Here is a 109,681-nt window from a genome sequence, read left to right as displayed (position 1 = left end):
TGCATGTGTAATTAAAGTCCCTAATCAGTTGATTTGAAGTTAGTCAAAAGGAAGATTACCCTGGGTGGGCCTGACCTGGTCAGGTGGTCTCTTTTAGAAAGAGTCAAGAATCAGCTCACGCTAGTTAGAATGGAAATGCTGGAGAGGGTGTGGGGAAAGGGGAGCCCTCCTAGAATGTTGGTGGGAATGTCGGTTGGTGCAGCCACTCTGGAGAGCAGCACGGAGGTTTCTTGAAAAACTAAAAGCAGAATTACCATATGATCCAGTAATCCCACTCCTGGGCACATATCCAGCAAAAATGCTAAGTCAGAAAGATACATGCACTCCAATGTTCATAGCACAGCTATAGTCAGTAATCAAAACATGAAGGAGTTCCCTAGCAGTCCAGCAGTTAGGACTCAGCACTTTCATCACCCCTGCCTGGGTTCAACCCCTGGTCAGGGAACTAAGGTTCCAAAAAGATCACAAGGCAAAACAAAAAACAAAACAAAACAAAACAAAAAAACAAAAAAAAACCTGCTACAGGAACTTCAGTCACACAACCGCAGGAAATGAATTCTATTCAACCCGAGGGAGCGGAAGTGGATCTCTTCCTAATTGAACCTCCAGATGAGGAGCCAGCCAGCCGAGTTCTTGGTTTCAGGCTTGTAAGACCCCTGTTGAACTGTACGAGATTCCACGGTAAACTGTGAGATAGGAAACACATGTTGTTTTAAGCCCCCGTGCGTGTGGTAACTTGTTATGCAGCACAGGTAACCAGTATGCCTTGTAAATCACAGTGCACTGTGAAACTCACAGGGGGCCTCCTCAGTGTCTCCCCTCCCCTGCTCCTGACAACCAGCCAGTCCCTGTACATGTACTCGTCTCCCTCCAGGGTCCCTTTTGCTCCCATTTCCTCCTGTCTGACCTGCTCCTGGGTAGACTGTACCATCAGCTCCTACCACTGGTTCCCTTCCCCCGAAGTCCAATTTCCCCTTGGCCCCTTTCTAACATTCAGAACTGTCCTTGTTCTTCCTCTGCTCAGAATTCTCCAATGGCCCTCTCTTACCCTCAGGGGAAAAAGCTAAGCTCCTTACCTGTGTCCTGCCAAGGTCACCAGTCTCATCTTATGCCTCCCCACTGCTGCCTCCTACAAGGTAGCCTTTTAATTTTATTGGCCATGCTGCAAGGCTTGCAGGATCTTAGTTCCCTGACTAGGGATTGAACCCATGCCCTCAGCAGTGAAAGCACAGACTCCTAACCATTGCACCACCAGGAAACTTCCCAATGCCTCCTGCAAGCTGGAGTTGTTTTTCCCTACCGTGTCCAGCTCCTTCATGCTTTCAAGTTTTTTGAGTGTGGCTCCCTTTTCCAGACTCCCTTTTCATCACTCATCCATATGACAAACCCTCTACTTGCTCTTAAAGATTCAACTGAGTTGCCTCTTCCTCCAGGAAGCCTTCCCTGACCTCTCAAGGCTGCATCAAGTGTTACAACTGTGCTTCCTCCACGCCTGGTAGTGTTCCCATTAGAGCACAGTCACCCTGCATTGTGACTGGTCCAACGGTCGGGCTCCCCCAGTAGAGCAAGGAGCTGTTCAGGACAAGCAGGGGTCTAGTTCACTCTGGTGTCCCCCAGAACCCAGCCCTGGTAGACAGGAAGCTGCAGTTCACAGATGCAGAATGAATGGATGGATGAAGGAATGAATGAATGACTCAGGGAGCGAGTGGCTGCACATTTCAGGGTCCCTTACCCCCCTAGCAGTCCCTGCCCAAGCCCTCTCCCCCGCCTCACATCCTGAATGTGCTTTTTCCCAGGTGCCTGAGTGTTTCTCATCAACAACAGCTGGGCCTTTTGTGTTTTCTCAAGAGGAACAGAGTGCTGGTGGCGTGTTTTCCCGCTGTACCAGGAAGAGAAGATCAGCGTTTCTAAAACGTCCTCATTCAGGGTGAAGTGGAAATATTCCAGCGCTGGGGAGTCAGGTGGCCCGAGTTCCAATCTTTGCTTTGCCTTGCCTCCCTAAAGGACCCAGAACCAAACTATTGCTCTCTCTCTGCCCCTTCATCCTCTTGTCTAAGAAGGGATCGAGGGGTGCAAAGTTAGTGATCTCTCTCTCTGGATGGGGTGCTCTAGGGCTGTGATTCGAAAATCACACATCCTTGGGGACCTCCTCGGTGGTCCAGTGGCTAAGACTCTGCCTTTCCACTGCAGGGGGTGCAGGACTCCATCCCTGGTGGGGAAACTCAGATCCCACATACCGTGTGGCATGGCCAGAAAATAAAAGCTGGGGCTTCTCTGGTAGTCTAGAGGTTAAGAGTCGAATGCAGGGGACATGGGTTTGATCCCTGGTCCAGGAAGATCCCACATGCCATGGAGCAACTAAGCCCATGTACCACAATCACTGAGCCTCTGCTCTTGAGCCGAGGAACCAAAACTACTGAGCCTACACACTGCAACTGCTGAAGCTCACATGCCCTAGAGTCTGTGCTCTGCAACAAGAGAAGCCACCGCAGTGAGAAGCCCGAGGATCGCAAGCAGAGAGTAGCCCCTGCTTGCCACCACTAGGGAAAGCCCAAACACAGCAACAAAGACCCAGGGCAGCCAAAAATACATGAACAAGTAAATCTGTAAAAAACAAAGAAGCAAACAAAAATCCCACACCCAAGGGATTCTGGCAGGGCTCATTTAGTGACTGTGAAGCTCCTAAAATTATGTACAAAACTTTGTAAATATGGATATTGCTTTCTGGGGGGTTTATCTGGTGTTCAAAGGGATCCCTAATCCCCTATGAGTTGAGTCACTTTTTAAAATTGATTTAGCAAAATATCATTTGTGTTAATAAAAATAAAGGTTAGGAAAAAAAAGCAGGAGAGAACATATAAACAAACAAATAATGTCAAAAGAAGGCTTTTATCCACCCCAGCACTAGTCACTTCTCGGACCAGATCATTCTTTGTTGGTAGAGGACTGTCCTGTGATTGTAGGCCATTTACCAGCATCCTTGGTCCCACCATATGCCAATAACACCCGCTCCCCAGTTGTGACATCCAAAAATGTCTCCAGACATTGCCGGATGCTCCCTGGAGGCAAAATCACCCTAAGCAGGGAACCGCTGATCTAGAAGAAACTGATAAAAATTGTTCCCCCTGGGGATCAAAACTGGGATTGAGAAAAATGAGAAGAAAGTTATTCTTTTTTCTTTCTATCCTTCTCTGGCTCTTTAAATTTGAAAATCATGACTAAGTATTACATTTGTAATAAAAATGAGTTTATTGTTAAAGTAAATTACCTCCATTCAAGGAACCACTGCACAGCCTTTGAAAAAAAAAAACAGGCCAGTCTCTGCATCTGATATATTGCCTCCATGGCATACAGCAGCAATGATGAAAACTTTTGCCCTCAAAACCCCTCTCTACCCTTAAAAATTGTAGCAGACACTGAAAAATTTTGTTTGTGTCTATCAACATTTAGCATATTCAAAATTCAAGTTCAAAAGATTTTAAAGTATGTATTGTTTAAGTAAAATAATAAATTCATTGCATGCTAGCATAAACAAACTTATTTTAGTGAAAAATAACTCTCATGAATACTTGCGTTCACTCAGCCCAGCTGTATCCGACCCTTTGCAACCACATGGACTGTAGCCCGCCAGGCTCCTCTGTCCGTGTAATTTTCCAGGCAAGAATACTGGAGTGGGTTGCCATTTCCAACTCCAGGGAATCTTCCCAACCCAGGGATTGAGCCCATGTCTCTTGGGTCTCCTGCATTGGCAGGTGGGCTCTTTACCACTGGCCCACAGATTCAGCTGTATGAGGACTCAAACACTGCCTGATGGCTCAGTGGTAAAGAATCTGCCTGCAAAGCAGGAGATGCCAGTTCAATCCATGGCTCAGGAAGATTCTCCTGGAGAAGGAAATGGCAACCTGCTCTGGTATTCTTGCCTGGGAAATCCTATGGATAGGTGAAGCTGGCAGCCTGCAGCTCATGGTGTCACAAAAGAGTCAGACATGACTGAGCAACTAAACAACAACAACAATATATATGCTTAAATATGCATATAGTATTCTAGAAATTACACAGTAAAAGATGATAATACCTTAGGGCGAAGGGTATTTCTGGATGTCAAGAAGTCAGAAGTAAGACAGACTTTTCACAATATTCCTTTCAAAAAAATAAATCTTTATGGAATCCTATTGTATTTTTCAAATGTAAAATTTGAACCACCAAAAACATTAGCTTAATTTTTTATTTTAACGAACATGGACTTGTTGTTGTTAAGTTCCAGACATAACTCAGCAGATAACCTCAGCGCTTGCACCACAACTGCTAATCCTGCACGCAAGACAGACAGCACGAAATGAACAGGATGGCAGACAGCACCAATCGATGGCGGACAGTCTTTCCCACTGAGCAAATCCTTCTCAACACTGTGCTTCCAAGTGGCCATTAGGAATCAATTCATCTTGATGAAGAAGCCAAAACTCATTTGCCGTTCCCAATTCTTGAGCATGACCTCCAGAAATTCCTGAAATCATTGAAAATGACTCAGAGTATTTCCCTCAGGGAGTCTGATCCTGCTGACTCTTAATTCTCTCCTGCTAACCTACCCCCACCACTGTCTCTGTTCCCGAGGGATTTCGGGATTTGGAGTTTTGCTACCCCACCCCCCTCCTCATTTCTTTCTTTTTTTTTTAAACAGAAAAAGAAACTGAAGCCCCGGAGATTAAGACTCGCTCAAGGTCACAGAATGAGTTTGCATCAAATTTGAAGTAAAATATAGCAGCTTTGAGAGTAGATGCTAGAATTTGGCAGAACTGGTTGTGAATGCTGCCTCGCATCCTTCTAGCTGGGTGACCTTACCTCCCAGAGTCTCAGTTTCCCCATCCTCAAAATGGGGCTCCTTGGAATGCCTCGCTTAGAGGATGTCTGGGAGAAACCAATGAGCTGATAAATGAAAAGGGCTCTGCACAGCATCTGACACCTAATGGCAGCTTGATCAATGGGATCATGGCTATTATAGCATGTGTTAGAGGCTGCAGAAGTTTTTCTGATTATCCCCTAGAGGCTAAATCTAGGTGCACTGAGGAATCCAAGTGCTAGAACTGTGTTTCCTTTTCAGTGTATTTCAAGAATAAGCTTATCAAGCATTTAGGCTATTTTCAATCCCTCAGTGTAGTAGGTGGGATCACAGACCTTGGAGCCCACTTTGAGCCTCCCTCCATCACCTGTAAAATGTGGGTGTGTGTGTGTGTCTGTGCCCTACCTAAAGGGCTGCTGGGAACGTCTCCTGAGATCAGGGATGGCGGCAAAGTGTGTGGCTTTCCATACGGAGTAGATACAACAGATGATAGTGGTTATCTCTCAATAGCGTCACCAAGCATTAGGAAAAGCCCCTGCTCCTTGGTGCAAAAGGAAGGAAGCTTAACTTTTGGAACCAGATGAACCTAGTTTCAACTCACGGCTCTGCCAGTTTCCACCTGTGTGACCTGGGTGAATCATTTCACCTCTATGGACCCGGCTGCAAAAGGAATCCAATAAATTCAATGTGCAAGCTTGGGGAGGAAATTAAATGAAGCAGGGAATGCTCTGGCTGACCATCCGCTGGTTAGGGCACTGCAGAGAGCATGTCCTGGTGGAGAACTAAGATGCCCCCATGGGGCACAACCAAAAGAAAAGAACAACTTTTTTAAAACGAAGCAAGGAAAGTGAGTAATAGTAACAGTTCTGTAAGTGGTCATTATCACGCATACTGTGTGCCCAGTCGTGTCTGACTCTGTGCAACCCGTGGACTATAGCCCACCAGATTCCTCTGTCCATGAGAATCTCCAGGCAAGAATACTGAAGTGGGTTGCCATGCCCTCCTCCAGGGGATCTTCTCAATCCAGGGATCAAATCCATGTCTCCTGCAGCTCCTGCATTGGCAGGTGAATTCTTTACCACTTAGCCACCTGGGAAGCCCGGGTCAGTGACACCAAGTGTTAACTTTTACTGATACTGACCTGTGTCATTTGCTGTCCTACACGCTTTACATGGACTGAATTATAAAGTGCGACTGTTAATACCTGTGATGATTAAGCAGTTTAAGAAACAACTAACTTTATTCTGTAGCACCCCCCGCCCCCCGCACCACACACACACATATACCCTCTAGAGACCTAGATTCGTCCTCTGTATCCAATGCCCCCACCCCCGGATAGGCAGAGACGTGTTTGAAATAAAGTTTATTGAAGTTTCTGTCGGTATTTACATATGATACACGGTAAATAACAGAGCCAGGCCCCCCACCCACCCCTCCCCCATCTCCAAAGCCCCCCTCCCCCCAGCCTCGTTAAAAATCGCTGCGTAAAGACAGGTTAACTGCTGCGGTCCCCCCTCCCCCCTCCCACCTAAGATGCAAACTAAAAACCCCCCATCCCTCCCCTGCCCCCCTCCCCCCACCCAGGGGGCCTTTCTGGTTCCGTGTACAACACTGTGCTACCTCGCCCCTCCTCCCCTAATAAGAGAGTGGGTGAGTTTCTGGTGAACCCTCACCCCCACTCCAATCTGTCCTAGGAGGCAGACGGACCCTTGAAAGAGGCCAGAGTTGGGGGATCTGAGATGGGGAGGGGGACTTCAATGAAGGGGGAGGTGCCAGAAAATGGAAGACTTCGAGGTTTGGGGGGGTGTCGACCCCCGCTACTGCCTCTCCCTCCCACGACGGGGCCTCGAGGGGGGAGAGGCGAGCACAGGCGTGGAATTGGCGTGGAGGACTTTCCTCCACCCTAGGGTCTCCATTCTTGTCGCGTGGTGTGTGGGGGCTGGATACACCTAGGGGGGCTTTGGATGAGCGGGTGGTGAGGAGGCCAGGAGACAGGGCAGGAAGAGGAAGAAAAAAGAAGCCAAGGTCAGCTGAGAGAGAGCGAGAAAATTCGTTAAAGAGCGCCCTTGAAAAGGCAGGTAGCCTTCAGAAGGCTGAGACGTGTCCAGCAGGTGAGACAGAACGGGGTCTCCCGTGTGTGGGGAGGGGGGCGGGGGAGGCCAGGTTAACCATACCCGGTTATGGTTAACCATCCCCATACTAGAGATGGGGTAGGGGTGTGGGGTAGAGTAAGAAGGGCCTCCCCCTCTGCACTCATTGCACGCAAGGACCATGAAGGTCTGGAGGTGAGACTGGGCCAAGTAAGAGGCTAGCCGAGGCAGAGAGAAGAGGATGTTTGGCATTCCTGGCGGCTGCCGGAACCTACTCTCCAGCCCAGAGCCCCCGGCCGAGGCGAAAGGTAACTGGTGCGGTTTGCACGGAGGTGGACGCGCTCAGCCGCTGCACGCGAAGAACCCGGGACCTGGGAGTCTTTTGGCTGGGGGGCGGGGCCTAAGGGAAAGGGCGTGTCTTCCAGGAGGAGGAGGAGTCTGGAAGTGGAAAGAGGGCGGGGCTACGGCGGGGGCGGGGCAGGGCTAACGCGCTCTGTTTCTTCCCCGGGGGACAAGGTGTCCCCGGGACTTGCTCTGGAGCCGCGGTGGCGACGAGACCCGTGAGGAGGAGGAGGAGGAGGAGGAGGAGGAAGAGGAAGAAGAGGCAGGGCGCTCCGGGGGCGGGGCCTCAACAGGGCGAGGTGGAGATGTGGAGGTGGTCGGGGTACTTGATGGCGGGAGGGTAGTTCTGCGTCATCTGTATAGACACGTCGCTGGAGATGTCGGAGGGGCTGCGGCCACGGCGCCACGCCTCGGGCTGCAGAAACTGGCCCGAGTAGTCGGAGCAGTCGCTGAGACGCGGGCGGTAGAAGGCCGGGTGCGGGCGGTACATCTCCTCCTCCGCGTAGCGTTTGGTGAACAAGTACACGGACATCACGCCGGCTCCCTGCGCCAAGGCAAGACCAGAGTCCCCGCGGCTGGGCCCGGGAGCGCCGCCCCAAGGCCAGGCCCGCCGGCCCCGCTCTCCCAGGACCCGGGATTCCAGGCCTCCAGCTTCCTCCTTTCCCAAAAGCCGGGGATTAGGGGCCTGGCCTCCTCCTCCCTTCCCACAGCCCCTCCCCCCGCCCCCCCATCCCAGGAGTTAGAGTCCCCGGCTTCATCCTCCAGAGGTCTGGGAGTCCAGGGCCCCCCCTTCTCCCCTGGGACCCCAGGAGTTGGAGCTCCCAGACCCTCCTCCTCCAGGACCTGGGGGCTAGGACCTCAGCCACCACCTCCTTTTAATCCACAGTCTAACCCACAGCCTCCTCTTCCCCGTGGACCCAGGAATCACACACGCCCCTGCCACCGGTCCCCATTCAAAACTCTGAAGTCTGGGCCCCACAGACATCACCTCTTTGAGTAGGAAGGAGGATGCAGCGAAGGCAAAAGACCACCCGTAGCGATAGTGGAAATACTGCTCCGAGCTGCTGGGCCTGTTCATGACCTCGTCGTTGATGCTGGAAATGTAAAGAACCAAGCCCACCACCAAGGAGAGGCCTGGGGGAGTAGAGGGATGCCCTTGGTGCACTAGCAGCAGACCCCTTTCCCCAGCCCCAGGCCCCTGCCTCCCACTGCCATCTTCTCCTCCCACCCCCCACCCATTCTATCCTGGACTGTGCTGTGCTTAGTCACTCAGTTGTGTCCGACTCTTTGCGACCCCATGGATTGTTGCCCGCCAGGCTCCTCTGTCCGTGGGGATTCTCCAGACAAGAATCCTGGAGTAGGTTGCCATGCCCCCATCCAGAGGATCATCCCAACTCAGGGATGGAACCCAGGTCTCCCACATTGCAGGTGGATTCTTTACTGTCTGAACCACCAGGGAAGCCCAAGACTACTGGAGTGGGTAGCCTATCCCTTCTCCAGGGGAATTTCTTGAGCCGGGGTCTGCTGCATTGCAGGTGGATTCTTTACACTCTGAGCTACCTGGGAAGCTCCCATCAATTGAAGTCCCTTGGGGGCTCGTCCTGGGCTGGGTGCAGGGAGTCTAGAGGTAAATCAACAGCCTCCTCCTCCTTCCCCCCACCCCTGCATCCCTAATCTGCCATCCAGGGGCTCACAGTGCAGTTGGGGAAGGCAAATATGGACACTGGTCAGCAGTCACATCCATGGTGACAGTACTGTAAGGGAAATGGTAGCACAGGGACTACCCTAGCGGTCCAGTGGTGAAGACTCCCAACTTCCGTTGCAGGGGGTGCTGGTTTGATCCCTGGTCAGAGAACAAAGATCTCACATACTGTGTGGTGCACCAGAAAAATTAATTAAAAAAATTTTGCAGATGAAATAGTAGCATAAAGTTCCATGGGTCCAGAAAAGGCGCCAAAGCCACCTGGGCCAGGGGTGGAGGGAGTCAAGAAAAGTTTCCCGGAAGCTGCGTTTTGTCCTAAGTCTCAAAGGATGAGGCCCAGGGAAGAATGCAGGAATACCACGCCATGCACGGCAGAGGGACTGGCATTGTTCCAACCAGAATTAGAGGGGGAATGCTGAACTGATCCATCCATGCAGCTCACAAACATGGCCCACAGCCACCAGAAAGGAAGCCAGAGAAGGTTGGGCAGGGGCATTGCCATGATGAGCCTCAAGTGCCAGTCTGAGGAGCTTGGCATTGATGGCAAGGGCACTAGGGAGCCATGGAATGTTGGGAACAGAGGGAGGACAGGGCCAGACTGCAGTGTTAGAAGATCCTTTGGGGGCTGATGGGTTGTGGGAAGGGACTGGAGGGGAGAAATGCTGGAGCTGTGATAGGCCCAAGGCTGAGGAGGATGAAGCAGAACTAAGGCTGTATAGATAATAACATCAACAACAATGATAGCAGCTGCTTGTGTAGGTCTTGCTCTGTGCCAGGCACCATTCTAAGTGTCTTATATGCATTAACTCATTCAAACTTCACAATAACACTTTCAAGTAGGTACCACTTTTATCTCTGTTTAGAGTTGAGGATACCGAGGTACAGGGAGAAAATGGAGAGAAGAAGTCTCATTTGAGAATTTTTAAGAGGCAAGTCTCACTTCCTCAAGCTGAACTTTCTTTTTCTAACATATATATGTATATAAAATAAACATATATATTTTATATGAGCAGCATGGGGGATCTTAGTTCCCTGACCAGGGATTGCACCCATGCCCTGTACATTGGAACTTGGAGTCAACCATTTGACCACCAGGGAAGCCCCAAGGTGAACTTTCTTTTAAACAGTAGCACAAGGGTGGCTTGCAATGGGTGTGTGCTCAGTTGTGTCTCACTCTTGGCAACCCTGTAGCCCACCAGACTCCTCTGTCCATGGGATTTTCCAGGCAAGAATGGTGGAATGGGTTGCCATTACCAGGGGATCTTCCTGACCCAGGGATTGAACTCATGTCTCCTGTGTCTCCTGCCTTGGCAGGTGGATTCTCTACTGCTGTGCCACATAGGAATCCGTTAAAGGTGGCTTAAGGAATCAGTAAAATCCCCAGCCCTAAATTAATCTCCATAATCCTCATTAGCACCTTCCCCTAGAATCCTATTACACAAACAAATATCTGTGTGCCCATCACCCAGAATAAATCTGAATTCCTCCCATTGCCTACGAAAGGGGTTAGCAAAAAACGACCCCCCACCCCGACCCCGACCCAGGGCTAAATCCAGCCCACCTCCTGTTTCTGTATGGTCTACCAGCTAAGAATGACTTTTACATGATTAAGTGGTTGAAAAAAAATCAAAAGAAGAGTATTTTATGGCATGTAAAAAGTATTGGAATTTCATTTGGCAGTTCCTCAAAGCGTTAAAGATAGAATTACCATATGACCCAGCGATTCCACTCCTAGGTATTTAGCTGAGAGAACTGGAAACATATGCTCACACAAAAACTTGTGCAGGAATGTTTGCAGCAGCATTATTCATAATAGCCAAAACGTGGAAACAGCCCAAACGTCTATCAACTGCATGGATAAACAAAATGTGGTATAGCCATATAAAGGAATAGTATTCAGCCAAAAAAAGGAATGAAGTGCTGATTTATACTGCCACATGGTGGAACCTAGAAAATATGCTAAGTGAAAGAAGCTAGATGCAGAAGACCACATATTGTACGCTTCCATTTATAGGAAATGTCCAAAACAGGCAAATCCATAGACAGAGAAAGTAGATCAGGACTTCCCTGGGGGCTTAGTGGTGAAGACTCTGCCTGCCCATGCAGGTGACACAGGTTTGGTCCCTGACCTGGGAAGATTCCACATGCCACGGGGCAACTAAGCCTGTGCGCCATGACTACTGAGTCCAGGCCCCAGAGTGCGTGCTCTGCACAAGAGAACCACCACTGTGACAAGCCTGAGCAGCACAACTAGAGTGGAGCACCCACTCATTGCAACTAGTGAAAGCCTGTGCCCAGCAACAGCTACAGCCCATAGGGTCACCAAGATTCAGACATGACTGAAGCGACTTAGCACGCACGCACACAATGATATTAGGATGCAGGCAAGCATCATCAGTGGTCGTTAAAACACTGAATGACATAATCTTCTCGTGGAATATCTATGCATTACAAAGATACTTTGGAAATATCATAAAGGAGCCTGAAAGATACCCTTTGAACCAAGTACCTGAAGCTAACATCACCAACAGTGGGACAAACGGACACCCCGACCTCCTGATGGGATCGCGCCACTATTTCATTTATGCAGTGTCCCTGCTGGAAATGTGTAACCTGGATCCACTCCAGGAGAAAATGTGGGGCGTTTTACAAACACCGGCTGCGTTCTTCAAAAATAAACGTCAACATGAAAGATTTTTTTTTAAGGCATAGGAACTATATAAAAGATGAAAGGAGACGAAAGAGACACATCAAGGAAATGCAGAGGGGAATCCTAGCCTGGATCCCAAATCAGGGGAAAAACGGACTATAAAAGGCAGTGTGGGGACTTCCCTGATGGTCCAGTGGTTAAGACTCTGCGCTTCCACTGCAGGGAGTTTGGGTTCGATCCCTGGTCAGGGGACTGGGATCCCACAGGCCCCGGGGTGCAGCCAATGGGGGAAAAAAAGGAGTGTGGGTGCTGTGGGGCAACTAAGCCCGTGCATCACAACTACAGAAGCCTGAGAGTCTAGAGCGCATGCTCCGAAACAGGGGACGCCCCGGCGATGAGAGGTCTGTGCACCGCACCTAGTGAGGAGCCCTGGCTTGCCATAGCTAGAGAAAGCCTGCCAGCGGCAGCCAAGACTGAGAGCGGCCAAAAATGTTTAAAATATCAAAAAGGGCAGAGTGCAGACAATTGATGAAATTTGAATACGGATTGTGTATTAGCTGTAAAATTGTATTAATGTTCAACTTCCTGAATTGGATGATGGTGCTATGCTTAGGAAAGGAAATATACTTGACCTTAGGAGATATCTGATCTGATTTATTTAAGAGTGAAGTGTTTCTAGTTGTGTCAAATGGATAGTTGGTGAGAAGATGCTGTGTGGCACAGGGGGCCCTGGGTGCTCTGGGATGACCTAGAGGGATGGGATGAGGGGAGAGGAGGGAAGCTCAGAAGGGAGGGGATATATGTGTAATTATGGCTGATTGTCGTTGCTGTATGGCAGAAACCAACACAACATTGTAAAAATTAAAAAATATTTAAAAGGGTGAGGTGTTTGCAATTTATGTTCAAGTGGTTATCTATGATAATATAATGTATTAATAATATATAGATATATACCCATATACACACATATACTCTAATACTTTGGCCACGTGATGCGAAGAACTGACTCACTGGAAAAAACCCTGATGCTGGGAAAGATTGAGAGCAGGAGGAGAAGGGGACGACAGAGGATGAGATGGCTGGATGGCATCACAGACTCCATGGACATGAGTTTGAGTAAACTCTGGGAGTTGGTGATGGACAGGCAAGCCTGGCGTGCTGCAGTCCACGGGGTCAAAAAGAGTCAGACACGACTAAGTGACTGAACTGAACTGACTTATATACACATAAGATAGAGAAAAAGACAAAGGTGGCAAAGTGTTAAAAATTGGTCCAGGTGAAAAACATGAGAATTCTTTGTGCTGTTCTTGCAACTTTTCTGTACGTTTAAAAATTTGCCAAAACAACAAATTTTAAATAAAATAGGCATCACCAAACAGGAATTCCACTCCCTGAAGATTCAAAAGTGTTACCCGAAAGTCTACAAATAATAAATGCTGGAGAGGGTGTGGAGAAAAGGGAACCCTCTTACACTGTTGGTGGGAATGCAAACTAGTACAGCCACTATGGAGAACAGTGTGGAGATTCCTTAAAAAACTGGAAATAGAACTGCCTTATGATCCAGCAATCCCACTGCTGGGCATACACACTGAGGAAACCAGAAGGGAAAGAGACACGTGTACCCCAATGTTCATCGCAGCACTGTTTATAATAGCCAGGACATGGAAGCAACCTAGATGTCCATCAGCAGATGAATGGATAAGAAAGCCATGGTACATATACACAATGGAGTATTACTCGGCCATTAAAAAGAATACATTTGAATCAGTTCTAATGAGGTGGATGAAACTGGAGCCTATTATACAGAGTGAAGTAAGCCAGAAGGAAAAACATAAATACAGTATACTAACGCATATATATGGAATTTAGAAAGATGGTAACAAGAACCTGGTGTACGAGACAGCAAAAGAGACACTGATGTATAGAACAGTCTTATGGACTCTGTGGGAGAGGGAGAGGGTGGGAAGATTTGAGAGAATGACATTGAAACATGTAAAATATCATGTAAGAAACGAGTTGCCAGTCCAGGTTCGATACACGATACTGGATGCTTGGGGCTGGTGCACTGGGACGACCCAGAGGGAGGGTATGGGGAGGGAGGAGGGAGGAGGGTTCAGGATGGGGAACACATGTATACCTGTGGCGGATTCATTTTGATATTTGGCAAAACTAATACAATTATGTAAAGTTTAAAAATAAAATAAAAAATTCAAAAGTGTTACCCTGCAAATGGTTTACTCATCATAAAGAGAAAAATGTGCCTTTCCAATGGAGAGCTCTAATGATCACCCCCTTTACCAAGGGGTTAAACATTTTCCCACTCTTGGTGGGAACAACTTGACATTTGCTACCTGAAGTGATGGGCTATAAAGAATACGGCACCACTTCTAAATCTTACCAAACCTATTTAACTAGAATCTAATCAAGTCTCTACCTTGAACATAACTGCCGGTTACAGAAAATACAAAGGAAGAGGAAGAAGTCAAATGATGCCACGAGGAAACAATCCAACAGATGCAGGATGTGGGGTGTTCTACAGGACATCCTGTCTTGTAGATTTCAAAAGGACAATGGTAGGAGCCAAGTTATAATACTTAAGCCAGTGATTAATCTTAACATCTCAAAAAGAGAGGCAAACAGATAGTATTATGTCTCCTGATGCAATGCAATAGGACTTAATAACACCACCTATCTATGAGGTATTTTTGCCCCCCCACTCCCAAAGTCAAACCTGGATCTGATCTACAATTTTATAGGAAAACACAGAGTGGATGGATATATTAAAATCACAACACAAAGACACAACAGAAAGATCAAAAGTGTGGAGATTATATGAGGCAAATGACTAGATGTCTTCAAATGACTGGCAAGAAAAAAACAGAAGGAGAGGGACTATTAGAGATTAAAAGAGGCTTCAGAGATCTATCAACTAAATGCACAGTGGAATTTGGATCCTGGTTTCCAACACACTAATTGTAAAAATTTTTAAAAAGGCATTTATGAGACAAGTGGGGAAGTTGAACTCTGGCTAGATATTAATTTATATTAAGCAGCTATTCTTCATTATTTGGGCAGATAATGGCACTGTGGCTATATTAAATAACAAAGTACTAATTTCTCAGAGATATGCTGAAATATTAGTGGATAAGATGATTTAATGCTGGAGACTGACTTTAAAATTCTGTAGTGAAGTGCAGAAGGGAGATATGGCAAGTTTGACTAAAAAAAGACTCACCATATGTTGATAATTGTTGAAACTGAGTGAAGGGTACATGGCACACTATACTATCCTTTCTATATTTTCATAATGAAATATATTTTAAAAGTCAGTGTTGTAAAAAATATAGTACGGGAACTAGTCTAGACTAAAAGAGAAATTAACTAAATGCAGTGCATAAACTTAGATTGAATCCTGCTTCTGGGGGAAAAGCTATAAAAGGCATTCTTAGAATGACTAGGACAGTTTGAAAATGGAATGGATTATGGTATGGACTTTTGTAAAATTTCTAGGTTTAATAATGGTCTTGTAGTTATGTAGAAAAATGCCATCACTGTTAAGAGATGCATATTAAAATGCTTAGTGATGCCTGCAACTGACTTTCAAGTGGTAAAGTTAAAACAGAGTGCTTGTGTGCTCAGTTGCTACAGTCGTGTCCAACTCGGTGAGACCCCGTGGACTGTAGCCCACTGGGTTCCTCTGTCCCTGGGATTCTCCAGGCAAGGATACTGGACTGGGTTGCCATTTCCTTCTCCAGGGGATCTTCCCGACCCATGGATTGAACACGCGTCTCTTCCATCTACCTGCATTGGCAGGCGGGTTCTTTACCACTAGTGCCACCCGGGAAGCCCAGGGGAGTCCTTTTAACCCCACCCCCCTCATCCAAGAAGGATGGTCAGTCATCAAGTCATGTCTATTTTCCTTCCTAAATCTCTCATAAATCTAAAATCCCTTTTACGCCCCCAAGTCCTCTAATCCAGCTGAGGCTTATTCCCTGTGCCTGTCCCGTTGCCTTCAAACCTGTCTCCCTATTTTAGATACTGTTGTTTCTTTCTTTTCTTATTTTTGCCACACTTCGAGGCATGTGGGATCTTAGTTCCCCAACTAGGGATGGATCCCACATGCCTTGCATTGGGGGGTGGAGTCTTAACCTCTGGACCACCAGGGAAGTCCTGTATGTTTTTGTTTTGTTTCAGATACTGGCTCTTTCTAAAAACCCCTACCAGGGAGGTCCCTAGCAGTCCAGTGGTTAGGATTCTGCCCTACCACTGCAAGTTGCCTGGGTTCCATCCCTGGCCTAAATAATTAAATAAAACCTATATCAGACTCTGTCCTTCTCTTGTCAAAATACTTTCTCGGTGCTCTAGGATCCATGGGAGAAAGTATTCATTCCTCAGTCTGATTACCCAAGCTCTTTTTGATCTGAAAGCCTGCCAACCACTCCTGCCTCACTCAAGTCCCTGTTTCTTATTTCAGTTCTAAAAGACATTCTCCCTACAGAGAGTCAGGAGCAGGGTTGATGAGAAGGGAACAAATGTTTCTCAAGAGAAGGAGCTTTTTGTTATTGCTTTTGCTCTTGTTTTTGTTTTTAGTGATTGAAAGTTATCTAAACACAATGTCAGAAGCTGTTCTTGTCATTCTTTCTCCTTCCTGGGCATTTTATGGCAACTGTGGTTCTCTAAAAATAACCTTCTTTTCTCTTTTTTCTCCTCCCCTTTTCTCTCTCTCCCATCCCTCGCCCTTTCTCTGTAATACAGTCTTCTCTCCCCCCACTCCACTACATCTGCTTCAGAATTCTTAGAGCACAGAAGGCAAGAATCACCTACATTCCAAGCTGAATAGTAACAACCTGGATTTAGAACAAAGAATTTCAGGACCATGGAGAGCTACATGGGCGGCTACCTCAGTCTTACCGCTTTCTGGAGTCTTAACACACGCTGTGAAATGCATGTCTGTACCAGGCACTTTTCTTTCTTTACTTGAAAAGCTCCCCCTCGCCCTTTCTGCATCAATTTAGATGTCACCTGCTCTTGAAATTCTGGTCACTCCCACCCTCTCCAGCATCCTACTCTGTCTGCTTAAAGCAGCTTCCCTTTTCTCAGAATGCCTTGAACTTTCTTTATCAGGGATCTCTTCTACCAATACTTCATTGTGGAACTTTGTACCAGCAACTCATCTAGGCTCTGAAGATATAAGCATGAGCACGTCTCTGCCTTTTATTTATCTATTCATTTGGCTGCGCTGGGTCTTAGTTGTGGCACTGGGGCTCTTTCCTTAGTTGCAGCGTGTGAGATCTAGTTCCCTGGACAAGGATCAAACCCAGGCCCCCTGCACCGGGAGTGTAACGTCTTAGCCACTGGATCACCAGGGAAGTCCCTTCCTGTCTTTTGGAGTTTACATTCTGGAAGAAGGAGGCAGAAAAGGAATAAGATGACGCTAGCAATAAGTGCTATGAAGCAAATATCAAATAGGGAAGGTGATGGGTAGTGTAGTGGGGGCAAAGCAACCTTGGATACCATTGTCAGAGAAAGAAAATCTGAAGAGGAAAAGTTGGGGAATTAGGAGAAAGAGACTTCCAAGCATGGAGGGTTAATGATTGTAAAAGTGAGGTTGAGATTAGCATTTTCAAGGGCGATGCAGCAACGGAGAGAGTGTTAGTGAGTTAGGAAAAATGAGACCAGAAGTCTGAGCAGTAGCCAAATCATGTAAGACCTTGTAAATCAGCGTGAGGAGTTGGGATGTATTCTAAGTGCAATGGAAATGCATCGAGACCCTGAAGGGATTTAAGTGTTGTGTGACCAGCATCGAAGGGCATGTAGCTGGGAGCTGTTTTGTGGCTGACTGCATGAAGATTGCCATTTAAGATTCAGCATGTCACCAGTGCTCAGTAAGGGCATGGCGTAGAAGATGTTTCTGCAACTGTTTGATGAGTGAGTGAATGAAAGAGCAGACACATGGAACATGTTTGAGGAGCAGGGGTTAATGTGAGCCAGGCGCGGGAAGCTTGCCTCATCTGACCTGGAAAAAGAAAGCCAATGTCACTCCAGCCTCCTCCCCCTACTCTCACCAATCACACCCAGTCAGTCATCTGGTTCTATTGATTCTTCTGTCAACATCCTTCTTTCTCAAAGCCATCCAGTCACCTTTACCCTCCCATCTCCCTCCCCAGCTAGAACCTTATCCGCTTCTGCCTGGACTACTGCATAAGCCTCCTCGCTTTCCAATCTCTTTCCTTTTAGTCCATTCCCAAAACAGGTCCCTGAGGGATCATCGACACCCTATCCCTTTCCCTCCCAAGCCCTCCCGCCACTTTCTCCAAAACTGTTACCTCACCATTTACCAGACCTTGGTCAACGCTTGCCTCTTTCTAAGTCTGAGTTTCCTCATTGGGAACACGAGATGGTTGCACTACTACATTCCACTCCAAGATCTAAAACACTGGTACTATGTCCACCCTTTCCTTTCTTTCTTTCTTTTGCTAGCTGGGTCTCAGATGTACATGTGGGATCTAATTCCCTGACCAGGGATGGAACCCTGGGCCCCCAGCACTGGGACTGTAGAGTCTTAGCCACTGGACAACCAGGGAAGTTCCCCAGCCTTTCCTCTCTTTTAATCCCCTTTGTCTTTATGACTTGTAATTGTGGTGGGGCAGTAGAATGCCAGAGTGAAAGACCGGTCTGGAATCCTGCTTCTACTGTGGAGCAGCTCAACTTCTGAGTGCTTTCCGTTTCCCCAAATGGAAAATGGGAATAAAAATAGCATCTGCCTTAGGAGGTGAAGAAAAAGAAATAATTTGCACAAAGCACTTAAAACTTCCCCAAACCGTGGCACTCAATTAACTGTTTTCTATTATGGTTGCTGTTGCTACTACTACTATTCATGTACATATGTGAGCGTGCGTTTATTTATTTAAAACTACCACGTGCTGAGCACTTACTGCTATAAACCAGGCCCTGGGTTGGGCCTTCACATCCGTGATCTAGACCAGGGGTCGGAAAACTACTGTTGGTCCCACTGCCTGTTTGTGTACAGTTTGCAAACGAAGTGTGGTTTTTACATTTTTTTTAATGGTCAGGAAAAAAAAAAAAGACAAAAGAAGAATAAAATCTCATGGTCCATGAAAACTATATTGAATTCAAATTTCAGGCTCTTTAAATAGGATTACTGGAACACAGCTAGGCCCACTGCTTCCCCTCTGGTTGCTTTGGCACGCCAACAAAGCCTAGACTATTTACTGTCTGGCCCTGAGCAAAAAGTTTTCCCACCCCTGACCAAGGTTGCCCAGTCAACAGCTCCAGAAAGGAAGGCTGCAGCTCACACAGTAAGTGTCAGGATTTTAACCCAGGTCTTTCTAGGTTCATAGCAGCATGAACCTTCAGCTGCTACAGGCTGCAACCTTGGCTACCTTGGGTAGGGTGCATAGATCATAGTCTATGAAATGAAGTTCAGGAAGTGGGGTTCGATCCCCCTAAATTACTCTATTGTTACATCAGAGGCCTGATTTCCAGCCGTGACGGCACCAACTGATCCTTAACTTGACCTTGGGGAGTCAGGTCCTGAGGCATTGGCATAAGCATGGCTTTGGGGAGGAGAACACCCTTGATTCTAGTGCCAGCACTGTCATTTATCAGCTTTATCGCCTCTTTGGTTTCCACTTCTGTAAATCACAAACAATAGGATTTTCCTTCGAGCATTTCAGGTGGGTTGAATCAAAGTCCCCATGCTCCCTACCCTTGCCCCACTTTCTGTCTCTCTAGGCTACAATTTTTCCATCTGACACTCTGAAATGGTGATATGATACATGTCTTATTTTAGCTTGGTGTCTGGCTCCGCATGCTGTGATTCAAGTTTGCACGGAGGTTGCACCCTGCTTTCCTGGGGAAGAGGTCTTGTCAGGTTAGGTTGGAGGCATGGGGGAGGTTTAGCCCAGAGAAAGCTGGGTGAGGAGTAGGGAGGAGACTGGGGGAGGGGATTTTTGAAGACCCATCTCCAATCATCTGCAGAGCCGACTCCAAAGAGGTGGCCGAGTGCAGGCCCCAGGGGATGTAACGGGAGTGAGACGTACAGCAGGCTTTGTTCATAAAATATCAACTGAATTAAAAGGGCCCCAACGGAGTTTAATTAAATCATGTTGAAGTAATTCGAATTGAACTAAAGAACTGAGTCAGAATAGATTGGGGTCAGTTGGGCCAGATGGATGGAGTTAAGTATGTCAGAGCAGAAGTGACCTGACCTGAGCTGAGTTAGACTGAATTGGACTGGACCGAACTAAAATTTGGAGGAGGGGAACACTTCAGAAAGAGCTCTCCTCTGGAGCTCAGGACACTTGAGTCCCTGGGGAACCAGCTTACACTGGTATCTCAGGCAACTCCCTGCACAATTTCGAGACCCGGTATCCCTATTTTATCAAACTAGTTCTAATAATAACTCCCGGACAGAGATGCTATGAGAAGTTTATGAGATTGCTCATGCTAAAGAGACTTAGATCTCAAAAGAAAAGATAACTATAAAGAAACATTGAACTCTAGCTAATGACAGGCATGGTAAAGAATCTAGAGTCAAGTGTACTGATGCCTGCAGCTTGCTCTGAAATTCATTTTTTAAAAATGTTTATTTATTTGTCTGCATAAGATCTCAATTGCAGCATGTGGGATCTAGTTCCCTGACCAGGATTGAACCTGGGGCCCTCTGCATTGGAAGCATGGAGTTATAGCCACTGGACCACCAGGGAAGTCCCTGAAATTCATTTTTAAATGATAATAAAATAGACGAATGGATGGGTAGAAAGATAGATAGATGGACAGATACAGGATAAAGCAAATCCCGTGACATGGTAATGATCAACTCTAAGTGGTGGGTACAGGGTTCTTTCGACTTTTCTGTTTGAAAAATGTTCCAGTAATACGTTGCACAGAACATAAAGAGCCTTGCAAACTGTTAATTGCTAAAATATCAGGAGTGGTTAAAAATACAGCCTCTGGAGGCGAAATGTGTGTGGTTGAGTCCCATCTCTGTCTCTCACTGGTTGTATGGCCCTGACTTCATTCTGCTGAGTGTTTGTTTCCATAACTGTAAAATGGGGTTATTAATAGCATTTGCCTCACAAGGTGGTTGTATCAGAACAGAGCCTGGCACCCAGTTAGCACCCAAGAAGCGCTCGCTGAGAAATGCTCCATTCCACAGAGTAGCAAAGTGGGGCTTGGAGAGGTTCTGCAATTCCTTCAGGGTTACCCAGCAAGGAAGTGGTGGTCTTATTGGAAGAGGAGCCCCAGGTTCCTGGTACCTGAAATGGTCCTGCAGCCTGTCAGTCCTTTCCTTGGGCTTACCCGAGAGGATGAAGAAGATGCCGGAAACGAAGGCCAGAATGGTCCTCTGCGGGCGGATGTGGCCAATGTTGCTGATGACGAAGGCGGTGAACACAAGGAAGAGGCTGACCATAGGGAAGGGGGTGGCTGTGCGCACTGTCTCTGGGGGAGGGGTAGGAAGAAAGACAGAAGTGAGGAGGGACTCTCTGCGGGTTGCCTCTGAATCCTCCTCATCTCTGCAGCCCCACGCCCTTTTGTGAAACTTCCACTGCTGGCCCCGCCCCCTCACCCAGACCACACCTCCTTGGCTTGACCCCACCCCTTAGCTCCTGACTCCACCCACTCCCGGGCTCCGCCCCTTCAACCTGGCCCCACCTCCTCACGCACCTACTCTGCCTGCTTTCAAGCCTGCACGCCTTCCCTTCCACTTCATCCCTTCTCTTGTGTGCGCAACTCTATGCGACCCCATGGGTTGTAGCCTGCCAGGCTTCTCCGTCCAAAGGATTTCCCAGGCAAGAATACTGGAGCGGGTTGCCATTTCCTCCTCCAGGGGATCTTCCCAACCCAGGGAATGAACCCACATCTCTAAGTCTCCTGCATTGGCAGGCGGGTTCTTTACCACTAGCGCCAACTGGCCTGCCCTTTTCCCCAGGACCCGCCCTGTCACCCTGCCCCTTGGTTGCCTAACCCTCCCAGCCCCGTGCTTCCCCTCACTCAGAATATTCTCCGTGTTTTCCGTCACCAAGTTGATCTCCGGTTCAAGGAAATATTCTGAGGCCACGCAGCGACCCTTTTCCCGGCCTGGGGGGAAGATAAGAAGGCAGGGCGGTCAGGGGCAGGACGCACAGTCAAAAGACCCCAGGATGGGAACGACCTGGGGATTAGTGTCTGGCTACTCTGTGTTACTCTGTACTAGGTTTGTGCTCCTCTTAGGGGGTTACAGAAGGGTGTGGGCAGGAGTCTGTCAGCTCCTATTGCAAGCTGCCCTAGAGACCGTTGGATGGAGGAAGATAAGCCGGAAGCCAGAGTCTCAAGTAAGAAGGGGTTATGGGCCAGGTCTCTTGGATCCCTAAAGAGGGAAAGGTCTAGGGGTTGAGGTGGGAAAGGATTCCTAGAAGGAGCGATGTCCATAGTAGCTGGGAGGCACAGATATTGTTTATCCTTCCCATTCAACACTGGAACTGTCTAGGAGACAAGTTCTGAACTAGGATTACTGTTTCTCTGGGTCTGGGGGCTCCAGGGGGTTGCTGGGGATTAGGGACCTGGAGATTGTATGATCGTTGGGGTTCTTAGATCCAAGGACTACAGTGCTAGAAATTGAGTGTGTGTGTGTGTGTGTGTGTGTGTGTGTGTGCGCGCTCCACTGCTTAGTCGTGTCTGACTCTTTGCAACACTGTGGACTGTAGCCCTCCAGGTTCCTCTGTCCATGGGATCCTCCAGGCAAGAATCCTGGAGTGGGTTGTCATTTCCTTCTCCAGGGGACCTTCCCGACCCAGGGATCAAACCCGCGCGCGTCTCTTGCGTCTCCCTGCACTGGCGGGCGGATTCTTTCTGCAATGCGGCCACCTGGCAAACCTTAGAAATGGAATCTCCAGGTAGACATGTGACTGTCCAGGAGAGACACGGGGTTGATTTCTGGGTTTCGGGCACCCATGGGAGGGGACTATGGATGAGGACTCTCGGGTGCCACGCAAAGGCAGGGACAGTTGACTGGTGGGCAGGTGAGGCCTGTACCTGCAAAGAAGCAGACGCGCCACAGGCCAGCGTGCAGCGCCATCTTGACCTCGGTGGTCTGGTTCTGCGGCAGCACGGTTCCCTCCTCCATGTACAGCCAGTAGTCTGTGCTGACGGCGATGCCCACGAGCAGCAGGCCGCACGCACCAAACACGCTGCTCAGCAGGGTCAGGGCGCGGCTGCTGCAGTGACTCATCCTCAGCGGCGGGGGGCGCCCTGCGGGGCCTGAAGGACCGGGAGCTCCAGTGGAGAGCCCCGCTGGGGCCACTGGGGTCCCCCAGACTGCATGCAGCCACGGGGGACACCAGCCCTGGGCCAGAACCAGCAACCCCCCGAAAGGAACTCTCTCCTATCTGCCCCCTGGGTCCTGACCCGTGACTCCAGCCTGGATTTGGACTGGTAACTTGTCTAGAAATCCTAACCTAGGCCACCAATCCTCACTCCATGCCCAAACCTGACACCCTGACCCCTTTCTTTTGGGCTCTTAATGGGAACCAGAAATGCCCCAAGTGGGTCGTTAACCAAGGACCCTAACCCTGTACCTTGGCCTTGACCTTAAGCCTCCCATATCTAGTTGGACTCTTTAGTTGGACTCTTTAAAAAAAAAAAAAAAAAAAAATATATATATATATATATATTTGGCTGAGCTAGGTCTTAGTTGCAGCTTGCAAACTACTTAGTTGTGGCACGTGGGCTCTAGTTCTCTGACCAGGGATTGAACCCGGGCCCCCTGCACTGGGAGCACAGAGTCTTAGCCACTGGACCACCAGAGAAGTCCCTGGACTCTTCTCTTGACCGTTAATGTCCAATTCTAACACCAAGACCTTGACTTTCTAACCCTGGTATGGTGCCTTGACCTCAGTTTGGCATCCTAATCTGAAATCGTGGACCACAACCCAGATTCAAGATTCCAGAACATTAACTGCCCCTCCTCCCCAATCCCAAATCCCTGCAAGCCTCTGAACCTGGGGTGCTAGAACTCCATCACAGGCCGCTGGTTCTCCAATATCCCACAGGATATTGGGGCCTAGAGACCTGGAGCAGGGTTTTGGCTAGAGACTTCAGAATGTCCAAACCATGATCTGGGAATCCCACCCCCCCCACCTCTCAGTATCCTATTCAGAGCAAGTGACCATCATTCAATAGGAATCAGGGCTCTGAACTCTAAAACCCACATCAGGAAGTCTGCAATCCCCATTCTCGTTACAAGATCCCCAAATCCCCTCCCGGAGGGTCTGGACTCCAGCTCCCCCAGACTAAGACCTCCAATTATAGACCCTCTTCAACCTCCAATCTGGAACCCAGATTTTCCCTAACCCTGGACCTTCAAAACAAAAGTGCTCCCAAGTTCATGGCTGTGGCCTCCAAAATTCCAATCTTAAATCTGGAGATTTCGTTCCAGGGTGCTCCTAATCCCTTAGCCACCACACTCACCCTTTCCTGAGAACTTCTCCCTAAACCACACAGTCTCATGGTTTGGGGGACTCAAACTGTGATCCCCATCTTTTCTCAACCGGAGCCCTCAACCTACCTGAATACCACAATCTCCATCACCTTTTTAACAGTGACTGTTAAGACCCCTAACCAGCACTCCTCCTCTCCACCAACAAGCGGCCAGGACTTGAGTCCCCACTCTCTTTGACCAGAATTCTTGGAGCCTTGAAATTGAAATTCTGGAAACTTGACACCACCTCAATAAGAACTCTGGAGCTTGAGACGACCTTCATCCCCGCCTGGGCGCTCCCGCCCCTCAACCCCAGCCTCTAGGGCCTCCACCCCACCTGCCCGGCTCCCCACCTCCTGAGGGATTCAGGAGTCTGAGACTGGCAGAGCTCCGGACCCCTGCTTGCTCCCATCCCCCGGCCCATGGCTCCAGGGCTTGACTGCCAGCTGCCTGTTTGCCTTCCTGTCCGCTCATCTCAGAAACCAGCGTCAGAACCCCTGTCTCCCGGGCTGCCTCCGTCCCAGGTAGCTGACCTCAGCTCCCCCCACTGGCTCCTCCGATCCAGACGGCTGGGACGTGGCCCACCGGCACCCTTCTCACTCCCGTTTTGGGGCGCCCCTCCCTCATCACTCGGTTCCTCCACACTCTCAGCCGCCCGCCCAGATCTCCTCATTCTCCTCCAACCGCCAACCCTTCCTCCTTTGGGACCCCCCCTCCTTCCCCAGGCCCAAAGCCTCCTTCTTATCCTTCTTTATCCCCGCCTTTCCTGGATATAGGCTTTTGGATCCCCGGGGGTCCCCATTCTCCAAGCCCCAAGTCCAAACTCCATAGGCCCTCAATCCTGGGGAGACCTCTTTCCGGGGACCCCTTCTCAGACTCACGGCCGGCCCTTACCGGGCCCGGGCCCTCCCCCCTCATCCAGGACCGCCTCCCTCGAGGATCCAGCCCGCACCCTCTCCCGTGCCCACGGCCTCCGAGGTTCGGACACTGAGAGTATGGTTGCCCCGTTCTGGGACCCTCGGACCCCGTACCCCCGGATTCCTCAGGCCTAAACGTCCCTCCATCGCCCATTGCCCCCCAAACTCGGGCGTCCGATTGCGGGCATCTCACCCCCAGGAGCCACTCAGCCCCGTTTAGTCCAGACCCCCGGTCGCCTCAGGAGGACCACCCCCGCCCCCAACCTGGTTCCCGGACTCTCCCTTCGCGCTCACCTCGCTCAGGGCTTGGCGGACGCTCCGGGCCGCGGGCCCCGCAGCCGCATGACCGGCCCCGTGGCTTCCCCCGGCCGCCGCCGCCGCCGCCGCCACCGGGGTCGCCGGTGCCCGCGCCCCCCGCCCCCGCCCCGGAGCCCGGCGTCCCGGCCCCCTCCCGGCCTCCCACCCCCCACCCCCCGCGCCCGCGGCCTCACTCGGCGGACGACGCCGGGAGCTGGGACCGGCGGTCGCTCATTGGCTACTGCGGAGGAGGGGAGGGGCAGGAAAGGAGGAGGGGGGATTGGATGCGGGGAGGGAGGGAGATGGGCCTTGAGAATGGGGGAGGCAGGGAGCGAGAGAGAATAGAAACAGAGGCAGGGGAGCCCGAGAGGGGCAGGGGCGCACGGGGAGGCAGAGAGTCTGCCCAGAACTGAGACCCGGAGGCTGTGAAATTCTGAGACTCCCGGGTCTGGAGACTAGAAGAGACACAGAGATGGCCTGGAAGAGACAGAGAGATGGAGAGGCAGAAATCGGATCTAGGCAGGCCCCCTCTTCCCCCAGGCTCAGAGATTCTGGGCTCCAGGAAGTGGAGAGGTCACAGAGAGAGAGACAGGTAGACTGTCAAAGGCCTTTGGGCGGAGACATGCTGAGACCCAGAGACCTTGAGGTAGAGAGAGAGAGAGAGACAGGGAGGGAGAGAAAGAGAGAGGGGCAGAAAAAGAGAGGAGAGACCCTGAGACGGATAGACAGCAGGGGTGGTCCTGGGGGTCCCTTGAGAAGACTGGGGCTCTGGCCAGGCGTGGGGGCGCAGCCTGGGGTCTGGGCGGCTGGAGGAGACGGGAGGGGGCGTCCTGGGCCGGGGGTCCCCTGAGCAGCGGGCGGGCGCAGAGCGGAGCCGCGTCCTGCAGCCGCCGCGGAGCCGGGAGCCGGGCCAGCACCCCCCCACCCCCGCCGTGATGTCAGCGGGGCCACTCTTAAAGGGGCAGGCCGCCCGCCGAGGGTCGGACCAAGGGTTGGGGGCCGCGGGCACGGATGGGGTCCCCGCGGCTGTGCTGGGGGGGAGACAGGGGGAGCCCCAGCATCCAGCTAGACCGAGTCTCGGGAACCCAGGAGTCTGCGGGGACGAGGAGACGCCGGAGCTCCCCGAGGGAGCCTGTGAAGCTTTGGGGCTCAGTCCCCTCCAAACGCAGACAGAAGCACACCGTTCCACGGGCCTGTCCCCATATCCAGGAACTACACTTCCCATCAGTCCTGGCGGCGGCGGGGGCCGCGCCTGGGGGGAGGGTCTGCCACAGGGTCTGCTGGGATGTGTAGTCTATTGGGACTGTCCTCTCCACGCCCCTCACTCGCAAGTGGGTCAAGGGAAAGACGCCCGCAGGGTGCGTCCGTCCGCCCTTCGCCTCACGTCGCGGATCCTTAAGCTCACAGGTTTCTCTGTCGTAAGGTCTCTTAATGGCAGGGCTGCCTTTCCTCCTCCCTCTTCCGACTTCCCGGCCTCCGGGTCTCAGCGTGTCCTGTGTGTGCCTGGGAGCTTTACCTTGCTCTGGGCAAATGGGTGCGTGCTTGTGTCTCTGTGCTCCCGATCTCTGCCTGACACGCTCAGTTGTCTGTGCGTACAACTGCCTCTTCCCTCACATGTCCACTTTGGTCCTCTCTTTGTGTCTCTGCTTTCTCTGGGTCTCTGCTGTTTGCTGTCATGCTGTGGGTATCTTCTCTCACGTTATGGGTCTCTGCGTTTCCCTCCTCTCTCTCTGCAGCCCCTACTCAGCCTCTGTATGTGTGTGTGTGTGTTTCTATGTACAGTCATTGTCCCACCTCCATCCCCCTTCATTCTCTAAGTTTAGAAGAAAAACATCCAAACACTTGAACATAAGCATCCCAAATTTATTCTCCAGCAGTTGTGGCTGGGCGGAAGAGGGGGCACGGAGAGTCCCGAGAGTGGCAGGCATTTGGGTAGAGGTGGGGTTCCGAGCAGGACTGGAGGAGCCATGCGGTGATGGGTCTAGGGGTGGGGGAGCCTAGGACAAAAGCTGACAGAGAACAGGGGCGGGGAATATCTTCCATATGTCCCAGGAATCCCTAGAGCGCAGAACAGGGGCACTGGAGCAAGGGGGCACAGCCTCCCACTTACTCTGGAACTGGAGCGGAGGTGGGAGGGGCCTCGGAGGTGGGGGGATGTTCTGGAATCCTAGTCTAGAACAGTCCATCCCATGAGACTATTTCCCAGGAAGAAGAAGAAGGAAAAACAAAACAAAACAAAAAAAGGAGAATTGGGATGGTGTTGGCAGTTCTGTAAGTTGATGGAACAGAGTCCAGGACGCTCAGGCAGGTCAGAATCTAGGGCTCAACAGCAGCAGAATCTAGCACACGGTAAGACTCTAGAGATTGTATTGGGAGTGCGGAATGCCAGGAACGCTTGGGCGGGGCGGCTAGAACCCGGGGGGCGGGGCAGAGGCCAGAACGCTGGGGAGCCATATCTAGAATTGGAAAGGCGGGTGGCATGGTGAGGCGAGGGCCAAAGCCGGGGCGGAGGAGGGAGCCGTGGGGACGCCTGGTGGCGGCAGGTGGGATTACATGACTGGCACAGGCGTTGGGCTGATGGGGCTGCGGGCATCCGGGTGCACGAAATCCGGGTTGACATAGGTGAACCCCTGGAACTCAGCCTGGTCGATGCTGGCCAGAACCAGGCGGTCAGGGGGTGTCAGCGCCGGCGCCGCCCGAGTGAAGAACTTGTCGAAGTTCTCGCCGCTGCGGCCACACTGTGGAAAACACCGGGAGGGAAACGTGAAGCGTCGGAACGCGTGGCTGGTCCACCCTCTTAGGGGCCAGCATGGTGTTCCCGGGAGGGGACTGACCGGGCGGGGTCTGAACGGAGGCGCGATCTCTAATCGTTCCAGCCTGTCCCAGTCGATCCAGCGGAAAAAGCCGTGAGCGCGGATGGTGGGCTCTCCATCCGGGCCTGAGCCCAGGCGCTTGGCCGGGTGCTTGGTGAGGAACTGCAGGGAACACAGAGAGAGACGGACAGACAGACAGAGTCCCAGACAAGGAGGCCCAGAGAAAGACGGGGGTGGAGGGGAAGACGAGGAAGGAGGAATAGGGAGAGACAAACACGGAGATCCAGAAAGAGAAGAACCAACAGTGGGGGGAGGGCGCGGTGCAGAGATGAGGGGTGAAGAGAGGAAGAGAGAAAGAGGAGAAGGGGGGATAAAGGAGGCGGGGTAAATGAAACTCAAACCCAGAGACCCAGGGACACACAAAGAAAGGAGCAAGATCAGGGTGTGAAGGTGTGAGCGGCAGAGAACCCAGAAAGAGAGGAAGACGATCGGGGAAAACATCCCAGAGGGAAAGTGGCAGAGAAGGAGAAGGCGGAAGAGAGAAGACCCAGAGAAAAGGGGGAACAGAGACCCAGAAAGAGGGAAAGACTCAGCGGGGAGAACAGAGAAGGGAGGAGGAGGTAGGAGAAGAGAGAACGGAGAAGATGGGAAGGGGTGGGAGAGACGGAAGCCCACAAAGAGAGGAGGGTGGAGACCCAGGAAACAAGCACCCAGAGAGAGGGATGAAGACCCCATATGAAGGAGGAGACTCAGAGAAAGGGGAAGATGGAGACCCAGAAAAAGAAGATGAGAGAGACCCAGAAGGAGGATTGTGTGTGTGTGTGTGTGTGAAGAGGGGTTGGTGAGAAGGTAATAGAGACCCAGAAAGAGGAGGACGAAGATGGAAAAGGTGAACAGAGATCCCGAAGGACACAGAAAAAGAAAAAAAAAACAAAACAAGGCAGTGACACAGAAAGCCCCATCATGTGCAGATGGAGGCAGAGGAATGGGACAAAAGCCGAGAGAGAGAGATGTGGTCAGAGAGACGTGGAGACAGGAGCTCGAAGCAGAAGCCTGCTAACAACTGCTGTAGGCTAGGCTCCTTCTCCTGCCTTAACACCACAACCCCGGAGGAGGAGACGGTGGCTCCCAGAGTTTTGGTGACTTGCCCCAGATCCCACTGGAGGAAAAGTGGCAGGAGTAAGGTTCGACTGACCCGCTCGGCTCAGCGCTGCCTGCCCGGAGCTGGGGGGCGGGGGGGAAACACAGGACAGGGTAGAGGCTGCCCTTGGACTGCCTGGGGCAGCAAGGCAGGATGTGATTGTTCTAACAAGATCAGTGTGCTATATAAACTTTTTCAGCAGATGGAAGTAAACCGACTTGAGGAGTGGGAGCCTTTTCCTAATGTGCAGAGACACTGCGTGGGCAGTCCTGGATGGCAGCCGTGGGGCGTGTAGGTGCTGGGCCTGGAGAATCTGGAAGTCAGGGGGCTCTCACCCCCTTGCAGATGGCCACAGCTTCCCGGGAAAGCGACTTGGGGTAGGTGACAGTTTGTTCCATGATGGCTTGAAACAGCTCCTCCTCGTCTTCTCCATCAAAGGGGGGCTAAGAAAGTAGAGGCGTTAAAGAGTCAGAGGCCTGACTACCTGGCCCCACCTTCCTGCCCTCACTGCCCACCACAAGCAGAGCCCGCCCCGGGGTGGGGGGGGGGTCCCGAATTGCTAGAGAAAAACGTGACCAGACCGCTAAAGCTATGTCTTTCCCACTCTCAGAGGCTCTTGTTTTCTATCTCAGATGCTTCAGCTCTCTGCACCTCTTTGCTGCTCTGTCTCTCTTTATCTGCTATGTAAATCAGCAAGGTGTTAATTAGGCAATGTGTCATTTAAATAGAAGAGAGAAAAACTGCAGGAAAAAACTGTAAAAGCACTTTCTTGGCTGGATGAGTGGCCTCCAGTCTTCTCGGATTTGGAAAAGCAGTATCCAGACAAAGATTCTAATGTGGGGTCTAGGGAGTCTGTTTCTACAACTGAGTGGGGCGTCCTTGAATTTGGATGGGAAAAAAACATGCATCCTTATTTTTTGGAATCTAAAATTGAAATTCAGCCTTATAAATGTAGGAAAGAAACCCCAGCAGTAGTAGTTGTGACTTTATCACTGATGGAAATCACCGATATTTTCTTATCATATAAGAGTTGCAGATATCTCAAAACAAAACAAAACAAAACAAAACCCAAAAAACCCCCAGTCATCTCTACTTTAAAATTACTGACAGGCCTTCCTACTTACTTCCTATTCCTGTGAGATATTACTATTTAATACCATTTAATTCATTAGTAGGAAGTCACATATAAGTCCATATTCTAATACCCTTAGACAACCATACACAGTTAAATTTATTTACTTGGTTAAATTATATTCAATTAAGCCTTTAACATTTTGATAGCCAGATTTCAATATGATTGACTTCTTCCGTAATGCTATTGTCTTATTTCATGTATTTAAAAGCATTGTTCTGAGAAAGGGGTCCAAGACACAAAAAGGGGGAAGAACCCCCCAGCCTGTGGGAAGTTAATGTTTCAGAACCATGGAGAGCTCTCTTCCATTTGACGTTCGTCCCCACAGCTTCCTACACTCAGCCTAAAGACAACCCTTCCTGACCTGCTCCTCCTGAGACAGGCCATGTAACAGGTGGCACCCCTTCTGTGTTGCCATTAGCCAAACCAGCCTCTCCCCAGCATCCCTTACCTGTCCCGCCAACATCTCGTAGAGCAGAACCCCAAAGGACCACCAATCCACAGACTTCCCATAGGGTTGGTAGGCAATGATCTAGCAAGAGAGGGAGGAAGGTGAGCAATGGTCATTGTGTTTTAAGAAAATGTGGGCCCCTCTAGCTTCACCACCTGGAAACCCTACCCAACTTTAAATGCTTTCAGCACAAACTTTTCCCACTCAGAACGCTTTGGCTCCATCCTTTGGAACATTTGAGAAGCAGATTCTACCTACTCAGAACATTCCTTTGGTTCCAATATAAAGTCGAGCTAAGCACTAAGTTGCAAGTTCCGCCCACCCTCTAGAATATCTAGATAACTGAACTCTCTCCTTACAATGTCAGGTGCACAGCACAGAACTTCAGAGACCAGAGAGTCTTAAATCTGGACACATACCAGATTCTTGATTGCTTAAAGATAGTTGTTGCCAGCCCTGAAGAATTCCAGCCACAACAGACCAGAGTCAGAGGCAGGAAGTGTGTGTATTTTTCAACATCTTCCCAGGTGATGCTGATCAGCAGCTATGTTTTGAAACCATTGGCACTGGTTACTCAGGCAGTAGCACGGAGTCACCAGGAAAGGTCAAGGACAGCAGCATCAACCCCACCTCTCCCAAGGAGAAAAGTCGGGACCTGCTCTTAGTCTGCTTATGTTCAGTCAGATCATTAGCCCCACCTCCCCAACAAAGAGCAGATTCTTGCCCACTTGAAATATTCAGGGGACAGCCTCCACAAGCCTAATGTTCTAGTGGGATGGGCCCCACCCCCTCAGAGTACACCAGGACTCTTCCCCCAGCTTCTTAGAATGGTCCAGTAACAGGTCCTGTTCTCCAGAATCCCTAAAGGGGGTCCTGCTCTTTCGGAACATTCACCCACAAGTCCTGCCCACTTTGCCTATTTAGAGACCCAGCCCTGCACACTTACAATACTCAACACGGTTGGAACAGTCCATGACTCCCGTGAAGACCCCGGGGTCAGTTCCCCACATTACGAACACTAGCCTCCCAGGCATATCCACGCAGCGAGCATGGAGAGCACTAAGAGCGGCGGAGGTGGGGTTACCTCGGGGGCTATGTAGTCCGGGGTCCCGCAGAAGGTGCGAGTGGTACTCCCGGGAAAGACGTTCTCCTTACACATGCCGAAGTCGGTGATTTTGATGTGTCCTTCGGCATCCAGCATCACGTTGTCCAGTTTCAGGTCCCTGTGGGTGGGTTGGGGTGCAGTGGGTAGGAATTGCAGGAAGGGGAGAGAGTTCAACAGCCTGGAGCCGTGAAATTTGAATCCCTTCCCTTCTAGGGGGTCCGATTCTCTCCACTGAAAGCCCAGGGCTGCTCACCGATAGATAATGCCCTGGTTATGGAGGAAGAAGAGGCCGATGGCGATTTCTGCAGCGTAGAACCTGGAGGAGGGGACGGGGGGCGGGGTCAGGAAGCCAGAGGCGGGACACCGCTCCCTTTCGCTTTCCCCCCACCCTCCTCTCTTGGCCAAGACTTACGCTGCGTGGGGTTCCTTAAACTTGCCCAGCTGTTGAATGTGGTACATCAAGTCGCCCCCGGTGACATACTCCATCACAAAATACAGGCGATCCTGGGGAGGGGGTGGACGGGGGCTTAGAGGCAAGGGCACGCCCACCAGGGGAGGGAAACGTCCATTCCTGCCCACTCCAGACCAACGCAGAAGGCTCTGGGCCCATGCAATCAGAAATCCAGAGCAACTGTCCACGCCTACCTGCCATCACAGAATCTCTACCCACTCCATCCTCTGTTACTCTGAACTGTTGGGTGTTCCCCTCCTCCCTTCCCAGGATTTAAGATTGAGGTCCACCATTTGCTTGAAATCTCAGCAAAACTGAAACCTCTTTCCATATCCACTCACTCACACATCCAGTCTTGGCCACCTGCTAGGGACCAAAGCTGTTCAGACTTCACTTGTGAATGATACTAATTTTTAAATTACTTTTTAATTTTTGGCTGCACCTTGCCGGCTTGCGGGGATCTTAATTCCCCAACCAGGGATCGAACCAGGCCCCCTGCAGTGCAAGTATGGAGTACTAACCTCTAGACCAGAAGGGAATTCCCAATTAAAAAAAGAAAAAAAATCCAGGAAGCTGGCTACGCCCACTCAGAGCTCTTCAAAGTAGAGTCACGCCCTCTCTAACCTCTGACAGTTCTGACTTGTTGTCCCATTTCAGTCTTCGGAAACGCCTTATTTCTGATGACTCCTTAACTAAGAACCCACGAGTGACAGCCTCATCACGCAGAGCCCAGTTGTAGGCAAGCTCACTCAGAAGACGTTCTCCACGCACTCCTTTACTCCAGAACCCAGTACTCCAGAAACACCCACTCAACCCCTAGGGAGTTCAGACCACGCCCACTCAGGCTCCAGGTGCTCTGGCCACGCCCTCCAAGCCCCCTGGGTGCTGGCCACACCCACTGAGGAGCCGGCCACGCCCCTTCAGAGTCCACTGAGGTCTTCTGCCCTCCCCCAAACTCAGACTCTCAAATCCAGTGCTGAGTGTATCTAGGGGGTTGCGGGGCGGGGCGGGGGGGGGGGGGCGGTGGTGGAGATGAGGCAGGGCCCCTGAGCCAGCCTGAGGCCCCATCCTTTCGCACCGGGGTCTGGAAGGTGGAGTGAAGCTGGGTGAGGAAGTGCGGCCGGCCTCCCGGGCCTCGGCCCCCCAGAGCCAGCACGCGTTTCTCCACCAGGGTGCAGTCCACGTCGTCATCCTGGACGATCACGTCTTTCTTCAGGATCTTGATGGCGTAGAGCTCATCGGAGCCCCGGCGCTCGGCCAGCATCACCTAGGGACAGAGGCCTAGTCCATCTTGGGAACCCAGAGCGCTGGTCCCTAGCCTTCCCTTTCAAGGAGACAAAAAAACACAATCCCGGGTCCCCCCTCTCACTCACGGGGGACCAGGTGCCCTGACGTGGCCAGCTACTCCTTCAGGGCAAGTATCCATATCTTTAGGCCTCTCTTCTCCAGGAACTCAGAGGCACCATCAAACCATCTTTGGGGCTCAGAAGCCTAGTTTCCCCCGCCCCAACCCTGATTTCATCTCTAAGAAACCCGACCCCTCCCCCAGAGCCCCAAGAATCCAACCTTCCCAAAACTGCCTTTTCCTAGAACCATGAGGAAGCTGAAGTCGGAGATGTGCAGTCGTCCAGGGCTGGCCCCGAAGAAACAGCGCTTGGAGTCGGTGGGACTGGGGGATGGGGAGGGGATGGGAGATGAAGAGGGACCCGTCCGCACCCTCTGTGAGAAAGGGAAGACATGCAGAGCTAGTCAGACCCTGGAAGGGGGTAAGGGGGTGCCCCTCAGAGAGACAGTATCCAGGGAAAAAAGAGAAGGGGAGAGAGACAGAAATGGAAAGATGGAGAGAGAAGAAACGCTGTTTCCACACCCATCTTTGGTTTAGGACTTTTTCTGACTTCACCCATAGCCTGCAGGTTTTATTGGGCTTTCTTTGTGGCTCAGACAGTAAAGACTCTGCCTACAATGTAGGAGACCTGGGTTTGATCCCTGGGTCAGGAAGATCCCCTGAAGAAGGAAATGGCAACCCACTCCAGTATTCTTGCCTGGAGAATCTCATGGTCAGAAGGGGCTGGCAAGCTACAGTCCATGGGTTCGCAAAGAGTTGGACATGACTGAACGGTTAACACTGGGCTTCCCAGGTGGCACTAATGGTAAAGAACCTGCCTGACGATGCAGGAGACATCAGAGATGTGAGTTCAATCCCTGGGTCGGGAAGATCCCCTGGAGGAGGGCATGGCAACCCACTCCAGGATTCTTGCCTGGGAAATCCCATGGACATAAGAGCCTGGCAGGCTTCAGTCTCAAGTGTCGGACACAACTGAAGAGACTCAGCATGCTTGCCTGGGGAGTTTGGTATTCAGCTAGCACTTAGACAGCTTACTATATGCCATTAATCCTCCCCATCAGCACCACCACCCGATCTCCCATCTTAGAGAAGGTAAGTCACACAGCAGGTAAAAAGTCACACAGTCACACAGCAGGTAAAAAGCAGAGCCAGAAATCAAAACTCATTAATGCCAGAGACTGTGTCTCCCTCCTTTGTGCCTCTCCACCATCACCCAGCAGGTGGCTTGGGTCTGGAGTTGAGTGCTGAATGCAGGTCCAGTGCTTCTAACTCCAGAGCACATCCAGAACCTGAACACGCTTACCATAATTGCCTCCCTGAGCCAGCCTCCCCGACGCCTTCTTCCTCCTCCTACCGTCAGCTCTCGACACAGAGGCAGTCCTCTTGTCCAAATCAAAACCATCTTGGGCCACCTTTAGTGGCCTCCCATCTCACTTGGTCTATTTAATTACTTAAAAAATGAACTTATTTAGGTGCACTAGGTCTTAGCTGCGGCACATGGGATCTAGTTCCCTGACTAGGGATTGAACCCAGACATTGCTGGCTTGCTCCCACCTCAGGGCCTTTGCATGTGACCTTCCCTCCACTGGGAAGGCTCTCCGCCATCCTTATGGCTCACTATTTCATCTCCTTTCCGTCTTTGCCCAGTGGTTACTTTCTCGGTGAAGCCTTCCCCGCTTATTGTAAAATCTCACCGAACAGCACTCCCTATCTTTAGCGCTTCTTTTTCTCTAACAGGATCATCAGCGCCTTTATTTTGTTTAATGTCTTCCTCCCAGGAGAGCAGGAGTGTACTTTTTTCCCTCTCTCTTCTTGTTTGCTGCTATATCCCCAGTGATTAGAACCATGCCTGGCACACAGAGGGCTCAAGTAAAAATATGTTGTTTTGAAAGAAGCAATGCCAGGGTGAAAGTGTTAGTCGCTCAGTCACAGCCGATTCTTTGGGACCCCATGGACTGTAGCCTGCCAGATTTCTCTGTCCATGGAATTCTGCAGGCAAGAATACTGGAGTGGGTTTGCCCTTCTCTTCTCCAGGGAATCTTTCCCACCCAGGGGTCAACCTACGTCCCCTGCGCTGCAAGGCAGATTCTCTACTGTCTGAGCGACCAGGGAAGAGAGAGAGAGGGCACCTGTTCCTTCCTTGGCCTGGAAATCTGTCCTCCTTCTCCTTTACCCAGGGAATCCTGTACTTCCTGTTGATGAAGTTTTTCTCTGACTTGCTCAGGTCTTGCCAGAGGTTTAGGACTCCCCAGTGCCGGAGGCCATCTCCATGATCAAATACATTCCTTCTCTATCTGTAACTTTCATTGAAAGTGGAGCTCCCCAGGGAATGGCCTGATTCTACTCCCAGAATAGGGCATGACTTACGTAAAAGTTCAGGAAATAGGTGTTCAGGAAGCGAAAAAACAAAAAAAAAACACACCAAAAACCAATGGAGGAGAGAAAGGCCACAGTGAGAAATGGACAGAAAAACTCAAGGAGCAATTCAGGTGTCCCTTCCTCAGGAAAGTCCTCCCTGATCACCTCCCCCAGCCCCTGCCAGACTGGGTTAACCTTGTGCTTCCTGGGTGCCCTGGTAGCTTAGTCGCTAAGTCGTGTCCGACTCTTGTGACCCCAGGGACTGTAGCCCGCCAGGCCTTCTCTGTCCATGGGATTCTCCAGGCAAGAATACTGGAGTGGGTTGCTGTTTCCTCCTCCAGGGGATCTTCTCTTCCTGACCCAGGGATTGTCCTGGGCAGGAAACCTGTGAAACCGAAAGTGCCCCAGACACACCACAGCTCGCCCTTGGGAATTCCTCAGACGCCTTTGGCTTTTCCAGTTCACAGGCTGACGCTGTTCTGGGGGTGGCCCTGCACGGTCCTCACCCAACAAGAGAGGGTCCTTAGGGGCCACTCGAGGGGGGACACACCCACAAAGTCAGGAACAGAGAAGGGCCTGGGTCTGCGAGAGCCCCTTTCCTGAACCTTTACAGGGTGGAATGACAGATGCTACTGGCCGCCTCATGGAGAGGCGCGCAGTGGGGTGGGGAGCTGGGGGGGTGGGGAGGCTGGGTAAGGCCTTGGTAAGATCCTGACCTTTGCTCCCCAAGGTTGATTCAGCCCAGAGGGGAGTCAGGGCACGATGGAAGCTCCCCACGGGTACCAGTAGCAGCAGGGTTACCAGGATCCTCCCATCGGCTGTGGTCCTCCTACCATTCCCCAGCAACAGTAACGCTGAAGACTGCAACGCGATCGGCATAAATACACTTGCCTTGGGAGGTGGAGGTGGCAGAGAGAACCCTGTTTTGGACCTACATCCCCTAGAGCTCTGCTCCTCCTTCAGTGCCGGGAAGAAACAGAAGTGTCGCCACAGAATCCGAGAACCACAGGCCCAGAATGACAGACCACAGAATTCCAGAGCCAGGCCCCACAGCCCATGGAATGCCAGAAACACGGGACCCAGAATTGATAGCTACAGGGCCCTAGAGCCTCAGGACTGTGGGCCCTTGGATCTAAGGAATCTGTGATGCTGTCCCTACCTTTAGGGGTTGCCTGAGGGTCAGACTGACCTCCAGAGCACTCCAATTACTCAGCAAATACAAGACCTAGGAATGGTATGAGTTCCACCCACACATGTGGAAATGCAGACAGATATGAGAGGGATGAGATACAGACCACAGGACTGAAGCTGCCTCCAACCCAAGCCTCTGGCTTTTCTCACCTCATATAGTTCCAGGGGGTAGTTACAGGCCTGAGAGAGAAGAAAGTCAGAGTCAGAGCCTCCTGGGAGGGGTAGGCGATGGCCCTAAAGCAGGGGAGAGGGACCCCTCGATCCCCAAGCCATGGGGATGGATGTGTGTGCGTGTTAGTTGCTCAGTGGTGTCCGACTCTTAGCGACCCAATGGACTGTAGCCCACCCGGCTCTTCTGTCCATGGGGTTTTCCAGGCAAGAGTACTGGAGTCGGTTGCCATGTCCTCCAGGGGATCTTCCCGACCCAGAATTGAACCCGCCTCTCCTGTGTTTCCTGCATTGGCAGGAGGATTCTTTACCACTAGCGCCACCCGGGAAGTCCTGGGGATGGATGGGAATTCTAATTCCCAGCACTCCCTTAGAAAAGCAGAAAGAACTCCAGGGTCTTCTGGGAATTTTCGTCCCCGGATCAGTTGGCAAGCAGTGATGGAGTCTGGGGAAGGCCAGCTCTGAACTGTGGGGGTTGCGCTCCCCGGGGGGTTGGGGGCTGGGGAAGTCGGGGTCTGGGTACCTCGAACTTCTGGAGGAGGTTGCAGTTGTCGGCGTCAGCCACCGGCACATTGTAATACTCGCCCTCCTCCTGGTTCAGTAACTTGTACCTGACATACAGGCGGAGACCAGAGCGGGAGGGAGGGGGGAGGTTGGGAAGACGGATGGGGCACGGGGGGCGGGCACCCAAGGGAGAGGCAGAGACATCAAAAGGGGGTAAGAGATGGAGAGACGGAAATAGAGAAAGAAAGAGTGAGATAAGAAGAGAGGGACGGGGGGAAAAGGTTCAAACAGCCCAGGGAGGCCGAGACGATGGCGTCCGGGCGGAGAGAGACCACAGCCCCCGGGATGGAGGCGCGGGTGTCGGCGCCGAGCCCCGCCCCCGCCCGCCCCTCACCAGCCGTCCACCGGCGCCTTGAGCAGCTCCGAGACGCCGAAGGACATGGCGCCCATGAAGTCGTTTCGGGAGGTCCGGTCCCAGTCCCACACCTCCACGCTGAGCCGGCGCTCCACGTCCCCCGGCTTCAGGTTGCTGCGGGGAGAGCGGGGCGCAGTGAGGGGCCAGCTCGTGGCTCCCCGACCTCCGTATCCTCGATGCTGGAGGAGCCGGCAAACCTCCTGAGCTGGGGCCTCTTTCCTGCTCTGCGGAGTGTCTTCCCAACCCTAGTCCTCCCGAAGAGTGTCCCTGTCCCCGCCTTGGCCCGAAGTCAACCTAGACGGCTCTCTCAGCCCCCCTCCCTGGTCTTTCGCATCTCTGCCTCTGGGCTTTTCTCTCCGGATCTCTCCTATTCTCCCTCCAGAACCGTCCTTCTGTCTTTCTCTCAGTTGGCTTCTCTTTCTCTTCCTGCCGCCCACCTATCACACCCCGCCCCATGCCGTCTGTGTCTCTCCCTGGGTTTATGTTTCTTCCTCTGAGTCTCAGGGTCTGTCTAATCTCTCTGATCTCTGTCTTAGCTCTAAAACGGTCACCTTCTGTGTCTCCATCCCTCTTCCTCAGTCACTTCATTTTCTCCTCCCACCGCCTTCTTCTCCCTTTGCGGGGCTCCTCCTATCCTAACACCTGCTCTCTGTAGTCTTGTGGGCCACTAGGACTCTCAGACCGTTCTCTGTTAGTCATCACTGGGCCGCCCCTGCAGCCGAGACTCACAACACAAAGGTCTCGTTCCACACAGGGTTTAGCGTAGCTTTCACCGTGCGGGTCTTCTGCTTGGTCAAATTCCGAGGGTCTGGGATGAGCTTCAGCTTCACATAGGGATCGGAGAGACCGTTGGGGTCCATTGGGATGAGGTTCCGGGCCTCGCCAACTGAGGGGGTAGGTGAAGGAGGGCAGATGGGGTTAAGATCCAGGGAGAGGCCCTGGAGCCTTCCCCCAGCCAGCAGTCACGACTTCCAATCTTTCAACCTCCTCTTCCATGACCCATGTTTTTTGTTTCCTTTTCTTTCTTTTTTTAAAAAATCTTTTACTTCTCCAGTACCCAGAAGATGGGGCATGAAGCCCTCTCCTCAGCCAGTGACCCAGAAATCAAATCCAAAGCCCCTGGCTCCCTTAGGATCCTGGCCATATCACCAATGCGTGCATGCTAAATCACTTCAGTCATGTCCGACTCTGCGACCCCATGGACTGTAGCCCGCCAGGCTCCTCTGTCCATGAGTTTCTCCAGACAAGAATACTGGAGTGGGTTCCCATGCCCTCCTCCAGGAAATCTTCTCAACCCAGGGATGGAACCCAGGGCTCTTATGTCTCCTGTGCCACTTGGGAAGCCATGTAGTAAATCGGAACCTCACTTGGGACCAGTTCTTCTCTCGTCCGCACCCGCCTCCACCCCCAGGACCTTGATGCCTACAACAGCCATCATGAGAGGCAAGGCTGGAGACCAGGGGCCTCGAGCAGAAAGGGGCATGGCCGGGTGGCTCAGCCTGTGCAGGCGGGGTCAGCAGTGTGGGCGTGACCTTTGTGAGGGGGCGTGGCTTTCCTGGGTCGGTGAGAGTGGGTGGGCAGCTCGGGTGGACTCGACCCAGTCCCTGGGATGAAAGGGGCGGGGCCAGGCGAGGAGGCGGGGTCTCACCCGTAACGTGGATCTCATCGGAAGTGGGCGCCCGGATCTCCAGCTGCAGGCGGCCCCGGCGCTCCGTGTGGTCCACGCCGCACAGAGAGGGCACGCTGCGCACACAGCGCCGGTGCACGTTCATCTCGCAGCCTGGTGGCGGGGGGACAGAACTGGGAGGTGGGACTGTGGGTCCCGCCTTTAACTCCAGACCCCACTTCCCCTCCTCCACGCTCCCCCCACCACCACGCGCGTTACTCGAGACCCAGACTCTGCGCCTTTGCAGGGGCCGCGAAGCGCTGGGTTCGCAGACTCACAAGAACACTTCATGCCCTGGTGCACCAGCCCGTAGAGCAGGGAGCCACAGTGGTCGCAGAAGGTGGGGCTGCTGTAGCTGTGCAGACGGAACTTGTGCTTGTTCCGGGGATCCTGGCGTGGGGGGCGGTCGGAAGGAGCCGGTCAGAAGGCGGGCCAGAGGGGGTCCTGAACAAGCACCGCCCCCACCCACTCCCCCGCCCCCACCGCTCTTCCTCTTCAGCCCTGCTCTCCCAGGCTTCCTGCTCTTCCGCCTCATCATTCACTCTCCAGTATTTATGGAGCACCTACAGTGTGCCTGGCACTTTCTTGGTGCGACGACCCAGCCCCTGAGCAAAGCCTATAAAAACTGCAGTCCGTGTGGACTTTACTTTCTAGTGGAGGGAGACAGAAAATGAACACGACAAATAAAATATATAGGGCCTTCCCTGGTGGTGCAGTGGTTAAGACTCTGCCTTCCAGTGCAGGGGGTACCTGTTCCATCCCTGGTGAGGGAGCTAAGACCCACATGCCTTGGGGCCAAAAAATCAAAACACAAGACAGAAGCAATATTGTGACAAAATTCCATAAAGACTTTAACAAATAGTCCCCATTAAAAAATCTTAGAATATATAGTATGAGGTATGGATATAGGTGCTCTGGACAAAGATGGAGCAGAGAATGCACATTATTAGGGATGCAGGGGGGATTGAAATGTGAAATAGAGTGATCAAGGAAGGTTGTACCAACAAGGTGGAATATGGGAAGAATCTGAAGGAAGTGGAGGCTTCCAAGATCCCACAGTCCCTACCCCATGGTCTTCCACAAGCTGTTCTCTGAGGACGTGTGGGCCACCATGAACCCCGGATTATTCATGGTCAGCTTCTTTCAATGTCTGCTCAATGATGACCACCTTCTCTGAGCCCCTTGTGGGATGCAGACTATGCCCTTTCAGTTTTAGGGACCCAGGTATCCCAAAGATTAAGTGTAAACCACACAGCAGGGTCTGGTTAAATGTGCTTGGTAGTGTTACTACTATCATCACGACCATGGTTATTACTAGCGATTTGATTGCAGTCCCCACGTAGCCCTGGGTTTAATCAAGAGCTGGGCCATTTCCCATTTGTGTGATTTCAGGTACATGCCCCATTTTGAGCCTCAGTGTCTTGATCTGCCCAATGGAAATAAACAATCTATCTCTTGAAGCAGTGCTTATAGCTCAATTCCAATTAAGCATGAATTTAAGACACCAGGAAAAGCATTTCTCCTTCCACCCTCAACAATGTCTGAGTATGAAATAATTTGATATTTGCATTTTTCTAAGCAGGCTTCCTTGGTGGCTCCAATAGTAAAGAATCTGCCTGCAGTGCAAATCAAACCTGGGTTTGATTTAGGGGTGGGAGAGATCCCTCGGAGACAGGAATGGGTATCCACTCCAGTATTTTTGTCTGGAGAGTTCCATGGACAGAGGAGCCTGGTGGGCTACAGTGCATGGGGTCGGAAAGAGTCAGACTCAAATGAGTGACGAACACTTTGGAGCTTCCCTGGTGGCTCAGATGGTAAAGAATCTGCCTGCAATGCAGGAGACCCAGATTCGATTTTCTATGAGTGCATTGCAAGAGTTTTATAGGGTGAACATTCAAGATCTTCTTAGGATTTTATTTTGAAGTTTAGTGGGGATTGAATTGTACTTGGGTGGGGAAAGGTGTTGGCAGTTGCATGCTCTGAATCTCTAAAGACCTTCAGCTGACCCGAGCTCCCAGTGTTCCTGCCACATGAAATGAGCTGCTGTGGCTGAAAATTCCCAGCAGGGTACCTGACATGGGAGCTGCTGTGGTTATTCTCAGGGTGAAAGTAGCTATTAAAAAAGGAGACAGTACTGGCGTTCCGATTAGGAAGATTAGGGTTCAGATTTTGACTCTGCCCACGACCCAGCTGTGTGATCTTCCCTCACACCACCCTTTTGAGAAATTCAGGGAGCCTCCCCATAAAATGGGACCATGAGCCCTCCCTGAAAGAGTTCTTGTGCAAACGGAATGCAATCATGCATCTTGAGCCCTGAGCACTTCTTAAGCCCTTGATCTGTGTTGCTGACAAGAATAAAAGCTTAATGCTTCACAGAGAAAAAAGAAAGCCAGATACAGAGGAAAGGCCTTGTCCACACTATTTCCCTTTGTTTCCTCACCAAGAATAGTAACAATTTTACAATGATAAAAATTAGTATTTTGCCTTTTGCTACATACCAGGTATTCATACCCAAGGAGTTGGCTCATTCAGTCCTTAAAACAATCCTATCAGATAAGGGTGTGGTTATTAAACCCCATTTTACAGACAAGGAACTGTCTGTAAATTAACAGAGAGGGAAATTAACTTCTGGAAGGTCACAGAACCAAAACGCGGTGCAGGTGGGACTCAAGCCCAGGTGTCCTGACCAAGAGCCTCCGTTAGATGGGGACAGGAACAATACCTAACTTTATAAGCTGTTGAGAAGATTCATTCTTACGCTAGATACAAGATCCCTGTTAAGTGCACGCAATGAGCCCTGGGTAAATCAGATGCGAGTGTTTGGTGGTGCTGGAGCTGGACAGGTGAAGGCAGCAAATAATACATATAGGTGCTGGGAGACAGTGGAGCTCAACCTTGTTCTCGGAAGTCGTATCCTCTAAACTTCAGTTTTCTTGACCTGACAAGCTGGCAAAATGCCTCGTGGACTTCCGTGGTGTGCTCTCTCTCTTTCTCAATCCGCCTCTTTCTCCATCTGCTAACCATAAAACCGTCTCCAACTCTGTGTCAAACCCTGGGCTAGTCTCATGCTGCCTGACTTCACTAAACTGTCAAAACAAGCCTGGGGGCGTCTAGATTGATGCCTATCCCACACAGGAGCCCTAACTATAGGTGGCTGTTTCTTTTTTTTTGGCTGCTCTGCGTGGCATGTGGGATCTTAGTTCCCTGACCAGGGATTGAACCTCTGCCATCTCCAGTGGGAGTGTGGAGTCAACCATTGGATCAGGGAAATCCTACAGGTGGCTATTTATTAATTCAAATTAAGCAGGATTTTTTGGAGAAGAAAATGGCAACCCACTCCAGTATTCTTGCCTGGAGAATCCCATGGACAGAGGAGCCTGGTGGGTTACAGTACAAGGGGGTCGCAAAGAGCCCGACACGACTTAGCGACTAAACCAAGCAGGATTTTAAACTTCCATCCCTCGGCGGCTAGCTACGGTGGTCGGCAGCTGGACAACAAAGATACAGAATGCTTCCATCATGCCGGAAAGTTCTCCAGGTCAGCACCAGATGGTCACCCCACTTTATAGAGGGTGAAACTGAGGCTCACAGAGAGGAGCCCCAGGGCCAGACAGAGAGTGCAGGAGGGATCAGGGGTGGGCATGGAGGGTGGACAGTTCTTGTTAGCCCCTTGATGTTGGGGGCGGAGAGGAGGGAGAGAATGGTTGTTTGTTTCTGTGTGTGTGTACATGGGGGACGTGTGCATGCACAAATGTGTGTGCAACATGGGGGAATTTGTGTGTGTGTGTGCACACAGGGGTCTAATATGCATCCGTGTGTGTGCACATGGGTGTCTGTGTGCACGGCGCACACACAGGGGGCATCTATAAGTGCATATATGTGTGTGCGTGTACATGACAAGATCTCTTGGGTTTCCTTCTCGGTACCTGCTAAGCAGTTTCCCGTATCTACCATTTTCTACCCTAGTGAACCTTTCTGAGTGTCTGCCCCTCCGTCTCTGAGTTTGTCTCTCCCAGTCTTTCTGGGTTCCCTTTTCCTTCCTCCCATGCTGCTGACTCTGTTCCACTGCTCTTGCTTTCTCCCCCCTCCCCCAATCTGCCTGGGTCTCTCTTTTTTCTGCATCTCTGAGCGTTCTCTCTCTGTCTTATCTCAGGATCTCAGTGCTTGCATCAATTTCCCTCTCTGTCTCTCTCTCTGCCCCTCATCCTTCTGCTTTCTAAATCTCTTGACTCCTGGATCACAGCCAACCTTCTCCAGTGCCGAGGTCCCCTCACCAGGCCTCCTCTCTGTCCCCCACCTGGGTCCCCAGCCAGTCTCGGTCCCCTCTCATTCCCCCTTTCCAGGCCAAGGGCAGGGAATCTGGGCCAGACTAGCTCTCCCTATCTCTCCAGCCCCCCTTCCCTCCCAGCCTTAAAAATAGCAGGAGAAATTGGGACGGACGCCGAGGGGGTGAGGGCGGGGGCGCGGCCCGAGGAGGGAGAACCGGGTGTCCGGGCACTCACGTCCGTCTGGGGGCCCTTCCCAGCGCCTGGACACTCGAAGGTCACAAACTCGTGGCATCGTCGATGAACCACAAAACTGCAGACTGAAGGCGAAAATCATAGAAATCCAGAGCAGAGAGAGACCCCAGTGGACAGAAAATCAGAAAGAGGGGAGACCCAGACAGAAAGAAACCCAGGTGAGAGGGATCTCCATAGGGTTCAATACAGAGAAAATCAGAGACCTTGACAGGCAGAGAGAGACAGATAGACACTGAGAGACAGAGATTCTAAAGGTGGACCCAGACAGAGAAACAGAGACGCAGAGAATCACAGAAACAGAGAAACACAGAGCGCCCAGTGCCTACACACAGCCAAAGACGAGACAGAGACACAGAGGCAGAGACAGAGAGAGAGAGAGGGAGACACAGAGAGGGCAGAAATGGAGACAGAGAGAGAAAGCAGGATCCACGGACAGAGATTAAAAAGTGAAGAGAGAGGCAGGCAGACTAGAAGGGAGGAGACACAGAGAGGTCCTTCAACAGAACGGAGAAAGAGCATCAACTTGGGCAGAAGTGAGTCTGGGGGCGACGCCGACGGCCCGCCCCCCTCCCTGACTCACTCTGCTCTCAGCAGTAGCAGCTGGTACTTTAGGACTCGCCCCCCCTCCCCCGGCCCCCATATCTGCCTGCCCCACCCAGCCCCCACCCGCCCATCGGTGACCCCACCCGGCCTGCCCCTTCCTAGGACGGGTGGTGTTGTCATGGCAATGGCAGCCTGGGGTGGGGGGTGGGGGGGCTCTGACTTTGCATCTCCAGCCCCCCCTTCAGCTCCCCTTTTCCAAATCTCCCTGTTCCCATGGCAACAGATTCTCCAAATATCTGTCCCCACCTGGAGCCGGCCGAGGGAGGGGCCCCCAGTGCCACCTCCGCGGTGGCCCCGCCGTCAGAGCTCCCCCCACCACTGCAGGCAATGTCTCTGCCACACCCCCCGCCCCGCGCTCCCCCGCGCCTCTCTGGGGACCAGCGAACACGTGTGTCAAGCAGCCTAGGCTGCGGGTCCCCAGCCTCCACCCTCCCGAGGGTCCCAGGAGTCCAGGTCCCCTGCTCTTACCTTGACATTGCAGACCCTGTTTTCCAATCCCCCTGTGAGAGTCAAGGATCTGAAGTCAGTGCAGAAAAGGGTGCTGGACCCCCTCTCCTCTGCAGGTCGTGGGAGGCCCGAGTACTCCCACCCCCTCCCGTCGGACCCAGGAGTCTGAACCCCAGCTAGCCTCCTCTTCTCAGGACCCCGAAATCCTGTCCCCTTCGTCCGTGTCCCTCTTCTTTCAGACTCAGGAGCCCAGGCCCCCAGCCTGTTCCTTCGGACCCGGAAGGCCAGGACCCCCGCCTCGCTCTCTCTGACCCAGGAGTGCCGGCCCCTAACCCGTGCCCAGCCTGGAGCCAGGAGCCAGGGCCGCAACCCCCTCTTTCCTGCTCATTAAGGGTCCCCATCCCCCAGGGCCTCAGCCCCCTCCCTCACCATATGAAGTCAGTGCAGTGGCTGCAGAAGGTCGGCTGCTTGAAGAAGCGAGCGGTGAACTTGTGGCTCTTGACCTCATGGACCACCTTCTGCCTCAGAGCCCCCTTTCTGCAGAACAGGGGCCGGGGTCCGCCCTCTGAATCGCCTCCGCCGGGGCCCAGGCCGGACATGGCCCCCGGAACGTAGCAGGGACCGGGATCCTGCCTGTCTGGGGAAACAGGTGGAAGGGCGACTAGCCGGAGGCTCGGCAGGACAGAAGAGCCGGCGGGAGATGCCGCGGTGGGAGTGAGAGGGGCGAGGCACCTCCAGGAGCCGAGCGCGCGGGGCCGGGAGCGGAGCCCCGGGGCGCGCCGGCTCCGCCAGGGGGAGCGAGAGCCGAGAGCACGGGCGCGGAGGAGCCGGAGGCACGGGCGGCGGCGGTGGTGGGAGCTCCGGCTCCGGCACCTGCTGAAATGTGGGAGCCCCGGGCGGGGGGAGGCGTTGCCATGACGACCGAGGGGCGGGGTTTCGGCTTAAAGGCGTCCCCCAACCCCCTTCCTGGAGAGCCCAGGGACTATTCCCTCCGTCTCCAACACACACACACACACGTGCGCACACCCACTCCGGAGGCCGGGTGGGGGGGGGGGAGGGCATCCTCTGAGCTGTGCCCTGCCCCCTCCCCAATCTGCCGCAAGCCCAGTCCCGACCCCCTCCAGGGTGCCGCGGCGACTCCTGTGAGCCCACCGCAGCTCCGCTAGGATCTCCGTCTGACTGTCTCCGTTTCATTGTACAAACTTTGTATTGGTGCTGAGATCCAACGGTGAGCAGGAGGGAGTCTTGGCGTCTCACTTTTTCGGATGTCACCCAAGTCTCGAGTTCTCCCTCTGGGCTTCTTGTGATTTTTGTACGTCTGTGTCTCCCTCCGGGAGTGTCCCTTTCCCTCGGCCTCTGTTCCTCTCCCTGTATCCCTATAGCTTTCTCTCTGTTTCTCTGGTTGGGTCTGGGTTCCTTTCCTTGTCTCTGAGAATTTGTTTTTATTTCTCTTTCTTCTTCGCTGTGTGTCTCCATCTACGTTTGTCACTCCTCCTGTGGACCACCCCCCCCCCCCTTCCTGGGTCTTGGGGTGTCTCTCCCTCTCACTCCCAAGTCTGTCTCCCTGAATCTCTTCTTCTTCCTCCCTGTCTCTGTCTCTATGGAGCTTTGTTTCCCCTTTCCTCCGTGTCTTTCTCTTTGAGAGTCAATCGGTGTCTCTCTCCCTGTCTCATTCTCTATGTTCTCTTCTTTCTGGTTCTTTGCATTTCTCTCCCCTGGTCTTTGCAGATGCTTTCTCTCTGTCCCTCTCCGTTCCTCTGTGCTTGTTCCTCTCTGACCACTCTCTGACTCTGAATCTCTATCCATCGCTGGGGGTCTCTCTCTGAATATTTAAGCTGATCTCTCTCCTTTTCCTTCTCCCCTCTCCAGCTCTATCTTTTTGTCCCTTCTTCACCCACTCCGTATGTCTCTCTGTCTCTGTGAATCCCTCTCAGCTTGGGGACGGGGGGTGGGGGGGTGGGGGGGGGTGGAAGGTCTTTCCTTCGCTCCACGTCTCTCACTGATTGAGTCTGTCGCCCCCCACCGGCTCTGAAATACCCTGGGCATTTCCGTCCGGGGGTTGGGAGGGTCTCTCCGAACGTTTGGCCCGGTCAGGTTTCCTCCTGTCTTCCCCTCCGTCTCCCTACCAGAGTCTGCCTCTCTCTGGTGGCAGTCTGTCCCTCCCCCGGCTCCAGAGCGCTTCCCAGTTCCGGCTCCTTGAGGGTGGGAGGGGAGGAGTGACAGGTTCTGTTGCCAAGGGCAACCACGGCCGGGCCGGGGTTGCGAGGCGCAATGCACTCTGGGACTTGTAGTCTGGGCCTGCGGATCGGCTGTTCTGGCATCGCGGCTGAGAACTTTCTCTCCCGGCATGATCCGCGAAATGGGGCGTGGCGCTGCGGCGAGCCTGGGGCGCGAGACGTCTACTGCACGTTCCTTGGGACTCGTGGGGGTCGGGGAGTCAGCGAATCCGAGTACTAAACCCCCCACGTGGGGGCCACTGGCTTTCCAGCCCCTTCCAGGCGTCCGCCGTCCCCCAGGATCAGAGGACAGGGGGCGGGGGGTGGCCCCGAAAACGGACCTAGGAGCCCCACCACGCTCTGTTCTAGTTCGGCTTGGGTTCTTCTCGAATTGCCAGCATATCACCCTTGATCCGACAGCTGTCCTGGTGCATTCCAGAAGAGGGTCAAGCGTGGGGTGGGGAGGGAGACGCCGTTCGAAAAGGTGGGGATTGATTTAGGTCCGAATTCCGGGGTGGACAGTGGAGACTTTTCCTCCCCAAAAGGGCATAAGCCTGCTCTAGATAGCCCTCCCCCGCCTCCAGCAGGACCCTTCCTCTTTTTGCAGTATCTCTTCCCAATTGCTTTTGCGGCTGTAGGTGGAGAAAATGGGTTGCACGATCCTTGAATTTGCCCCCAAATCATGCTACTTATGTATTTGTGATCGTCCTGGAGAAACCTGACAAGATGACCTTCTGTGGGACAGAGATTCGTGGCAGGAGTAATTCATTTCATCTTCTTGGAAGTGTTCTGTTGACCATGTGTGTCAGGGAGCTTAGCACTGAGGGTAAAATGGAGCTGAGAGTGGGAATTCAGGCAGGGTCAGATCCTGAAGGCCTTGACGGAGGGGGTTTGGTGTTACCTTTGGGCAATGTGGAGCGTGATATGGAAGGATTTGAGCAGAAGAGAACAGGACCAGATCCGGATGTTGAAAGCAAGGCACCCTCCTGGGGCAAGGTGGGCTGCAGGTAAGGTAGTCCAAGGAGGAGGCTGGAACAGCTTGGGTGAAGCAAAACTAAAGGAACTTGGAGAATGAGACAGATATAAACAGCATTTTGTTGTTGTTCAGTTGCTTAGTCATGCCTGACTCTTTGCGATCCCATGAACTGCAGCATGCCAGGCTTCTGTCCTTCACCATTTCCAGGAGTTGGCTCAAACTCTGTTCTTTGAGTCAGTGATGCCATCCAACCATCTCATCCTCTGTCGGATTTAGGAAGAATACAGTGTTTGATGACTGAAAGGGGAGATGGTAAGAAGTGGTGCCTGGGTTCTGCCGCTCTCAGAATGAGACATGGTATTTCTCAAATGTTTGTGGGACTCCGAAGAGGGATCTTTATTCTTTTTTACAAATTACTTTTGGCTGTGCTGGGTCTTTGTTGCTGCACTCAGTTTCTCTATTTGTGGGGAGCAGGGGCTACCCTTTGCTGCAGTGCGTGGGCTTCTCATTGCAGGGGCTGCTCTCCCTGCAGAGCACGGGCTCAGTAGTCATGGCAGAGGGACTTAGTTGCTTCGTGGCATGTGGAATCTTCCCGGACCAGGGATAGAACCTGTTTCCCCGGCATTGGCAGGTGGATTCCCAACCACTGAACCATCAGCTAAGTCCTAAAGAGGGAGAAATCTTGTTCATGTCTATCCTAGTTAGCTCCCTTCATTTGAGGGAGAAATTTGGAAGATCCGGACTCACTTCTTTTCTGATGAGGCCAAGGCTGTTTTGATCCCAGCCTCTTTCTCTTACCAGACCCAGAAATCTGGGCCTTGCCCTCTCTCCTGGAGCCCTCCCCATGAATAAAGCAGGCACAAGTCTTTCTTTTATCTTTATATTGAGGTTTAAAAAAAAAAGAATGAACATTATGGATGTGGGAGAAGGGACAAGGCTTCTCTCCTGTGACTGACTGACAGCAGGGGCCGATCGAATCAGAAGCTCCAGGGAATTAAAAAAAAAAAATAAAAAATATATTTGTACATTTATATAGATCATGTTATACACGTGAGTCCCAGAGAAGCAGGAAACTGCAGCAGGAAGCAACAAGCACACAGAAACACACCTGTGTGTGCACCACACACACTGAAGCAATGCAAGGCGATTCCTTTGACTATGGCATAGTAGCAATTTCCATCCCCCGACCCCACACTCCAGGAAAAAAAATTTTAAAGAAACTTCCCTTTTAAGAACAGGGCCAGCCAATGATTGTTGCCCTAGTGACCAGGAAAAAAACAACGAACCCAGGCTAACATCACCTTGAAGGCTGGCAGTGGCCATTTTCTTTTCTTCCCAGCAAAGGCAGGAGATACTATTTTTTAACATTGAAGCTGGAGGGCCATATCCTTGTCCCTCACAAATACTTGAGACAGTTGTCTTCAAGACCCTGTGGTTCTTTGCTGCCAAGACTCTGCAAAGAGTCTTTGGGATGGACGTATTCCATCCCTTGTTTCCTTTAAGATGGCCTTTAGGCAGTGGGTTTTTAATAAGCCTGGCAAAAATTCTGGAGCCAATCTCAGGTGAGGCTGAGCACCAGGCGGGGCCTAGGGACCCAGGGTCTATGCTTTAAACCTCCAGCCCACTGGAAATTATTGACCGCCAGAGTTTTTTTTTAACTTAAAGGGGAGGAACACTGTACACACACCCCCAACCCCACTGGGAGAAAGGGGGCTCGATTCCTAACTACCCACCCCCACCCCCCCCCCAAACACACACATACACATAACACACATACATCAACTAAGGCACAGCCAGGGCGGGCAGGCATGCTTTGGCAAGGAGGCCCCTCCAGAGGCCCAGGGAATGAACAGCTGCAAAAGGGGGTGTGTGATGTGGAGCTCAGCACCTTTGGAAGTGGGATGGGGGGTTGGTGGGGCTGAGAAGGAAGAAGGCTCAGAGCTCCCAAGGGGTCAGGAAAGGAGGCAGAGGCGGAAACACACAGGATAAAAAGAGAAGACAGCCTCAAAGCAGAGAAGGTCAGAGAAGAGAGCAGGCAGAAGTAAAACAGGATGTGCAACCAAACAGAACAGGAAGGGAGGCAATGCAGGAGGTGGCGTGAGGGACACAGACAAAGGAGGAAAGGTTGGGAAGGACGTGAGAAAAGTAGGTGGGAGCAGGCTGGGAAGAGCACACCAGGGGGGCCCAGAGCTCTGCGAAGGGCCTCTGGGGAGAAGCAGGGATTAGGGAGAGCCCCACCCCGGGGACGAGGCTCAGACCCTGACAAAAACCAGGCGGGCTGAGTATACCAGGTCGGCCAGGTAAGCCAGCAGGTTGATGCCTGTCAGGATGGCCACGGCCAGCCGGCGGTCCCAGGAACACACGTAGTGCACGTGCCTTCTGCTGCAACCGGGATCCATCTGCCGCCGCGGCTCACCGCCATGCTTCTGGTCGAACTGGTAGAGTGGCCAGAGGACCAGGGCCGTGGCGTATAAGAGGACGGAGATCAGGGCCAGGCCCGACAGGAAAGTGGGGAAGGCGATGGGCAGGACGTTGGTGCAGTCACCGAGGTTCAGCAGGATGGCCACGGCCGCCAGGATGAAGCAGATGGAATACACGGCCACGCACCACTCCAGGGCCGACTGGTGCTGGTACAGCCCCGGGTCGCTAATGAAGGCGAAGATGATGCAGGCCACGAAGGTCTCCAGCACCTTGAGCAGTCCGGGCACGGTGGCCATGTAGCCGGTGATCTCGCCGGGCCGGGCCCGGGTCCAGGCCACCTCGGTGGCGTAGGCGACGCAGGCGATGCAGGAGAAAGCAGTGGCGGCGATGGCGTGGTCCCGGGAGCGCCCGTGAGACAAGAACTGCACGTAGGTGGTGGGGTAGATGATGGAGGAGGAGAGGCAGAAAAGGGCGGCGTAGCAGGCGTATGTGATGGGGAAGTTGCGCCAGGACAGCGGGAAGCGCACCTGGAGCCCGCACAGCTCCACGATGAGGATGATGAGCGTCACGGAGAAGCAGAAGCACCAGGTGAACATGGACCAGTTGCCCATGGGCCCCGTCCAAGCGCCCACGCTGGCCACCAGCGAGAAGGCCACGCAGGTGGAGACCAGCTGCAGCAGGCGGAGGAGGCCCAGCGGCTGGGTCAGCAGCCGAGGGGACCCCACGATGGTCGGGGAGCCCAGGCCGGAGGATGACGACATTGTGGTTGTCACGGTGGTGCGGGTTACCGTCACTGGCATGGCTGGGGGGAGGGGAGAGAAGATCCTAAGAACATTCCAAACTGGAGGATCCAGGGTCCCCCCTACCCTGGGGCACTTGCCTCCCTGGAGGGGCTGTTGTGGACGGTGTAATCTGGACTCTAGCTGGAGGGGTACCCAGGATTTGGGCCTTTGAGTTTTCAAACCGGGCCAGTCCCAGGCCTACCGGGATGCCAGTGGTCCAGGTGTTAGCCCCTCCCCACCTCCAGCCTCATGTCAGAGCTCAGGAGGGTAGGTACCCTGTCTCTCTTTTCCCCAGGACCATTCTTTCTTTGCCCCGAAAGCCAACTCTTATAAAATCATGTCTCTTTTTTCCCCCTCCATTCCAGACACACAAAGCTACTCTCCTTCCCCCTGGGACTCAGCAACCCACCCACTCAAGATTCTACTCTAGGGACCTCCCTGGTGGATCCGTGGTTAAGACTTTCCGCACTTTCAATGCAGGGGGCAATCCCTGGTTGGGGAACTAAGATCCTACATGCCTTGGGTTACAGCCAAAAATAAAAAGATTTTGCTCTAAAGTGTCCTGGTCTTGTGCCCTTCCCACCACCCCCCATCAGAAGAAGAGACCCTGTCTTCTGTGATCTCTTAAAAACCCCACCGCTGCAACTTCCTCCCTTTGGGTACCCAGGGATCTGCAGCCAGGACTTTCTTTGATCTAACAAACATTTCCAGCCTCCAGACACATTTAAGAGTCTAGCCATCACTCGGGAACCCTCTCAGGGACCCACATCTGATCAGAGCTCCCAATCTTCCAGCCTGTCGCCTCTTACTGAAGGGTAGTCTGTCCCCAGTTGGAACTGGGTATTACCAGCTTCAGCAGCACCCCTCCTGTGGCCACAGGAATTTAGGTCTGGGGTGCCTGTGTGCTAAGTCGTTTTGGTGGTGTCCAGCTCTTTGTGACCCTATGGACTGTAGCCTGCCAGGCTCGTCTGTCCACGGGACTCTCCAGGCAAGAACACTGGAGTGGGTTGCCATGCCCTTCTCCAGGGGATCTTTCCAACCCAGGGATCCAACTGGAGTCTCCTCCGCTGGAAGGTGTGTTCTTAACCACTAGCGCCACCTGAGAAGCCTGGGGAACTTGCACCCACCTGTGAAGCCTGGGGAAGTTCAACCCAAAGGAAGTCAGGTTTCCTCCTGCCTCTCCCCTTTCCCCAACATGAGGTCCAGGCCCCTTCAGGAACCAAGCCAGCTAGTCCCCAACTTCTGGGAACCTCAGCTCCCTCCCCTGTCCCAGGCCACTGAAAGTTCTGGGTCTCTCTCGTTCAGAAAGACAGCGTCCTTGTCCCAAAGATTCAGGAATGAAGGCCCGGCCTCAATCTCCTGACCAGGTGTCCAGATCCTCACTCAGGCCCTAAAATAGTTAATCTCTCGGCTACTTCTGCTCAGCCACTTCAGTCATGTCTGACTCTTTGCGACCCCATGGACTGTAGCCCGCCAGGCTCCTCTGTCCATGGGATTCTCCAGGCAAGAATACTGGAGTGGGGTGCCGTGCCCTCCTCCAAGGGATCTTCGTGATTAAGGGATAGAACCTCAGTCTCTTATGTCTCCTGCATTGCAGGCGGATTCTTTGCCACTGAGCCTCCAGGGAAGCACCCCCTGAAAGCTCAAAAGGCCTCTCTTAACTCCCGGGCAATAAAACTTCCTCTTTCCATTGTAGGAGGACAGGGTCACACCTCAGCTGTCCCTCACAATAGCTTCCTGGGGACACAGGAGACCAGTTCCTGAACATACTTCTTCCTCAGGTCTCAGGATCTAGGCGGCCAAATTCCCAGCCCCTCCTCCTTCAGATCCAGGAGTCCAGACCCCAGAACCCCTCCCCGGCTCGGACCCAAAAGTCTGTGCCCCCCAGCCCCACTCACCAGAGGTCTTGGCGGAAAACCCCCACCAGAAAGAGATCCGGCCCTGGAGGCGGACTGGGTCAGACACCTGGAAAAGGGCTGATCGCGGAGAGGAGTGAGAAGACGTCAGCGTCCAGCTCAGACCCTGCCCCCGCCGCCCGCCGCCCGGGCTGGCCCAGAGCACGCGACGAGGCGGTGTGGTGGACCCCGGGCGCGCCTCCCAGCCAGGGCAGGGACTTGGCCCGGGAACCCCGGACGGTGACCTCGAGGGAAGCCCCGCCCCTTCCTTCCTCCCACCCCACCCCCCCAAAAAAAAATCTGCGCGGGCGGGAATGGAGGGAAGTGGGGAAAAGTGCACGCCCCGCAGGGCGGCGAGGGCGGGCTGTGATCTTAACCCTGCCCCGGCCCGAGAGCCGGGGGAGGGGAGGGCTAGGGGAGGCCGCCGGCGGAGGGGGGGCCCTGGGCGGCGGCTGCCGGGGCGGGCCGCCCGGGCAGCGCCGCGTCTCCGTCCTTATAAGGGCTGCAAGTCGGCCCAGCCATTTGGAATGTGGCGAGGACCGGGAGGCGGCGCCGCGACCCGCGCCCAGCTCCTGGGATTCTGGCGGGGGAGGGGAAGGGTGAAGGGAAGGAGGGATGCTGGGGGCGGGGGGGAGTGTGGAGCCCGGACTCCAGGTCCCGGGAGGAGAAGCTGCTAGGTCGAATGCCTGGGTCCTTCTAAATGTGAGTTCTGGGTCCCTAAAAGGAGGGCCGGGAGCCCGGAGCCCCAGGAGGAGGGGCTGGGTATCTGAACCCCTGGGTTCGTCTTGTGCACGCCTCGCATCTCGGGGTAGGGATGGGGGCGGGAAACTGCACAGTACTGGAATCCAATTCGGAGACAGTGGCCACACCTCCTGCCACCTCCCGGAGAGCTGGTCTTCCCCGGCCGGAGCTGGGCCTCCTGGGCCACCAGGGAGGTGCCCCGCAGGAGTCTGCCACCTCCCGTCCCCCTGACCCGTTAGGAGGAAGTGGGGCGCGCCCAGGAGGCAGAGGGCGGGGCCTCGGTGAGGCTCCCCGGGAAGGTGAGTTAGCGCGCGGACCACCTGGAGGGGTGGGGTCCGTCCCCACTCTCCGAGCCCCCAGCCGTGGCCTGAGGTCAGAGCTCAGGAATGAGCCGCCGGAGACCCAAGCAGGGAGAGGAAACACCCAGTTGGCTTCCGAACACAGCTCAGGACGTCCCCGGCCACGCCCCAGTCCTGTCCCCACCTCCGCGCCGAACACCACACCACACCACATCACTCCAAAACTCAGAATCGCGCCCTGAAACCCCAGCCTGGCCTCTCAACGCCCTGGGACCCAGCTCCATCTTCACTTTGGCAGCATGGGTACTGAAGCGCACTCTCTGGCCTTTTGCGTCCAAAGTTCGGATTCTGCACCCTGGATGGAGAGGAGGTCCGTAATTCTGGACCGCAGCCACTCTCCTTGTCAAACCCAAGACTCCCAACTCCGAGCTCCTCCAGGAGCACAGCCCCTCCTCCCTCAGACCCAGGGTTCCAGGCCCCCAGCCCCTCCTCCCTCAGACCCAGGGTTCCAGGTCCCAGCCCCTCCTCCTCAGATCCGGGGGTCCAGGTCCCCAGCCCCTCCTCCTCAGACCCGGGGGTCCAGGTCCCCAGCCCCTCCTCCTCAGACCCGGGGGTCCAGGTCCTCAGCCCTTCTTCCTTCAAACTCAGGAATCCAGGTCCCCCTCCCATCAAACCCAGGAGTCCAGCCTCCCAGCTCCCCAGCCCCCTGCCCTATCAGATCCAGGAGTCCAGGCCCCACTCCACCTCCTTTTAAAGATGTAAGACCTGTATGAGTTCAGGACTCCAGCCCCTCCTGCCTCAGATCCAGGGGTCCAGACCCACAGCCCCTCCTCCCTCAGACCTAGGGGTCCAGGCCCCCAGTCCCTTCTCCCCCAGACCCAGAGGTCCAGGCCCCCAGCCCTTCCTCCATCAGATCCAGGAGTCCAGGCCCCACCCCACCTCCTTTTTCAGATGTACGACCTGTGTGAGTTCAGTCCCCCGGCCGTCTCCTCTCCAGGACCCGAGTCCTGAGCCAGACCACCTTTCTCGGGACTGAGACAATTGGAATCCCTCCACACCCAGAATCCTGGACGCTGCGCCCACCCTTGGGGATTCCCGCAGCCTCACCTTACAGGTCAGCAACCGCTGCGGCTGAAGCAGAGGCGACAGCTGCAGATTAGAAGGGTCTGCGGTCTGGGTGGGGTTAGCCGGCCCGGGAGTGAGGGTGGGCGGGGCCGGAACTCCGGGCTCGAGCCGGATAAGGGACTCCCTGGCCAGGGCTATCCCAGTCCCGCCCCGAGGGCGGGGCCAGAGGCAAGGCCGCCCCCCCTCCGGCGAATAACGCCGCAGTGGTCCCGCCCCACCAGCGGTGGGGTGGAGAGCTGAGGTCACTGTTTCCGTGGTGACAAAACAGGAAGACACAACAGCTGGCGGGGTCTGGGCTCAGGAGGGCTGCCCTCCTCGCCCCAGCGCTGGATGGAGAACTCTCCAGGGCCGGCCCGGGAAGGCCGTTGCCATGGCAACCCGTCTGTTTGGCCTTTGTTTAGGACGAAGCTGCCCCCCCACCGCCCAGCTCGGGTCCTCACCCCAGTCTCACCTCGGTCTGTTCTCCCTCTCCCCTTCCAGCCCCCTCCCTCCTCGTCTCCCTCCTCTGCCAGGATGGATGAAATCTTGGATATCTGGGTCGCAAAGCGGCTGGGGAGAGCGGGCCTCTCTTTACCGGGGTCTGTTTGCTAGGGTCTCTGTCTCCAGGGTCCCTGAAATGGGAAATGTGCCAATCTCTAGACTTTAGGGGGTTCCTGGGTCCCCAAAAGAACAGTGGTTGGATTGCAGTGTTTAAGGAATTTTGGGGAGGAGTAAAGTGGGCCCTCCTAATCCTCTATCTATAATGCGGTTCGCGGTGTAAGGGACGGATGGGCCGGACCCCAAAGTCCCATGTGTCGGTGGGGGTTGTTGGTAGCAAGATTTCTGGGATCAGGGTGGTGGGAGACGGGGACATGGAGTCCCAGGCTGTGGGCCCAGATTCTTGGCTCCTAGGAGCAATTACGGCTCAGACTCCCGGGTTTTCGGAGCAGATGGGGTTGCAAGCCGGGCCTCTTGGGTCTGGAAGCGAGAGATATTTTTGGCTTGCATTCCTGGCTCCTGGAAAAAGGGAGGGGCTCAGAAGCTTAACGAGGGCGAGGCTAGGGGCTGGGGGTGCCAGATTCCTGATTGCTGCAGGGAGGGAGGGGGCCAAGGGACTGCTCAGCCCGGGGCCCAGAGTAGGGAGGGGCCGCGGGGTCTTTTTTTAGGGTCCGCTCCGGGGCCCTGAAACGAATGGACAGAGCCCAGAAGCAAGCAGGAGCTGAAGGTCGGGATGCTCGGCCTGGGGCGGCTGAGGCGGAACGGAAACCGGGACGCCCGGGTCCCTCCCTGCTGGCCCGGCTCACTCACCGCGCTCTGCACTGGTCCCCGGCGCGGCCTGGCTCGCGGCTGCCGCTGGGCGGGGCCCGGCGGGAATGCGGCTGCTCCGCGACGCCGCGCTACCCCGGGCGCTGCCCGCGCCGCCGCCGCCGGGTGTCTTCCAGGCCGACGACTGAGGAAGGAGGCTTTGAGGCCGAGCCCCAGGGTGGGAGCCGAGCGCGTCGCGAAGGGAGGGGTCCGAGAGGATGCTGGAGCTCGGAGCCCGGGGCTGCGTGCTCTACGGAGGTGGGAGGGGTTGGGGGACACCTGAACGCTGTGCACTCTGCAGTTGGGGAGGGTAGAGGTGGGGGCTGAAGGGCTGTGGAGCCTGTACGCCCCCTTTTGTGTCCTGCAAAGGCGGAAGACCTTGTCTGTCTTTATGTGCCCTGCATAGGGGAACGGTCTCTAGGAGCCCCATCTAGGGGATGTCTAGGAAGCCAGGACAAGGTATTCGTTGGAGGATCTCCAGGGACGCACCTCCTTGACCCCCGGTAAAGAAGCATCTCTTACTCCCTTCTTGCCCAGATCTTTGCCTGACCCCAAAGTGGCACTCCTGAAGCCATGAAGTCAGTCGCTCAGTCGTGTCCAACTCTGCTCCTCTGTCCATGGGGATTCTCCAGGCAAGAATACTGGAGTGGGTTGCCATTTCCGACTCCAGGGGATCTTCCCCACCCAGGGATCGAACCCGGGTCTCTTGTATTGCAGGCGGATTCTTTTACCGTCTGAGCCACGAGGGAACTCCTGAGATGCGCCGCCGAGTAGTAAAGAGGCCGTCACCGCTCACAGTTTACTGCAGGTGTGCTCTCCGGCAGCACTGTACCCCCCTTTAAGGCACTGAAACCTCAAAACAGCAGAGTGCAGGGTAGCAGGAACAGGAAGCAAACATTTAAAGAGTGAGTCATCAGGTGTGATCCTGAGACGTGACCTCGGAGGGCTCCTGGGTCTTGTGTAAGCTGGTAAAAGGAATGTGCCACTGGTTCAGAGTGTTTACCCACATCCTGCCAGGACAGCACCCACAGCCCAGAGATGCCGTCTGCCACCGGGCACTGAAACCCAGCCTCCAGCAGACCGTTCCTCTGTTAGTGAGAGCAGCTGCTTTCTGCTGCTGGGGTATGTGGACCCGCCCCCTAACTTCCTAACAAACCTGGCCCTTTGATCAGAAGCAGTCTTGTGTGGGTTAACCTGATGGTGAATGGGGCCATTCAGTTTGTACACAGATGCTGCTGTTGGCTGGGAAAGCAAACAGAACCCAGAGTTCATTATTCCAGGCAGGAAAAGGTCAGCACCCAGTCCACGATGGAAGAGGTCCAAGGTGCTCCTCGGGTGACCAGGTGTTTGGCTGATCTCCCTAGAGAACCATAGCACTGCTTGCTGACGACAGCAAGGTGGGCCTCCATCGGTGACAAAGCTCCGTAGCTGTGACGAGGCAGATCCATGCGTAGCCCACCATGGCCGCTTTGTTCATCAGCAGGTACTGGTGAACATTAAGCAGGCACTGGGGAGACTAGCAGGGGAAGAAACTAACCGAGAGCCACAGGGTGGTCATCTGGTCTACTTAAGTCTTACTAGCACTGTCTGTAATGGAGGGTTTTGGGGGAGAGTAGACCTGAGTACAGGTTTAAAAAACAAACAAACTTTATTTAGGCTGTGTTGGGTCTTCGTTGCTGCTCAGGCTTTTCTCTGGTTGTAGGGAGGCTCGTGGGCTCAGTAGTTTCAGCTCCTGGGCTTTAGAGCACCAGCTCAATAGTTGTGGCACACGGGCCTACTTGCTGTGCAGCATGTGGCATCTTCCCGGATCAGGGATGGAACCCGTGTCTCCTGCATTGGCACACAGATTCTTTACCACTGAGCCACCAGGGAAACCCTTGGGGACAGATTATGAGCTGGTTTTTGCTCCTGACCCCTCTGACAAGTGCCTGTGTGTTTGTTTTCCACATCAGACACTAAATCTCTAATTTCAGACAGCAACTGAGTGTCTGATGAGTGTCTGAATCTGGACACACTGCTGCTGCTGCTAAGTTGCTTCAGTCGTGTCTGACTATGTGCGACCCCATAGACGGCAGCCCACCAGGCTCCCCCATCCCTGGGAGTCTCCAGGCAAGAACACTGGAGTGAGTTGCCATTTCCTTCTCCAATGCATGAAAGTGAAAAGTGAAAGTGAAGTGGCTCAGTCATGTCCGATTCTTAGCGACCCAATGGACTGCAGCCTTCTAGGCTCCTCTGTCCATGGGATTTTCCAGGCAAGAGTATTGGAGTGGGTTGCCATTGCCTTCTCTGAATCTGGGCACACTAACCTCTTGCAACTATCGTCAGACCCCACAAGTAATAGACTCAGTCCTACAAGACCGCCCCCCATTTCAAACTCCAGCCACAAGTCCCAGGCCTCCCCTGCTTCTGACCGACTGGCTAGAAATTGGGGTGTTCCCAGGACTTGGCTTCCATCATTTGCTAGAATGGCTTGCAGAACTCAAGGAGGCACTTAGTATTGAAAGTGTAAGTCAGACTCAGTCATGTCTGACTCTTTGTGACCCCATGAACTGTAGCCACCAGGCTCTTCTGTCCTTGGAATTCTCCAGGCAAGAATATTGGAGTGGGTTGCCATGCCGTTCTCCAGGGGATCTTCCCGACCCCGAGATCTTTTGAACCTGGGTCTCCTGCATTGCAGGCAGATTCTTTACCATCTGAGCCACCAGGGTATTACTGATTTATTGTAAAGGATGCAACTTGGGAACAGCCAAACAGGAGAGATACGCAGGGGAGGATATGGGGAAGGGATGCAGGGCTCCCAGGCCCTCTCTGGGCATGTCATCGCCCAGCACTGTGATGCATTTACCCGCCTGGAAGCCCTCTGAATCCCGCTATTCAGGGTATTTATGGAAGCTCCATTATGGAAGCATGGTTGGTGAAATCACTGGCCATCAGTGCACAAGCTCCATCTCCTAAGCCTGTCTGGAGGTCAGGGAGTGAGGCTGAGAGTTTCAACCGCCAATCACACAATTGGTTCCTTGGGCAACCAGCCCCCATTCAGAGCTAACCAGGGCTTCCCAGATGGTGCGAGTGGTAAAGAACCCGCCTGTCAATGTAGGAGATGCCAGTTCGATCCCAGGGTTGGGAAGATCCCCTGAAGAAGGAAATGGCAACCCACTCCAGTATTCTTGCCGGGACAATCCCAGGGACAGAGGAGCTTGGTGGGCTGCAGTCCATGGGATTGCAAAGAGTTGGTTGGACATGACTGAGCAACTAAACCATCAGAAAGGGTTCAAGGAGTAATAACTCCTTTACTTGGAAGGGATATTCCCACTGTTCTCAGACTATTGGATTCTCAGGAAAGTTCCTGAGTGACAAACTTACCAGTTTTTATGGGGTTTTATCTCCCATGCTCTGGCATGTGTATTTTAGAAAGACATATGTAGTAAGTTATCTGCTGTCTCCTGCTTTTGAGGTCTTATCAGCATTTCGATTGGCCAGGACAGAGTCTATAGAGTACTGAAAGCAGAAGTTGGTGGAAAATTTGGTGATTCTGGAGCAGTATCTAGAGATAGTATCTAGAGATACAGCATATCTCTAGCTTGGGAAAAGATCGAAATTTGAAGTACAGTGTCTACTGCGTGCGAATCGCTTTTGCACCATCATAAAACTGAACAAGTTAGTCAAGCCATCATAAGTGCGGGAGCGTCTGTATTCTTTCTTCCCTTTACTGAGATGGATATCTCTCCCTAGTCCGTTCTCTGGCCGTAACTATCCCCTTTTTGGTGTCTATGGACTTCCCGGTCTTTGTACTCATTTCCCACATAGTGTCCTGAAATTCTCTAAAGAGCATCCTTCTAGATAGATACACCATGAACAGGTTGCATGGATCCCCCCACCCTCAGAGTGCTCTGGTTGGCCCTGGCTCTTGCCAGGCTCCTCTTGTTCATCTCCATGAGCTGCAGAGAATCTTGTCATGTTTCTATTTGCCCCACAATGTGACAATGTTTGGGAGGCACTGACTTAGAAGACCTATGCGAACATTACCCTCCATACCATAGCATCCACCTCTCCACTGGGTTCTCCATGCCTCTCAAACATCAACGATTTCTTCTTCCATCCTGCTTCCTTAGTAATAGCCACTTGTGATCTTGCCTTAACTTGATAGGAGCCCCCAGTCCATCGGCATGCTCGTTCCTTGCTTTCCTCTTCAGATATGCTTCCACAGTCTATCATTTCAATGACCCTCTTTTCACACTAGGATATTTAACACTCCTTTGCCATTCTGTCTTTTTATTACCCCAGTCTTGAAAAAGAAAAGCCTACCTACAGAATATCTAAAGACATTTCTCCAAAGAAGACATACAGATGGCCAAAAAATACAGGAAAAGATGTTAAACATTGCTAATTGTTAGAGAAGTGCAAATCAAAACTGCAATGAGGGGACCTTCCTGGTGGTCCAGTGGTTAAGAATCTCCCATCCAACGCAGGGGACATGGGTTCGATAAGAGAAATCCCCTCCCCACCCCGCCCATGCACCACAACGAGTGAAAACCCACATGTCAAGATGAAGACCCAGTGCAGCCAAAACGTTAAAATAAAATACAAGAACAAATAGAGTTTAGGCTCAGATAGCTTCTTAAAGTGGAGAGTGTTAAGACACCGAATGTGATTATTTAAAAAAAAAAAAAATGCCTACACTTGGGAAAAAAAACTACAGTGAGGAATCCCTCACACTGGTCAGAATGGCCATGGTCAAAAAAGTCTACAAATAACAAATGCTGGAAAGCATAAGGAGAAACGAGAGCCCTCCTACCCTGTAGGTGGGAATGTAAATTGGTGCAGCCAGTATGGAGAACAGCGTGGAGTTCCTTAAAAACTAAAGACAGAGCTGCCATATGATCCGGCAATCCTACTCCTGGGCACACATCCAGAGAAAGCCATACTTTGAAAAGGTGTGTGCACCCCTACGCTCACAGCAGCACTGTTCACAAAGGACAGGACGTGGAAACCAGCTAGATGTCCCACTGGCAGATGAATGGATGAGGCAGATGTGGTCCATATATACAATGCAATGTTACTCGGCCATAGAGAGACGGCATGAAGCGACACGGCGCTTCCCAGGAGATGCTGTGGCAAAGAATCCATGTGCCAACGCAGGAGACGTGAGTTTGATCCCTGGGTCGGGAAGATCCCCTGGAGGAGGGCATGGCAGCCCACCCTAGTATTCTTGCCTGGAGAATCCCTGGACAGAGGAGCCAGGTGGGCTATAGTCCATGGAATCGCAAACAGTTGGACACGACTGAAGCAACTCATCGTGCACACGGGCAGCAACGTGGATGGGCCTAGAGATGAACATATAAAGCGAAGTTAAGTGGGACAAAGACAATGATCGTGTGAATCTCAAAAAGGACACAAAGGAGCTTATTCATGAAACAGAAAGAGACTCACAGACTGTGAAAACGAATTTGTGGCTACCAAAGGGGAAAGGTTGAGGGTGGAGGGATAAATTGGGAGTTTGGGATTAACATAAACATGCTACTAAATATAAAATAGATAAACCACGAGGTCCTACCATAGAGCACAGGGAACTCTACTCAATCCTCTATAATAACCTATATGGGAAGAGAATCTGAAAAAAAAAAGATAATGTATGAAAGTGTTAGTTGTTCAGTCATGCCTGACTCTCTGTGACCCCGTGGACTGCAGCCCACCAGGCTCCTCTATCCATGGGATTTCCCAGGCAAGAATACTGGAGTGCTTTGCTATTTGCTCCTCCAATACATGTATGCTGCTGCTGCTGCTGCTGCTGCTGCTGCTAAGTCGCTTCAGTCATGTCCGACTCTGTGCGACCCCATAGACAGCAGCCTACCAGGCTCCTCCATCCCTGGGATTCTCCAGGCAAGAACGCTGGAGTGGGTTGCCATTTCCTTCTCCAATGCATGAAAGTGAAAAGTGAAAGTGAAGTCGCTCAGTCGTGCCCGACTCTTAGCGACCCCATGGACTGCAGCCTACATGTATATGTAACTAAATCACTCTGCTGTACTCCAGAAACCCACACAACATTGTAAATCAACTGTACTCCAGTATAAAATTGGGTTTCCTGCTGGCTCAGTTGGTGAAGAATCTGCCTGCCATGCAGGAGACCCAGGTTTGATTCCTGGGTAGGGAAGTTCCCCTGGAGGAGGAAAGGGCAGCGCACTGTAGTATTCTTGCCTGGAAAATCCCGTGGAAAGAGGAGACTAGTGGGCTGCAGTCCATGGAGTCGCAAACAATTGGACACAACTGAGCATCTGAGCATAAGCCAATATAAAATAAAATTTTTTTTTTTTAAAGAAAAAGCCCATCTATCAGGGTTTCTCCCTCGCATGTGTTTATCCCTAAGCAATTGAACATCACTGGAGAAAGTCATATTACAAGGCAAAAGATATGGTGAAAATGAAAAAGTGAAAGTATTAGTCATGTCCGACTCTGTGACCTCATGGACTGCAGCCTGCCAGGCTCCTCTGTCCATGGAATTCTCCAGGCAAGAATACTGGAGTGGGTAGCTGTTCCTTTCTCCAGGGGATCTTCCCGACCCAGGAATCGAAGCCAGGTCTCCTGTACTGCAGATGATTCTTCACCATCTGAGCCACCAGGGAAGCCACAAAGACGTGGCGACCAAACAGTACCGCGCTCGAACAGTGTTTCCTACAGCCCTGTTGCAATCCTCTGGTCGGCTCCTTCTCATTGTCATGGTGACAAGCACACTATTTTTAAGCTCTTTGATCTCTGCCCTCAGGCTGCATTCTCAGTCTATGACCTACCTTCTGTATTTAGAGAGAGAACAGAAGTCGTTGGCCTGTCAGTTCCTCAACTTCCCTAAACTGAAACCAGAATGTGACACTATTTCCAGAACAGTTCTTAAACAGTAGTGAAGTTCTTTCTATCTCACGCTAATCCTTCTTGTCCTTTCGTTTTTGCATTTCTTGTCTTTTAAATTGTAGTAGATCTGATGTATAATATTATATAAGTTTACAGGTGTACAATATGGTGCTTCACACTTCTTAAAGCTTATATTCCGTTTACAGTTATTCTAGAACACTGGCTATATTCTCTGTGTTGTATTATATATCCTTGTAGCTTATTATATACATAATGGTTTGTGCCTCTTAATCCCTTACCCCTTACTCCCCTCCCCTCTTCCCTCTGCCCACCGGTTTGTTCTCTACATCTGCGACTCTGTTTCTTTTTTTACTGTTGTTATATTAACTATTTTCTTGTATTTTTTTAGATTCCACATGTAAGTGATAAAATACAGTATTTGTGTTTCTCTGCCTGACTTATTTCACTTAGCATGTTGTTGCAAACGGCAGCCTTTCCTTTCTTTTCATGGCTGACTAGTACTCCACTGGACGTGTGTGTGTGATCTGTCTTCGTTCATCTGGGATGGGCACTTAGGTTGCTCCCGTACCCTGACAGTTGCAGTAAGGACACCGTGAACACTGGGGTGCATGTCTCTTTTCAGATCAATGCTTGTGTTGCTTCTGGATATAGATCCAGGAGCGGAACTGCTGGATCATATGGTAGTTCTGGTTTTAGTTTTTTGACTCACAAAATTTCTACTTGTCTTTTTGACCCTTGAATACATTCTTCTTCCCATCAACTTACTATCGCTCTTAACAACGGACACTCTGCAGCTAATACTCAGCCTCTCCTGCTCACAGAACCTTTCACTGACTGGCTTTTTCAGAAATAATCGTTGTTTTCAATTGTGGTCAAATACGCATAACAGAAAACACCCTTTAAGCTTGCCTTTTGGGGAAATGTACTGTTCAGTGGTGATAAGAACGTTCACGCCGTGACCACATGAAGACACGAAGGAAGGATGGTTGTCAACAAGCCAGGGAGAGAGAACTCAGAAGAAACCAACCTCCAACTTGATCTAGGATTTCTAACTTCCAGAATTGTGAGAATATGAATGTCTGTCTAAGCCATACAGCCTGTGGTACTTTGTTATGGCAGCCCCATGGAAACTAACCTATCACTTTGAAAAAAAAAAAAAAAAAATTTTTTTTTTTGCAGCCCCCTTAATTCAGTCATGTTAACCCATGCCCCTTGCAGTGGAAGCACAGTCTTAACTGCTGGGCCACCAGGAAAGTCCCCTATATTCTCTTTCAAATCCTTCAACTTCTATACATCTCTGTATTAGTCACAGGTTGCTGGGTAATACATTTCCCCAAAGGAATGAAATTCTACAGCATGGATGAACCTTGAAGACATTACATTTAGTAAAATAAGCCAGACACCAAGTAACAAATACTATAGGATTCCACTACTTAAAGTAGCCAAATCCTTAGAGACAGAAAGTAGAATAGTATTTACCCAAGGCTGGGGGCAGGGGGAATGGGAGTTAATATTTAAGGGGCCCAAAGTTTTAGTTTGGGATGATGGAAAAAAAAGTTCTGGAACGTGTAGAGTGGTGATGGTTGTACCACACTGAATGAAGGCCACCAGACTGGATGCTCAAAAATGGAAAATTTTAGGTAAATTTTGTGTTATGTGTGTTTTACCACAAAAGTTAAAAGAAAGAAGATGGGACTTCCCAGGCAGTCAGTGGTTAGGCTCTGCACCTCCAGGGCGGTGGGTGTGAATGTGGGGGGGTGGGGTACAGGGTAGATTCCTGGTCAGGAAACTAAGATCCTCACATGCCTAATGGCTCAGTCAAGAAAAAAAAAAAAAGAAATAGAAAAAAATTATGTAAAAATACATAAATAAAATGTAAAATTCAGTTCTGTAGTTCCACTGGCCACATATCAAGCACACAGCGGGGTCATCATATTGGACTGAAGTGTGTTTGTTTCTTAAACTCAGAAATCCGAAACTCTCAGTTTTTTGGAGTGTGGAAGCCTGTACTGGGCTCCCCTGGTGGCTCAGACAGTAGAGACTCTGCCTGCAATGCAGGAGACCGGGGTTCGATCCCTGAGTCGGGAACATCCCCTGCAGGAGGAAATGGCAACCCACTTCAGTATTCTTGCCTGGAGAATCCCATGGACAGAGGAGCCTGGTGGGCCATAGTCCATGGGGTTGCAAGAGAGTTGGACACAACTGAGCCACTAACACTTTCACACTTTCACTTTCAGCCTGTGCTAGATACAGATCCCAGCAGTATTAAAAAAACAAAAACAAAAAACAAAAAAAACAACTTTGTGACTAAGTGGGGTTTATTCTAGAGATGGAAGTATGGCTAATATTCAGAAACCATTAATGAGATTTATCCCATGAACAGAGCCAAGTAGAAAAAAACCATGTGACTATCCCATATGCACTAAAAGAATATCTGACAAAATGCAATTAAAAAAAATTGAATAAACAGGAAGTCAGGGTTCCTAAAGCTGTTAGACATCTGTGGCTCTTCAGGGTTCCTGCTCTGTGAAGGAATTTTTCTGGTCTTTGGGGTCAGGGTGGCTGTGGAAAGCTACTGCTTGTAGAATTTCCTCTCCAGGCTTCAGCATGTATAAATACAACAGACCAGGTTTGGTGCCATGGGAACTTCCCAGCACGGAATCCTCTACTGGGGTTAGTTAAACCTCTTGTCGGAGAAGGCAATGGCAACCCACTCCAGTACTCTTGCCTGGAAAATCCCATAGACGGAGGAGCCTGGTGGGCTGCTATCTATGGGGCACAGAGTCAGACACGACTGAAGCGACTTAGCAGCAGCAGTAAACCTCTTGTGGCTCAGAGGTTAAAGCGTCTGCCTCCAATGTGGGAGACCCGGGTTTGATCCCTTGAGAAGGAAATGGTAACCCCCTCCAGTATTCTTGCCTGGAGAATCCCATGGACGGAGAAGCCTGGTAGGCTATAGTCCATGGGGTCACAAAGAGTCGGACAGGACTGAGCAACTTCACTTTTACTTTCAAACCTCTTGTAAACACACAGGTGGGAGCTGTTGTCTGACTTCTTTTTTTTTGGTTAGGATCTAGTTCCCCCACCAGGGATTGAACCCATGCCCCTTGCATTGGGAGGCAGAGGCTTAATCACTGGACCACCAGGAAGTCCCACTATTGTCCGACTTATTAGGAAGACTGAAGGGACCAAGACCTGCCTTCTTCTCCCTCTCTTAGCTGAATGCTTCCTTCTGGGGCTTTGAATTGGGCAGGAAAGAAGCAAGGGCATTGGAAATTAAGAGCGCAGCTTCAAGGACGAAGGTATGAGGTGCTGAGTGCTGAGTGGAGGGAGTGACCGGGGGGCCGGTGGTCAGGCAGCTTCTTGGCCTGGGTGGCTGGGTGCACGTGACTTAAGAGCATTCCCTCCACTGTGTATTCTTGGCTTTCGGCCAATTTACATTCTCCAGCCATCCCCTGAGCTCTGCCATTTACTCCTTCGGTGTCCTGCCCTTAAGCCCCTCCTTTGCTTCCCACAGGCAGAAGCAACGCCTTTCATTTGCAAATCAGAACCCAGGTAGCAACTCTCACCGTTGCTGAAAACCCCCAGGAAACCTCCCCCCACCTTTCTGAGAGGAGGTTTCACCCCCATGAGATGATTTTTTCTCCTCGAGATGCAGATTGGATTAACAGATGGTGATTTTCATCGTAATCTCTTCAGCAAAATAGACTGAAGTCTTCTGTTTGGAAGACGTAGGCTGCCTTTGATGGAGGGGCCGGGGGGGTGGGGAAGGAAGGAAGGAAATCTTATTTGGTTTGTAAAACTCCCCTGCTAAATGTACTTATCAGATGGAAATAAATCAAGTCTCTGTTTATAAGGTCCTAGATAAATAAGCTCTGGCACCTCCAGATAATGCGACAAAATGTGTATCTTAAAAAAAAAAAAAAAGAATTAGGAAGCTCTAGTTACCTAAATGTAAGATTTCCCAGGACAACAGTCTTGAGCGAAAAAGGCAAGATGCGGAACCCTGTTACAAGGATTGAACCTTCTGCGTGAGAAAATATAAAAATAAGATGTGTTTCTATTTTATTGTGTTTGTTTGTATAAACACTGCAGCAGTCCACAGGAGACTCAGGAAAGTGGTGACCTCCCCAAGAGCAGGCAAAAACCCCCACAAAACAAGTAGGGACTTCCCTGATGGTCCAGTGGTTATGACCCCACACTTCCTCTGCAGGGGGCTCAGGTTCCATCCCTGGGTGGGCAACTAAGATCCCACATGCCTCCTGCTGTGTAGCAGACAAAACAAAACAAAAACAAAAAACAAACCCAAAGCAGAAACAACACAAACCAACAACAACAGAAAACTGAGATGTGGGACTGAAACTTCTTCCTGTGTGTGTATGAATTTTAAATTCTAAACACATGAACACATTACTCACTTAAAATCATACCTATATATAGATTATATGACTCAAGGCACAGAAAATACTTAGGACAATGACTCCACGTCAGTATATGCTAATTATTATATGATGCATAATGCATATTAATATGATATAAAATATGCCATGGAAAGTTCTGGAAAGCTACACAAGAAATGGGCTCAGACCAAAGGGAAAGGAGGATTGGGCAACTGGAACTTTATCTACCCTTTTTGGTGCATTTTCTGAGTCCTCTCTCCTGGTAAATGCATTACCAAGTCCAACCACAGAAGGATGCATGCATTTTAACGAGCTATTTATAATCAGCCAGGCAAGGAGCCTTACGATGACAAATGAATACAGATGACTTTTTCTCCTGAGCTTCTACGAGGAGACTAGAGAATGTCGCAGTTCGCCTTCACAGATAAAAATAAGTGGAGACCAAAAAAAAAAAAAAAAATAGTGGGGAATCTAACATACAAAATTGTGAAGGCTTGAAGGCCAAGACTGATTAAACCATGGTCCACGGCATGGGATTTATCCCATACCTATTGGGGATTTGAGGTGGGGGGGTTTCTGTGGCTTGGAGACTGGGGTCACCTGCCCGACGAGTTACCTGGGCCAGGTAACCTCTTCATACCCTCTGGGACCTCAGAACAGAGGCAGCTTCCATAGAAAGACCTCGTTTCAGGTCATCTTGGGGCTGAACCCAAGTTTTCACTTGCGGTCTGTCTTTCTAAATCTGTAGCGAAAAGGCATTGAGCCAGGCCAAAACACACGAAAACAACTCAAGACGGTCTGGGCCCTGCAGGGAGGGCGGGGGGCGGGGAGGGCGCATCCGTGTGGGTCGCCCTCTAGCGGACGGCGAGGGTAAAGCACGTTCAGCCTGGAAATGGTACAAGGGCGTCGGTCTTCCTTTCAGGGCTGGGTGTCAGGGGCGAGTGCGCAAGATCGCCAAGAAGCTCGCTGCTCCGCTCCGCACTTTGGAGGAGAGACGGGGAGGAACCAAACCCCTAGACTAGTTGTCCTTTTTGCGCAGGAAATCAAAGGGTATGGAGGATCCGCGCAAGTCTCTTTTAGGCTGAGTGAAAGGGCCTTTGGAGGGTGTGACCTTTCAGCTCAGAGCTGAAGGACGAAGATGAGCCAGAGGCCAAGGAAGGCTGGACGTTCCGGGCGCGGGAAAGAGCAAGTGCCTGAGGGAGAGGGAACCCCTTGCCCCCCTCCCATCAGGGGACTGTCCTCACCCCCACCCCCGTCGACGTGTTTCTGAAAGAGCAGAAAAGCCCATGTGGATGAACCCGGGACTGCAGAGGGGAATGGGGCAGGTAACATGGTATTGTCACAAAGACAGATAAACAGGCGGAGGAAACAGAACACAGATTTCAGACACATGCACACACATTGAAAGCCACCGATACGTGAACACACGCACGCAGCACTGCAGGGGAGAAAGGATGAAGTTGTTTTTTGTTGTTTTGTTGTATCGCTCAGCCAGTGACCCTACCCCACACCATGCTGTTGTTGTCAATCACTCAGCCCTGTCTGATTCTTTGCCACCCTGTGGACTGTAGCCTACCAGGGTCCTTTGTCCCTGGGATTCTCCAGGCCAGAATACTGGAGTGGGTTGTCATTTCCTTCTCCAGGGGATCTTCCTGACCTAGAGATCGAATTCCCATCTCTTATGTCTCCTGCATTGGCAGGTGGGGTTCTTTACCACTAATGCCACCTGGGAAGCCCCCTCTTACCATATCCCCAAATAAATTTCCAGAGGGTTCTTAGGTCTAACTGAGGAAGATAAAATAGAGCATATTCAAGAAGAAGACGTCTTTGTGATATTGAAATTGGCAACAACTTCTTGAACAGGACACAGAATCATCGTGTACAAATGAAAAGTGAGAAACTGAACTGGAACTTCTGTCGCTATAGGTTGAATGTCTGTGGCCTTTGAAATTCCTGTTTTGAAATCCTGACTCCTAACATAAGTATTTGGAAGTGGGGGCTTTGGGGAGGTCACTAGGTCATAGAAGTGGAGCCCTTGTAAATGGGGTGGTTGTCATTATAAAGGATCCCTTCACATTACTATGTATAAAATAGATAACTAATAAGAAGCTACAACTAGCACAGGGAACTCTATTCAGTACTCTGCAATGAGCTCTATGGGAAAAGAATCTTAAAAAGGGTGGAGATATATATATATATATATGTATGTATGTATGTATGTATATATTACTTACCTGGTGGCTCTTACCTGGTGGCTCAGATGGTAGAGTCTGCCTGCAATGCAGGAGACCTAGATTTGATCCCTCGTTTGGGAAGATCCTCTGAAGAAGGGAATGACAACGCACTCCTGTATTCTGGCCTGGAGAATTTCCTGGATAGAGGACTCTGGCAGGCTACAGTCCATGGGGTTGCAAAGAGTTGGGTATGACTGAGCGACTCACTACACTACTCTATGTGTATGTATAACTGATTCACTTGGCTGTACACCTAACACAACACTGTGTATCAACTATTCTCCAATTAAAAAAAAAAGACCCATCAGCGCATCCTCTAGACCCTACACCATGTGAGAACACAGTGGGAAAAGAGTCATCTGTGAGCCAGTAAGCAAACCCTTGCCAGTCACCACTGCTGCTGCCTTGATCTTGGTCTTCCAGCCTCTAGAACCGTAAGAAATAAATGTCTTGTTTGTAAGTTACGTGCTCGGTGGTATTCAATTGCAGTAGCACAAATGAAATAAAACATAAGACATCTGTTCACCCCATGTCACGTTCTTGTTGTTTTTTTTAAGTTAATTTTTGTTGGCATATAATTGCTTTACAATGTTGTGTTACTTTCTGCTGTACAGCAAAGTGAACCAGCTATATATATACATATAGCCAGCCCCCTCTTTTTTTTGGATTTCCTTCCCAGTGAGGTCACCACAGAGCACTAAGTACAGAGAGTTCCCTGAACTATACAGTAGGTTCTCACTAGTCATCTATTTCACACATAATATCAATGTCAATAGTATATATCGGAGAAGGCAATGGCACCCCACTCCAGTACTCTTGCCTGGAAAACCCCATGCATGGAGGAGCCTGGTAGGCTGCAGTCCATGGGGTCCCTAAGAGTCGGACATGACTGACTTCACTTTCACTTTTCACTTTCATGCATTGGAGAAGGAAATGGCAACCCACTCCAGTGTTCTTGCCTGGAGAATCCCAGGGATGGGGAAGCCTGGTGGGCTGCCGTCTATGGGGTCACACAGAGTCGGACACGACTGAAGCGACTTACGTGAGTCTCAGTGAACTCCGGGAGTTAGTGATGGACAGGGAGGCCTGGAGTGCTGCGATTCATGGGGTCGCAAAGAGTCGGACACGACTGAACGACTGATATGATCTGATATATACTAGGTAGTTAGAATAGGGAAAAGGAATCCAGAATGTCAGTGGCTAAAAGACAAGGAAGGGAAAAGCCGCGTAAATAGAACAAAAGAACGTCTGAGATCTAAAACAAACACTCCTGACTGGCCCAATTTACATAGGGCAGGCCCAGGGGGAGGAGAAAAAACATGTAAAAAGAGGAACCAAAATTGGGCTGGGGACCTCTTCTCATCACGGCATTCCCTCATGCCCAAGGATGTATTTTCCTTTACTTTCTAAATAAAACAGCTGTAATCCGGAGCTGTAACACTGGTCTGTCCAAGGGCTGTAATGCTGGTCCATCCGTCGCTTCAAATTTTTGTTGTGACGCGATAGAACCGAGGAAATAACAAACTCCCCGACATCTGTATCAGTCCCAATCTCCCAGTTCACCCCCCACTACCTCCTTCCTCCCTTGGTGTCCATATGTTTGCTCTCTACCTCTGTGTGTCTGTTTCTGTTTTACAAATAAGACCATCTTTACCATTTTTTCTAGAGTCCACATATATGTGTTAATACACAATATTTCTTTTCCTCTTTCTGATTTACTTCACTCTGTTTCACAGTCTCTAGGTCCATCTACATGTCTACAAATGAGCCAATTTCATTCCTTCCTCTGGCTGAGTCATGTCACGTTCGATGATCACTGTGGCACAAAGTCACAGTTCAAATGCTTTTGAACCGTGGTGTTGGAGAAGACTCCTGAGAGTCCCTTGGACTGCAAGGAGATCCAACCAGTCCATCCTAAAGGAAATCAGTCCTGAATATTCACTGGAAGGACTGATGCTGAAGCTGAAGCTCCAATACTTTGGCGCCTGATGCAAAGAACTGACTCATTTGAAAAGACCCTGATACTGGTGAGAGGGTAACAGGCAGGAAGGCCAGGGATCTCCACACAGAGGAAATAGGCTACAAGGGTCAGACCTTTTTTACCTCTCCCTTAAGTGGCAGGAGGAAACAAACTACAAGTGTCAGATTTTTTTTTCCTTCTCTATACAAAGTTACGAGGAGGTTCCTCTTAAGAGTCTGTGTTGCCATGATGACACCTCGTTCCACCTGAACTTAACTTTTCTTCAGACTTGAGCTCACCAATGTGCTTTTCTTATGGAAATATTTTCTTAAGCTATGTTAATGAAACTATGCATTTGCTTTGGAATTTACCTTTCTTCAAAATGGTTCCACCTAAGACTAACATTTTTCCTTTCCTCAAACCTTGGGCTGATAACAGCTCAACAAACCAGTATTTGTATCACTTGTATGGCTGGGGGATGACACACCTCGTTCCATCCTATCTCAAAAATGCACATTGTCGGGGGAGGGGGAGCTGGTGAAACTCCCTCAGCCTTGAGGTGTCTCTCTTATCTGATTAATAGCTTTCTAACAGACATGAAACATCTGGCTAAAGACTAGCAGGGGGACACTCTTTCTGCCCCCTTCTGATGTCTATGTCAGAAGCTCTCTCTATCTCTTTTATACTTTAATAAATCTTTATCACACAAAAGCTCTGAGTGATCAAGCCTTGTCACCGGCCCCGGGTTGAATTCTTGTCCTCTAGAGGCCAAGATTCTTGGTATCTTTCACAGCTGAGCAACAACCTTTCACTGGGAAAAATTGAAGGCAGGAGGAGAAGGGGACGACAGAGGATGAGATGGCTGGATGGCATCACCAACTCAGTGGACATGAGTTTGCGTAAATTCCAGGAGTTGGTGATGGACAGGGAAGCCTGGCATGCTGCAGTCCACGGGGTCACAAAGAGTCAGACACGACTGAGCGACTGAATTGAGCTGTGGCACAAAAGAATCTCTGAAGAAGTGGGAAATGATACAAGGAGAGAAGAACCCACTTTCTCTCTGGAACCTGCTCATGAATTGGAATTCACCCCCAGGTTCCCATGACAGTGAAGTGGGTACTGGAAATTGAGTCTCTCCCAAAAGAAAATGTGGAGCATCTGTTAGGGGGACCCTGGGCACATCTGGAGGACCTCAGTGGAGTGTAGGGATTGACACTGTGCTGACAGGAATGTGGGTGTGGCAACTGTGAGTTAAAAATGACCTCTCAGGTCCAGACCCTCTGCACAGCCTCTTGGGCTTATCATCCCCGAGGAAACACCAAGCGTCTGGCTTCCAGGGTGTGTGTAGCCCACCCAGGCTGTGCGGCTTCCAGATGTCCCAATGTACCAATCAGCCATTAAAAAAATTCCTTTTAAATTTACTTATTTTTGGCTGGGCTGGGTCTTTGTTGCTGCGCCCTGGCTCTCTCTTGATGCAGTTAGCAGGGGCCACTCTCTAGTTATGATGCCTGGACTTCTCACTGCGATGGATGCTCTTGTTGCGGAGCACTGGCTCTAGGGCACCCGGGGTTTCTGTAACCGCAGCCCGTGGACTCAGTGGTTTTGGCTCCTGGGCTCTAGAGCACAGGCTCAGTAGTGGTGACCCATGGGCTTATTGCCCTGAGGCATGTGGGACCTTCCTGGACCAGGGCTTGCACCCGAGTCTCCTGTGTTGATGGTGGATTCTTTCCCACTGAGCCACCAGGGAGGCCCACTAGTCTCCCTTCGAATCAGGAGACAAGCCAGCTCCAGTGGGTAACTGGAGGAGAGTCTGTTTACAGAGGTGTGACCAGAGCCTAGGAAAACATCCAGGATCTATTGTTCAATAAAACCACGAGATGCAGAGCAGCTGAGGAACTGCGCCATCCTTTGTCTGAGGAAAGGCTGGAAGAGAGGAATAGATGTTCCTATTTTCTGGGTTTTTGCATAAACACTGGAAGCGTGCCCAAGAAGCCTATCCAATGGTGGCGTCTAAGGAAGAAAGAGAGACCGAGTATTTAGGGGTAGCAGCAGAGACGAGACTTTTGAAAAGGTGTTCCTTTCATATTCTTGGGATGTTTTTTGTTGTGGTGGTGGTGGTGTTCCCCACCCTTCTGCCCTGGGAGCCATCCTTCTGCTTGGTTTTCGTGACTTCAGCTTCTTAGATTCCACATATGAGTGATGGTCTACAGTACTTCACCGTCTGATTCATCTCACTTAGCATAATGCCCTCAGGGGCTACCCCCGTTGTTGAAATCTTTTTTCTTTTATTTTCCTGGCGAGGGGGTGGGGCACCCTGAGGGACCTGTGGGATCTTAGTTCTCTGATCAGGGATTGAACCTGGGTCCTTGGGAGTGAAAACATGGAAGCCTAACCACTGGACCACCAGGGAATTCTCTCTCTCTCTTTTTTTTAAAATTCAGGTATAATTGACATATTACATTATGCTAGTTTCAGGTGTATGATGTAATGATTTCATAGTTGTATATATTGCAAAATGATCACTATAATAAGTCTAGTCAGCGTTCATCACCGTATCATTACAATTTTTAAAAAATGTATTAAAAAAAATTATCTATTTTTGGCCACACTGGGTGCCTTGGGGGAATCTTAGCTCCGCAGCTAGGATTGAACCCAGGCCACGGCTGTGAAAGCGCCAAGTCCTAATCGCTGGACTATCGGTGAACTCGTTACAGTTTTGTTCTTTCTTTCTTGTGATGAGAACTTTTAAGATCTACTCTGCTAGCAACTTTCAAATATATAATGTGGTGTCATTGACTATGGTTACCATGGGTCACTTTTTGTTGTTCTTTAGTCTCTAAGTCGAGTCTGACTCTTTGCGACCCCATGGACCGTAGTCCACCAGGCTCCTCTGTCCATGGGATTTCCTGGGCAAGAGCACTGGAGTGGGTTGCCATTGCCTTCTCCAGGGATCTTTTCCACCCAGGGCTCAAACCAGCCATCTCCTGCATTGGCAGGCGGGTTCTTTGCCACTGAGCCACCAGGGAAGCCCCATATCTTCTTACACAGATGTAATATTTTATAGGACTGACTTATTTTATAACTAGAAGTTGATACCAATTTGCAACCTTTTTTTCTGAAATGGCCACCATTTTGTCCTTTCTCCTTTGCAATCTACCATGTAAATTATTACCAAGTCAGAAGCTGGGTATATAATTTCATCTGGCTAGCAGGGAGCCTTGGGCTTCCCAGGTGGCTCAGTGGTAAAGAATCCACCTGTAATTCAGGAGATGAAGGAGATGCAGGCTCGATCCCTGGGTTGGGAAGATGTCCTGGAGGAGGAAATGACAACCCACTCCAGTATTCTTGCTTGGAGCATCCCATGGACAGAGAAGCCTGGGGTCCATGGGGTCACGGAGAATCGGACATGACTGAGCACACCACACAGCAGGGAGCCTTATGACTGGAAATGAAGGCAGATGTACTGTGTAACCTGGAATCTGGAAGGAGACTTAGCGAGCTTGTCCCTGGAGAGGAAACATGAGCCTTGCTGCAAAGATAGAGTTAGCGATAACAATCAGTGATTGCTGACCTGCCAAACAGGCAGCAGGAAGGAAGGCCAGAGCTTGGAGCCAAGGGTCCTTATCTCCAGACATGGGTCCTCCGGCATCTCTCTCTGGGATCTGGCATCTGAGTCAGGCTGCATCCACCCCGGCAGGTCAGGAGCTGCTGCGGGGCTGCCACCAGGCCCAGTTCCTCTCCTGGAATGAGGATCCTTGGAGGTTTCCAGAATGATGCGTCATTTCCCAGATGAACTGGAGAGTGAGAGTCTGTGCTGGCTGAGGGGGCTCTCACCCTGGGGTCGCTGTCAGTCTATTCCTGGGTGGGAGTCTGGGGGAGGCAGTTTCAGGACAGAAACTTACAGGATCTTGCCAAGTTTTCTATGCAAATCCGAGACCTGTGCGGGCTCTCGCATGCCGAGATCTCCCTCTAGTGATGGAAAAATGCATTTAGTAGTAAAGAACCCACCTGCCATGCAGGAGACCTAAGAGCATGTGAGTTTGATCCCTGGGTTGGGAAGATCCCCTGGAGGAGGAAATGGCAACCCACTCCTGTCTTCTTGCCTGGAGAATCCCATGGACAGAGGAGCCTGGTGGGCTACAGTCCATGGGGTTGCAGAGAGTCAGACATGACTGAGGCAACCAAGTGCTGATAAAGATGATAACAATTCTTTCCTCCAGCAGCGATTTGTTGACTGTGCATAAGGGTCATAGGTACAGGGGAGACCGCAGGGGATCGGACAGACACGGTCTCATGAAATATCATTCGGCCATAAAAAAGAATGAAATAATGCCATTTGTGACAACATGGATGAACCTCAAGGGTATTGCACTAAGTGAAATAAGTCAGACAGAGAAAGACAAATGGTGTATAATTTCACATATGTGTGGAATCTAAAAAGAAAGACAGAACAAATGAACAAATACAAACACAGAAACAGAGTTATAGATACAGAGAACCACCAAGTGGTCGCCAGAGGAAAAGGGCTACGGTGGAAAGCAGCAGATGGGGGCGATGACGAGGCATGGACAGATGGAGAAAAAGTGGAAATAGATGGGGGAAATGGAAACCGTGCAGATTTTATTTCCTTGGGCTCCAAAATCACTGCAGACAGTGACGGCGACTATGAAATTAAAAGACGTTTGCTCCTTGGAAGGAAAGCTGTGACCAACCTAGACAGCACATTAAAGAGCAGAGAGATCACTTTGCTGATGAAAGGTTCATCTAGTCAAAGCTCTGGTTTTTCCAATAGTCATGTGTGGATGTGAGAGTTGGACCATAAAAAGGCTGAGCGCTGAATAATTGATGCATTCAAACTGTGGTACTGGAGAAGACTTTTGAGAGTCCCTTGGACTGCAAGGACATGCAACCAGTCCATCCTAAAGGAAGTCAACCCTGAATATTCTCTGGAAGGACTGATGCTGAAGCTGAAATTCTAATACTTTGGCCACCTGATGCAAAGAACTGACTCACTGGAAAAGACCCCGATGCTGGGAAAGACTGAGGGCAGGAGGAGAAGGGGGCGACAGAGGATGAGAAGGTTGAATGGCATCACCAAGTCAATGCACATGAGTTTGAGCAAACTCAGGGAGATCCTGAAGGACAGGGAAGCCTGGTGTTCTGTAGTCCATGGAGTCATAAAAGTTGGACATGACTTAGCAACTGAACAACAGCAATCTTCTTTGAATTACACGGTGGTCCAGCGGCTAAGACACTGAGCTTCCACTGTAGGGGGCAAGGGTTTGATCCTTGGTTGGGGAACTAAGATCTCATATGCTGCATGGCTTGGCCAGAAAGAAATGAATCATGGCTATGGAATGTATGGTGTGGGGAATATAATTTGTAACTATGTGATATCTTTGTACGGTAACATATTGTGACTAGACTGTGATCATTTTGATGTATATAGAAATATTGAATCACTATGTTGAGTAACAGGAACTTACATAGCGTTGTAGGTCAGTTATACTTCAAAAACAAACTCAGAGGAAAAGCGATCAGGTTTGTGGTCACCAGAGGTAGGGGTGGGGCGAGGAGCCTCAAAAAGCACAAATTTCCACTCCTAAGTAAGTAGTAGGGTGTCATGTACAACATGATAGATATGATCAACCCTGCTCTATATAATATGTGTCAGTCATTAGGAGGCACTTCACTGGTGGTCCAGTGGTTAAGACTTTACGTTCCAATGCGAGGGACTTGGGTTCGATCCTTGGTCGGAGAACTAAGACCCCACGCGCCATGGAGCAGCTGGGCCCCGGCTCTGCAATTACTGGGCCCGTGAGCCCCAACTAGAGAGTCCGTGTGTCACGAGGAGAGATCCCACCTGACACAACAGAGACGTCGAGTGCCAAAACTAAGACCCATCATAGCCAAAGAGAAGTAAATAAATAAAAAAGTTGTCAAGAGTCAACCCCAAGGGTCCTCACTAAAGGGAAAAGATAATATTTTCTATTTCTTTCATTTTGTATTTATAGGAGATGGTGGATATTAACTTGGGCTTCCCTGGTGGCTCAGCTGGTAAAGAATCTGCCTGCAATGCGGGAGACCTGGGTTCCATCCCTGGGTTGGGAAGATTCCCTGGAGAAGGGAATCACTACCAACTCCAGTATTCTGGCCTGGAGAATTCCATGGACTGTATAGTCCATGGGACACGACTGAGAGACTTTCACTTTCAAATAAAGAGAGAACATATAAATGGCAAAGTCTAAGACCCATCACAGCCCAGTTTAGTTCAGTTCAGTTCAGTCGCTCAGTCGTGTACGACTCTTTGCGACCCCATGAATTGCAGCATGTCAGGCCTCCCTGTCCATCACCAACTCCCAGAGTTCACTCAAACTCATGTCCCTCGAGTCGGTGATGCCATCCAGCCATCTCATCCTCTATCGTCCCCTTCTTCTCCTGCCCCCAATCCCTCCCAGCATCAGTCTTTTCCAATGAGTCAAGTCTTTGCACCAGGTGCCCCAAAAAGTAAATAAATAAATAAAAAGAAAGTTGTTAAGAGAGCAAATCTTAAGGGTTCTCACTAAAGGGGAAAAATTATTTTTTCTTTAATTTTGCATTTATGGGAGATGGTGGATGTTCACTAAGCTTGTTGTGATAATCACTTCACGGTGTATCGAAGTCAAATCATGATACTGTTCACCTTGAACTTACACAGTGCTGTGTGTTAATTATATCTCAATAGAACTAGAAGGACAAAAAAAAAAAAAAAAAAGACACAGTCCATCAGGGGCTGCATTCCAAGGAGACAGACAATACATAAGCAAAGATATGAATCAAATGTTCTCAAATATTAAAAGTTCAATAAATGTAAGGATGCATGTGGGTCTGGGGAGCTGGGGGGTGGGGGAAGCCCCTCTTTAGACTGACCAGGTTAGGCACCAGCCCCGTCTGAGACAGTGAATCTGAGCTGAGAACTGAAGGAGGAGGAGGAGCCAGCCCCCCCCAGATCCTAAGCGAGTCTGGACATTTAAAACACAGGGAGAATCAGCATGAGGACCCTACATAAGAGGGCTTCCATGGTGGTCAGTGGTAAAGAACCCGCCCGCCAATGCAGGAGACTCAGGAGATGCGGCTTCAACCCCTGGGTTGGGAAGATCCCCCAGAGGAGGAAATGACAACCCACTCCAGTACTCTTACCTGGGGAATCCCATGGACAGAGGAGCCTGGTGGGCTACAGTCCATGGGGTTGCAAAGAGCCGGACCTGATGGATGACTAAACAACAGCCACAACCCAAATTAAAAGGCAGGCGATCTAAGTATAAGAAAAACAGCCCCAAGGCTAGGGTCATGGATTTGGAGGGACAATGGACCAGGATGCAGGAAATGAAGCATCCCGGGCTGGCAGGAGCCAGATGACCCGAGGCCTTTTTAGAACATGATGAAGACTCTGGCTTTTGTTCAGAGCGGAAGGGGAAGCGATTAGATGCTTTTAAAACTGGAAATGAAATCATCAGATCTCTGTGCTCTGAGAGTCTTTCTGGGTGGAGAAAAGACAGTGGTGATGCTGAAGCCTGGAAGCCAGGTGAGGAGTCAGAGTAGACGTGGGGGGAAGGCTTTGGGGTCTTGGGGAAAGATGTCAGTGGATGGTTGCAGGGGATGGAGAGCTGACAGAAGATTCTTTTACTCCCCCCATATTTATAGAGTCTGTTGTGCCCTGTGATGGGCTCTGCACATAAAACCACAAAGAAAATGAGAGCCTGGGACAATCAGCAAAGACATGATGCAACGAGGAAAGATAAAACAATCTTCTCAGGTGGCACACTCATAAAGAACCCGCCTGCCAGTGCAGGAGATGCAGGAGATGCGGGTTCAACCCCTGGGTCGGGAAGATCCCTTCGAGGAGGAAATGACAGCCCACTCCAGTCCCATGGACGGAGGAGCCTGGTGGACTAGAGTCCATGGGATTGCAAAGAGTCAGACACTGAAAAGTTAAAATTTTACATAACCTCCTTCTCCTTCTGCCTCTGTAACTCAGCTTGCCCTTTGCAAAGTCTAGATCACATAGGTTACGTAGTCTCAAAAAGTGTAGGAACTGGAGTTTATCTTACGCACCCTTGTCCTGCTCTTTGCAATCACCCGGCCCCTGCAAACCTGCCTAATCATACCTGTCCAGGTCAGACATCCCCCTCCCCATCTTGACTGCTGTTCTCGCGCACGAAACCCCTTAGTTTAAACCAGCCTATTATTAGCTAGTGTTGCCCACTACAGTCTTGTCTATAAAAACTCTGTAATCCCTTTGTTCGGGGCTCAGAGCTTGGAGTGTTAACTCCTCCGGGCCCGCCAGCGTAAGAAACCTGAGTTCAAGTGTGGTGTTTGGTTTCTGCAACAACACGACTGAATGCACACACACACACACACACACACACACACACACACACACATGGAAGACAGTGTTGTTCCACTGCTCTCCCAAGAGCAATCCGTTGTGAACCTGAACATCCCCATGTGTTGCCTTTGGGTATGTCAGGAATCCAAGGACTTGCCTCTTGTTACCTGGCCATTTCTTAGGCTGGCATTTGCCGCAAGCAACCTCAGAGGATGAGGGAACGTCTCCTTCTCAAACAAAGAGCAGGGTTGCTTGAACAGAGGTGGAGTCCCCCGAGCTCAGTGTCCTTCAGCTATGACACAAACGACTCCGTGTGTGGAATCCAGGTGGGCCCCTCTGTGTCGCCCAGGTGGGATCTGGGGACAAGAAGAACAGATGTGAACACGGTGTGCCTGCTGCCTGCTGTGATGTGAGCGATACGTCTTTTTGTCTCTGACCCAGGAGTCTCTTATCTCTCATCAGCGTCCATGAAACAGGAACAGGTTGACTTACTCATTTATACTATCGTAAAATCCTGGGTCTGGTCAATATGCTCTTGAGAAATGGATCGCTACAATCTCAGAGAGGTTTTCCCCGTGGGCATGGACTCAGACGCTCTACATTCCAGACTGGGAGTGATAGAGTCATAGTTCCCGTTCAGAGGTCAGAACTCAGCCTCTGAAAGGTTTGGAAGAATGCCTGGAACATAGGAAAAAGGTTAGAGGAAAGGCACTGTTTTTCTTAGGGTTATTAAACCGTTGTTGTGGAGGCATGCAAATATATACTTTAAAGGAAGATGGGCTCATCTGTGGATCTTCTGGAGAGCCAGTGAACACAGCTAGGGTATCTGGGCTAGAAGTGTTCTGGGAAGCAGACGAACTCATTTGGGAGTTTGTGCTGTTACGCTTGAAAGGTTGCTCATCCGGTGGACATAGCTCTTAGGATGACGATAACACGGTGTGTTGTTGTTTAGTCGCTCAGTTGTGTCCACTCTGTTGCGATCCCATAGCCTGTAGCCCTCCAGGCTCCTCTATCTTTGGGATTTCCCAGGCAAGAATATCAGAGTGGGTTGCCATTTTCTTCTCTAGGGGATCTTCCCAACCCAGGGATTGAACCTGGGTCTCCAGCACTGCAGGCAGATTCTTTACCATCTGAGCCACCAGGGAAGCCCCCAGAGGCTGTTCAAAGGCCGGCAGGCTCAAGACCAAGGAAGAGCCAATATTTTAATCTGAGTCCAGAGGCAGGGAAAAAAACACCAATGTCCTGGCTCAAAGGCAGTCAGGCAGAAGGAATTCTTTCTTACTTAGCCTTGGTCTAGCCAGGCCCTCACCCGATTGGACGGGGCCCACCCTACAGAGGGCAATCTGCTTTTCTCAGACTACTGGTTCAAATGTTCATCTCCCCCAGAAACACCTTCATGGCCACACCCAGAGTAATACATCCACTGTTTTCCAGATCCTTTCCCCATTTGGCAGACAATTTCCAAGTACAAAAACGGCTGACCCATGTGAACACTGGGATAGTCATTTGCGTAGACAGCAAAGAAAAAAAGCCAGCAGATATTTACACACTCAGTGTCTTAAAATTAGAGTCCAAACACATTTCCTCCATAAACCGCCATCACAAAAGATAACACTTTTACAACATCTTTAAATCATTTTAAATAGTTTGGAGGTTTATAAACTTGAAATGATGACTGTTGCTGCTGCTGCTGCTAAGTCGCTTCAGTCGTGTCCGACTCTGTGCGACCCCATAGATGGAAGCCCACCAGGCTCTCCCGTCCCTGGGATTCTCCAGGCAAGAACACTGGAGTGGTTAGTAACAGGCAACTATGTGAGTATGTTTGTGGTGAAAAATTCTGCTGATGGAAAGCTGCAAACCATGTTTTTGAAACGGAGAAAAGTTTCCTAAACAAGCTTGTGATAATGAACCACTGATTGTTATATAACCCTGCTGATGTAGTTGTAAGTATCTTAACTGGTATAGAAGACTGCATAGATTATCTTAGAATTTGGAACAAATATAAAGTCACACTTCCCTGCTAAGTTACCTTGTGCATAAAATAAATAAATGACTCTAACAGGTATCAGGATGGAAGCCTGCATAGATTATTTTAGAATTTGGAACATATATAATGTCGTTCTTCCTTGCAAAGTTATTCTGTGTTTAAAATAAGTAAATGACTTTGACAGGCAAATTTAGAACAATGGTTTTTCAACTGAGGATAATTTTGTCCCCCCGCCCTTTTTTTTAAATATCTGCTCTCTTAGCAACTTCCTTCAATTACTTTATTTTTGGCTGTGCTGAGTCTTTGCTGCTTTGCCTGGGCTTTCTCTAGTTGCAGCAAGTGGGGCTACTCTTCTTTGCGATTTGTGGGCTTCTCACTGCGGTGCTTCTCTTGTTGCGGACCACGGGCTCTAGGCGTGTGGGCTCAGTTGCTGTGGTGCATGGGTTTAGTTCCTCTGCGGCATGTGGGATCTTCCCAGACCAGGAATCGAACCTGTGTCCCCTGCATTGGCAGGTGGATTCCTATCCACTGCTCCACCAGGGAAGTCCTTGCTCCTTGTTTTAAAAATAGAGGCTTTGCTATTATCCAGGTATGGTGAGGAGAAGGCAATGGCACCCCACTCCAGTACTCTTGCCTGGAAAATCCCATGGATGGAGGAGCCTGGTAGGCTGCAGTACATGGGGGTGCTAAGAGTTGGACACGACTGAGCGACTTCACTTTCCCTTTTCACTTTCATGCATTGGAGAAGGAAATGGCAACCCACTCCAGTGTTCTTGCCTGGAGAATCCCAGGGACGGGGAGCCTGGTGGGCTGCTGTCTATGGGATCACACAGAGTTGGACACGACTGAAGCGACTTAGCAGCAGCAGCAGCAGCAGCAGGTATGGTGAAGCCACCAGATCAGGGGACCACCGCCATTGAAAACATAGTTTATTATTATAGTATGTTTATTATGCAGTAAGAAATATGTATTTGATCTTTGTCCCCAGTTCCTGACAGAGTTTCTGAAACCCTTGTCATTTCCTGAGTGACGGAAGTGAGAAGAGCATCATTTGTTTCAATATTTGGTCTTCATCCAAGATAGCTCAGAAAACCCTGGAATCTCCAGAGTCCTGAGAATGCCTTTCTGTATGTTAATGATGGTAAGATGATGGGTGCCTGGGGGCACTCATTAGGGGTCTGGAGGATCGGAGAACTGGTGGTTGGTGTGGGAAAACAACAACACATGTTTGGTGTCAGAAATGCGAGCAGTGAAAACAGCAGGGTTACATTCTCAGATCCCAAGAAGGGGGAGCCCACCATGCCCCAGGGCAGCACCAGCTCAGCCAGGAGGCGGAGAGGAGTGAGGACATGATGAGGGGGCAGAGTCCTTACTGTGGTTTCCGTGGGAGGGGACAGGTGAGGCAGCCTAAGGAGATTTTGTTGCTGTTTAGTCTCTAAGTTGTGTCCGACTCTTTTTGACCCCATGGACTGTAGCCCACCAGGGTTCTCTGTCCATGGGATTCTCCAGGCCGGAATACTGGAGTGGGATGTCATTTCCTCCTCCAGGGGATCTTTCCGATCCAGGGATCGAACCCATGTCTCCTGCATTGGCAGGTGGATTCTTCACCACTGAGCCACCTGGGAAGCCAAGAAACCCTGGTTCAGAGCAAAATGCAAAGCCTTATTTCCCCCAGTTAACAGTGGATTAATTAAACAGTTTCCTGGTTCAGTAGATTTTCTTGTTCCAGACCTTGCAACGGAAGACGGGGGTGGACACAAATGGGATGGACTTCGCAGGGAGCCATATAATCTGATATAACTGGCTGACTCAGCACCCAGATGTTCAAAATGCACTGTGAGAAAAGCTCTAGAAAGAGCGGAACCACGTGCCAACTGTTTATACTCCTCTTCCCGGGCCTTTGATTTGATGAGAAAACATGAGTAATTGTTTTGCTCTGCGATGTATAGGCAGCATCTGCTGTATGTTCCGAGCTCCTTGCTCGGTCTTGTTAGCATCTGATACAGACTTGTCGATCAAATCACACGTGTCTACATGAATGCCTGTCGATCGAATCGTATGTGTCTATATGAACGTCTGTGCATGTGGTAGGTTCACGGGCATTTGATGATTAAACAATTGAACGGATGAATGGAAATCATGAGTACATTTTCAAGGAATAATGAGTACATTTAGAGAGAGGTAAGAGCGACTTTTTAAAAACGACACTCACAGCAACATGGATGGACATAGAGGTTATTATTTTAAAAATATTCATTTTTGTAACATTGTCATGACTGCTCCGGGTCTTAGTTGTGGCCTGTGGGATCTAGTTCCCTGACCAGGGATTGAACCTGGTCGCCCCTGCATTGAGAGCGAGAGTCTCTCACCAGGGAAGTCCCCTTGGAGATAATACTCAGTGAAGTAAGTCAGACAAAGACAAATATTATATGATATCACGTATAGGTGGAATCTAAAATATGACACAAATGAGCTTATCTATGAAACGTAAACACACTCACAGACATAGACTCGGTGGTGCCAAGGGGTGGGGCGGATGGGGAGCTTGGGATGAGTAAACGGAAGCTATTATGTGCAGGAAGGATAAACAGTAAGGTCTTACTGTACAGCACAGGGGACCACATTCAATATCCCGTGATAAACTATAGCGGACAATAATGAAAAAGAATGTATAACTCAATCACTTTGCTGTACAGCAAAAATTAATACAATATTATACATGAACCATATTTCGATAATTTTAAAATATTTAAAAGGATGACTTGTTTTAGAATCTCCTTAATTCCTTTATTTAAAACCAAACACAAACTAAACACCCCCACTCTCCCCACAAAAGAGCCCACTCAGCAAATACAGCAACGAAAAATACCTACAGACAATACTCTTGGTAAAACTAAGGGAATCCCAGGGAACCCTAGAATACAACCAGATGGGCTCAACCAAACATATATTTCTTATTCTAAATCACAGTAATAAAACAAAAGCTGTTATGAACAAACAACAAACAGGGACTTCTCTGGGGGTCCAGTGGCTAGGACTCTGCAATTCCGATGCAGGGGGCGCAGGTTCGATCCCTGGTTGGGGAACTAAGATCCCACAGGCTGCATACAGCCAAAAAAAGAAAAACCAACCAACCAACCAACATCTAAAGTTAGGAAATCTCAGAAAAGAGATGAATGAGGGAAAAGATGACATGTAAAGAGCTGACAAGGGTCAAAAAAGGATTAGAAACTTAAAAAAAAAAAGGCATTTACAAAATGCCAGTTAAGCTTAAGAATGAACAGACTCACAGAAAACAGAGCAAGTGAAATTGATGATGGAAAGAAGAAAAAAAATCTGGTTTGAATGGAGATGAAAAGTTATAGGGATGAGTGAGACACAGAGAAGACCTGAAATACCACAATAGAAATAGCTGAAGAAGAAAACCCAAACAATGGAACAGAACAAGTAATACAAACCATAATTTAACCAACTTTCCTGAAAGAAAGAATTTGAAATTGAAGAGCCAAGTATGTAAGTAGGAAATAGGCCAAGAAGACTCATCAGTAATACACAGTCTAGGAAAACTATTCATCTGTGTTTTTAGGGGAAAATAATTATTTGCACATCCAAGCAACAGATCGAGTTAATTTAGAAGGGAAAGGAAATCAGATTAGCATCACATTTTTTACCACAGTACTGTGTTTTAGGAGGAAGTGCTTAAAAATTGTATGATACTTATCAGTGTATTAAAAAAACTTCATACACCTCATCGAGTGGCCAAAAATCTGCGGATTTGATGCTTGGCTGAGGAATTAAGATCTCACATGTCATGTGGAGCAGCCAAAAGTTAAAAAAAAAAAAAAAGATCTTGACCAACTGGGGTTTATCCTAGGAATGCAAAGATGGCCAAAATGAGGAAATCATGAATGAAACTTATCATCTTAACAGAGCTAAGGAAAAAAAAAAATCACATGATCATTCCCAGATACTCTTGACACAATTTAATATTTATTCATTTTAACACATAACCAAATACGAAGTGATAGTTCTTTAGAATACTGATAGGTAACCCCCAATTTGGGATCCCAGTGAGCAAATATCATAAGCTGTAATACAAACAACACTAGAGTCTAAATTTAAATCAAGGACAAGACAAGAATGCCCACTATCTTCATCGCTACATACCACAGAAAAACACATTTTCCATTTTGTGGAAATCTAATGAGATCTCACTCACCTGCCTTGAGACTGCTCCAAGTACCACGGAGTTCTAATACTTTGGCCCCCTGATGCGAAGAGCTGAGTCATTGGAAAAGACCCTGATGCTGGGAAAGGTTGAAGGTGGGAGGAGAAGGGGAAGACAGTGGATGAGATGGCTGGATGGCATCACTGACTCGATTGACATGAGTTTGAGCAAGCTCTGGGAGTTGGTGATGGACAGGGAGGCCTGGCGTGCTGCAGTCCATGGGGTCGCAAGAGTCGCACACGACTGAGCGACTGGACTGAGCGACTGAACAACACACTGTAAAAGGAATTCAGTTTTAAGTGACTCAGCACATGCATGTGCAAATGTCCTAAGCCTATCTACAGTTTTTAAGGCGTTCTTTCAGGCACAGGGATAACACAGTGAGCTGGAATGGAAGAGAATGCTGTGGTCAGGTTGGTGGCAGCGCTGCCACAATGCGTTTTGTCTCCTGCTGCTGCTGCTGCTGCTGCTAAGTCGCTTCAGTCGTGTCCCACTCTGTGCGACCCCAGAGACGGCAGCCCACCAGGCTCCCCTGTCCCTGGGATTCTCCAGGCAAGACCACTGGAGTGGGTTGCCATTTCCTTCTCCAATGCATGAAAGTGAAAAGTGAAAATGAAGTCGCTCAGTCATAACCGACTCTTAGCGACCCCATGGACCGCAGCCTACCAGGCTCCTCTGTCCATGGGAGTTTTCAGGCAAGAGTACTGGGGTGGGGTGCCATTGCCTTCTCCGGTTTTGTCTCCTAGCGGGATGCAAAACTCTGACTTTTCTTCCTAACTGACTCCCATGGGGATTGTCTGAGGAAACCGTGCCCCTGGCTCACACACCTGGGTGGTGATCTCCAGGTAGCACAGTGCACTATTTGATACGGCCATGAGCTCGTAAAAGAATGGACCCTTTTTAGCTGGTGTTTCTGTTTCCCCCTTCCTCGTTCCAAAATAAGACGCTATTTGCTTGCCTTGCCTTTAATTTACACATTGTATTCATCAGCATCGAAAACGCTACACAAAAAGCTGGCTAATATGTATGGGACCCCCGCGGAGGATCTTAGACTCCTGACCATCTTAATTTCCAAACTGACACCCGACCTTGTGAACTTGCTTTACCCTCTAACTGGTAATGGCTGGGTTTTCACAATTCAGGTTTTTTTTTTTTTCCCTTCTGCTAAGAGAACAATGCAATCCTTACACTTGTATTTCTCAATGTGTTACTAAGATATCCGAACTTTTCTACTCTGCGGCCTGGCGGGGAAAAGCCACTGTCCGTTGAGATTGTTTCTATTTGCTCTCACTCAACGACTCAGAAAGTGAAAAGTGAAGTCGCTCAGTCATGTCCGACTCTTTGCGACCCCATGGACTGTAGCCTACCAGGCTCCTTCGTCCATGGGATTTTCCAGGCAAGAGTACTGGAATGGGTTGCCATTTCCTTCTCCAGGAGAGCTTCCCAACCCAGGGACTGAACCCGGGTCTCCCGCAGACGCTTTGCCATCTGATTACAGGCAACACTTGATCGGTTTCACTTCCGCTGCAAGACTGGCTTTCCTCGCTCCTGCGGTGCCGGAGCGCCCTCTGGTGGTCTAACACATCCTCTGCCGTTTTCCATGAGTCCTGGCTTGGCGCGCGGAGACTGAGGTCCTCCTATAAAATTAAAATTTTACAGAGGCACTCTTCATAGTCTCCTTGGAAAATCATTCAAAATATGATTACCACCATCCATGGAAGATCCAAATTGAAAAAATTTTCTCTTGTCTTAATCAGCTGCTGGGCAATGATGATACAATTTTTTCAGACTTGCAGGTACTTTTAACGAGGTAACTTAACTCTCCACTGCTCATATGCAAAAGCTGACGCTTAGATTCCCTCGTGTTTCATCAACTCTTTTGAGTACTTTCAGGTGTGGGGCGTTAGAGGGGTATCAGGAGGGCTAGCACGGGTCCCAAGGCTCTTAAGTACTCACTTTGAACAGTAGAATTTCTTTTTTTTTTTTAATTAACAGAGTAGTCACTGTTCAAGCTTTATTTATTGTTTTAGTTTCTAAAACTAGCTGGATGGGCAGTTTGTCTACATGCACATTCTTTCTCAACTTTAGCGTTTCCAAAATTGGGTTGCATGTTGTCACAGAAGGCACCTTACTATTGGGGTTCAAGAATTGGCCATAAAGACATGGAAGCAACTGAAATGTCCTTCATGGCTGAGTAGATAAGTGGTATATATGTCCAGTGGCATATTCCTCAGCCACTAAAAAGAACGACTGTCGTTTGCAGCAACGTGATTGGACCTCGAGATTTTTGCTCATAGTAAGCGAAGTAAGGCAGAAATGGAAAGATGAATATTATATTGGTATCACATATATGTGTGATCTAAAAATAATGCACATCTCTACAAAACAATCACAAACACAGAAAACAACATATGGTTACCAAAGAGGGAAACGATGAAGGGAGAAATTCATTGCTTGGGATTAACAGATACAGTCATATATAAAATAAATAAATAGGGATTTACTATATAGCATAACAGTAACCCATAATGAAAAAAGAACAGAAAAAAGGAATAGATATATTTATATTTGAATCACTTTGCTGAATACCAGAAACTAACATAACGTTGTAAATCAACGCAGTCGCTCAGTCTCTCAGTCGTTTCCGACTCTTTGCAACCCCATGGACTATACAGTCCTTGGAATTCTCCAGGCCAGAATACTGGAGTGGGGAGCCTTGCCCCCAGGGGTCTTCCCAACCCAGGGATCGAACCCAGGTCTCCCACATTGCAGGCGGATTCTTTACTAGTTGAGACCAGGGAAGCCCTATAAATCAACTAGACTTCAATTTAAAAAAAATTACAGGAAACACCTGGTTAATTTCCCTTCCTCATGATGCAAGCCCGGCTGTGTCCGCGCCTGTTGTGTTGGAGCGCCCTCTCGTGGTGACAGAAGTCTTCTGCAGTCTCGGGCCTGTGGTGGCTCGGTGCCCTGAGACAGAGGTCAGAGGTCCCTGTATAACATTAAAACAGGGGCACTCTTCATAGTCCCCGTGGAAAATAATTCAAAATTTTATTAGCACCATCTATGGAAGCTCCAAATTGAAAAAAAAATTCCCTTGCTTAATGGAGAACTGGGCAACGAAGATACGATTCTTTCTAATTTGCAGGTACTTTAACTAGGTAAGTTAAGCCTCCATCCGCTCATATGCAAAAGCTGACCCTTAGATTCCCTCGTGTTTCATCAGATCTCTTGAGCGCTTTCAAGTGTGGGGCGTTAGCGGGGTATCAGGAGAGCTAACACGGGTCCCAAGGCTCTTAAGTACTCACTTTGAACAGTAGAATTCCTTTCTTTTTTTTTTTTTAATTAACAGAGTAGTCACTGTTCAAGCTTTATTTATTGTTTTAGTTTCTAAAACTAGCTGGATGGGCAGTCTGTCTACATGCACATTCTTTCTCAACTTTAGCGTTTCCAAAATTGGGTTGCATGTTGTCACAGAAGGCACCTTACTATTGGGGTTCAAGAATTGGCCATAAAGACATGGAAGCAACTGAAATGTCCTTCATGGATGGGTAGATAAGTGGTATATATGTCCAGTGGAATATTCCTCAGCCACTAAAAAGAACGAAGTACTGCCGTTTGCAGCCACGTGGATGGACCTAGTAGAGAAGGCAATGGCACCCCACTCCAGCACTCTCGCCTGGAAAATCCCATGGACGGAGGAGCCTGGTGGGCTGCAGTCCATGGGGCCGCGAAGAGTCGGACACGACTGAGCGGCTTCCCTTTCACTTTTCATTTTCATGCATTGGAGAAGGAAATGGCAGCCCACTCCAGTGTTCTTGCCTGGACAATCCCAGGGACGGGGAGCCTGGTGGGCTGCCTGTCTATGGGGTCGCACAGAGTAGGACACGACTGAAGCGACTTAGCCTAGAGATTTTCATAGTAAGCGAAGTAAGGCAGAAATGGAAAGACAAATATTATATTGGTATCACGTATATGTGTGATCTAAAAAATAATGCAAATAATCTCTGTACAAAACAGAGTCACAAACACAGAAAACAACATATGGTTACCAAAGGTGGAAATGGAGGGAGGGACACATTAGGAATCTGGGATTAGCAGACACACAATACTGTACATAACATGGAGATGAAGAGTTTACTCTATAGCACAGTGGCCTGTATTTAATGTCTTTTAATAATCCTATAATTAAAAAGAATAAAATATGAAAGAGTACATATATGTAAACACGTAAATGTGAATTAACCTGCTGTCACCTGAAATACCACAGTAGTGTGTATCAACTACATTTCAGTTAAAAAAGGAAATGTATTGGCAACAGGCGTTAGTTTCCCCTCTTCTTGGCGTTAAGGCGGGCTTTGCTGACGTCTGTCGTGTTGGCGCGCCCTCTGGTGGCAACAGGAGTTCTCTGCAGTCTCAGGCCAGGCCAGGCTTGGCGCCCTGAGATAGCGGTCACAGGTCCCTCTATAAAACTCAAAAAAAGGCCACCAGGGAAGCCTTATAAATCAACTATACTTCAGTTAAAAAAATTACAGGAAACACCTGGTTAATTTCCCTTCCTCATGATGCAAGCCCGGCTGTGTCCGCGCCTGCTGTGTTGGAGCGCCCTCTCGTGGTGACAGAAGTCCTCTGCAGTCTCGGGCCTGTGGTGGCTCGGTGCCCTGAGACAGAGGTCAGAGGTCCCTGTATAACATTAAAACAGGGGCACTTTTCATAGTCCCCGTGGAAAATAATTCAAAATGATTGCTCCCATCCTAGAAGTCTCAAAATTAAATAAATTTCTCTTGCCCTAATCGACTGTTAGGCAATTAGGTAAAATTTTTCTGATTTGCAGGTACTATTCACTAGGTAACTAAAGCCTCTATCTGCTCTTATGTAAAAGCTGACTCCTAACTTGCCTCGTGTTTCATCAAATCTCTTGAGTACCTTCAGGTGTGAGACATTACAGAGTTATCAGGAGGGCTAGCACTGATCCTGAGTCTTAAGTACTCACTTTGAATCGTTAAATTTTTCCTAACACTAACTGGATGGAAAGTTTTTCTGCAAGCATAATTTTTTTCAACTTCAGCATTTCTAAAATTGGGATGCGTGTTGTTACTCAACGCATGTAAATATGGGGTTCAAGTATGAGTGGCCATAAAGACATGCAAGCAACTGAAATGTCCTTCGTAGATGGATAGATAAAGTGTGGGACTTCTCTCGTGGTTCAGTGGTGAAGAACAAGCCTTCCAACGCAGGGGGAGCAGGTTTGACCCCTGGTCAGGGAATTAAGATCCCACGTGCCACTGGGCAAGTAAGACCTGACCCGACACAATCAACAGTAAATAAATAAATAAAAAGAAAGGGTGGAAGTAGCTCAAAGATTTAGAAAGTCCCAGACACCCCAAAGGATCAAATAAGCCAAATGGATGTGCTTGTTTTCACTGAAGACACTCAGTCATATTTTCAGTCCATTTCAAACTCTTGAATATTTTCCCTTAGGCTTACACTTTTGATTTCTTACCAGACACCATAGAGTGAGTTCTAAACGGGAGATGAAGAGAATGTGGGCAGTGTGATTCAGGATGGCTCACCAAATATGAGCATATTCCAATCAGCAAAGTGGAAGAGATAGGAACAAGGGAAGAAGCTTTCTTTTTAAGGGATGAACTTGGAGCAGGCAAGACACTGCAGCCCACACCTGATTGGCTAGAACCTGTTCAAGTGGCCATACCCACCTGCAAAGGATGCTGGGAAATGTAGTATTTATTCTGAGTAGCCAGGTACCCACCTAAGATAGAACATTTTCAGGAAGCAAATAGGTAGAGGACAGCCCTCATTGTCTGTAATATATTGGTAAGAATCAATTCCCCCAAATGATGATTGATTGAGATTTTATATGTATATGTATATGTATTTGCCTGCAATGCAGGAGACCCAGGTTCGATCCCTTGGTGGGAAAGATCTCCTGGAGAAGAGAATGGCAACCCACTCCAGTATTCTCGCCTGGAGAATTCCATGGATAGAGGAGCCTGGTGGGCTGCAGTTCATGGGGTTGCAAAGAGTTGGACACAGCTGAATGACTAACATATTTTCACATACATATACATATTTTGCTGTACTGCATGGCAAGTGGTATTTCCCTGACCAGGGTCTTAACTACTGAATCACCAAGGAAGTCCTTTCTAAAAAAAGTTGTTAGTTTTTTGGCCATGCCTTATGGCATGTGGGATCTTAGTTCCCTGACCAAGTGTTGAACCCGAGCCCTCCGCGTTAAGTGTGGAGCCCTAACCACCGGACTGCCAGGGAAATTCTACCACTGATCACTTAAAAATGTTTTTTCACCAAGTAAGTCCTGATTGAGATATTTTTGGAAAAAAAGAGATGTAGCCTGGTGGCTGAAAATTTACACACACCCACTCTAGGGGATTTTAATGCTATGCATAGACTGTCACTCTGGTGATTATTACAGAGCTAAAACTTGGACATGCAAGAGGAATAAATAAATACCAATTCCCTAAGTCCAGTGATTTTTTTTTGTTTATTTGTTTATTTTGGACTCATCATTCAGTAGAAAAACAAGTGAGAGAATAGAAAATTAAATTATGGAGACTGGTCATTTTCCATTCTTTTTGTCAGGTCCTAGTTACGGCGTGGGAGAGCTTTCGCTGTGGCGTGTAGGATCTAGTTCCCTGATCAGGGGTTGAACCAGGGCCTCCTGCACCGGGATGCACAGAGTCTTAGCCTCCGGACCACCAGGGAAGTCCCCATATTCCATTCTTTGGGGGGAAGTGACAAGGGTGGGAAAAAGGCAACTCTCCCCACAACTTTAGCCCCTACACACATTCCCTCGAGCAGAGTTTGAAGGAAATTGAGTTAATCAGTCCCTTAGGGATAATTAGAAGTTTTCAAAGTTTTCTGGGTCCCTGAGGCATGACCCGGGAAAAGGCAACGGCACCCCACTGCAGTACTCTTGCCTGGAAAATCCCATGGATGGAGGAGCCTGGTGGGCTGCAGTCCATGGGGTCACTGGGAGTCGGACACGACTGAGCGACTTCACTTTCATGCATTGGAGAAGGAAATGGCAACCCACTCCAGTGTTCTTGCCTGGAGAATCCCAGGGACGGGGAGCCTGGTGGGCTGCCGTCTATGGGGTCGGGCAGAGTTGGACACGACTGAAGTGACTTGGCAGCAGCAGCAGCAGCAGAGGCATGACCCACAGGTGCCGGGGTCCAGCCTCGGCTGATCCAGGGTATTCGAAGTGGGGACGGCGTCGGCGAGGGTCAGGGTACAATAGCTTCAATTAGATATTAATTAAAGATATTAAGAGTAATAGAATAAGGATAGCTCAGTAGGAAAATTCAGTGGAGAAAAGAGGCTGAGTGGCTTGGTTTACTCGGGAGACCAATAAAACTTCAAGACAAGAAGTTTGCACCACTTATGTAGGCCACAGGCGTCCTTCCGTTCTCCCGAAGAAGAGGAGACACTGAGGCCTCCCCAGTCGGATCTTAGAAGCCCAGGCATAATTAGTAAGCATGGCGGGTTCCGCACTCCAGATGGAGACTCAGCCAGAGTGAGAGAGAGAGAGATATGGAGAGACCAGTATTTCGAGAAACTGATCCCAATTCTTTATTTTCCATGGTCTACTTTTATATACTGAGATGTTATGCAAAAGTCACGCGGGGTCAGCAGTCCTGACTTTTGTCAAAGTCAGGTGCTTCACACAAATGTATACAGAGGTCTTAGGGGTGTTACATCATCTTCTGGCCAGGGGGGCCTGCTGACAATTTATGACCCTCTCCTTGTGACAGTGGTCAGTCAACCAGAACACTTTTTTCTCCAAGGGTGATTATTCTTAAAACAGACGCCACCCGAATAAAGTTACATTCCTATAGGGTGAGGGTGTAGTGGGTTTTAGTTAAGGAAAGAATTTACTTAGCCTAAGGTCTAACATGATTTATATCAAAGGTTAATACTTATTTCTTCTATATATTCATTAATGTGTGTAAGGGCAGGGGATGTGGAGACTTAGCAACAAACATTGGCTCAACAAATGAAAAACCCTTCACCAACACAATTTCTAATCAGCCCATTATACTTATACTAATAGTTTTCTAACTTTTCTAAGGAACCTGTTTTTAGAAGGTTTAAAGCATCTCGTGCCTCTCACGGTTGGGAGGCTGTGAGCAATCACATGTGGCCGGACAAGCCTGTCAGGCAGGCCAGAGAACCTTCAGAGGAGTTTGTAGGTTAAAACACTCTTGTCACGCCCAAGAGTTTTGATTAACTGGAGCTCTAGGTTAACTCCTTCTCTGAAAGAGGTGGTGGGGGACAGCCCCCCATAAAGTCAGAGGTGTAGGTGAGAGCACAAAGTAGCAAAGTAGGCAGGCTCTGGTTATGGGGGTAGATGCTCGAGGATTTCCAGGGGGACTCCTGAGGCTCCGATCCCGCCTTTGCGTATGTCGAGCCTCCTTCCTCATGACCTTTGTCACGGGCGGAGTACCTCACTCTGGCCCCCAACACACAGGGAACCCCCTGGAGGTACTGGGGAAGAAAACAGGTAAAAAATCACTGCCTTTCCATTTGCATCACTGTCCCTGGGAAGACAAGATGCTTAATCACCTCCCCAGACGCCTACTTCACCTTGTCGCCCTGCTCACAACATTCACTGACCCCTGGCTACCTGTGGCAACCACCCGTTTTAGGAATTCCGGTGGAATAACAGGTTCACGATTTACTCTCTCTCCTGCTTTTGCAACTCTTTTATCCCCCTAATCAATCCAGACCAATAATAATCATTTTGAAAAATCCTTCGAAACTTACCTTGAGACACCCACCTACAACATTTTGTGATTTTCACGGTGGTACTAACCCACGATGAACAGGCCCTCACAAGAAGAGGAGGCTGGAATGCACAGAGTACGTACAGACTCCGAGGGGTGCGAGAGTCAGTAAATACAAGGCGCCTGAGAAAATGGGACCGAGACGGACTGGAAGATGCTACGCCGCTGGCCGTGAGGATGGAGGAAGCGGCCACTGGCCAGTAGCTTCCAGCAGCTGGAAAAGCCAAGGACCAGTTTTTCTCCTAGAAGCTCCAGGGGGGTGTGTGGTCCCGCCGACACCTTGGTTTCAGCCCGGTGACACTGGTTTTGGACTGCTGGCCTCCAGAACCATGAAAGAATAACTTTATTATATTTTGTAATTTTTCTTTTCTTTTCTTTTTTTTTTTAATGAAAGTATAATTGATTTACAATGTGTTAATTTCTGCTATAGCAAAATAGTCTCTTAATGTTCTTTCCCACTACAGTTTGTCATAGGATAGATATTCTAAAAATGTACGTATTTATTTTTGACAGCACTGAGTCTTTGTTGCTGCCCAAGCTTTCTCTAGCTGCAGTGAGTGGGGGTACTCTTCGTTGCGGGGCATGGGCTTTTCCCTGCAGTGCTTCTCTTGTGGAGCACCGGCTCTAGGGCACGTGGCTTCAGCAGCTGCAGCACAGGGCTCCGTAGTTGCGGCTCCAGGGCTCTAGAGCGCAGGCTCAGTAGTTGTGGCCCAGGGGCTTAGCTGCCCTGTGGCACGTGGGATCTTCCTGCACCAGGGATCGAACTCATGTCTCCTGCATTGCAAGCAGATTCTTTACCACTGCGCCACCAGGGAAGTCCGGTCATAGGATATTGAATGTAGTCCTCTGCACTATAGAATAGGACGTTGTTGTTTATCCAGTCTATATATAAAAACTTAAATTTTCTTTTTTTTTTAATTTTAATTTTTAAACTTAATAGGCTGCACTGGGTCTGAGTTGCAGCACACGGGCTCTTTAGTTTCAGCATGCAATCTTTGTTGCAGCAGGTGGGATCTGGTTCTCTGACCAGGGATTAAACCTGGGCCCCCTGCACTGGGAGTGTGGAGTCTTAACCACTGGACTACCAGGGAAGTCCCTGAAATTTCTGTTGTTTTCAGGAAAGCTATCTGGCTGGCTGGAGCTGAAATAGGGACAAGAATAAAATTCAAGCCATTGTCCAAGAAAAAGAAAAGACACCTACATATAGCAAATTTTCAGATTAGTGATGAACATTAAAATATATTTTTTATACATAATATTTTATAGGTGTACAGATTTTATGTGTATTAATTACACATATATTTTAATATGTATACACAATACACCGTTACAGGCGTATGTCATTTATTTCTGCTTTGCACATGCTGCATTTTTTTGCAAATTGAAGTTTCGAGGCAACACCGGGTTGTCAGATGATGGTTAACATTTTTAGCAATAAAATATGTTTTTGGCTGTTCAGCTTGTGGGATCTTAGTTCCCTGTCCGGGGATCGAACCTGGCCCTGGCTGTGACAGCACTGAGTCCTAACCAGCGGACTGCCAGGGACTTCCCAGCAATCAAGTCTTTTTAAATGAAGGGATGTATATTGTTTTTTAAAACAGAATGTCCTAGTATACTGAATAGACTGCAGTGTACTTTTATGTACTTTGTACTTTTGTGTGCACTGTGAAACCACAAAAATTGTATGTGACTCCCTTTATTGCCATATTCTATTTATCATGGTGGTCTGGAATCAAACCAGCGATATCTCCAGGGTACGCCTGTATTAACTCTCCACTTTGGGTCATATTATTTAATTGTTATAAACAGTGCACCATTTTTCCCACACTCTGGTTTTGGCTGACTGCATTCTCAGTTGAAATCTGAATCTATCTCTTGCGTCTGTCATGAGCTATCGTTGAGCTAGAAACTTGACTATATTCTGGTCAGCTTTTATCAAGTCTCTTTCATGGGCAGTGTTCTGCATTGCCTATCACAGCGCATTGGGTATTAATGGCCCAGGATATCCAGTTGTCTCACATCAGTAAGGGAGGAATGATGATCAGGTGATGCCAACCTGTTCCTCCTAAGTTTCACCTAACAGTTTCAGTTTTCATTCATTATATCCTAACCCTGTAATTTCGTCCAACTCTTTGCAAGTCTATGAACTGTAGCCCACCAGGCTCCTCTGGACTGTCCATGGAATTCTCCAGGTAAGAATACTGGAGTGGGTTGCCATTTCTTCCTCCGGGGAGTCTTCCTAACTCAGGGATCGAACCTGGGTCTGCTGCATTGCTGGCAGATTCTTTCCTGTCTGAGCCACTGGGGATGCTGAAGCTGAAGCTCCAATACTTTGGCCACCTGATGCGAAGAACTGACTCATTGGAAAAGACTCTGATGCTGGGAAAGATTGAAGGCAGGAGAAGAAGGGGACGACAGAGGAAGAAATGGTTGGATGGCGTCACCGACTCCATGGACATGAGTTTGAGCAAGTTCTAGGAGTTGTTGATGGACAGGGAAGCGTGGAGTCTATGGTTGCAGAGTCGGACATGACTGAGCGACTGAACTGAACCCTGTAATTTCAGTAGAACTTGCCACTAATTCTGTTAATCCTCCTCCATCTACTTTTTAATTCATCTACTAGCTTTGCTATATTGTTTCTTGACTGCCATACCCTCTTCACTCTAGTGCTGCTGTTCATTCTCACAAACAATACTTCATTATTACCAACATCTTCAGTGTCTATAATGTTGATTCTGTGCATTCTGTTCTGCAGCAACAACTTTTTATCTTTCTAGTTTAACTTTATTTTGGCCACATTGTATAGTATGTGGGGTCTTAGTTCCCCAACCAGGGATCAAACCTGTGCCCCCAGCAATGGAAGCAGAGAGTCTTAACCACTGGACCTCCAGGGAAGCCCTAAGTAAAGTTGCCCAGTCGTGTCCAACTCTTTGTGAGCCTGCTGCTGCTGCTAAGTCGCTTCAGTTGTGTCTGACTCTGTGCGACCCCATTGACGGCAGCCCACCAGACTCCCCCGTCCCTGGGATTCTCCAGGCAAGAATACTGGAGTGGGTTGCCATTTCCTTCCCCAATGCATTAAAGTGAAAAGTCAAAGTGAAGTCACTCCAGGCTACAAATGCAGCCTACCAGGCTCCTCTGTCCATGGGATTTTCCAGGCAAGAATACTGGAATGGGTTGCCATTTCATTTTCCAGGGAATCTTCCCAACACAGGGATTGAACCCGGGTCTCCTGCATTGCAGGCAGATGCTTTACCGTCTGAGCCACCAGGGAAGCCCTCAGTCAGTTAGTTCAGTCGCTCAGTCGTGTGTGACTTTTTGTGACCCCCATGAATCGCAGCACACCATGCCTCCCTGTCCATCACCAACTCCCAGAGTTTACCCAAACTCATGTCCATCGAGTCGGTGATGCCATCCATCCATCTCATCCTCTGTCGTCCCTTTCTCCTCATGCCCCCAATCCCTCCCAGCATCAGGGTCTTTTCCAATGAGTCAACTCTTCGCATGAGGTGGCCAAAGTATTGGAGTTTCAGCTGTAGCATCAGTCCTACCAATGAACACCCAGGACTGATCTCCTTTAGGATGGACTGGTTGGATCTCCTTGCAGTCCAAGGGACTCTCAAGAGTCTTCTCCAACACCATAGGGAAGTCCTATATATCTATATATAAAGTCCCTTTATATCTTTTAGTTCTACCCAACTGTAACCATTTATCTATAAACCATTACTTCCTACTCCCTTCCCCCACCTCTGGCAATGCAGGAGTTTTCTTTTTTTTTTTTTCTCAATTAAGAACTTTTTGTCATCAACTTTATTATGTGACTGTAAGGGTCTGTGATGACAGAAAAGTAAAGAAAAATGATCATTTAAACCATGTTAAACTAAATCTCAGTAAACCTGGGGAAAAGATAAACGATCATTTTCTCTTATCCTGATTAAATGTTCCTTTATTTATCTCTTTTTATTCTTTTTCTCAAAATCTACTTTGATATTAATATAGCTACCATAGCTTTTTTGTGTTACTCTGTACAATGTATCTGTTCCCTTCCTTTTACTTTCAACTTATTAGTTAATTAGTGTTAGTAGCTCAGTAGTGTCTGACTCTTTGCAACCTCGTGGACCATAGCCCGCCAGGCTCCTCTGTCCATGGAATTCTCCAGGCAAGAACACTGGAGTGGATTGCCATGCCCTTCTTCAGGGGATGTTCCTGACCCAGGGATTGAAGCTGGGTCTCCTGCATTGCAGGAAGATTCTTTACAATCTGAGCCACCAGAGCAGCCCTTTCCAACTTAATGGTGACCTAATATTTAAAGGGCAACTCTTGACACAATACACAGTTACCTGTGTTTCCTTCTCCTGTGCCCATCTCTGTGTTCTTGCTGGAAATGGGTACAAGGAGTTGTTTCTCATGTGCCAGGTTAATATTTTATTTCTTCCCCTGGTTGCTGGTTACACTGTTGTACTTTGTGAAAATCCATCTTGCTGCACACTTATGAAGCACACACTTTTCTGTGTGTATGTTATGGTTTTAAAAGTCTACTTAAAACTTAAACAACATAAAAGTCATTTTGTCCACTGGCAATGAATACGTGGCTCCAAATGCATTTCACCCTCACGCTCCATTGAGGCTCACAGTGCCCCTTGAACCAGCAGACCCTCCAGTGCATGGAGGGATTCCAACAGCATCTGTTTCCTGTGGTTAAGATGACTCAGCACCAGGGATGTTTTTCTCAAGTCTGGGGAGCGGAGGCTGGTGGCTGTGGCTTGTTGTTCTCCTCCAAGCTGTGTCGGATCCCGTACCCAAAGTATATGACAAATCCTAGCAGGGAAATGAGACAATGAGAAGGGAAGGAAAGTGCTCACCCCACTTAGAAATGCCCAGTAGGCCTCCTGTTATGGTGTCTGACAGTTTAAGGCAGAGGCAGTAGGAAGAGGACTGGGTTTAACCCCTCAAGGAGCCTCTTTATCCCAGAAAATCACTTACCAATCACCATCCAGATGCCAAATAGGGCCCAGGTCACAGTGGTCATCCTCATCATAGAGTAAATGTTCACAAAGGTGCTCACCAGTGGGAGGACAGGCAGAGCAGGGACTTGTGGGCAGAGTCAGTTCATCCCTGAGCACAGCCCAGATGTCTGAAAGGCACACCCTACCCCAGTGGGGAGGAAGACAGTCCTATTCAGGCTGTGCGCTCAGTGTCTACTGAGAGGGGGTTTGTAAAGCACTGAGTGTGGATCAGGGAAGAGTCTACTGTTTTAGCAAGCCCTCCCCTTTCCCTGGTCCAGCATAGAGTGTTCAGACCTCAAAGCCTGCAGACTTCATTCACTCAAGGTGGACAGTTTGGGGACATATAATAACCTACTTTTTTGGGGGCGGGGCATGTCATGTGGCTTGTGGGATCTTAGTTCCCTGACCAGGGATTGAGCCTGGGCCCAGGGCAATGAAGGTGCAGAGTCCTAACCACTGGACCACCAAGGAACTCCCAAGGTCACCTACCTTAAAATAAAGAGGAGAGGGGTCCTGGGGCTGCCTCCAGATGATGGCCGTGACCCCAGTGATGAGCAGCAGCAGCAGCACAGCCACTGTTGTGAGCACGGGGTCTCCAGAGAACACACGTCTGGGCCACTGGGCCAGGATCAGGCTCAGGATGGTCAGCAGGAGAACTGCAAGGGCCAAGGTGGAGGAGAACAGGCTGGACCCAGAAGACAAAGACGTCAGGACCTTGGGTCACATCCCTTCCCAGGCTGCCCACCTCAGGAAGGGCCATCATATCTCCAAGACTCCTCAACTGACAAAATACACACTCCCACCCATCCCGTCAATATCAGAATATGACCAAAGAGAAATTCCACGGCTCACCAAGCACGAAGGCACACCCATAGACAATCTGGCCATATTTCTGTGTGGGGGTGGTGCTGGTAGGGAACCACAGACTCTTCAGGATGTTTGAGGTTCCTGCTTCAGGTACAGAGTCCAAAGGACTTCCTTCAGCTTCAGGCTCCATCTCAATTTCCTCCTCTGTATTCTCCTTCAGGTGTGACTGGTACCTGAATATGAGATATTAAGGCAATATTAACAAGGGACAATGGCACCCCACTCCAGTACTCTTGCCTGGAAAATCCCTTGGATGGAGGAGCCTGGAAGGCTGCAGTCCATGGGGTTGCTGAGGGTCAGACACAACTGATCGACTTCACTTTCACTTTTCACTTTCATGCATTGGAGAAGGAAATGGCAACCCACTCCAGTGTTCTTGCCTGGAGAATCCCAGGGACGGGGGAGCCTGGTACGCTGCCGTCTATGGGGTCGCACAGAGTCGGACACGACTGAAGCGACTTAGCAGCAGCAGCAGCAACAAGGGACTGGTTCAAAATTGGGAAAGGAGTACGTCAAGGCTGTATATTGTCACCCTGCTTATTTAACTTCTATGCAGAGTACATCATGAGAAATGACGAGCTCGATGAATCACAAGCTGGAATCAAGATTGCCCAGAGAAATATCAACAACCTCAGATATGCAGATGATAGTATTTTAATGGCAGAAAGTGAAGAGGAGATAAAGAGCTTCTTGATGAAAGTGAAAGAGGAGTGTGAAAAACTTGGCTTAAAGCTCAATATTCAAAAAACTAAGATCATGGCATCTGGTCCCATCACTTCATGGCAAATAGACGGGGAAAATGTGGAAACAGTGTTAGATTTTATTTTCTTGGGCTCCAAAATCAATGTGGCCAGTGACTGCAGCCATGAAATTAAAAGACATTTGCTCCTTGGAAGAATAGCTATGACAAACCTAGACAGTATATTAAAAAGCAGAGACATCACTTTGCTGACAAAGGTGCATATAGTCAAAGCTATGGTTTTTCCAGTAGTCGCATATGGATGTGATAGGTGGACCATAAAGAAGGCTGAGTGCTGAAGAACTGATGCTTTTGAACTGTGGTGCTGGAGAAGACTTTGAGAGTCACTTGGACTGCAAGGAGATCCAACCAGCCGATCCTAAAGGAAATTAACCCTGAATATTCATTGGAGAGACTGATGCTGAAGTTGAAGCTCTAATACTTTGGTCACCTGATGTGAAGAGCTGACTCAATGGAAAAGACCATGATACTGGGAAAGATTGAGGGCAGGAGGAGAAGTGGGTGACAGAGGATGAGATGGTTGGATGGCATCACTGACTTGATGGACATGAATCTGAGCAAGCTCCAGGAGATAGTTAAGGACAGATAAGCCTGGCATGATGCAGTCCATGGGGTGGCAAAGAGTTGGTCAAGACTTAGGGACTGAACAACAACAAGGTAATATTAACAGCAGCCCCTACTCAGCCAACATTACATAGCCTATGCCACCACTTTCTTGTCTTAAATCTAGAAGGACATTTAGAAAGCAGCATGAAGGCGGAAGGTGATTCATCTCCATGAGTCCAAGGCCCCCGGTCAAGGTGTAGTGGAGTCTTACCTGAGGCAAGGACGGAAAATGCCATGAGAGTGTAAGCAAGCAGGGTCACAACCGACAAGAAGTCCACAAGATCACTGAGCTCGAAGAGTAATGCCATGACCCCTAGAATGGAGGGCACAATCAAGATGGAAGGAGGGAGCGAGAAACCACTGGAAATATCCAAGTTAAAAAAGTCGATCAAGGAAGGAGTGGGTTTTGTTTATTCACCTTCGAGGTTTCCGGAAGACATGATGGCCATGATGGGGGCGCCTGTGCGGGCACGGACCTGGGCAAGTCCCCGAAAAGGAGCCCGTCCTCTGCCATCGCATAGATCACCTGAGACATGGGGAACATGGCACTGTGGAGTCTGGAAGAGAAAGTGGGAGCGTGTGTGAGACGGTGCAGAAGCAGGAGAGACCGGGGCGTCTGCTCCCTGGTCTACACGGGGTAAGGTGCCTTTCCACCTGGTTTCTCAATCCCAAGGGATGGGACTGGCATCTGACAGAAGATGGGGAGAAAGCCAAGATACTGACCTGTACGTAACAGCACAAATGATGCCGACACTCAGGACGTATCTGGCAGAAATCCGCCCACCGTGCAGAAATGTCTGTGATAAGGGGTCAGGCTGAATCTGGTAGTAGGGCAGGATGAGGGTGAGGGATGCTGAGACACCGAAATAGGCCAAAAAACAGACGAAGATGGAGAACGTGATGCCCACGGGGATGGACCACTGAGGATTCAGGGCTTCTTCACTTGCAGGTTGGGAGGAAGTACTGGGTCAGGGATACGCACTGGGGTGAAAGTGCAAAATCCCCTTTCCTCTGTAACCTCCAAGTGATACCTGTGTCCAAGGGCAGCCTAGGCTGTGGCCCAGATGGGGACACACAGGGACCAGGTTACCTCTAGAGACAACGGCGTCAAAGCCAACAAATGTGTAGAAGCATAGAACCGCTCCGTGGAGAACCCCATCAAAGCCAAAAGGCACAAACCCTCCAGAACCCAGAGGGCCCAACCTATGGTGAGAGAAGGAATGAGGAAGAACATGGGGGAGGTTGTTCAGCCATCTCTGAGCTCCTTGGTTAATATCATGAGTCCTGGGCTCCAACATGCCATTAACTGAGTCTGTCAGTTCAGATCTCTGTAGTCCCCACCAGAGTTGCAGCTCTGCATAAACCATACCCCACACCGAGCATTAGAATGGCCCAAGGTACCCTCCTAACCTCTCGGTGCCACTGGATTCAGACGTGTTCCGTGTGTAGTCCTGTTCCGTGAGCTGCCAATTGTGCAGGCCTCCCTTAACGAAGCCCGAGAGGATGATGAAGCTTTGAACCAAAATGTTGATGCCTGTGAACACTTTGTTAAACAGGGCTGAGTCACGAACCCCCAGCACCTGTAGTCCTGTGGAAAAGATGGGAAATGAGACATCCTAGGTAACTAAGTCCACAGACACGGAAAGTAGACCAGGGGTTGCCAGACTAGCTGGGGATTGAGACGGGGGAGATGGACAGTGATTGCTCAGTGGATACCAGGTTTCTTTTTCGTTGTGATGAAAATATTTGAAACTAGATGGAGGTGATTGTCATACAGCACTGTGAATGTACTAGACTAATTGCCCCTGACTTGTACGCTTTAAGGTGGTTCATCTCTAACTGTGGCCATTATCTCACGATACGCAGGTCTACCAAATCACGACACCGTACACATCTTAACCAATGTTGCACGTCAATTATGTTTCAGTAAAGTTGGTAAAGAATCATAGATGGATAACTTTATGTTATATGAATTTCCTTTCAGTTAAAAACACGTCTTTGGTCTCAGTAAAGAGAAAGAAACATGTCAGTCTAAGTAATTCTAATAATCTAAATAATTCTCATGAGGGGATGACTTTATAATAATTCACACTAAGAAATAATTCCCCAGGGGACTGTTGGCAATGTCTGGAGACAGTCTGGAGGGTGGGAATCACCTGTATCTCATGAATAAAGGCCAGTGGTGCTACTCAACACCTGACAATGATATTTAAAAAAAAACCTAAAATGTACAGGACATCTCCCCACACCAAGAATGATCCAGCCCAAAATGTCAGTGTCGCCAAGGGTGGGAAACATTGGCCGAGAGACTTCCTGTCTCTCGCATCCTAGACACTGCTTTTCAGTTCTAATCCCCTTCCATTTTGCTCCCCAGCTCCCCGGCCTTTCCCACCCCTCCACCCCGCGATCTTCCCCTCTGGTCACTGGGCCCGGTCTTACCCATGAACAGCAGCACCAGGGCCAAGGCCAGAAAGTCTGGGTACTTGGCCAGGAAGTGGGGCATGTGCAGAGAGAAAGTTCCTTGTAATGCCTGAGAGATGTGGTTCCCAATGAGGTTGTCAAAGATGTAGCTCCAGGCCCTGGCCAAAATGGTGGTGCCTGCAGTGGCAGAAGGAACAGACATTAATTGAACTCCTAATATGCACCATGAGATGAATTTTTGGGAAATAGACAAAACACCTAATCTGAAAATGTTTTCCACTCTCCCCTGCCCATGGGATCAGGAGAGAAGACCCAGATGATTCACAATTTAGGTCAACTATTTACTATGTGAAGAGGAAATCAATGTTATGTTAGAAAAGAAAACAGGGCAGTAAGAAACGGAGGGCTGGAAGATGAGGGTTGAATTTTTAAATTGAGGTGTAAGAGAACATCCTGTGAAGGCAACAACAGAGCAAAGACTTCAATATGGCGAAGGGATGAGCCTGCGGGCCATGCCTCCCCGTCACGCGCTCCCTACAGGTCCCTTTCTTTCTGGATTCTTGGTCCAATTGTTTAAGGAAAGAAGGAGAGAGCTGAGTAGAATGAAACTGTGGGGTTTTCTTGCCACTGTTACCTCCCCCTGCAAGGTCAGTAAAAAAGTGCTCATGAATGAGCAAACACCCCAATCCCCACTTCTAGTTACCTAATCTCAAGCCGTACACCATGCTTATCCCATTATCTCACCAAGGACTAAGGACAGGATGAGGTTCCAGCCAGTGATAAAGGCGTACAGCTGACCCATGGTGACATAGCAGTAGAGATACACAGAACCGGAGCGTGGTACCTGGGCCCATAACTTGGCATAGCAGAACCCTGACAGGAGAGAAAACAAGGCAGCCACCAAGAAGCAGATGACGACCGCTGGTCCAGTTATGTACTTGACCATTTTACCAATCAGGATGTAGATGGCAGCTCTCAGGATCTTGCCTACACCCAAGATCACCAGGTCAAGGGTGTTCAGAGGAGTTCTGCGGCTCTCAGACTTCTCCTGGGGCTCCAGTGGCCGCCTGCGGACCAGCTTCTGACTGGTCTGAACTGGTGAACGTACCGACACAGCATCTAGACACAGCTGAGGAGGCTCTGGTCTGCCGAGGAAACAAGACACAAAGCCATCAGGAATGTCCATCCACTCTTGGACCTGGGAGTTCAGTTCTATGAAGCAATGGAGTGATGGGGAGCTGGTGGTAATCGGACATAGGAGACAAGTTCTCTGCCTCTGAGCTCTGGTTTCATCAAACGTAAAGAAGACCTTTAGTATGTTTCAAGAGAAGTGAGGGCAAGGGGAACATGACTCCCCAAACGTCCCACTTTGACATGGGGATTGTTTTGGGCTGAAGGCAATTTAGACCCAGAAGACTCAGGAGAAGCTCCTTGCCTCTCTCTCAACTGCTCAAAAGAGGTATAGATTAGGGGATCTATGCCAGGAAGAGAGCTATTCCCAGAGAGAATTTTTATCTCAAAAAGACCTGGAGCAGCCAACATTTGTTCACCAAGCACTTGCTCTTCCCATCATCCTGTGACTTGTCTTCCTCCCCTTTGAACCCCCAGGCCCTGACCCCCTTCTCCTTAGATATGAGCTTCAATTGCTTGAATGTCTTTGGGCCTTAGAGTTTTTATCAGACTCGAATACATAACAAATTAAACTCGTTCATCTGACTTATGTCAACTTGTTAGACTGGGCAAAGAGCCTAGAGGGAAAAGCTTTGTGCCCCTAGCGAATGAAAAGCTTCTAATGGTGCCTGGCACACTGTTAATTACATGCTTATTTTACAGGGTGATTTGAGTGGAGAAGAATGCTGATTTTTTTAATTGAAATTGACCAGCTCTGCTGGTTCATATCCAGTTCTGCCAGTCTGGTTTTGCACAAACTACATACAGTCTTTGTCCTCCTTTCCTGTATAAAATGAGGGAAATTATTATCATCATGATTTCCTTCCTTCCTTGATATGTGTGAAGTGACTCTTTTAGGAGCTTGCTGATCAGAGAGCTCAGACTACGTGTATTTCTTCACCAAGGATCCTGCAATCTCTCAGCTTTCTGTTTCATTGCTTGCAGAGGAAAATGGAATAGGAACTCTGCTTTGGGGCAGAAGGAGATGGAATTTGTAGGGAGGCACAGACTCAAGCCCAGTTCAGTCATACCAGAGTGGCCTCCCAACTGCCTGAAGGGAGGGGGGACTAACCTTTACTCTGAATCAGAAACGACAAGACTCTGTTTCTTGCTGCTGTGGGGCATGAGATGTCCCCTCACTACACTGCTCTGCAGGGCTAGGCTGACCCAGGGACCACAAGTCACCATCAGGGGGCTTCCACCCCTGATACTCCAAAGTCCAAGTTTAACATTTTTGTTCAGAGCAAGCATTCAAACAGCCAAGAAACTCTGATTCGGATCTTGGCTCCTCAAACACCCCCGTGTCTTTGAACAAGTCATTTACTTCTCTGCACCTGTGCTTCCTTCTTGTTCAAGTACTGCTGATAAAGCTTTGTGCATCGTGAGTAGGAATGTGAACTGTTACAGCTGCTGCGGATAAAGTATTGTGTGTTCCTCCAAAAATTAAAAATAGATTTACCCCAGAAATAATAAATGCTGGAGAGGGTGTGGAGAGAAGGGAACCCTCCTACACTGCTGGTGGGAATGTAAATAGGTTCAGCCTCTATGGAGAACAGTATGGAAATTCCTTAAACAACTGAAATCAGAGCTACCATATGACACAGCAATCCCACTCCTGGGAGTACATCCAGAGAAAAAAGTGGTCTGAAAGGGTACATACACCTCAGTGTTCGTTTCAGCACTGTTTGCAATAGCCAAAGCCTGGAAGCAACCGACATGTCCATCGACAGAGGAATGGATGAAGAGGCTGTGGTACATGTATACGATGGAATACTACTCAGCCATTAGAGAGAATGAAATAATGTCATTTGCAGCAAAATAGATGGGCCTAGAGGTGATCATACTGAGTGAAGTTAAGTCAGACAGAGAAGGAGAAATATCATATAATATCCCATATACTGCTGCTGCTGCTAAGTCTCTTCAGTCGTGTCCAACTCTGTGCAACTCCATAGACGGCAGCCCACCAGGCTCCCCGTCCCTGGGATTCTCCAGGCAAGAACACTGGAGTGGGTTGCCATTTCCTCCTCCAATGCATGAAAGTGAAAAGTGAAAGTGAAGTCACTCAGTCGTGTCCGACTCTTAGTGACCCCATGGACTGCAGCCCACCAGGCTCCTCCATCCATGGGATTTTCCAGGCAAGAGTACTGCAGTGGGGTGCCATTGTCTTCTCCGATAATATCCCATATACGTGTTGGTGATGCACATGAACTCACAAAACAAAGAAACTCCCAGACTTAGAGAATGAACTTAGGGGGAGAAGGGATGGCCAGGGAGTTTGGGCTGGACATGTACACACGGCTGTATTTTAAAATGGATATCCAGTGGGGCCTACTGTATAGCACAGGGAACTCTGCTCCATGTTATGTGGGAGCCTGGATGGGAGGGAGTCAGGGGGCCCTGCTGCTCTCCATGGCAGGAGGTTAAATTGACTCCGTTCAGCCCGCACTTTTATTGGCAGAAATCACGTGAAAGCACTTAGAAACAGCTATACTGGGGAGTTTGATCAGCGCACCATAAAGAGAGAGGCAAGTTAAGGCCCTGCTGTTGATCAGGAACATCTTGTTTTGTTTCCATGGAGATGGAGGCGGGGGCAGGCAGCGAAGGGGAGTTTTGGGGAGAAGAGATA

General features: G+C 49.9%; 4 protein-coding genes across 6 annotated transcripts; all 4 read right to left on the bottom strand.

The window, feature by feature from the left end:
- Positions 1–7,050: 7,050 nt before the first annotated feature.
- On the bottom strand, positions 7,051–25,403 carry CACNG7 (calcium voltage-gated channel auxiliary subunit gamma 7). Its single transcript, XM_061389206.1, has 6 exons — positions 25,314–25,403; positions 22,659–22,883; positions 21,639–21,725; positions 20,946–21,086; positions 8,258–8,403; positions 7,051–7,813 (listed from the first exon to the last, which is right to left on the bottom strand). The coding sequence occupies exons 2-6, from the start codon at positions 22,852–22,854 to the stop codon at positions 7,556–7,558; spliced, it is 828 nt and encodes a 275-aa protein (XP_061245190.1). The 5' UTR covers positions 22,855–22,883; positions 25,314–25,403; the 3' UTR covers positions 7,051–7,555.
- A 1,755-nt stretch (positions 25,404–27,158) lies between these two features.
- On the bottom strand, positions 27,159–47,781 carry PRKCG (protein kinase C gamma). Of its 2 annotated transcripts, none has more exons than XM_061389203.1 (19): positions 47,664–47,781; positions 46,056–46,263; positions 45,648–45,679; positions 44,559–44,641; positions 40,335–40,446; positions 40,039–40,170; positions 39,120–39,276; positions 38,370–38,504; positions 37,995–38,082; positions 37,454–37,483; positions 33,976–34,128; positions 33,488–33,676; positions 32,371–32,462; positions 32,212–32,274; positions 31,938–32,076; positions 30,854–30,934; positions 29,606–29,713; positions 28,151–28,291; positions 27,159–28,054 (listed from the first exon to the last, which is right to left on the bottom strand). In XM_061389203.1, the coding sequence occupies exons 2-19, from the start codon at positions 46,223–46,225 to the stop codon at positions 27,866–27,868; spliced, it is 2,094 nt and encodes a 697-aa protein (XP_061245187.1). In that variant the 5' UTR covers positions 46,226–46,263; positions 47,664–47,781; the 3' UTR covers positions 27,159–27,865. The 2 variants fall into 2 exon arrangements, with proteins under 2 accessions (XP_061245187.1, XP_061245186.1); XM_061389202.1 differs by having other exon boundaries at positions 47,753–47,771.
- Positions 47,782–49,682: 1,901 nt separating this feature from the next.
- On the bottom strand, positions 49,683–57,461 carry MYADM (myeloid associated differentiation marker). Of its 2 annotated transcripts, none has more exons than XM_061389204.1 (3): positions 57,369–57,461; positions 53,920–53,997; positions 49,683–52,041 (listed from the first exon to the last, which is right to left on the bottom strand). In XM_061389204.1, exon 3 carries the CDS (start codon positions 52,037–52,039, stop codon positions 51,071–51,073), a length of 969 nt encoding a protein of 322 aa, XP_061245188.1. In that variant the 5' UTR covers positions 52,040–52,041; positions 53,920–53,997; positions 57,369–57,461; the 3' UTR covers positions 49,683–51,070. The 2 variants fall into 2 exon arrangements, with proteins under 2 accessions (XP_061245188.1, XP_061245189.1); XM_061389205.1 differs by lacking the exon at positions 57,369–57,461 and adding an exon at positions 56,064–56,184.
- A 1,175-nt stretch (positions 57,462–58,636) lies between these two features.
- Positions 58,637–107,071, bottom strand: LOC133229476 (cationic amino acid transporter 3-like). The gene is made up of 10 exons (XM_061385843.1): positions 106,630–107,071; positions 105,904–106,062; positions 104,875–105,052; positions 104,555–104,667; positions 104,188–104,317; positions 103,941–104,021; positions 102,084–102,271; positions 101,721–101,887; positions 96,209–96,290; positions 58,637–58,851 (listed from the first exon to the last, which is right to left on the bottom strand). The coding sequence occupies exons 1-10, from the start codon at positions 107,069–107,071 to the stop codon at positions 58,637–58,639; spliced, it is 1,755 nt and encodes a 584-aa protein (XP_061241827.1).
- Positions 107,072–109,681: the final 2,610 nt, after the last annotated feature.

Source organism: Bos javanicus, chromosome 18 (genome assembly GCF_032452875.1).
Source record: "Bos javanicus breed banteng chromosome 18, ARS-OSU_banteng_1.0, whole genome shotgun sequence".
Lineage (NCBI taxonomy): Eukaryota > Metazoa > Chordata > Mammalia > Artiodactyla > Bovidae > Bos > Bos javanicus.
Note: the sequence above shows the minus strand (reverse complement) of the source record. Positions and strands in the feature narration are given on the sequence as shown.

What these genes read in the sequence shown, in the direction of transcription:
- CACNG7 (XM_061389206.1), bottom strand. Translation starts at nt 22,854, where the DNA reads ATGAGTCACTGCAGCAGCCGCGCCCTGACCCTGCTGAGCAGCGTGTTT. An exon ending in GCGCGTCTGCTTCTTTGCAG is followed by an intron (nt 21,726 to 22,658) that starts GTACAGGCCTCA and finishes TCTTCCCCCCAG; the next exon opens with GCCGGGAAAAGGGTCGCTGC. An exon ending in AAACACGGAGAATATTCTGA is followed by an intron (nt 21,087 to 21,638) that starts GTGAGGGGAAGC and finishes CCCCTCCCCCAG; the next exon opens with AGACAGTGCGCACAGCCACC.
- PRKCG (XM_061389203.1), bottom strand. Translation starts at nt 46,225, where the DNA reads ATGTCCGGCCTGGGCCCCGGCGGAGGCGATTCAGAGGGCGGACCCCGG. An exon ending in CGATGAGATCCACGTTACGG is followed by an intron (nt 39,277 to 40,038) that starts GTGAGACCCCGC and finishes CTACCCCCTCAG; the next exon opens with TTGGCGAGGCCCGGAACCTC. An exon ending in ACCTCCTCCAGAAGTTCGAG is followed by an intron (nt 37,484 to 37,994) that starts GTACCCAGACCC and finishes CTTCTCTCTCAG; the next exon opens with GCCTGTAACTACCCCCTGGA.
- MYADM (XM_061389204.1), bottom strand. Translation starts at nt 52,039, where the DNA reads ATGCCAGTGACGGTAACCCGCACCACCGTGACAACCACAATGTCGTCA.
- LOC133229476 (XM_061385843.1), bottom strand. Translation starts at nt 107,071, where the DNA reads ATGGACATTCCTGATGGCTTTGTGTCTTGTTTCCTCGGCAGACCAGAG. An exon ending in CCTCTCCTCTTTATTTTAAG is followed by an intron (nt 96,291 to 101,720) that starts GTAGGTGACCTT and finishes TGTGCATTCCAG; the next exon opens with CCTCCTCTTCTTGTGAGGGC. An exon ending in TTGTAGGTGGGTGTCTCAAG is followed by an intron (nt 58,852 to 96,208) that starts GTAAGTTTCGAA and finishes AATGTTCACCAG; the next exon opens with TACCTGCTGATGAACAAAGC.